Genomic DNA, 144179 nt, shown 5'->3' with positions numbered 1-144179 from the left:
CAACGCTTAAGGTTTAAGGTATTGTAGTTCACAAAGATTTAAGTCTCATGTTGTTAGTGTAACTGTTCAAGATAATATATTTCTCATGATTTACAAATGCTTGCATTGAAGCAATCATGAGTAGAAGCAAAACTCTGGATCAAGTGTAATTAGTACTCTTTATGATCTAAAAGTGTGCGACTAGAATCTGAAGATATAACTTATGAATGTTTCACAGGTGGGAAAGGGCATGTGTGAAAATAAGAATAGAGAACCTTGTAACTGGCTTGTAAAAGCTAATCCTGTTTTCCTTTGCATGCATGGGTCAAAATGTAATATAATTGTGTATTTTGACAGATTTAATTGAAACAGTTACTCATGTGCGCCAAGCATAGATTTATAAAACCGATTACTCAGGCAAGGCAAGTGCAAGAGTTAATTATTAATATTAGATGAAAATGTATGAAAAGGAGCTAGGTGGTGTGCTATTCCGAAATAGCTGTGTTATAATGAGGAGCTAAGGAGCTAGAAGGAATAGCATCTCACCACGGACTAGCTAAATTCATAATAGGTTGCAGAACGAAGGAAGTTAGGATCTCCCTAGCAAAATATGGAACTAAAGGGCATTGAGCTTCTCTTGGTCTTAAAACAATAGCTAGAACACCTTCCGCAAGCTGCTGAATTACCTATATTTAACAAGGATCATATGTCACCCAAAATAAAGACTAAAATGGTTGTGTGAAAATGTTATCTGAAGCAGAACACTTCTACACCTTGTACTCACACTCGGGAGATATCAAAGCAGGATGGAGCTCCTTAGAGGCCAGGAGATGGTGCTTCAACCTCTCATCCCGCTCTTCAGAAGACAGTGTTCCCATGACATCCTTGCCAATCGCAGACTGAATTCTTCTGAAAAGATCTAGGTGATCTCCTATCAGTTCCACTGCATCCCTAAATAGGAGGAAGAAAAAGCTTTAACTAATCATCCCATCAACTATTTTACACTTGTATTACTTAGACATAGAAAAATACTACCTTGTCAAGAGGTTGATAAGATTCACTTCTTTGATTCTTCCAGACACTTCCCCGAGGACATCCATGATTATATCATGTATAAGCTCTAGTCCTTCTTTGTCAGATGTAATTTCTGAATACCACAAATCTATGACAAAATCCTTTAAAATTTTGTTGACAAATTCTTCTAAAGCTGCTTCTACAACAGGGGAATCTATTTTCCTCTTCCATTTTTGTGGGTTGGGCCAGTTGAGACGAGAATCATTCACTGAGAGCTGCTTTTTCTCTAAGTAGGACAAATAAGTTGTTTGGTTAATATTTCTATCCTTCCACTTGAATTCCACCTCCTTAAACAACATTCGTAGTCCAGAAACAAAAAGAATGGCTATGGGAACATTCATTAGCATTGATTTACTAGTATCTGCAGTAACATACATAAACAGAGTAACGATCAGCTTTATAGTAAATGACAATAGAACAACATATATATATATATATATATAATTTTAAATATGATGATTATTGGCTCATTATCATCATGGCCATAGTTACACTTAACCAAAATAAACATATGAAATGAAAATCATGCTGGTTCTGATTAAACTTCTGACTTAAGTAACATAAACAAGCAGGGAAGAGACGTTAACTAAAATGTTTAACTTCAAGCTACAAAATTAAAGTTTTCAAATTCCTCCAAATCTACCACACTTCAAAGCATCTTGTCCATTCAGAACAACTGGAAACGAGATTAACCCCAAGTGAAAAAAAAAAAAGGATACTGCGATTAAACCCTAGGATAAACCAATACACGAAATGCAAAACGGACGAAATGAACATTTCCCAGGTTACGTTGAAATCAAACGCTACATCCCCATTCCAGCGAAACACTAGTGCTTCTAAACTATCTTATTGCTCAATAAAACGGTAATGCATGCGCAACGCAGAAAACAAAATGAAAAACCGCAGCGTTGAGAAGATATCTCATCTGAATATAATAACAATAATAAAAATAATGATAATCGATAATAATCGAAACAAGTAAACAAAACGTAGGTAAAGAGCTTACGTGCAAAGAAATACGACACTCCAAATATACACAAAATCCACAATAGCGTCCGAGTCTTAGCTTCCTCGATAAGATCTCGGAACTCATCCATTACCTTCATCTTTAATGAAAACAAACTTCTCCTCCGCCCAAGTGAAACCTGAACTCGTGCAGAATTACAACGTGCGGATGTATAATTCGACTGCCTTAACCAGTTGGTTCCTGCAACCAAAAGGATCAAGGCGAAAGTTGAACGAAATCCGCACACTAGCTCCTCTCATATCCGATCCGAAGTACGAACCAGAACATCTTTTCCGATTGAAGTTGTGCGCTGAATTCTGATCGTCCCGTTGCCGAACTTTTCTGCTATTTCCTCTCTTCGTTCATCTCATTCCGTCTTTCTTACTAAAAATAACTGAACTCATTTTGGAAAAGAAAGAGGGAAACGACGGTTGTTATTATAAGATTTCATATTTGTCAGCATGAATCGACATTCTGCACCTTTACTTTATATTTATATATATACTAGAACACGCTCTTGCGCGGTATACCGCGCGACTATTCTATAATGTAATGTAGTGAAATATTATTTATTTGAAATATAAACTGTAAAACAAAAATACAATCGAATTATTTGCGCTCAGGTCGGTTGGTCAGGTCGGTTGGTCCTCGGTCGGTTGGTCTGGTCGGTTGGTCAGGTGGGTTGGTTAGCTGTCGGATAGGCAGGTCAAAAGGTCCTCGGTCGGTTGGTCTGGTCGGTTGGTTAGCGGTGGGATAAACAGGTCGGAAGGTCCTCGGTCGGTTGGTCTGGTCGGATGGTTAGCGGTCGAACAGATAGGTCTGATGGTCAGCAGGTCGGACAGACAGGTCTGATGGTCTGCGGTCGGATAGGCAAGTCAGCTGGTCCGCAGGCGGATAGATTGAGATAAGAAGGGTGACCCTGCATCTCTTTATGAGTTTTGAAATGTCAAAAATAGCAAGGATATTTCAACTTTGATAATTGTTACGCACAAATAATAATAATAAGGATAGCAGGATCTTAAAGGAAGTTAGATACAAAGTCGGGTGGAAATGGAGAAAAATTTACGCTCAGGTCTGTTGGTCGGATGGTCAGATGGGTTGGTTAGCGGTCGGATAGGCAGGTCGGAAGGTCCTCGGTCGGTTGGTCTGGTCGGTTGGTTAGCGGTGGGATAGGCAGGTCGGAAGGTCCTCGGTCGGATTGTCAGCGGTCGGACGGACAGGTCTGATGATCTGCGGTCGGATAAAGTAGGTCGGCTGGTCTGCGGTCGGATAAAGTAGGTCGGCTAGTCTGCGGTCGGATAGGCAAGTCAGCTGGTCCGCAAACGGATAGATTGAGATAAGAAGGGTGACCCTGCATCTCTTTATGAGTTTTGAAATGTCAAAAATAGCAACGATATTTTAACTCTGATAATTGTTACGCACAAAAAATAATAATAATAATAAAAATAAGGATAGCAGGATCTTAAAGGAAGTTAGACATGAAGTCGGGTGAAAAAGGAGAAAAATTTGTGCTTAAGTCGGTTGGTCAGGTGGGTTGGTCGAATGGTCAGGTGGGTTGGTTAGCGGTCGGATAGGCAGGTCGGAAGGTCCTCGGTCGGATGATCAGGTCGGTTGGTTAGCGGTGGAATAGGCAGGTCGGAAGGTCCTTGGTCGGTTGGTCCTCGGTCGGATGGTTAGCGGTCGGACAGACAGGTCTCATGGTCTGCGGTCGGATAAAGTAGGTCGGCTGGTCTGCGATCGGATAGGCAAGTCAGCTGGTCCGCAGGCGGATAGACTGAGATAAGAAGGGTGACCCTGCATCTCTTTATGAGTTTTGAAATGTCAAAAATAGCAAGGATATTTCAACTTTGATAATTGTTACGCACAAAAAATAATAATAATAAAAATAAAAATAAGGATAGCGGGATCTTAAAGGAAGTTAGACACGAAGTCGGGTGGAAAAGGAGAAAAATTTGCGCTCAGGTCGGAAGGTCCTCGGTCGGATGATCAGGTCGGTTGGTTAGCGGTCGGATAGGCAGGTCGGAAGGTCCTCGGTCAGTTGGTACGGTCGGCTGGTCCTCGGTAGGATGGTTAGCGGTCGGACAGATAGGTCTGATGGTGGTCTGCAGTCGGATAGGCAAGTCAGCTAGTCCGCAGACGGGTAGACTGAGATAAGAAGGGTGACCATGCATCTCTTTATGAGTTTTGAAATGTCAAAAATAGCAATGATATTTCAACTTTGATAATTGTTACGCACAAATAATAATAATAAAAAAAAATAAGGATAGCAGGATCTTAAAGGAAGTTAGACACGAAGTCGGGTGGAAAATGAGAAAAATTTGCGCTCAGGTCGGTTGGTCGGATGGTCAGGTAGGTTGGTTAGCGGTCGTATAGGCAGGTTGGAAGGTCCTCGGTCGGTTGGTCTGGTCGGTTGGTCCTCGGTCGGATGATCAGGTCGGTTGGTTAGCGGTCGGATAGGCAAGTCGGAAGGTCCTCGGTCGGTTGATCTGGTCGGTTGGTCCTCGGTCGGATCGTTAGCGTTCGGACAGACAGGTCTGATGGTCAGATGGTCAGAAGGTCGGACAGACATTTCTGATGGTCTGCGGTCGGATAAAGTAGGTCGGCTGGTCTGCGGTCGCATAGGCAAGTCAGCTGGTCCGCAGGCGGATAGACAGGTCACTTGGTGGGTGCGGCCAAGGAGTATTTTGGTCTACCGATTGGTCTCTGGATTGGTTGGGTGGGCTATTTGAGTTCTGGAACTGGTGGAGGCGTTTGGCGAGGCGGTTGATGTAATCGACCAGACGACGTTCCAAAACGTTTCGTCTTGGGCGGTTGACGGCGGTTGCTGACGACGGTTCCAAAACGTATTTTCAAGCCAGTACAAAGGTAGGTTAAGGGCTAAATTGTCATTTTTAAAATGAGGGGCAAGATAGACTTTTCAAGTGGCAGATCCGTACAAACTCGTATTTATAAGATATAATATATATATTTATTGAAAGGGAAAAGATTCGTCTCAATATAATCAAAATTTATTAATTTTGATCTAAATATAGAAAATTCATCAATTTTAGTTTTAATATAAACAATTTCAATCAATTTTGGTCTAATTATAAAGAATTTCAATCAATTTTGGTGAATCCTTAAAAAACTAACGAAAATTGCTGATGTGACAGTTGATCTGAAAAGTAAACAGCCATGTACAATTATACACGGTTATGTACAATTATACACGGCCATGTTGTTATATGGTCATGTATATTTAGTGTATAATTATATATGGCAATGTTGTTACATGACTGTGTACAATTATATACGGTCGTGTTGTTACATGACCATGTATACTTCAGTGTATAATTATGCATGACTATGTTGTTATACGGTCATGTATCATTCTACGCGACCGTGTACCTTTCTGTTTCTGTCTAAAATTTTATATTTTTGTTATATTTTTTATATTTATTTTTTTGAATTTAGAATAGTTGATATAATTAAAATGGAAAAAAAAAATCAATAATAACCATAATATAATTAAAACATATCAATTTTAGTTCAAATATAAATATTTATCGAGTATATTCTTTTTTAAGATTTTGTCTAAAATTCTACTATTTACCAAAAAAATTCTCTTACAAACATTGAATTAGTGTACTGAGATAATAAATTAATTTTTAATACGTACTATAATATAAAAAATTAAAAAATAATTGTGTAACTGGACGTTTGTGAGAGAAATTTTTTTTATTAATAACAGAATTTTAGACAAAACTTTTCAAGAATATATCTTATAAACTTTTATATTTGAATTAAAATTGATAAATTTTAATTATATTATGATTACTATTGATTTTGTCCATTTTAACTATATCAACTATTTTAAATTCAAAATAATATTTTTTAAAAATATATATATAATAAAAATAATAAACTTTTAGACTAAAACAGAAATGTACATGGCCGTGTATAATTGTACATAGCCGTGTAGCAACATGGCCATGTATAATTATACACTGAAATATACATAGCCATGTAACAACGTGTTTAATTGTACAAGGTCGTGTACTTTCCAGATCAACTGCCACGTCACCTCAGTTATGTTCACGGCATCAATTTCCGTTAGTTTTTTAACGGTGGGACCAAAATTGATTGAAATTGTTAAATTGTGACTAAAATTGATGAGTTTTTTATATTGAGACCAAAATTGATTTTTTTTCATATTTATTGAAAAGAAACTTTAATCTGTGGATTAGTAATAAATAATAAAATATGGATAGAATTAAAGTTTATGCTTACTTTTAATTTTATAAATTATTTGATTTTAAAATTTTTAGTTATATTTTTAAAAGATTTATCGTTTTTATACTAATATATTTTATTTGATTATTTTATAAATAAAACACATAAAATAATAATTATAAAAAGAATACGAAGATCACAAGAAGAATATCGAAAAACGTCTTCATTAACTGTCTGATCAAAGATAAATTTTCAGAGATAGTTCATAACTCGTTGTATTTTTAATACAGTAGTGAGATTTGCGATCATATGTTTGTAGTTCAACTATAGTTTTATAAAACATGATATATTTCTTTGGTTCGTTTTCTTTATCTTAATTTTTGTTAAATTTTTTAATTTTATTGGTTGATATAGTGGTGAATATGACGTATTTACATCCATTATAGAAGAACTCTTATATACAATTTGATTATAGTAGATTTTATTTTTTAATATCATATTTTTTTATATTTTATTTGCAAATATAAATTGTTATCCTTCTTTATGTCCAGGATTGTGTTTTTTTATTTTTATATATAGTAAATCCTAACAATAAAAAATTTGGCAAAACTGTTTACATCCCCCGTGGTTTGGAAACTTAGCGTCATTTCCCATGTACTTTAAAAATTGCGTAGTTCTCTCCTGTGTTTTCAGAAACGTTGCGCGTAACCCTCCAAACGTTAAAAGATAACGGAGGTTGGTATGCACGCACGGATTAAGCGAGTATTATTAGAATTGCTTCTCTTAAAGTACCCAAACTACCTAATTTACCCTTATGACTCTTATTAAGTTGTTACATTCCCTCTCCACCGATCTCCCACCAACAAAGCAAACCCAGGTCCGAATCTCTTCCTCGACGTCGCTTATCCATGGATTTCAAATTTTCAGGTACGGGTTTCTATTGAAAACTTGATGTTTTTGGGGATCACCATCGAACATGAATAAAAAGCATAACAAATGTACAAGTTGAACATGAATAAAAAGCATAACAAATGTACAAGTTGAAGGTAATGGATGAGTTGCGAGATCTTATCGAGGAAGCCCTAACCCATGAAAAAGAAAACCAAAAAAATCGAGATAGAAGATAACCCAAAAAACAGTGACTTACAAGTATTTGAACTCGTCGATAACCTTTGTCGCCGAAGAAGAAGGAATGGCAGACGGTGGCCGGATGCCGGTTGCCCTGCCTGAAATCGAGACCACACGCTAGAAGAGAATGCCGCCGCGGATTGGTGGTCGAACCTGGAGTTTTCTTTCTCGTAAATGGAGGAACGACGATTTGGGGGTGATGGTGGGGGAGAAATGTCGGTGGGGAGGGGTAGGAGAGAAGTGAGAGAGAATGGTTAGATGAATTATTTAAATGAAGGGTAAAACGATCCATTACATATAAAATTTAACACCGTGAGGTCAAATTGATCAATGGGGAGAATATGCAACGGTTCTGAAAACACAAGGGAGAACTGCATAGTTTTTAAAGTACAGAAGGGAATGGTGCCGAGTTTCCAAATCACGGGAGATATAGGCAGTTTTGCCAAAAAAAATCTTGATTAATTTTTAAAATTTCAAAATTGATTATGCATAAATTAACTATCGTATTATATTGATTATATTATTTTTATTGTTATCTATTCCTTTTAGTTTCTATTAATCAATTTTAATATTCATATTGTGATGTAAAAAAAAATTAAAAAAAAAAGTGAAAAAAAAAGCAAAGAAAGAACAATGTATGTATCTTTAATTATTTATTGTATTTTTTTACTAATTATTTTATAATTTTATTGTATATGCGATTTTTATAATTGATTTGGTTTTTAATATATAATATTTTAATAGATCTTTCAATTTTATAGATTATGTTTAAATATTGAGTTTTTATTTGAAAGAATATTGAAAAAATCGATACAGATAATTATGATAAGTTTTAACATATAAAAAAATTTATTTTTATTGTAGTAATTACATTTTTATTGTATATATATATATGTATTTTTAATTATCTATTCGTTATTCTTATTTTTTATAAATTAATTTATTATTATTATTTTGTATGTTATTTTTAAAATTGATTTGATTCAAGTAATATATATATATATATATAAAACTATAAATATTATTTATTAAAAATATTAAATTAGAATATAATTTACCCACAATTGGGGTTAAATCCCTATGTCTATTTATCAATTGGGATTTAGTCCCCATTGATAAAAATTTTGTCTGCACTTCCCATTTTCATTCTTGTTTCTTCTTCCTCCCATTTCTTCGATTCTTCTTTCACTCCTCCAGTTAGTTTTTTTTTTTTTCGCGCCGAAAAATTCTTCCTTATCCGTTGAATCCTCTCCCATCAGATTGGAATCAACCTCCCCTTTGGTCGCCTAGTTTCTAGCCGTGTGAAAAATTCTTTCCCCTTCTCCCCATAGTCAGTTTGTTGTTCTTTCTTCCATATTCCAATTGGTTTGCTATCCCTCCTCCCTCTGTCCACCCGGTTCGACGTCGTCTGAGGTTGCGCGCTTTGGTAGGAGAAGTTTCTTGGACCCTTGTTCGAGGTCGCGCTTTGGTGGGAGAATTTTTTAGGACCATCGTCCGAGGTCGCACACTTCAGTAACATTTTGATTAGTAAGAAAATTGTTATTTTATGGTTTTGGGGAAAGTGTTGATGCTTGTTGAACTAGTAGAAATTTATACATGAAGTATAAGTTTTGTGAAGCGGGTAATTTCTTGGTGATTTTGATAATAAATTTCGTTGGTAGCTGGTATTTCTGTAGCTATTTTGTGAAATAGGTTGTAAATGTTATATTTGGGAATTGGGTAATTTATTGGCATTTGAGGATCAATACATTACTAGAATTCTAGGTTAACATATGATTTTAGTGTCTTTTGTGTATGATTGTTGAATCGCCTATACGACCTAATATAGTTAATACATTTGTTGGATTTTTAGGTTCCGATGGATATGGAGCAAAGTAGTTTGAAATCATTAATTATTTGTTCGTACGAAGATGAGCATCATATAATTGGTTTAGAATAGGGCACCATGCTGGAGGATCTTTACCGAAATCTATCGAAAAGATGGAATAAAGTGAGTATTGAGGCGGTAAAACTCCAATATATTGCACCTATTCAGAAAAGCTACATGACGTTATTGTGTGACGATGATGTCGCCAATATGTGGAGAATGCATATCTTGTTAAATGTAATGTTTGTGGATATGATTGCACGGTATAGGAGCGAGCACCAGAGCGTGCCTCCCCGAAGCACGGTTGGACGCAAGTACGTTACTCATCTTTTATAATTAAGTAGTCTTTGTTCATCTTTAATCGATTTTGTTGTAGAATGCAATCACAACTATGCTTTACGAAAAAATACAGCTTGTAAGAACTTATGTATTCATGTTCAACACATCTAAAAACATGTTGTTTATATACAAACTTTTAGTTGGTATGATTCATATATCATTGAATTTCGATATGTAAGATTGGTAAGAAGTTACCTACCTTTTGCTTATCAGTTACATTAGTAATAATTCTTTCATGATATTGGCATACAACTATACCTTGATATTTTGTTGCGATGTTGTCTGTAGGTAGTAAGATTCGCCTCTACGATTTTGTATTAGCGAGGTACAGAACAAACCACTGAAGAGATGTAAAGATGTGTAGTGGGGATGTAACATCTTGAAGGTATTTAAAGATGTTCACTCATTTACACGCCACTGTCAGTATCCTCTAGCAATCTGGTTTAGCTAGGTGTACTATGGTCGATGCGTTGAAATTTCGTAGCCCGTGGCATTTACTGCATCATGTAGCTTGTTGCGGTGAATAGATGCAATTGTTCTTTTAAGTACCCTGGATGGCATCATAGGTAACCGTGTACATATTCGGTTGAGTAAGATGGTGTTGTCGTCAAAAAATCGCCACCGACGGCTTAATCGGAAAAGCCTGTCGGAATTGATTTGTTCGAAGGGTTCCCCGGCCTCCTCAAGAAAGGATCCGGGCTATCTCACGATATCCGAGTAATTAACAAAAAAAAGAAGGTAAATTGAACAAGAACGAAGCTGAAAATTAAATTGAAATTAATCGAAGAAAGCTGTAAAAATTTTGAAAAAATACTACGGAAATTAAATTGCAAAGAAAATAATTAATGTTGAAGAGGATGATCTTCTTTTCACGGCGTCTTCTTTCCCTTTTATTCTCTAAACCTTGTTCGGATAAGGTTTACTCCCTTATTTTTCTCCAACCTCCCCCGAATTCTTCTCACTTTCAAATTATGTTTTATCCGTCTCTTCTTTGACCAAGTATCTCACTGATTTGGGCCTTCTTGTGGGCCGTGTTTCTCCCTGGGTCGGGCTCCCAATATGGATTGGGCCTTATGGTTGAGTTTTGGAGTGTGCAAATGCCCCCCACAAAACTATCTGGGTAAAAAATCAATTTGGTCTCCAGATAGTTTTGTAACCTTATGAATCTTGGTCCGCGCTTGTTGTCCCATCTTCTTGGCATTGTCTTCCAGCCCCTGTCTGATAATTGAAATCAATGCCTTATTCTTCGCTTCAGCCTGTCCGTTAGCTTGAGGGTAGTAGGGGGAAGAATGGAGCAATTGAATTACATATTGAGCCACAAACGCCTTGACCTTCGTCCCCATGAATGTTGTACCCTGATCGGTAGTAATAGTCTTGGGGATGCCGAATCCATGGATGATATTCGCCTTGATGAAGCGTATAATGTGGCTCTGCTGCACCTTGACGAGTGGTATGGCCTCCGCCCATTTCGTGAAGTAGTCGGTGGCCACGAGAATAAAAAAATGCCCTTTAGAAGACGAAGGATGTATCTTTCCAATCACGTCTATTGCCCAACCCAGGAAGGGCCAAGGCTTAACGATCGAATGGAGTTCCTCTACGGGGATTTGTCGGAGCGGTCCATGGCGTTGACAGGCCGGACATCCACGTGCATAATCGATGCAATCCTGCGATATTCGCGGCCAAAAATAGCCATAGCGAAGTATCGTCCATTTCATCGTAGCTCTATGTGCTCCTCCGATGCCTTCGTGGACTTCTGCCATGGCCTTCCGTGCTTCTTCGTGCCCTAGGCAGCGCGCCAACGTCCCGTCCGACCTTCGTCGATATAGTTCTCCATCGATTTGAGTGTATTTCATGAGTTGATACCGCTCAGCCTTTGTTGTGGCTTTCCTGGGGTCAGCTAGCCCTTCAAGCAAGGGGGTTCGCAATTCCACACTTGGCCTATCGACCTGTGAGCATTCGCCTTCCCGACGTATGTGTCTCCTTCTGAAACCGGACACCCACTACGCCAAGTCGTTCGCTTTAGCATTTTCACCTCGAGGTATATCTTCTAAACCTACGTCTGTAAGTTGCTATAGAAGACTATGGACTTCGCGAAGAAAGATCTGAAGCTGCGGATCTTTACACTTGAATTCTTTAAGGGCCTGTCGGACAACTAATTGAGAATCCCCGCGGATGACTACCTTCCTGACTTTTCGGCCACGAGGAAGCGTAAAGCCAACAATAAAGCTTCATATTCAGCCTGGTTATTGGTAACGCCTTGCGGGAGTTGGTGCGCAAAATGCCACACCTCTCATTCTGGGTTATGGATTATCACGCCTGCTCCGGCTGCCCCCATGGTACTAAAACCGTCGAAAGCTACCGTCCAGGGTTCCATCCCTACATAATCTATTGTTGTGGCCTGAACCATCCCTGGATGTTCGGCTAAAAAGTCGGCAATGGCCTGTCCTTTGACGGCCTTGAGGGGCTGATATGTTAACGAGAATGATGTTAATTATAGTGCCCATTTAACCAAACGGCCTTGAAGGACTGGCCTTCGTTATCATCCTGCGCTAGAAGACAACATATCGTATCGCTGTTGCGGCTATATACAGCTTTAGTCCTTTTCCACGGATCGGCGGCATCAACACCGGCGGAGATGTTAACGCCAGCTTGATTTGGTTCAGGGCCTGCTACTGGGCATCTCCCCATTCGAATGCGTCTTTCCTCCCTCGCAATAATGTAGAAAAAGCTTTCATCCTGCCAGCGGCGTTGGCGATGAATCTCCTCAAGAAATTGATTTTTCCCATCAGGCTTTGTAATTTCTTAATATTGCGAGGAGGCCCGAGGTCTTGGACATCCTTAGCCTTGTTTTTATCAATCTCGATACCCCTTTGATGCACCAAGAAACCCAAGAAATTTCCTGCTTGCACTCCGAAGGCGCATTTGGCCGGGTTCATCTTTAAGTCATGCTGCCTCATTCGCATGAAGGCTCTGCGAAGATCCAATAGATGATCGGCGAATACTTGGGACTTCACGACTACATCATCTATATACACCTCCATGCTAGTGCCAATCAGATCGTGAAAAATCGTTCATCACCCTTTGGTAGGTAGCTCCGGCGTTCTTTAGACCAAAAGGCATGACTATCCATTCAAAGATTCCGATTTCTCCAAGGCAACGGAAGGCCGTTTTATGAGTGTCTTCCTCGGCCAAGTATATTTGATTGTATCCCGAGTATCCATCCATGAATGATAAGATTCCATATCCCGCCGTAGAATCTACGAGCATATCGGCGATCGGCATCACATACTCGTCTTTTGGAGTTGCTAGGTTGAGGTTCCGGAAATCAATGCAAATGCGGATCTTCCCATTTTTCTTCGGCACGGGCACGATATTGGAGATCCATTCTGGGTACCTGCATGTTCGAATGAAATTAGCCTTGAGGAGTTTTTTGACCTCCTCTTTTACCTTCGGCAATAGTCCTGGGTTGAAACGCCTAGGGGCCTGCTTATGGGGGCGGCATGAATTCTTGATGGGTAATCGGTGTTCTACCAGCCTTCTCGACAACCCTGGCATCTCATGGTAATCCCCATGCGAAACAGTCTCTGAATTCACGGATTAAAGCGACCAGTTTCTTTTTTGCGCTGCCGTCTAGTAAGGTGCTAATCCTCGTCATCCGTGGCGCTGCATCACTTCCTAGATTAACCTCTTCCAGAGGATCTTGAGCTTCGAAAGAAGGGGTAGCCCTCTGGATCGGCGGCTGAACGTTTTCTTTGTTTTGATCGTACGCAGACGGTTCGGGAACCGCTCCTGCCTACTTATCAAGCAATCGGGCGGCCAGATCACTTCCTTGTATAAATGGAAAACCTGATCTGCCTGCCCTTGCCTCCCACTCTCGTATAATTAGGTCGTCAGACATGACGACTGCCTGTGTCGTCAGGCCGTTCGTCGGCCTCTATTGTGACTTCGAACCCTTTTATAATTAGATTACACTCCTTCCATCTTTCTGCGTCCTCCAGCATCATAGAAAGTGGGTAAACTTCCGGAGAATAATACACGGCTTCAGCTGAATGTACCTCCATAGGAGGATCGGTTTCGGCTTCCACAGTTTCAACGTGATTCCCATTCCAGAACATGACTTTCTGGTGGAGAGTAGACGGAACACATTGGGTGGTACGAATCCAGTCCCTCCCAAGAATAGCTGAGTAGGTTGGCCTCCCCTCGACGACAAAGAAGGCCATTTGATCCGTTTTGGTCCCAACCGTCACCTTCGCTACTAAAACGCCTGTAGCTGTATGTGCATTACCAGTGAAGTCGGTTGTCCGCAATGATGTCGGAACTAGATCGTTTCGATTTTTTCCTATCTTTCTCAAAGTGGGCAGGGTCATGATATTGACCGACGCCCCTCCATCAATCAGGACCTTGCTGATTGTTTTTCCGGCGAGGTAAACAGTAAGGAACAATGGTTTGAGGTGCCGTGTATCTTTGTCAGACAATTTTTGGAACACCACCGGGTCTGGAAATTTTTCTAGCGTGTTTTGCTCTTGTTCTGCCCAGTACAACGAACCAACTTCTTCCAGCAAGACATCTCCCTTGAGGAAATCAGGCTGGTACAAAGGTGCTTCAAATTCCTGAGGTAACACGCCCACGATCCCAATCTTCAGGTCGGTTTTATGCTGTTCCAGATCTTCGTTGTCAGTGATAAGGTCTGTAACCATTTCTGCAGCCTCGTCGCATATGAGGGCGTCAATCTTAGGTTCGTCTTCAGGGATTGGATTTTCTCCGATCGTCACCGTAAAGCTGGTCTCTTGGGGAAATTCGACCCTTGAGAAGACTCTTTTTGGCCTCCATTCTTTCTGGGTCTGAATGTGATGGCGCAAGTCTCGACGATCCGAATCTGTTCTTTCCGTACTCCTCCCTCTAGATTGGTCAGTATCTCTTGCACGAAGAGCTCTTTGTTGCCTTCCAGCCTGCTGTTCAAGACGAGCGGCTAAACGTTGTCGTTGGGCCCTCCGTTTTTGAGTTCTGGTGGGGAGTTGGTTTGATCGATTCTTCTGATTTCGTGCCCAACTTCCGTCGTCCGGAGCCTTCCCAGGCTGTCGAGTTTGGTGGGGTGTGATTACCACTTGATCTACAGACGTGACTCGCCAAACTTCCCCTCCTTTTTCAAAACTTACTTCAGCGACCGTATTTGTTGGGGAAAGTCTATCCCACACTGAATTCCTTCTCGGAGGTTTGATTGCCCTTCCGAGTATCTCGAATACTGGTTTTTTATGGCCTGTTCCCCTGCTGCCTGCTATAAACTCTGATCTGGCCTTTTTGAACCTAGCAGGACGCATTCTGACGACATTTATCGGCGCAGAAAACGACTTTGTGTCTATTCTCATGTCAGGTTTCTCGGCCAGCTTGAGGCGGCCCTCTTTGATTGCTTTCTGAACCTCGTTTTGGAAAGCGATACAGTTACCAATTTGATGACCATACATTCCGTGCCACTTGCAAAATGATTTTCCATTCAGTTCTTCTTCGAACGGCATCTTGTGACCTTCTTTAAGGCGGAGCTGGTTATCTTTCAGCAAGTAATCAAAAATCTGCTCCGTCTTCGCGATGTCGAACGAGTAAGATACTTTCAAATTCACCTCATTCCGTCGAGGCGGCTTAAGAGCCGGGCATGTATATGCCTTCCCTTACAAAATTTCAGCCAAGAAGGTCTCATCTTGCTCCTCGTCAACCTCGGCAACCCCTTCTTGGGCAAACACGCAATGATTACCACTCCAAAACTTCTGATTTCGGGCCATTTGAGCTTCTTTGAAGGCTGCTCGGCCTTCGCAGCTTTGGACATCGGCTGCCGAAAGTCATGACATTCCTGAAGAGCCAGGCTGTCATGCAGCTGGTGCTTCATGTTACTTATTACCACATTCACCCTCTGGTCCTCTGGTACACGAACTTGGCGTTTAGTTTCTGCGCTCCTTAATTTTTCCAAGAACTGCTCGATCGAATCCTTGCTTTTCCGATCGTCATATATCCTATGAATCGCATTTTCGATTACCTGTAGATTTATGATAGGATGTGGCAGTGGCACCATCTCTGCCTGCCCCCCAGGCTGTTCGGAAGCTGCCTGAATGGATGGCGGATTGCGTAACGCCGGCTGTGGGAAGGCTTGTTGAGTAGGTCCCCGTTGTGAGAAACGAGCTCGAGGGCCTTCCGTAGGTTCTCTAAAGATTGGAACCTGTTGCAATGGTGTATTTTCAGGGGCTGGTTGGGCAGAATATTCGTAGGTTTGTTCCAGCCCGGAACCAACAGCAAATCGACCTTCCCCAGCAGCTCCCTGCCCCCCAGTGTATTGGGATGGTGTTAGGACTGATCCTCCTGGTTCCGAAGTCATTCCAGAAGGCTTTGGGACCAAGGAAAGTGCTGGTATCGCTGTCGGCCTTGCCCCCCATGCATTGGAAGTCTCTTGTCCGGCCATTGGGTTTTTTCGAAGGCCTGGAGTGGTGACTAGGGTGCTGAAAGTATTTCCAGAAATTAGCGGATTATTTTGCTTATATGGTACTGATGGGACTGACCCGAATGTCGTCCCAAATCCGTCGGTTGAAGGCGGCCCAAAAGAAGCCTGCCCGGCCAACGTTCGAGATTCTCCGACCTTCTGGATGGTGATCGGAGGTCCTCCAGATCCGATATCCCTACCGAACAGAGTAATATGGTCATACTTAAGTGCCTGGGATTTCGGATCTGCTGCAAAGCTGGTTGTAAGGCCCGCGGGAGGCCAAATCTCTGGCTCGCTGGAATCGACCTTCCGGACCTTACTTTTTCGAGTTTCTTCCTCCAAAAGCAGCGCAGACTCGTTCCAAATTGTAAATGATTTTGTTGTCTATAGAAGTACTTTCATCTGCATTTTTTATAGTAAAATATTAAGATGTGAGGCGGGCGGTGCTCATTCTTTTTTTTTCATATACCATAGGCGATTGTTTTCTTGTCGGGTGATTTTTTAAGCAATAAGGTGTTGGACAATGTTTTTGTCATGGTGTTGGTTATAGATGTATCTATTTAGTCGATTAGTAAAAATTTTGTTTGTTCTTTATATTAGTTACGAGTGTCTCCCATTGTTGTTGGTGTGCATTGATTGTTAATTTATATGTCTCAAATAGAAAATTACTTGTCTTTGTAGTTATGCCATAAACTTGTATTTGTTTAAAAACTATGGTAGTCTGAAACGACGTTATAGTCATTGATGATTTTTTCAAACTGTATACTTTATTTTTTTTGTCAACATTTTGTTTAAAACCATAAACTATCGGGTTCAAATATTTTTATTAGTATATTTTGATGACTTGAAGTCATTGTGTGACTATGCTTGGGAGACTACACGTCATCGGTACCTACTGAAATTTATGCGGGACTTCAAATCTAGGAAGACTTACTTGATTGGATGCACCATGGGTTTGTTAGTATGCATTTAATTTATGTATTTAGGTGAGAAAAATTGAGATAGTCTATGCTTATTGAAAACATTGGTTTTCTTCATTGTATCCCTGGATTAACGAGCATACTCCGGCGCTCGACAAAGCAAGAAGACTACCTACAGTGTCCCGTTGCTTCAGATGGCTTCGTAGTAGGCTTGTATACATATACGCTGAGAGCTATGCTTTAGAAGATATGAACTGTTACCCACTAGGCGGCTGGATAGCCGAATTCGATGATGTCAAGGCTCATAAGGAAAAAATTGCTGCAAGAAATTTTAGCAGGGCACCTCAAAGGGTCTTTCTAATTCAATTTTAATGATTGGGGTGTAATTTCTTACAATTGGATTGATGAATAACTAAGATTTGTAGCCAAATAGAGGTACTTATTTGTTTATTTTATATTTTGACGTAGAATTTGCTGATCACCGACTATTAGAAACTAACATATGATATTTTAAGAGGTTCTCTATATATGATTTCATTCTGGTCATGTATATGTTTGTATACATGATAGGTTGACAATATTTCATGATTGAGTGTCAAAAAGCCCTAGGCCGAGACGACATACTCCTAATGATAATATTTATACTTCTATTTTACTAATTTATATACCTTTGTATGTAATTTAGACACTCATGTCACGTGCACAGATGTACTAGAAGAGAACAAGTACCCATGGAAGTAAATTATATACTTTGGTTGAAAATATTCTATAATTCGGTATTGAAAAACCCCTAGGCCGAGACCACATACCCCAAATGATGATATTTGTACTTTTATTTCACTAATTTATATATCTCTGAACTAATTGAATCAATTCGTATAAGGAATATGATATCTAAGTAACTTTAAACGTAATCGACGTATATAGAGAAGATGTGTACTCACTAAATTATTCTGAAAGCACCAGTGGATCGGTAACATGTACGCATAATTGACTAATATGTTCCCTACTGTGTGGGAAAGTTCAATATGTCTCACGACTAATACTTGTTATCCCTTCTACCCCCATTTACTATTGTTGGATATTACATCTCACTTTCAGAAATTTTTGGACAAACAGTCACAACACATAGAACATGTTAGGTCATCAGTTATGCACTGACTTTAATATTTCTTTTTACTTTTGGTCACCTCAATATATGTTATTTTATATCTATCGTAATTGAAATTCTCATTCACCTTGAATGTGTTAATAGGTTCTTTCATATGTCATATCGGGAGTATCCCCTGTTGCACACTCGATGTATAAAAAATGGGTATAATGTTATCAACTCGTAGTTGTTTGATCTAGCATTGACAAATTTTGCTCATATTACTTGAATACCCGTGTTCACATTAATAATACTTGCACACAATTATAAATACTTTCATACACAAAAATGCACCTTCTTACTCGGATGTATACACCTGATATTAATCAATATAATCCTTGATGTCACAGTATACTCGTATTTTCATTGCAGCAACTCCTTCAACAATATTAAATACCTCCACAAATAAATTCAATATATATTAATATAATTTCAGATAAATGATAGAGGTATACTATGGTCATGTTATACCGTAACGAGTACTTTTAGGGGACATAAATGACCTAAAGTATTACGTAAAATTTACCAAGCAAATTCTCGTGTAATATATTGTCGTTGTTAATAACTATTACTCCTGTTCATATTTAATATAATTACAATAACATGTAACGTACTTTCGTTATGAATTCATGTACCATTGTTTTCTACTTTGGAAGAATTATTTTGGACTAATATGTACCCCGGAAAAATAGATGTGTACGTCAAGTAATATGCGGGGGAATATCATCGAATTTTCAAATCATTCAATAGTGGTCTGATACATAAATTACGTTCAATGTACAATCTTTCATAAGCAAAAGAAAATTCCAGCCATAAGAAATACGCAAGAAATACCTACGATAAAATTTCCTTGCAATATCTTCGGTTGTGTCATGACGACCAAAACGATCACATTTTTTAGTCTGTTTCACCTGTTGTGATTCAAATCGCATTTTTCTTTGGCCGGCCTGGTTGGAAAAATGATATATGAGAATTATCGTTGTCTGCAGGTTGTGATTCAAATCGAAGGTTGTTACGCCTGTTCAATGTACATCATATGTTGTCAGATAGAATCAAGCATCCCAACAAAATGTAATGACCTTGTTGAGCGCACCCCCTTATTCAAGACTCAGCTATATTATTATCTATTATCCTCCAACGAGTCTCTTAGAGTAGATAATTTGTCCGACACTAACGCTGTAATTATGCAATGAAGTTTCGGGCAAGTGACATGGACTCCACAACATACGTTATATGCTGCTCAAAATCCTTCTATAGAGGGGCATAACCGGCTTTGCTGAAAATAGACGTCCATTTTTTGTTATGCATAGGATATCTCTGCATTACCTATATAAAATGTAATTACCTTGTTGTATATATCATAATAAATAAAAATATATTTTGTATATAACTAAGTGAGAAAGTTGCCAATTAGGTGTCGGAGACAATATGCGTGGTGGGCTCCGAAAAATACGGTATGAACGAACTTTAGAAGTTCTGAGTATCTATCTAAAAAAATATGTATTCTTACAATTATCGACCATCAATGTGAATAACAAACCTTAACCTTTAGCAAAATTATTTCTAATTTTTATCATTTTCGGCAGAAACCTCTGCATAGCTACAAAATATTAACATTATCTAATACAAGCACATAAAATAAACACCAAGGTTCATAATGAGTAATTGTAGTATATACCAACAAAACCAAGGTATTTTTAAACAAATGCATCATACGATATCAAAAAACATAGGTATAAAATTAATAAATATAGGTATATTACACTGTAAAAATGTATCTGTGAAAATACTCATGCATACTAGTAGGAAATCGCAACAACTCCCACAAAGATTTTTTCCAATACATACCCCTTTAACGAAAGGTCATACACAATTAGAAACTACCGAAATTATAATTGCAAACATGACAGCAATCATTTAAGCAATAGTGAAATACTTACCGAAATTGATCATGAATCCTAACAGCACTATCGTAATCAACCAATAAAATCATTACACCAAAAAACATCGCAAGCTGAGGAAGTGAATATCCACCTTATCCGTTCACCCTTGCGCGAAATAAACCTAAAATTAGGAATTTGGATTCGGAATCAATCACAGATTCACCATCGATCGTAGACTCCTCCCCGCGAATGAAACCGAACGATGTAGACAATCTTTTTCCTTCGCGCGAATGAAACCAAAGGTTGGTATCACTACTAGTATATTTTGATTAACTTACTAAACCTAAAATATTAATATCACTACTAATATAAAAATAATAAAATGATATAATAATATATTTTGATTAACTTACTAAACTACATTTCCTCAAATATGGTATCACTAATCAAATACACAATTGTTATAGTAATATTTATCTTTCTAATATACTTTCTTACCATTCAATTTAATGTCTTCTTCCCCAATCCGGGTATGGTCCTGAATACAATATTCAAGATCATCCTGAAAAAATGTCACCCGTCCGATCATAATCTTAATCAACGGATAAGATTACAGTTAGGGGTAAATATGTAATTTGATTTTAATAATTAATAAGTCAATGTTTTGTTTTAGCATAAATTAAGGAAATATAAATACAAATAGATGTAGGTCGTATTCATAATTTTAGTCGGTTCACATAAAAAAAAGAAGATAACTACATCTTCTTTCACCGACATCCATCCAAGAAAATAAATTGTGAAGAAGTCGGAGCGTAGAACAAGATGAAGCAAAATGATATGCATTTCGGTTCATTCCGGTGCGTTGTGGACGAAGATAACGTTTTAGAAATTACAGAATGGGGTAATTTTTTTTATCGATCGCAAAAGTAACGTATTGACGAATTTTTATTACATAATATATTTATCTTCTAAACATCATATTCTAAATATATATACATCATAGACGTATTAGTCAATCAACGTATCAATAGTTGCACACAAGAATTATTTAATCAATGGCTGAAACAATAGAAGACTTGCAGGCTCCCATTGGTTCAATTAGATACATTAAATTTATCCTACTTGTCGAATCCAACGTTTGTGTGAATGATATGTAGTCTGAAATTAAAAAGAAATGTTTACATTATTTTCTTGAGACGATTTTAAATTTTATTATATTTTTATAGAATTTATGTAAGCACTCACTTAAAAATTTTAATTTTCTAATATAATTTAATTGATTGCTCTATTAAATTATATTTGAAACCAATAAGATAAAGATCATACTTTATCCACATTTTAAAGTGTTAAATTAAAATAATTTGCCATTAAATTTAAGATTTTCCTTCTACAAGTATGAAGAGTTGAAACCATCTTCAAATTAAATCATATCTATTATTTTTTTCATTATTTAAATGCCTAAAAAACATATACTCCAATCATATACTATGTAAAAAAAGGAAAAGCAAGTAATTTAGTTACTCAATATTCGCGCAGAAGTGACATCATAATACTAAATTTCGTAAACAATATTACATTAAAATAAACAACATATTTTGTAATAATATATATCATTTGACTCTTAAGGTGACAACTATTAGACAAATGTATCTTTTTTCAAGCTCCAATGATGCGTACAAGCATATTATAGATATGCGCATAGACAAAAATTCTTCGTGCAAAAACAAATGCAAAAAGGCAAAAAGTGATAATAAAATATACAATACATTCATTATTGCCGCAATAAAAAAAAGGGTGCAAAAATAATAGTAAAGTTTACCCCAATAATAAACGAACATGTTCAGATAATGTTGCCACTTAGTTATATATATAAATATCATGGTGAAAAATATATATAACATAATCCATCATTTAAACCTGACTAATACATCATAATTATGCACTATATAAATCATAAAATGAAATATATCATAACTATACGTGCAACATCCATATATGCAACATTTATATCTGATGTATATATCATATTTATAAACATAATGGTGAAAAATATATCTAATATAGTTCATCATTTAAATCTGATCAATATATCATAACTATACAATATGTAATTCATAAATATGAACTATAATATGAAATAAAAGTGTGCACAATAAGGTTTAGTATCATCAGTCTATCATGAGTTAAACAACATATATGTCATGAATATACATCATACGTGTTCAGAGGCCAACAAAAATATTTTTAGGAATAAATGTGTTGATATTTTTTTTCTAAAGAGGCTAATCAAGAATGCACATATACGCATGATCACCGTAAAAACATTACGCACTATTAAAAACACAACCACCAATTATGTCCGCTTGGCTGAAAAAGCTTCTCGTTGTTGAAATCTGCTATCTTTCTTGGCACATATGTTACTTGAATGTACTTCGTTATCTTCGTTTTGGGTTTAATAGAAGCCTCGGAATCTCGCTTAGTTGAACATGTCATTGGAAGATTCATCAAATGTGAACTTCTAAATAGAAGAGGAATTGTGCATCGTTTCGGACTTCCGTCAAGTGCGGATGTGCAGATAAAGAAGGAATTGATGGCGGCGACGGGTATGGCTGGAGAGGTCAGCGGTGGCAGCGGGCATGGCTGAAGAGGTTAACGGCGGTGGTGGTTGACTGTGTTATAGACAGAGATAGCACGACGGGAGAGAGGGTATCTGCATGGTAAATTTAGGGCTTGTAAATAAGATGGGGCGGGAAGGATTAAAGGGTATGCCGTTTGGAACACAATTTCGAATAGACCGTTCAAAAGACGAATTTTAGCAACAACTCCAAAATAATTAAGATAAAAATTCTAGTTTCTTTTCTAAGATGGACACGCACAAAGACATCAATAGATTGACCGGTAACGTGCGAAATTTAAAAGGACAACATCAATGGATCGATAACTCCAGATTGTTGCCTTGGTTTAGGATCTCCATCCTTTCATTAAATTATATATAAATCGCACTAGCTAATGAAAACCCTAACCCTAGTCAGCTTAACAACGAATCTACTGCATTGCCATCTCCACACCCACAAATTACCCTAGCAGGGGCAGCAGAGAAGAGAAAACAAAACCAGAAAAAAAAAAAAAAAAAATTAATTAAGATATATATATAATAGAGTGTGTGTGATTACAATTACAATTACAATTACAAATCAATTAATTAATAAATCTGAAAATGAAAATGAAGCAGCAGCAAGTGATGATAAAAAGGGGTGTGATCTCATTAATTATATAATTGTCATGGAAGAAGCCCTAAGTAAGGAACAGAAGCAAGAGTACGAGCAGGAGTAGTAGCAGTAGCAGCAGCAGTAGCAGTAGCCTCGCAAATAACGCAGCGCAGCAGCTGAATGAACCCAAGCACCAAATCGATAACTAGCTGCAACATTTCTATGCACATAGACATACCCACACCTTCCACCACCCTTCTCTTCAATCTTCTTCTATCGATCTATACATATATAACTAATAATGATAATGCCATGTATCTTCTTCTTCGCTCAGAGTCGGATATAATTAGTATATATGTCTGTGTGTATACAAGTACAAGCAGATCAATTGATCTTTACAATAGGAATAGGTTGCTGGATGGATGGATGGATGGCTTTCCACTTGTTATCTTGTTGATTTTAATTGATACTCGCTGCTGTATTTATTTATTATGTTTATTTGGCCCTTGGAATGGAATGGTGGCTTCATCATATTTGGCCTTTGGAAACCCCCAAAGGTTGCTTTAATTTGCTTGCAAACCAATTAATTAATTAATTAATTATTTATCTTTACGACTTTGGAATCTGCAATTGCTACTCGAAAGTGCGAAATAGGTAAACTTCCGATCGAACGTAATATCCTGCAAACTAAGTCCGACAGGAAGGAACGAAACTATAGGTTTGGAGGTCAATTGACCCAGCCTAATTTTTTATAATTTTTTATATATTTATATACAATTTATCCTCTTCAAATTATTTGTTATTATTTTTTATTTAAATTTATTAGTTAAATATTAAATAAATTATAATATTTTACCTTCAAAATTTAGACTTTAGTTTCGATATGCGAACAGACAAGTGACATTAGACGAACTATGTATATTATCTTCAAATCAATTAATTATTCATTTAATGTTCCATGCAATGCATCCGTCTCTTAGTTATTTAATTAATTTATTTATTTTAGATATTGCGGCACAAGTGGAAGCGATGAAGAGGATAGGGACGGACGGACGGACGTTGCCAACATGATCCCATTCGCCTTATCCATCAATATCCAACGGTCACGATTCAATCCTCTCTGGGTCCATCCATGTCTATTCCGCATCCCTTTTGCAAACAGTGTGCAAAATGCCTAAATCGTTTTATTATTATTATTATTATACATACAAACATATCTATTTTAAAATATATTATTTATTATTTACTAAATATATAATAATTATTTTATATGAACATTAACGTATAGAAAAAAAATAGGGTAAATTATAAATTTAATAAAATTCTACGAAATATTTTATATTTTATTTATTGTGTGAAATTCACTTGTTTTATATTAAAATTTGCAGAAAATACCTTATTCCTCTAAAAATAATACTATTTGATTGTAAATATGGATATAAATTATGCAAGTTTTATATAAATAAAAGAGTAAAAAAAAATCTTGAATAATATTTTTTGAATAAAATCAATAAATAAATAATTTATCAGTTATTCATTATTTTAATTTTTTTGTAAAAATTACATAAAAATTTATCTAAAAAATAATAAAATAAGTGATTAATAAATTATTTATTTACTTATTTGATTCAAAACAGACTATTTACTATATTTATCTATTTTATAGGTATAAAAGTTACTTAATTATATTCGTTTTTATATCAAAATATTACTTTTGGACGTAAAAGATATTTTGTCCAAATTTTAATATAACACAAGAGAATTATATGCAATAAAATAAAATAAAAAATATTTTATGTATTTTTATTAAAATACATTATGTTATATAGTTTACCAAAAAAAAAAATTAATACTAAAAAAATGCACCTCTGAGTATAAAATTAAAATATTAAAGTAAATAAACCCTTTGAGTATTGCGGTTTAATTACATTTTTTTTGTTTTTTTTTATACGAAATCTTTTTTTTTTTTTTTTTTTTTTTTTTTAAATATGGTGTTTTGATAAAAAAAAAAAAAAAGAAAGCATTTTATGCATTTTTGTTGTTTTTTTATCTTCTTGTTCTCCTCTTTCTCGGTCTCCGGCGGCGGTAATGACGGAAGCAGCATGTTGCGGACAAGATTTTTTTTTGAATATATATATATTTTTTTTAAAAAGTTAATAATTCCTTCGAAGATTTTGATACAATAATCAAAATTAATTTTTTTTAAAAAAAATAATATTTGTTTCGAAAATTCCGAAACAATTATCAAAATTAATTTTATTTTTAAAAATTAATATTTGTTTCGAAAATTTCGAGACAGTTTCCGAAGTTATTTAAAATGGCTTCGGAATTTTCGAAACTACAAAAATGGCAATGAGTTTTAATCTTCGGGTATGATTCCGAGGCAAAATCCGAAGCTTAAATTAATTTGCATCGGAACCTTTTTAAATTCCGAAGCAATTTTTCCGAGAGTTTTCACTTATATTCTGGCAGTGGCAGTGAGACTACGTAGTAGAAGAATTGAGGGATAAAACATAAAAACCCTTCAATAAATTTGATTTTTTATTTGATAATGTGATTTTTAAAAAAAATAAAAAAAATATTCCCACCGTCCCACATACCGTATCTGCTATACGGTATTTTAAGAGGAGTATAATTAGTAGATAATTAAAAATATATTAGTAAAAATAATTATCCTATAATATAAATAATAGAAAAATTGGTTTGATTGTTTGAAATCATAACCAAACTCCAAACACACTGAAACTTTTATAGTTGTTAATATCTCGTAATGACTAGCAATTTTATGGTCAATTTATATGTATGTTTAATGTTTTTTAGGTAAAAAATAATTATGCTTATGTTTTTTTTAAAAAAATATTGAGTATAAATGTTTTTAATAATATAAACATTAAAATAAAAAAATTAATAAACTCCTTTATTCGTTTATTATTATTATTATTATTATTAGAATAGATGAGATGAGATGGAATAATTTAATATTTTATGATTGTTTTAGATAAACTTATGGTCACATCAAAATTGCTTTAGTTAATAGTAGTAGTAGTATTATATTTTAAAAAGTAATAATATAGTAATGAGCGGTAGGTGGAAAGAAATATATTTTATGGACGTGTAAGTGACGCAGCGATAATAATAATTGAGGGTGTACAGGGATTTTAGAAAATTTTTAGTCCTGTTCCAAACGAATTTACTTATTTAAGGTTTTATCTATTATATTTTATGTGTTTATATTTAATGATTTTTTTTTATATATAATTTATGTAAAAATTAAAATATTTTAATATTGATATTTAATTATTTTTATCATAATAAAAGAAAATATTTTTGATTGAACAAATAAAAATAATAAAAAGAAAAAAAAAATCAGTAGAACAAAAGAGTATTATTTCTTAATTTTTTTTTTTAAAAAACACATTAGGTTAAAAATTTATTTCTTTATATAGTTCATATAATTATTCTAATTTAAAATTTTATCATTAAAAATAGAATTTGCAATTAAAACCTTCAATTGTCTCGTAAGGGATAACGTGGTGGTGTGGGGATAGACTTGTGACCGTGAGGTCATGGGTTTAAATCTGATGCTTTCAAGTCTTGTCTATCACACATGGTTCGCTTAGTTTAACTTACCTTGTCGGACCTCTACTATGCTACAACATTATTTAAAAATTGTACAAAAGAGTTTTTTTTTTTTTTTTTTTGTTGAAATAACAAAAGTAATCTAATGCATGAATTATCTACAAGAGTGAGGAACACTTACACTCTAATTTCATTTATTAACAGCACAACGGTGTACACAGACAGCGAGATAAGAACAGTAAGTTCTCGCTACAGTCGCAGAGGACCAGATCAACACATAATTAACACAGAAAGCAGTTGTGTTCTCACAGGAACACACAAAATAGTTCATAGCTAATTACAAACCAACAGATAATCAAAGAATGTAAAACAATACAACCATATTTAAGCCGAATCAACCACAGAAAGTCACCAAATCAACCTTGTAACCTGCGGAAGGAAGAGAAGTGAAAGAACTAACACAAGAACAAATGTAATCGAGAAATTAGCAACAAATGAGGTGAAGGAAAATCGATACAGAGATCGATTAGTGAGTGAACGACGGCGGAGGCGTAGTGAAACGATTCAAGTAATCGCGTGCAAAGATCGTGCACAAGTGAGAGAAGTGTATGGAGTAGAAATGAAGTATGAAGGATGTTAGTGATTTGTACTTTGTGTGTAATGTAAGTGTATGAAGGATGGTGGAGATGGAGATGAAGTGCACCAGTGAGATCATGTGTGAGTAGAGAGATAAAGTGGAGAGGGTGGAGTGAGCAAGGATGGAGACGATGGTTTGTGTGATCCCCAATTAGAGTTTTGTCTATATATATATAGTATATAATGGGCTCAACCCAATACTAGGCCAAAATCCAAAGGCCCATAAAGGTGATCCATCATATTTTTTAACATCCCCTCACGTGAAGGGCCGTCCTTAGCAACCTGAAACAAATCGAGAATATGGTTAAGTTTGCACATATGAATAATAGATTTGCTTCCCAAGATTTTGGTTAGAATATCAGCACGTTGATATTCTGAAGAGATGAACTTAGTAGACAATACCCTTTTTACAATAAAATCCCTAACTAAATGACAATCAACCTCAATATGTTTTGTGCGTTCTGTATTATCACAAAATAGGTCAGCAGGTGATTCACGAGAAATACGTAAATCCTTTAAAATACCGATGATCCAAACTAGCTCAGCGCATGTAGTTGTCATTGCGCGATATTCGGCTTCAGCAAAAGACCGACTCACTGTGGATTGCTTTTTACTCTTCTAAGACTCCAGGGAATCCCCAAGAAATACACAATAACATGTCACAGACCTTCTTGAAATAGGGCAAGATGCCAATCAGAATCACAGAACACAGATATATGCATTTTTTGATTTCTTGAAAACAATAGTCCTTGACTAGGGGACCCCTTTAAGTATTTTAAGACTTTAAAAGCAGCAGCAAGATGAGACTGTTTGGGTTTATGCATGAACTGACTTAGCACTTGAATAGAAATGCTATGTCAGGACGTGTCATAGTGAGATATATCAACTTTCCCACAAGTTGCTGATATACAACAGGGTCCGACATAAGTGAGACATTTTCTGTCACAGCATTATCTAGTTTCAGATTTTATTCCATTGGAACAAAGGATGTTTTGCAGCCAAGAACTCCATACTCTTTGAAAAAACACAAGACCTTTATTGCACTTAATTGCCTCTATTCCTAGGAAGTATTGGACAATTCCAAGATCTTTAATCTTGAATTTGTCATGTAAGAACTATTTAAAGCAAGGAATAGCATTTACATCATCGCTAATAATTAGAATGTCATCAACATAAACTAAGGCAATAGTGATTAAACCATTAACAGTCATCACAAAAAGAGAGTAATCATGAAGAAATTGAGTAAACCCAAACTCTATCATAGCTGTCTTTAGCTTTTCATTCCATTGCCGAGGAGCTTGGTTTAAACCATAAAGGGACTTCTTTAAGAGGCAAACTTTGTTCTTAAAGAGGTCTAGATACCCTCTGGTGGTATCATGTAGATTGTCTCATTAAGATCTCCATGCAGAAAAGCATTGTTAACATCTAATTGAAAGATTTTCCATCCTCGACTGAGGACTATAGACACAACACAGCGGACAGTAACTATTTTAACAACTGGCGAAAAAGTTTTATGAAAATCAAGCCCCTCTATTTGACTGTATCCCTTAGCAACAAGGCGAGCTTTATATCGCTCAACACTCTCATCTGAGTTGTATTTTATTTTAAACACCCACTTACAGCCAACAGGCTATCTATTACTTGGTAAATCTGAAAGAACCCAAGTATTATTTTCAAGAAGAGCTTGCATTTCAAGATCCATGGCTTTCTTCCATTTTGGATCTTGTAATGCTTCATTAACAGAGTGTGGCTCAACAACCTTATCAAGATTGGCAAGAAAACACGAGACAGTATGAGATATTTCCATTGGTGTTTGACAGACACTGCCTATTGGATATTTTACACTCGCATGTCCAAGAGACACTTCATAGTCTTTCAAATATGCTGGAAGTTTAGATACTCTATTAGACTTACGCCTGCCTTCTATTGCCTCGGAAAAGGGAATCATTGTATCTGATATGTGAATATTCTCACCAGAAACATCTGCGTTGCTGTCGAAAGTTGCAGACTGTTGTGAATCCAAGTAACAATCTTGGACATCAACTACAGGTGCCATTAAGGGACTGCCATCACAGCTTTGAAAGATATCATCATAGGCACTAGCAGGAGGTGTTGAATTGTTCTTTTGAAACTGCAAAGGTGAGACTGGAGAGGTATCCTTAAAGGGAATAATGGACTCATGAAATTTAACATCACAAGATACAAAAACTGTGTTGGATTCAAGATCCAACACGTTGTATCCTTTCCTATTTTCAGCATACCCAACAAAGCAGCACCTGGTGGCACGAGTCTAAAACTTATAAGTTGGATTTACTATTGTGGCATAGCACAGACACCCAAACACTTTTACAATAGACAAGTTGGGCTCACACTGATGAATCAGTTCAAAAGGTGTTTTACCTCCTAAGAGATGAGTGGGAGTTCTATTCATTAGATGAACAACAGTGAGGATGGCATCTTCCCACATAAAAAGAGGACAACTACAATAGAGCATGAGAGCACGAGCAACATTAAGGATGTGGCGGTGTTTTCTCTCAACAATTCCATTTTGTTGAGGAGTATACATACATGACTTCTGGTGAATAATTCACAATGAAGAGAATAGAGAAGACAAAGAATTGATTGCTTAAGAATTAAATTCCATTATCAGACCAAAAACATTTAATTGTTCTCCCGAATTGATTTTTATGAGAGAGACAAACTATGTCACGCAGCTACTAACATCAGATTTAGGAGCCTACAAGTATACCCAAACAGCACGAGAGAAGTCATCTACAAGTGTTAGGAAATATTTGAACCCTCCTCTAGATTCAACTCAATAAGGGCCTAACACATTTCCATGTACAAGGTCAAAGATAGAGTTGGACTTATGTTCGCTAAGAGGAAAATGTGTTCTAGTTTGCTTGGCTAAGTGAAAAATATCACATATTACATATTTTTTGCAAGAAAAACAAAGGTTAGACTCAAGAAGACTTAAACTAGCATCCGATGGATGTCCTAAGCGAAGATGCCAGAGTTCATACTGATCTAGAGAAGCGACATTACAAGACTTATAGGGAGATGAAACTTCTACAGGTAGTTTGTAGAGACCATTACTGAGTTTGGCAAAAGTCATAACAGAACCATCAATTGTACTGTAAACAATACATCCATTCTTAAAAAATGACACATAGAGAGTCCCTAAGGAAACAAGCTTTGCAACTGACAGCAGATTCAGAATAGACTCAGGGACAACTAGGACATTTTCAAGAAGGATATTATGCCTAAAACGGAATTTTCCACTCTCAATTACTTTGACAGTTTTACCCATAAGCAAAGTAATTTGTAGTGGGCCATTAGAAAAACCTTTTACATCAAAAAGAACATTTCTATCAGCTACCATATGGTCAGTGGCCCCTGAATCTAGAATCCATTCACAACAAATAGTGGAATTACAAGAAAAAGGTTGAAGACATACCGGCCATGTTGAGTTGTGACCTCTCTTCACCTTTTTTTTTTTTTTTTTCATGCAGCAACCTGATCAATTGATCACAAATATCTGGAATTAGTGAGATTGTAGTTGAATCACATTCATTTGTAACATTCAAATGTTGAGCACACAAAGTGTTTGCAGTGTTAGCCACATGTTTGTTTTGTTTAAACATTTGTTTCTTATCAGGATATCCAATTAATTGATAGCACCTTTCCACTAAATGACCTATTCTACCACAATGAGAATACTTCAGATTTGGATTTTTTGCATTTGATCTTATTGTCTTCTTGGCAACAAAGGCACCAATATGCTTAGGAGTTTCTATGATTCCACATATTTTCTTATGTGACTCTTCTTGTGAAACAAGATTAAAAGCCTCAGCAACAGAGGGAGCAAGATCCATAGAAAGAATTGTGCTTCTAACTACACTGTATCTATCATTTAAACCCATTAAAAACTGCACAAGTTGTTGAGTATGTTCATATTTATCTAAAGAAGATTTGGCAGTGCAAATGCACATGTCTACAACTTTAACAGATGCTACATGATCCCACAGAACTCTCAAGTTTGAGTAATAGGTGTTTACAATATCATTTCCTTGAGTACAGTTATTTAATTCTTTCAACAGAGCATATACATTGGCTGCATTGTTCTTTCCATATGTTTTCTTAATTTCAGTCCACATATTAGAGGCTTTAGTGCGAAAGACAAGAATCCTATAAATGGATTTATCTACAGAGTTTAAAATCCAGGACATGATCATAGCATTACACATGCTCTATTTTTTAAACAAGTCAGTATCAGTAGGCATAGGCACATCTCCTTCAACAAAGTCAAGTTTATTTTTTCCTAATAAGGCTATAGTCATCGCTCTATCTCATATTATATAGTTCTCACATCCAGTAAGAACGCAGGAGACCAAAGAAGTGTTAGATGAATCTGAAGCATGAAGATTACAAAGGATCGAAGTAACTTGAACTCACTAGGAAGGGATTATTAGACAAACCTGAATTCTGAGTAGTGCTTTCACCCATAATGAAATGACATAAAATGAACTAAGATATACCTGTCACAGTGGTCAGCTACAGGATCTCTTATAGAGACCGGCCAGTTACTTGTAAGTCAGGTGTCAATAAAGCAATTTAAACAGAGAAAAGAAGTTCACAGAGGCTTCAGAGATCACAACAAAAGCGTTGAGACAAAGAGACAATATCTAAAATAAAAAATAAAAAAGATAAGCTATTAGATAGCTCTGATACCATGTTCAGATAACAAAAGTAATCTAATGCATGAATTATCAGCAAGAGTGAGGAACACCTACACTCTAATCTCATTTATTAACAGCACAACGGTGTACACAGACAACGAGATAAGAACGGTAAGTTCTCGCTATGGTCGCAGAGAACCAGATCAACAGATCAACACATGAATCAACACAGAAAACAGTTGTGTTCTCACAGGAACACACAAAATAGTTCACAGCTAATCACAAACCAACAGATAATCAAAGAATGTAAAACAATACAACCAGATTTAAGCCGATCCAGAGAAAATCATCACTTTAGCTACTTTCCAAAAGTCTGGTACACCGAACCTTAGATTCAACCACAGAAAGTCACCAAATCAACCTTGTAACCTGCGGAAGGAAGAGAAGTGAAAGAACTAACACAAGAACAAATGTAAACGAGAAATTAGCAACAAATGAGGTGAAGGAAAATCGATACAGAGATCGATTAGTGAGCGAACAACGGCGGAGGCGTAGTGAAGCGATTCAAGTAATCGCTTGCAAAGATCGTGCAGAGGTGAGAGAAGTGTATGGAGTAGAAGTGAAGTATGGAGGATGTTAGTGATTTGTACTTTGTGTGTAATGTAAGTGTATGGAGGATGGTGGAGATGGAGATGAAGTGCACCAGTGAGATCGTGTATGAGTAGAGAGATAAAGTAGAGAGGGTGGAGTGAGCAAGGATGGAGACGATGGTTTGTGTGATCCCTAATTAGGGTTTTGTCTATATATATATATATATGTGTATATTTATATATTATATAATGAGCTCAGCCCAATACTAGGCCAAAATCCAAAGGCCCATAAAGGTGATCCATTATATTTTTTAATATTTTTTGAAAAAAAATTGATAATGATATATTTTGATGAATTTTTATTCCAAATTAATTTAAAAATAAATAATTTTAGTATAAATATAAATATATTTTTATTGGGAAAAAAAATTTACTTCTTTCAGTTTATAACAATAGCAGACGTATTTGATTAGTAACACCTTATTTAAAGAGATATAGTTTAATATGTGAATAATAATAAACTATAATATCATTTATTTTTTATATTGATGGTGTTTTATTGTATGTTTCAATAAAAACTATATATATTCCGATAAAAAAATAAAATAAAAACTATATATATCATTAAAAAAAATTGAGAATATATATCTAAGTATTTGAAATATCATATGTCAATAAAATATACTTCTTCCGTCCACATAGAAAGTAAACATTTATTTTGACAGGGTGTTTAAGAAATAATAGTATTTTAATTATAATGGATAGTTAAAATAGTGTAATGACATTTTTGTCTTTGCTTTTTGGTGTAAAAGTAACTATGTGATGTAAAGTAAATGTATTTATGGAAAAAAGTGAGGTATTTAATGAAATGTCTACTTTATAATTGAACGTCCCAAAATAGAAATATGTATACTTTTTAGCTGGACGGAGAGAATATCAAATATATATATTATTTTGTAAAGAATAAAATTTTATATAATACAATTAAATAAAAAATATTTCTATATATCTACAATTAATATAAACTAATTTTAAAAAATAAAATTTTTTAAATGTAAATAAAAATATTTATTTATTAAAGAGAGATAAATAAATAACGAGTTTTGAGTGGATCCTACATATAAATATTAAAAATTTAATTAAATTGATTTGTATTTATTAAATATATTTAAAATTGATAAATTTATTAAAAATAAATATGTATCAACTATTATAAGACGAAAAGAGTAATAAAATGCGGTATGATATTTTGAGAAACTCTAGTAAGTTTATTATTATTATTATTATTATTAATGATGACCTTGTGCATGGATGATTGGATACACTAGAAAATGCTTTTTAATATCTATATATATATATATATTGGCTAGATTATCGTGCCGATGTTTCAAGAATCAACATAATGTTGATTAAATCAATACCGTTGAATCTTCTTATTTTAATTTACAATGATTAATAATAAATAAAATAATTTTATTTTTATTTAATTTTATTATATACTTTGAGTGGGATAATTAATTTTATATTTGTAAAAAGAATGAATAGTAGCGCCATAGCACATAAACTGCTACAAAAAAAAAGCACATTTCAGTCTATAAACAAAATACTTTAGTATTTTTTATTACTATGTTCGATACTTTCGTTATTTAATAATAATGTTCTTATCTACTGTATTATTCTTTTTACAATCAACCAAAAGAATTAATTAGATTGGACAATGAGATACATCTTGCCCAGTAGCCTGAAGAGGCCTTTTTTTAGTAAGCATTGCATTCCCTCGTATCACCGTTCTCTATTAATTGATTCTATTAATATATAAATTTGTATGTGTTTGTATTTGTATTTATGTTTAAATTGAGATGAAAGAGACATAAATATATATATATATATATATATGCAGATAATTTGATGGATGAGACGGATATGTGTATAAATAGCAGATAAGTATTGAAAAATGAAAAATTCAGTACAATAAAAGAATTCCCAGAAAGATATGAAAATCACTATATTTATATCATAAAAAACATCATATTAATTATACAATAATACTATAATAATATTTAAATAATATAAAAATTACTTCATAAGAATACAATAATGATTTCAAAAGAGCATATTAATAATTCTGAAAAAGAACAACAATAAAAAAATAATAAAATAAAATTCTCTTTGTTTCTAAAGTAGTAGTTAGTAGAGCAATAATAATTATACTTATGGATTTATAGTAGTTAGTAGTTAGTCTTTGTTTCAAATAAAAACGCCTAGTATTTCTTGTCAAGTAAAACCACTTTTCGTATATATGGATTGTGTTATTCATACATCGAAAATCCAATTCTTGTTGGATAGGGTCGTAAACTAGACTGTTCAATGCAAACTCGAGCCTTAATAGCTTGTTCGGGGTAGTAAGATCTGACTTTAAGGCACTAGTATGGGTTCTGAGCAACCCCTTCAAGATCCATCCCCCGACGGTGGATTTTGACCAATTAATGGAAGTTGCTAATCGACGTATTGTACCTCTTATATTTAGGGCTACAGCTTGGATATGTTCCATGTTCGGAACAACCTGTTTTTTAAGCTTTCTTTTAAAGTCCGTTGGTATAATTACAATTGTTTTCCCTTGTTCTTGCTACATTTTAGCTTCTTTTCAAATTCTTGTTACAGTAAATCTAGATACAGAAAATAAATTGGCAGCTTCTTTCATTTTACCGTGTATTGGCTTTTATTTTTGCAATTCTGTAATAGGAATTGCACTAATGCATTTCTCTGCACTGTTTTTAACATTGTAATTGTCATTTTCAATTCAGAAATCAGAAGAATGCTCGATTTGGAATAAGGTGCTACAAAAAAATCGACCATGAGCTATTTAATTTGACTACTTTAATTTTAATGTATAAAATGAAAAAAAAAAAAAAAAAGAAGAGGTGTAGAAAATACCTAATCGCCTTTTATGGGTCAAATTTTTTACATATGTTTGTAATGTGGATGAAATGAAGATGAATTGGATGTGGGGACGTTTTATGTTATTGTAGTATGGGAAAGCAATTCTTGGGTTTTGGTGGAAATTTCTTGGGTTGCCTCCCGGTATTTTAATTTTCAAAATGTCCATGACAGGAGGCACAGTAAATATATAGTTGTATTTATATAGATAAATTTATTTTTGTATTATTACATTCTTTTTCATCTAAAATAATTTTATTTTTATATTCATCTACAATAAAAATAAATTAATTAATTAAAAGTTCACATAATTATATATATATATAAATATAAAGTGAACTTTATTGTATCACATCACTTAAATAAACAAATAAATATATATTACATTTCTCTATCCTATCATATAATCTCATTTCTAAATTATTTTAAAAATTATCTTACTTAATATTACTCACCTAAATTCTCGTGTCAAAGTCATATGTAGCACGATATTTAGGACGGAAGAAGTACATAATTATATTACTATTATAATAAATAATACAAAAATTAAAATTATTATTATTATTTGCAGGGGTAAATTTCCTAGAAACATGATAATATTTTTCACAAAAGCACAATAGTAAATTATAAAAGAGCCATGCTATTAGTTTTGAAAACACAAAAATAATTTCAAAAAAACACAAAAAGAACACTGTTGGATTAAAAAATTTAGAGAGCACAGAGAGACACTACTTTTGTTCACATCTATTAATCGAAAGCATTTATTCTATTAACAGAAAACACTGTTTTTATTAATAGATAACATTGGTTCTGTTTATAAAAAACACTCTATTAATCAAAAGCACTAGCTCTATTGACAGAAATTTTTATTATTTTTATTTTATTCACTTACTTTACCTATATAATTATTTAATTTATTAATTAATTAATTTTCTACCTAAATTAGTTTTGCTTATGTGGTCTATCTGATCTGAGTTGATCGAGCTACGTTGATAGATATGAGAAAATTAAATAAAAATTATTTATTTATCCTTCAATTTAATATTAACTTTTAAATTAAATGGTTAGTCCTTTTCATCAATTGAGAATCTTATCAGCTTTCGACTGCAAAAAATAAATTTCAAATTGCGAGCGTGAAGCCTCTTGGATCGAAAATCTTATCACAAATTCTTCTTTCTATCTATCGTCCTCCCCTCTCCCCTCCCACGCCTATCTCCTCTACCAAGCAATGCTACACCCCAATTTCAGTCAAAAACGCCATCTCCGGAGATTTGACATCGTTGATTCTACAATGTCGCTGATTCGTGGACAGGTGAGTGCTATTTCTCATGAAATGTCTTTCGAATGCATTCGATTACGGGTAAAGAGTTTGAAGAATGTATACAACCTATTGATGTATATATATGCATAATCGATGCAAGGATATGTTTTTAACTGCAATCGATTACGGGTCGTCTTTCAAATGTAATTGGTTCTGGCCTGGGTGTCTTTCAACTGCAATGGATTAATGGGTATTTTTCCTACCGCTGTTGTTAAGGAGCACTCGAATTGGTCGAAGCATATTCATGCTCCATGTTATATGTTTTCTTTTTGCATATTCTAAGGAATAGGGTGATATTTATCTCAATTGCTGCATCTGCTTCTATGGTGTTCTTTCCCTGCTTTGTGTTTTTTATGCTATCGCAATGGACGAAACAATGAAAATCTGTTTGCTATGTCCACATTGATTACATTTTTTTTTTCATTACATATCGGTGAAATTGCTCATAACTTCTACGTGGTTTCGATATTCAGCTTAAAATCTCTTTATACTTTACAAATTGCATGACAACCCCTTATACTTTAAATGACGCTGCATGAAATCCCACAATCATGAAACTTTTCTTGTGCGATGAGAAGATAATTTGCCTGGGTTTTATTCATTTTTTTTTTTTTAAAGTATAAGGGACGCAATGCAATTTTTTAAAGTAAAATGATGATTTACGCTGAGTTTCGAAATCACAGAAGGTTTCATGCAATATTTTTTAAAGTATAAGGGAGCGTCATATAATTTTTAAAGTAAATGGGAGGTTTACGCTGAGTTTCGAAGCCACAAGGAAGTTATGGACAATTTTGCCTTATATATTTTGTGAAAATTTATTCAAACAATTCCTATTTGTCATGGATTTTTTGTATTCCTCAACAAATATTTTTGTAGTGAATTTGCTTGCTTTTGCACTTTCAGGCCATAGGTGCGGTAAGCACCGGTGTTCGGAGGCCGTAGGATGGGAACCTTATTGGGTACAATATAGATCGTGAGGCATGTATAACAGCTAGTAAGGATGCATATTAGAGGCACAATCAATTACTGAGCTTCATAGATAAACAAAAATCACTGATTATTCAATTCCAGAAATAGTCTCTTCTTCTTTCATTGGTGTATAAGATGTGTGTTACCATTGACATTCGAAGCCATCCCTTGTGTTGTGGCTAATTAGTACAGTGTGTCCTAAATGGACAAAAATCAATTTTTTTTTTTTTTTTTTTATTATGACGTGGAAACCTGCAGCCGCTACTCGAAAGTGCACATTAGGTAAATTCCCTGCCGAACCTAATATCCTACAAACTAGGCCCGACAGGTAAGTCACATTAGGCGAACCATGTGTGGCAGGTGACCTGAGGGGTCGGGAGTCACGGTCACAAGTCCAACCCCACACCGCCGGGCCATTCCTTATGGGACTTTATCTAGGAATTATTCAATCTCCTCTTCAATCTCCCTAGCATCACCAGTATCCATCCGATAAGGTTGCTCCTCACCTCTACTTGTTTATTTTTTTATTTGAATCTAGTTGAAGGAACTTACACAATTTGTTTGGATAAACAATGCTTACTTGACTGGATTTGATAGAGATCTAGGATATCACTGATTTTTATTTGTCTTGCTTATGATTGATTTTGTATGTAATTAATTACAAGCTCTTTCGTTGAAATGAAAATACACTTCGTTTAAAGGATTTACCCAAAATCCTATTATTCATCCAATTTTTTTACCCTAAAAATATTAAATCAAACACTCATTTTTCATTTATTAAATTATACTAAAAATTAATTTTACATTCAGAATATCAAATCAACACCTATTTATATTATATCATACAACTATTACAATTCAAAATTTTTACTATTCAAATCTCAACTCAAAATCCAATCTCCCAAACAACCACACCCTAAGTAGTTTTAGCAGTAATTCTTCCTTCCATAATTGGTGTTTACTTTCTCAATTAGTTTGTTGTGGTTGTGGTAACTGGTGAGGAATTGATTTTTTTTGGTTAGAATTTTTTAGATATACTGAAAAAATAGGTTTCAGATAAAAAAAAAATTATTTTTTTATGCTGTGGAATTATTTTCAATCAATATATTTCGATTATTTTCAAGCAAAATTATTCTATAGAGAGAGAAATTTGATTAAGAAACAGGTTGCAAATGAAAGCTTATTTTATTTATCCATTTGTTGCAATGACAAATTATTAAAAATAAATTAAAAAAAAAGGAAAATAAGTTTACCTTTTTAAGCCATTGTGTGTGAATTTGAGGTTGGAAAGCTTTCATTTATATTTTTGTTTGACACATCATCAATAGAGGCAATGTTTTTTTTACGCACAAGCATTGCAGAAGCATTGTGTGGGCTCTTAGAGGCCGATGCATGTTGATTGCTCCAATCAACACTAGTAATAAAAATAAATATATTATATATAGTATAACATATTAATAACATGTACAACTTATCTTTTATTATCTAATTCAATGTATTATTTTTTATTTTTTATATTATATTTAAAAATATCTTCTTCTTTTTTATCGGAAATATCATGGATTTTATATATAAATAAATAAAATAATAATAGTTAAATACATATACAGCAGGCAAACCCGAAAAATAATCAACTCAAGGGGAACCATCAACAGTAGTCTGTCAGCTGCTAATTCAAAAATGTTCGACTAATCAAAACTAAATAATATAAAATTCTGCACACAGGCAGGGGCCATCACCAAAGGGCCAATCCCTACAAACAAAACTCCGTAAAGCTGGAGCTGTCGAGCAGCCACAGCAGCCTCTTCACCTTGGGATCAAAAGAGCCAAAACTTGTACATTAAGTAAAGAGCATGTTTCATCTACTGTTTGGTTTTAAAGAGTATAAGATGCGATATGACCATAATTTAATTTTATCTATAGAGATCCGGGGATCCAACGAGAAATTTTTAAGAGCCCCTTTGTTACGGGCAATCCAAATGTAGTATACTATTTATGCAAAGCCGAGACGGTGAAGAAATCTGAGAGAGGGATCCTGAGAGGTGTTGGAGCTGATCCAACTCGCAGCTGACTCAAGGCAGCACATGGTGTTTGGCGCCTGCATCCACGAACAAATTGCAGCCCAGATTTGCAACGAGAATGGGCATGCAAAGAAGAGGTGTTGGATGCTTTCCGATTGAGTTTTGCAGAGGACACAGGTGCGATCAATATCCAGAAACTCAAGTATGTCCTTTGTCTTAAGTTTACCCGAAGCCGCCAGCCACAGAATGAAAGAGTGTTTCGGGAGGATTGGGTAGTCCCATACGGGGTTAAAAAATTGCCAGTTGTTGTTCCGATCTCTAAGATAATCGTAGACAGCTGAGACATCAGAAATATCACGACCAAAACATCTGTACAACACTGCTCGAGTTTGCTCCAGATTACTGACAGCTGAAATCACTTTGTCTCTGATCCGCAGAATAGATTTTAAGAAATATGAGTGATGGTTTGATGCTTCTAGCGTCCAGATGTCTCGGCTCCGGAGGTAGCGGTTGTGCATCCATTTAATCCAAAGAGATTCCTTGTCCGAGTATAGTGACCAGAGATATTTAGCCAAGAGGGCAGAGTTCCAAATTTCCAGCGAGCGCAAGCCCAAACAGCCCTCCTTTTTCGGCGAGCAGATCTTCGACCATGCAATCGGGGCTGATTTATTTTGCCACAAGAAGGATCTGCATATCTTTGTGATATGTTGCAGCACTGTCGGAGGCATAGGAAATATTGAAAGCCAGAAGCAGCACATGCCTTTAATTACTGTTCGAATTAGCTCAAGTCTACCAGCGTAGGACAGGTGACTTCCACTCCACCTGCGTATGTGATCAGAAATTGAAGCGATTAATCCATTGAAAACTTCCACTCTAAGCTTCCCATGGCAAACTTGAACTCCCAGATATTTGAAAAGGATCGAGCCTTGGCTAAAACCAGTGAGGGTGATAAGATCCTCCGTATTCTCATTTGTGGCCCATGCTACCAAGATATTGGATTTTGTGGGATTAATCGTCAACCCTGAGACATTACAAAAATTCTCAAGGCAGTCCAGAAGTATACTAACCGAGTGCGAGTCTCCCCGGGAAAAGAGAATGACGTCATAGGCAAACGCAAGGTGAGTGATCTTGAGTTGTGAGCAGCCAGGATGGAAGTTCATCTCCCTTTCCTCACTTTGTCAACGTAAAAGACGGGAGGAGTATTGCACACATAAGATGAAAAGGTATGGGGAGAGAGGGTCTCCTTGGCGCAACCCTTTCCTTCCTTTAAACAACCCGTAGTAATTCCCATTAATTGACAATGAAAAGGAGACCGAGCTCATGCATTCCATAATTAGGTGAACAAAATGCATTGGGAAGTTCAGCCTGAGCAGTATTGATTCCAAGAAATCCCACGAGACCGAATCAAAAGCCTTTCGGAGGTCCAATTTAATCATACAGCTGGGCGAAACCCTTTTTCTCGAATAATTTCTTAGGAGTTCCTGAAGGAGCAGAACATTCTCCATTAAATTCCTGCCCTGAACAAAAGCGCCTTGGGAATTATCGATAATATGTGACAGTCCCTGCTTTAGACGATTGGCCAGCAGCTTAGAAATGATCTTATAGATGATGCGACAGCAAGCGATCGGCCATAAATCACCCACCCGAGAGGATGAGGCCGATTTTGGAATTAGCACAAGATTAGTATGGTTGACTTGCTTGAGAAGCTTACCATGAGTAAAGAAATCCTTAATTGCTTTAGACACATCAGGTCCGACAATGTACCATGCAGCCACAAAGAAACCAGCTGAAAATCCATTGCTTCCCGGAGATTTGTCGACATTCATCGATTTGAGGACTTCAAGAATTTCCATGTCCGAGACAGGCAGCATGAGATCACCATGAATAGAATCTGGAATGAGAGGGCCAGAGTCGATAACCTCCTGCTCAATATCAGCGACTTCTATAGGCGAACCCAGCAGATTGAACATAGAAGCTCGATAGTTCTCTAACCACTTCAGAAATAGATGAGGTAACTGAACCATCTTCCCTGGTAATCAAAGCAATGAAATTTCTTCTTAGCAACCCTTTTAATCCAAGAGTGGAAAGTCTTAGAGCATTTGTCATTTTCCACCAGATACTTTCAATTTATTTTTTGCTGGACGAAGGTTATCGCAGCCTTTTGAAGTCTGGCAGCATCCTCACGGAGCTGGGCAATATCATTGGCAGCAGCTGAGTTCGGATTGGCATCCAAGGTCTGCTGAGCATATTTCAAGTTAATAAGAACTGTCCTGCTTCTCTCTAAAATGTGGGAAAAGTGATTCTTGTTAAGGTCAATTAGGTGTTTCTTGAGACCTTTCAGCTTAGTAACGAGGCAGAATTGAGCAGTTCCTCTAATATGCAAAATCCATGTTGAAGAGATCGTGTCATAAACGATGAGTGCTCAATCCACATGTTGAAAAACCGAAAAGGCGAGCCCTTCCTTGCAACCAAGTCAAAAATAGACACAACCGCCGGCGAATGATCTGAGAAACCCACCAGGAGGAACGAGGCATGACTGGAGAAATTATCCACAAGCCATGAGTGGTTAACCATGACTCGATCCAGCTTTGCCCAGTGCCGATGGTTCGTCCAAGTATACTTACAGCCAGAGAACGGGAGATCCGAGAGTCCCAGGGATGTAACGCAGTGTAATAGGTCTTGATAATGATAAGGCCTAACAGCATTCCCATTATGGCGATCCGAAGGACTAAGAACTGAGTTAAAATCTCCGAGCAACATCCATGGGAGGGACTGATTTAAGCCAAGCTCCATGAGGCTGTTCCATAACGATCGGCGTTTGACAAGAGAGTTAAACACATAGACGAAGGTAATCACAACAGTCCTTCCATTAATTCTGCTAAAAACCTGCAGGGATATGGACTGATCCTCAACCGCAAGAGGTAAAATATCAACAAACAGGGGGTTCCAGACGATGCCAATCCTCCCACCTTTGATGGTACAAAAATTGTCTATTGTTCTCCAACCAGTAAGCCTCTTACACGTGAAATCCGAGATAAATTCAGATGAGCATTTAGTCTCAAGAATACCAAGCAGATGAAGGCCTGGTTCCTTAATTAATTTAACCACTTTCAATTGTTTAAGGGGGTGGTTAAGTCCCCTTACATTCCAAGCTCCGACTTTCATATGCGACCGGAGGCCTGATCCCTCATTCTTCTACGAGTGAATGGCCCGTTGGGATCCACAAGGTTAGTCACAGGAGCTTGAGAGCTCAAGTAGGGCCTCTTATCAACATGCTGTTGGTTATCAAGCTGCTGGTGTTTATCTGAGACTTCTGCATGGGGCAGCTGCCTCTGGCTGTTCGAAGGATCCGCTGTGTCACCTCCCTCTCGAGTATTATTGCTGACCGAGTTCTTCTCAGTTATCAAATTAGTATCTGGGGGTGCCTTAGCAGATTTAGATGCCTCAGAAGAGCATCCAGACTTGCTGTTAGCTGTTGGAGAATGACAGAGGGACCCTGCAGGTCCTGTCTCTGGAGATAAATCCCTGCATTTCGACTTGTGCTCGTCCTCTGGGGCCAAATTGCTGGCGTCCCAGCCCTGGTCAGCTGCCTCAGTGTCAACAGTAGTGGCAGCAGTGGTCTCAGTGTCAACAACAATGGCAGCAGTGGTCTCGGCCACAGGGTTTGGAAGGTCCTCCACTGTGTTTTGATCGAAAGCCTCAAAGCGATTCGATAGGGGTACTGGTTGATCATTCTGGACTGGAGCAGACCTGTCTGGTCCAGCAGGGGGAGGCACTTTCCTCACCTGAGTCTTGACTGTTCTAGGGGGAGGTCGTCGAAACTCTGCTTGTCTTTGAATTCGGGCTCGTCGCTGGTCCTCTGTATCGCATTTATGCCCAAGCATAGAGCAGAACGAACAGAATGCAGGTAAGCTTTCATATTCAACCTTAACTTTAAAACACCTGTTTCCAGGTGCCCAGACCTCAACAAACTCTGGAAGGGAGGAGGTAACATCAACCTCGACAAGAACACGAGTATATACAAGGTAGTCCCTATTCTTTGTGATTTTATCGGTCGCAATTGGAGTTCCAATCCATGAGGTGATGATACTTAAAGCAGTCGGATTCCAACACTCCAGGGGCACACCTTTCAGCCTTACCTCATTATTCGCAAGAAAAAAATACGATGGCAACAGTTTTAACTTAAGAGAGCAACCATACTTGACATATGGGCATCCCCGCAGGATTTGGTCTCGTTCCTCCTTAGAGTGAAATTTGAAAATTGTCCAGCCTTTAGTTGCCGGAACGATGTCTACCCGAACTGGCCATGCTTTAACGATTTCCTCCACCGCTTTCAAACCAGGGCTGCGGGGAAAGAAATAGCCGAGAAGACTGTATCCCCATTCTTATTCCACAGCTGTAATAGCCTCATCCGGAATAGAACATACTTCCCCTCTGGGGAACTTTTTGAGGCCTGCCCTCGATGCCAAGAAATCCCGATTTCCCGCTACCTTCTCAGCCCATGTTTGAACCTGAGGGACACTCACAGGGCCTGTAACTTCAGGATTTTTATCTTCAGGATTTTTATCTTTCACTATCACCATTTCTGTTGCATCATTTGAAGATTCTGGTTCCGAGTTGTCCGAGTCCAGAGATTCTGAGGCTTGTGATTCAGATGGGTAATTCAGATTGTAAACTAGTCACATGCTTGATTCCAAGGATAGATAGAGGGTTGTAAGTAGTTCGTTTCTTCTTCCTACCCATGGGATGAATTATGAAAAACCAGAACCCAGAGTACAAGCAGCAAACACCAAGAGTTCCTGACCACCGGAGAAGAAAAACCGATGCCTCACTGGAACTGGATACCAGCGAGCACCAGGAAAGCCCCAAGGAGCCCAGAACCGTGCCGAAGCTGCCCAGAACCGGCCAGAAGTCGGAGCTTCGAGGAAGGCAGAACGACGAAGGAACTTCCTACATGAGCGTCTTCGACCAGAGGAGAGGTGGGAGACTTCAGGAAGATGAAATTGGAAGTGTGAGAAGCCCAGAATTGCCGCCAATCAGATACACCAGCCAGAGCCAAGACTCAGGGAGATAAGGACGATCGACTTATAAGGGCCCACCACCAGACTAAAGTTAGGCAGCAGCCACCTTGCCGGAGACGAAAGAGCTCAGGCCGATTCCGGCCCAAGCGGGCTAGAGAAGGTGAACACCATAATCGCCCAAACTTCAAACAAACTTCGAACTTGATGTTTTGTAGTTGAGATTGAAAATCTCTAAGTATAGGAATTAATTACATTAAAAAGTAAATGAAAACATACGGTAAAAATGATGATCCTCAACGAAGCTTTATGGATTCTTATCGATTGAAAATTCTTCATTCCTTCCCGTTGGGGCCCTTTTATAAAAACAATCAAACCTTCTTTAACCATTCATCAGTCAGTTACCACTCCTAATAACGTAGTATAGACAGTTACCACCGATCACGTGTCTTTCGGTCCCTTTAGCAGTTTTTAACAAATCACATTTCCTTTTCCTCGAAGTCCCTTGGTCCCGACCAATAGACTCTTTAGTCAGACAACAATCTAAAAGAATCAATACGTTAGCCCGTTGAAAGGCCATTCGATTGGTCTTCTGAATGACTAAATCTTTTCCAGACTCTTGGGCCCACCACCAGTCCACCTTGATTCCAACACTTGGGCTAGAATCCTAGACTTAAATCAGTGCTCAACAATTTGTCTCCGCCGTTTGATTTTAAACACTCATGCCTTGATTGTTGTGAGATATGACTGTTGAAAATCTATCATTTCGTCACTCGGAACTATAGAGTAATCATTATATTGTTTCGCGTCATATCAAGGGTTTATAAAAGACTCTTTCACGGAGGCTTAAACATTTTTCTTATTTTCTCATTTCAAACTTACAACTTCCTTTGTACAACAGTGATTTTCATCATCTTCGCTTTTCTCCATCTTCCCTCAAATTCCAAAAAATCAACATTCCTTATAATGGCATGCCACGTTCCTACCCTTCCTTTTGACGGCTTCAGTCCGAACGATTATCTTGTTTCGTCGAGGGTACTAACTCCAACCCTTCGCCCTTGTTGTACGACCTCAAAAGATACAGCGCGGGTGCAGGAGATATTGGGGCACGATGATCGATTAACCATTAAGAGTTTTTTCTTCCAAGCCACATGCATCAATGATGGAATCAAAACCCGCCTTATGAATCCAAAAAATGCCTGTCGGTAGGGGTGGGCACGGTTCGGTTATTTGAAAATTTGCAGGTATTTGATAACCGAACCGAACCGAACAAATACCCGAAACCGCGAACCGTATTCGAACCGAAAATTTCGATTAACCGAATTTTCGGTTAACCAAAAATATTTGTAGTATTTGCAAATAACTCGAACCAAACCAAAATTAAGAAAAATATATAAAAAAAATTAAAATTCTAATTAAATAAAAAATATTTGCAAATATTTCAAATATCCGAACCGAAACCGAACCGAAACTGAACCGTATATATTTATTAATATAACTTTTAAAATATAATATTATAAATACATAAATATATTCGGTTCGGTTAACCAAACCGAAAAAATATGAAAAACCGAAACTGAACTGAACCGAACAAATATCAAATATGCAGTATTTGTATTCGAACCGAATTTGCTCGGTTAACCGAAAATTCGGTTCGATTCAGTTCGGTTCAACGGTTCGACGATTCGGTTCAGTTTTTTTGCCCACCCCTACCTGTCGGACTTGGCGCGCAAGATTGGCCCCATGATTTCAAGATCAATGACAAGGATTTGATAAGGCTATCTTCCTCTCCACTTACGTTTTCCACCTTCACGAGAAGGTTTTGCTAGCTATGGTAGCATTTTGGGATCGCGAAGTTAGCGCCTTTTACTGCCTGTAGGTCCCATCGGCTCAACCTTAATAGATATAACCATGATTGCCCACCTTCCAATTATGGATGAGGAGCCGATGGTCGGTAGCCTCGACGATCATGAGCCCCCTTCCGACTATGCGGGCTGGGCTTTGACCGACACACACGTTAAAGGGTGGACTAACTTCGTCGCCATATACAGAGATCTTCCTAGCACCCTTGTGACCGACAAGGAACACACCATTTTCATTCTCTTCTAGCTCTGTCGGTACGTCTGTGATACCCCTCGGAGTTGGGCAATTGCTTGGTCAACTCTTGTTGCTTGGATGGGCCGTTGCTCTGTCGAAAACTATACTGAAAGAACTTTAGAGTTAAGTGTGCTTGCCCTAGAGTAATTTGAGGATGGGTGATCCCCTGGAATACTCGTTGGGTGCGTGTGAATGAGGACAAAAGCGAGCTAGAAGGACTAGTATTGACCTGTGGGGCCAGTTTGCAATCCCAATATGCTCGACTTTGCGTGGCTTGCGGGCAGAGGTGTCACGGTTGGTATCAGAGACCTGAGGCAGTCCGCAGTTGTTGACTAGATTGTTGACGAGCCTAGCGGTTGAGGGATCCTTGGGGTGCAATGTGGATATTACATTCTAAAGTGGGGGAGGATGTGATAACCCCCAAAGTTGGGATGTTGCTTGGTCAACTCCCGTGTGTGGATGAGCCTGTATTAGACCATCTGAAGTTTATTAGAAGATAAATGAATTGAATAGACTACTTATGTCAATAATGTGCAAATTTTTTTTCGGAAACTCTACTGAAAGAACTTTAAAGTTAAACGCGCTTGCAATAGAGTAATTTGATAATTGGTGACCCCTTGGAAGGTCTCCTAGGGTGCATGTGAGTGAGGATAGAAGATAGAAGCGCGCTGAAAGGACTTATATTTATCTGTGGGGCTAGTCTACAATCCCGACACACCCGTCTTTGTGTGGCTTGCGGGCCGGGGTGTCACAGGTGGCGCACCAGAATCGCTATAAGGATCACGTCCATCCAAGCGGGTGTTGATCCTCTGATATCTAGAAATTGCATGCGTTAAATGTTCATATTATATGTGATATTTGATTGACTTTGATTAGATTCTACCTAATTTATATGTGTAAAGTTTATTTGCTGTATGCACAGAGCAAAAATCAAATTTTGCGTAATTGGCAGAAAAAGTAAAGAAAAATTCAGATTTTCACCATAATGCCATGAGAATTTAATTAAAGGCCCAAAAGCCCAGCTACAAAATAATTATGGCAAAAATTAAATAAAATGAGAGGATCACACGTAGAAAAAACAAAGAGGGGAAAGAACGGCCATAGCAGATACACACAAGAGCATGAGACTGACAGAATCATAGATCGTGCAGGAGCAAATCGACAGAGAAGATTTTCCCTCCCACTATGACTTTATATTTCTCTATTTTTCTTTGTTATTTGATTATGGAGTAGATACTTTTTTGGTTTGAGGGATGATAATGTTTTGGTTCTTGTATTTTGGATATTCTTAATTTTCCTTATAAAAATTCTTTTTGATTATCAATATTTGTTTAATTCTGAGAATAACGTTTGTGATTGTTAGATTGATTGAATATTTTAGTACCGATATTTGAATTAGTCTAATAATCTAAAGTCAATTCAGGTTGGATATCCGTAATTGTATTCGCACTTGAATAGGTGAAAATCGGGTTGAATAGTTCCTTTCCGGGGGTTAGACAATCAAACCTAATTGCTCTTCTTAGGTAGTAATTGTTTTGAATTGGATTTTTCTAAATTAGAATGCGATTAGACAATAATTCCTATGGGCGTACCTAGGTTCTTTTAGCTTAATTAGAGGTAGTTAACGGTCGTACCTTAATTACCTACACTGTCAGGAAAAATTGGTTGTCAGAGCTTGTTGATAACTATAACCAATTTATTAATACTTTAATAAAAACTAACTTTATTGAATCAATGATAAAAACACAAGTGTCATAATTGCATCATCCCTTGAGCCAAACATCCCTTAATAGCTAGTTCTCCCTTAATTTAATTTCTTTCTTGTTTTATTTTCATTAGATAATAAAAGAAAATTCCTCCCAATTATTTACTGCATTAGAATACGAAAGAGTGAATCACACAATCCCTGTGGAGACGATCCGTTCCCCTATATTACATCAAATTGCAATAATGGAATAGGTAAAATATTAGATTGACCCCGTGACAGGTCAATTTGTGGCGCCGTTGCTGGGGATTGGCGCTTTGTTTTACTCTTTTGTGTTATTTTCATTTATCCTCCTGTTTATGCTCCATTCTTCTCGTACAGGTGAACTGATATTTAATCTTGAGATCGAGAAGGTTGAGCTAAAGCTGCGAAAGGAAGCCAAACAACGAAAAACTACTCAAGTTGTAAAGCTGGCATAATCTTTAAACCACCTCAAAATCTCTAGCTCTAGCGACTTTGAAAGTGATCAAGAGACTATCACGGCTGAGGATACCCGCACTCTAAAGGAGTTGGCTTCTCCCAACTTGGCGCAACAGCCCTTATGCATTAACTTTCCAACTCTAAATAACACTATCTTCTTTTGAACTGAAATCTGGCTTAATTCATGTATTGTCTTCTTTTCATGGACTTGCAGGTGAAGAACCTCACAAACACTTGCAAGAGTTCGACGTGGTGTGCTCCAGCACGAAACAATCAGGTGCTACTATCGAACAGATCAAACTCAGAGCCTTCCCATTCTCGCTCAAAGATGCTGCCAATGATTGGCTCTACTATCTCCCACCTAGAAGCATCGACACGTGGAATGACATGAAGAAGAAATATTTGGAGAAGTACTTTCCAGTTTCCAGAGCTGCGATTCTGAGGAAGGAAATATGTGGTATCAAACAACAATCAGGTAAAACGCTCCACGAATATTGGAAGTGATTTAATAAGCTTATTATTAAATGTCCACAACATCAAATTCCCCATCAATTGTTGATTCAATATTTTTATGATGGTTTTCCATTGATGGACAGGAACATCATCGATGTTGCAAGTGGTGGAGCTCTAGTAAATAAGACGCCAGCACAAGCTTGGGATCTTATTGCGAGGATGGCTGAAAACACGCAACAGTTTGGCTCAAAGGATGTTGGACAGACGAGCGGAAACAACAACGACCATGCCATCCAATCGATGCAACAACAACTTTCTGGGTTGACGAGCTTTGTTCTCAAGATGGTCGTGGAAAAGTCCAACTCGAGTGTCCAAGTCAAGGCATGTGGAATATGCACAAGTGCAAGCCACCCTACGGATGCATGCCCGACCCTCCAAGAAGGTTATGTAGTGGATGTAAATGCTGCAAACTATGGTGTTAATGGACCTTCAATGGACAACCCGTACTCCAACACCTACAATCCAAATTAGAGAGATCATCTGAACCTGCGTTATGGAAATGCAAAGCAGAGTAATGCTCCTCACCCATTCGGAGCTACGCAGCAGATACAATAACTTCGTTTCTATGAGAAACAACCGCCCAAGCACCTACAAGCAAGTCCAGTCCGTCTTTGGAAGACTTGGTGAAGTCTATGGCTACCACTACCCTGTAGTTTCAACAAGAGACGAAAAAGTTCCAATAAGAGATGAGATTGACTGTTGACAAATTATAAGGTCAGATCAATCAAATGTCAAAAGAGGTAAGACAACTACGCGAAAGAGGAAAGTGGCCCGCTCAGCCTGAGCCAAATCCAGCAAATGTCAGCGCCATCACTATCTGCAGTGATACGATGATTGAATGTTCTTCCCGGCCTAATCCAAATAATACGAGTGATATAACCCTTCGTAGTAGAAAGGAATTGGAAGATCCACTTCATATCTCAAATGAACAGAATGAGGATCAGATTAAGATGGAGATTGAAAAAGAAGCTGAACTTCACGAAAAGGTACCTCTTAACTCTGTTCCTCTTATTCAAGTTACATCAACTCATTTTCCTGACAGGTTGAAGAAACCACAAAAGGCAAATAAGCGAAAAGAAATGAGGGAGATATTCAAGAAGGTGGAACTTAGTATCCCGCTCCTAGAAGCTATCAACCAAATCCCCAAGTATGCAAAATTTTTGAAAGAACTGTGCACCAACAAGAGAAAATTGCGAGAGGATGAGTACATTATAGCGGGTGAGAATGTTTCTGCTGTTCTCAAAAGAGAGGTACCACCTAAAATAGGTGATCCAGGTATGTTTTCTATCCCTTGTAAGATTGGAAAAACTGAGATAAATAAGGCTATGCTAGATCTATGAGCTGTTATTAATGTCATGCCACGATCAATATACGACTCTTTAAATCTAGGGCCTCTAAAAAAACAGGAATTATTATTCAACTTGCTGATCAAACCAATGCTTATCCCGATGGTATGATAGAAGATGTATTAGTTCAAGTGAATGATTTAATATTTCCTGTTGATTTCTATATTTTGGATATGCATGATGCACACTGTTTTAATCCACCGCCTCTTTTGTTAGGAAGACCTTTTATGTGCACTGCAGGAACAAAGATAGATATTAAAAAGGGCACACTCAGCTTGGAGTTTGATGGAGAAGAATTTCATTTCAATATTTTTAATCCCATCAAATGTCCTGTTGAATTTGAATCGTTATATGCAATTAATTTTATTAATTTTGTGGTGCAGGAAACTCATGAAGTTGGTAATGAGAATAAACGAAGAACTGTGTTGACAAAACAGTTAAAGAAAAGACCAACTCGAGAGAGTAAGAGAAGAAAAAAGATTGTCGAAAAGTTAAGATGGATTCCCAAGGGATCACTGTTGCTGCCAGCGAAAAAGTGTCACAAAGAGAATCAAAATTTTAAGCCCAAGAAAAAGTGTGTGGCCAATAGACATCGCTTTAAATTAAACCACGAGGGACCCTCACTTGATCCTATAAAGTTGGCACCCATTGCCGATTTTAATATTCATAATTGATGCGAGACGAAGTCTAGCTCAAAGACTATAAAGAAAAGTGTTTTTTTGGAGACAAACCAAATAATCTAATTGCTTTCTTTAATTTTATTTTATTGTTTAATTGCTAATAATACTTTTGATGGTTTTGCTTAGTTTGGTGTAGGTTTTTTGAAAAATAATTGCTAGTTTTTTGCGAAGGCGCAAATCGACTTTTTCCAAAAAAAAAATTCAAATCAAGATGTGACTTTTAGTCATGGTCATGACTAATTGGCACTTCGCATGCTATTTTTTTTTTTCACCCAACCTTTCTTACCCAACCAATTTCCCGAATAAGAGAGATAGTATTTGGTCATGAACATGACTAAACACTACCTATCACACTGCCTCTTCTCTCCCTCTCCCCAATTTTAACTCTAAATCTTCAAAATAAAATAAATAAATAAATTTCTAAATTCTAATCTCTCTCCCTTTCCCTCTCTCTTTCTCTCTCTCTTCTCTCCCGATCGCCCTCCCCTTCTTCCCCCCTCCGCCGTGATCCTACCTCCCCTCGCTAGAACGCCCTCCGGCGCGACTCCGCCACGATTCCATCCGCCCTCCTCCTCTTCCTTTCTTCTTTCTTCCTATTCTTCCTCTCTTCTTCTTCTTCCTTCTTCCCCTCCCTCGCCAGATCCTCTTCTGCCCAGACGACGATCTCTGCCTCGATGCTCCTCTGCTCAGAAACGCCCGCGCCAGGTCGTCGCCTCCTCCGGCCAGCCGACGACAGCCACCGAACCAGAACGCCCTCCGGCGCGACTCCGCTGCGATTCCGCCATCTGGTCCGTCATGCCCTGCGCACAGCCACCCCAGCAGTTCGATGTCGTCCCTGCTGCACAATTGCTCTTCTATCCGCCGGTATCGTTTCGGTAGTATCTCTCGATCCCTCTACTTTTGCTACTTTCACTTTTCAATTTTTGGGATAATATGTTGAGATTAAGCGATTTATGTTCTGAATTTTCCAATTGAGAACTCCTGTGACAAGTACCTAGGAATTTGGTGTGAGCTTTGAATTCGATTTATATTAGCAGTGATAGCGTTGTGGCATGTTAGTCCCAATTGATAATCTTAATTTCGCATTGAACTCGCTTGGTTGACTCAAAGGTTGTATCTGTCCCTGTGATCCTTGGAGTTCTATGTTCTGATGTTGGACGGTTAGATATTGCATTGACACGATTATAACTATAGTGTGGTTGAAATTTGGGCTCCCTATTTGTTAAATCTTGTTTTGGTTTGTTAGGACTGCGCATTCTTTGCTATGATCTTTTATTATTAAGTAGTCTTTTCGGATACTTTGTTGCGCTTGGCTACTTTATTTTTGTAAAGAACTTATGAGACACTTCAAGCCTTCCTAAAAATGGTGTATGCGCAACTCTGAAGGCATTGGCAAGCAAAGCAACAGTTCGCAATTACAACCCCCTACGCGGACTCTAGGGAAGTCCCTCTCTCATTCTATTGATTTCTTTACATTTAGGACAATGTATGCTTTAGGTGTAGAAAGAGAAGTTATGCAATTTTTTGGGTAAAATTTTCATTTTTTTGCTACATTTTATGCCTTATTTGTTGTCTTTTCACTTGTTTTTGAGATTTGTCTGAAGTGAGTCAAAGGTGATTTGTGTGATAGGTTAGTTTGACATGACTAATGATATTTGACTGGTGATATGTTGAGTCAAGTCAACGTTTGAACCATGTGAGAATTTGAGTCTATGTTCCAAAAGTTATATAAGAAAACAAATTGCATATATTCAAGCTTTTTGAAATTTCTTTCATATGTGATTTGTAGTGCTCAATTAGATGACCTAGAACTTGAGTGATTATGCATGTTGAACTTGCAACTATCGAGTCTTGCGTTTTGAAAATGATAAGGGCATTAGGTAACCCCATTAAGCCTTTCTTTATTATCAGCACAATATATTCCCATATTTAGCCCATTTGAGCCTTTTTAGCCTATTTTTTCTTTTATAATAACCCGTCTTTTAGCCTCATACCCTTCTTTTGATTAAGCCTTCTCCGATTTGAACCCTATGTTAGAAAGAATTACTTTTAAGTCCATGTTGTGATGTACTTTATTTATTCGGAACTAGTTATAAATGAAATTTGGGTACGAATAAATCATAGTATGAAGGAATAATTATGGGTAGTGAAAGTATACGTGTATATATATATAAAGACAAGCAAAAAAAAAAATTAAAAAAGAAAAGAAAAGAAAAAGAAACAAAAAAAAATAATAAATAAGTAATAAAATAATCATCTTGATGAAGTATTTTCATTTAATTTCATTATTAAAGTTTGGGTAGTGAATAGAGTAAGAATTTCATTGTTTATGCCGATTTGTTCTTCATGTGCTAGCATTGTGTTCTTATTGTATTCTTTTCTGACATTCTTAGTCGTTGTTTATCCTTGTTTTTCTACCCCTGACCATAAGCCCTGCTACAACCCTTATTGAAAGTCCTTTTAATTCTTTATGTTAGATTCGAATACTTTAAGCAAGGGAGATTTGATTTTTACTCAAGCCTATAGGATAATCTTTTGTTGCACTACCTGAGTTTTGAGCCAATTATACACTTCATTCCTCCAGAGAGCATGTGAGAATACACTTTATCTTGTGAGGTTGACTTGGTTTGATGTGTTGGATTTCGGATTGAACTGGTTGTGTTGGATTCTCTTGTCATATTGAGTCGTCTGCAATTTCTTTGGCTTATTTCGAATCTATACTTGAGGGCAAGCATGATCTAGGTGCGGGAGAATTGATATCTAGAAATTGCATGCGTTAAATGTTCATTGATTGATTTTGATTGGATTCTACCTAATTTATATGTGTATTGTTTATTTGTATTATGCACAGGGCAAATATCAAATTTGGCGTAATTGACAGAAAAAGTAAAGAAAAATTCAAATTTGCATCACCTAGTTAGTCATGACCATGACTAACTATACTCTAATGGCATGAGAATTTAATTAAAAGCCCAAAAGCCCAACTACAAAATAATTATGGCAAAAATTAAATAAAAGGAAAGGATCACACGCAGAAAAAAATGAGGGGAGAGAACGACCAGATACACACAAGAGCAGGAGACTGATAGAATCATAGATCGTGCAGAAGCAAATCAAATCCCTCCCACTATGACTTTATCTTTCTCTATTGTTCTTTGTTATTGGATTATGGAGTAGATACTTTTTTGGTTTGAGGGATGATAATGTTTTGGTTCTTATTTTTTTGAGATTCTTAATTTTCTTTATAAAGTTATTTTTTTATTATCAATATTTGTCTAATTCCGAGAATAACGTTTGTTATTGTTAGATTGATTGAATATTTTGGTATCGACATTTGAATTGGTCTGATAATCTAAAGTCAATTTAGGTAGGATATTCATAATTGTATTCGCACTTGAATAGGTGACAACCGGGTTGAATAATTCTTTCCCAGGGGTTAGACAATCAAACTTAATTGCTCCTCTTAGGTAGTAATTGTTTTGAATTGAGTTTTTCTAGATTAGAATGCGATTAGATAATATCACTTTAATAGCATCATCATTTGAGCCAGATATCACTTTAATAGCTAGTTCTCCCTTAATTTAATTGCTTTCTTGTTTTATTTTCATTAGATAATAAAAGAAAATTTCCCCCCAATTATTTACTGCATTAGAACACGAAAGAGTGAATCACACAATCCCTATGGAGACTATCTCTTTCCCTATATTACATCCAATTGTGATCACGGAATATGTGAAATATTAGATTGACTGCGCGACAGGTCATCCTCTCCAAATGCTCTTTATGGTCATGGATTAGACCTTAATACGTTGCGTTCGTGCCTCCATCTTTGCCAAACATTGGTCATAATTCGGACTAGCCGACATATGCCCGTCATTAAAAGAAAAGTCAGCTCCAGTGGCACTGTCGATGTGAGTAACCCAAACTTGAAAATTCTCTTCTTCTTTGTATCCCGGTGAACCAAGGAAAGAAATGTCTCATCGCGGCTATATTTCATATTTTCGAGCTAAGACATCCCTTCATTGATCCCTATCATACCTTGCTAAATTTGATAAATTTTATAAACATTATGTATACTGTTGATATTAAAATAAAACTCTAATACAATAAAAATTTCTTGTCATGCATTCACACGGTTCGCCATCGTGTTGCAATAATCATGGCCATCGTGGTACATTGTACGCGCCGTCCCATATGTCCCTCATTTCTCGAGACCTTATAGTCATAATTTGTACAAGTGTTTCACTATAAGTTCATAGAGCTAAGTACCTCATAATTTCATCCAATAACATTGCCAAAAAAAATTTTATGTCATGTTACAACCTCAATTCAATGTCATGCGTATATAAACAATAACACTTTATTATCCAACAGTTCAGCCCATACAAAAAAAAAATATATCGCCACAAATAAAACTCTATGTAATCTAAATTGCCTTTATTCAACCCAATCACATAAATAATGAATTAAATTCAGGATAAGATTTATATCAAAATAAATCAAAAGTTTTTTCTTCCTTCAAAACACTATAGGTCACTATAAAAATTCCTGAAAACTTATTAACTATAATTAAAATAATATTAAAAAAAAGAAATTAAGGAAATTATTTTATATTTATATTTTCCCAAAGAAAAATAAAAAAAATAAAAATAATAGATAGGGAAGACGGCCCGTCGCTGCCCAACCCCAAAACAACCACTGACATGTGACGACAGATCCCGAATGATAGCTATGACACCGCCAGCTGTTGTCACCAGCCGTCTCGCAGTAAATAATTTAAAATATAAAATTAAAATCTACATACCATTTGTCTCTTAAAACCGCCGTCGCCCACCAAGAAGCCACCACCATCGCCCGTAGCACCTCCGCTTGTTGCTACCGTTGTATTCTTGATTTCGGGTGTATTCCCGAAATGACGAGAAACGAATTGGGGTTACATTTTATTTTAGAATTCACGACAAAAATTTATTTGTCTAGAATTCCATCGCTAATTTCATGAGTACTAAGTGATAGTATAAAATTCCGTCACTAAATCCATCACCAATTGCAACGGATTAATCCCTTTCATAAATTTGTCGCTAATACACTCATCATGACCTATCTTTTCATTCCATCCTAAAATTTGTTTTGAATAGCTACGAATTTTAGTTCTGTTGCAAAAACTCGATTAAAAATTGCATTTTTTTTTTCCCGTAGTGTATGAAGAAGATTTAGAATTCACCACATTAAAACACCTTGATAAATATATATATATATATATATATGTGAAAAAAAAAATACACTTATCTACTATTTATCAATTTTATTTTTTTTTCAAATTGACACAAAAAAAGAATTTTTTACTTTAACAAAAGTATAAAAATCATTGCACGGTTATAGTTATAATTATATTATATATTTATTTATATAAAATTCTAAAAGTAATATTATAAATACATTTAATCTGATTTATTTATTTTGAAAAATATATTTAAATGTATACTATATTGTGTATATATATATATATATTCGATTTCGAAATATTGAATCGAATATAAAATTTCATATTTATATTTGATTCATATTCGAATCGTATATTTTTATTCGAATTGGAATCCTAAAATTTCAAATACGAATATATAATATTTTAATCAAATACCGAATTGAACAAAATTATTGGATTTATTTACAACCTTTCTTCCTCCTCGGGCCAAAGAAAGTTTACTCAAGTGGTTTATGATTCAAAATTATTGAAGAAGGATAAAATTGCAAAAGAAAATTAATCAATTCATCTTGTTGGATAAGAAAATGAATCAGAATATCACCAAATTTCTTAAAAAAGCCAGTCTCGCCAAGGTTTTTAATATTTATGCGTTTTTCAAAAAGGCTTAGACAAGTCAAGGTGTTTCAGCAGAGCTTCCAGTTTATCTTCTGGTTCGATTAATCCTCAGGCTAATTTCTGTCCTAGTTCAGCTGTCATACCTCTTATCCAAGAACCTCCTTTCTCTAAGGCCAACTTTCATCTTGTCTTTTGGCCTCACATCCACAATGTGTCTAAACAAAACGTATCAGACCTGATGGAGAGTCAGTTTGTGGTATGCATGTGTTGATCGAGGTATCGGAAGGTTTTGTTATGTTTGATCGTTGGTGTTTTATGTTCTCCTACTGGACTGTTGTAGTTAATTGGAATTTATTGATGGTTGCTCGATTTGGAGACTAAAGTTCGATATATTAGGCTATTTGGAATATGGGGCAGCTTGGTCGTGGAGTCGAGGGTGGCCTCCTTGGTTCTATGTTCTTGCATCGATAATCTTCCTCACCTGTTTGTATACTGAGTGTGGGTGGTGTTGTTTTACATTCATTTGTGGCCTATGTTCAAGTTTGATTCTGATGTTTCTTACTGGTTTTGTTCGATATCAATATTGGAGGTGATGAAATCAAGAAGAAGATGATTAAAGAAAATAACAAAGCTGGAGAATCACTTTCTTTGAAGATAAGGAATTTTTTGTTTCTTGATTTACATAATGAACTCCTATAAGATCTAATACTCTCTCTGTCCATTTCTATTGTCCTAAAATATATTTGCACGGTTTTTTAGGTGATTGTCTTTTGTTATGAATTGACAAATTTGCCCATAATTGTATGGTAGAGATTAAAAGTAATAAATGAATGAAGGGTAAAAATGTAAAATTTGTATTTAAAAAAAAAAGGAAATAAGACAATAGTTATTGAACATCCCAAATAGAAAAGTAGGACAGTAGTTTGTGGATGGAGGGAGTATAACAGACATTTAAAGAAATGGTCCTGTGAGAATGATGTACTACTATTGTTGCATGGATGAAATCTAATAGAATAAATTATAGAACATCCTATTGTGTTTTAATAGAAATGCACAAAACACTCTAAATTTTATTAATAAAATAAAATAACATAATACAAAATATAAGATGTTTTGTGCATTTTTACTAAAACAAAATGAGATGTCATCTAATTTATCGAATCTAATAACGGATTCTATTAATTTGAAATGATAAGAATTACGAGGGATTGGGCTCCTCTATAGGAGAACTGACTTCTCTGTATAGGAGGGTGCTAGATTTTTCAATACTGATCGGTACTCCTATGCATTACTTGACATGGTGAGTGCTTGGTGAATGATTTTGTTTGAGAGTTTGGACGATTTTGTTTGAGAGTTTGAATTTTGAGTTGAGATTTAAATAGTAAAAATTTTGAATTGAAGTAGTTGTATGATAGAATATAAATAGGTGTTTGATGTGATATTTTGAATGTAAAATTGATTTTTAGTATGATATAAAAAATAAAAAATAGGGATTTTATTTATTATTTAAAAAAAAATTGAATGAACAATGAAAATCCTACCAAATCTCCCAAACAAACACACCCTTACTTTGTTGCTATTTGACTTATGATCCGATCCAACTTTGGTTGAGGATTGTGACATTGGTTGGTGAAGTAGTACTATGGGCCTATCTTTTGGAATGATACTTTGAGTCTGTATGTTCGGAACTTGTCTTTTATTTTATATTATGTCTTGTAATATATATATATAGGTGTGTATCTCTCTTTTTATGTTATAAAACTAATTTTAGTAAAAAAAAAAAAAATCATAATAATGAATAGCATATTTTATATACTAATATATTTTTTTTTCCTTGTTTGACTAACTTTTTATATGCAAATATTTGTTATATAAATGATAATATATAATAATGGTAAATGTGTGTGAGTGTGTACGGGCGTGTGTATATATGTATACAAATATATATATATATGTGTTATTATATTATATTGTATATATTATATAATGAATGGAGAGGGAGAAAGGGGAAGGATTTGTAAATTAATTGATAGATTTCCTTAACTCGTACATGTATTTATAGGCAAAAGAAGGGAATGAATGTGTGGTTAGTAATCATGCCAACAAGGCATCCACACTACTACTACATATACTTTACGTAGTAAGATTGTAATAGTTACTTGTATAATACTCTCCCTTGGATGTCTTTATACAGAGAATGTGCCTCGTTAAAACTTTACTATGAAAAAACCCTGTGGGAAAAAATCATAGTAGAGGAAAAAGAGTACACAATTCTTGTATTAATGCTCTCCCCCTGTTTTGGACTTTATTTGATGTCTTTCATCCGACGCATTCCAATTCCTTGCACCAGTTTGTTGAATGTTGTAGTCGGTAGCGCCTTCGTAAATAAATCTGCAAAATTTTCAGATGATTGAATTTGTTGCACATTAATTTCACCACTTTACTGAAGATCATAAGTGAAGAAGAATTACGAAGATATGTGCTTTGTCCGATCGCCTTTAATATATCCTCCCTTTAATTGAGCTATACAAGCTGCATTATCTTCATATAATATTGTAGGAGGTAATTTATCATCGGTAATCAAACCACAATTTTCTGAATATGGTGAGTCATGGACCTCAACTAAACAAATTCACGATTGGCTTCATGAATTGTTAAAACCTCAGCATGGTTTAAAGAAGTAGCTGTTATTGTCTGTTTAGCAGATCTCCAATAGATTGCGGTTCCACCACAAGTAAATAAATAGCCAGTTTGAGATTTTGCTTTGTATGGATCAGACAAATAACTAGCATCAGCATAACCAATTAATTCATTTCGAGATTCACTTGAATAAAATAAACCGAGGTCATGAGTCCCTTGAAGATAACGAAAAATGTATTTGATACCATTCTAATGGTGTTTTGTTGGGGATGCGTTAAACCTGGCCAGTAGATTTACTGAAAAAGATATATCTGGCCTAGTACAATTTTCGAGGTACTTTAATGCGCCAATAGCGCTGATATATGGTACCTCGGGGCCAAGTATTTCTTCATTCTCTTCTCTTGACCTAAATGGATTTTTGCTGGGATCAAGGGATTTGACCACCATTGGTGTACTCAGAGAGTGAGATTTATCCATGTAAAATTGTTTTAATACCTTTTGTGTATATGTGGATTGATGGATAAATATTTCATTGTTCACATGGTCCACTTGTAATCCCAGACAATATTTTGTCTTTCCAAAATCTTTGATCTCAAATTCTTTCTTTAGATATTCAACTGCAATTTGGATCTCTTCAGGAGTTCCAATTAAATTGAGATCATCAACATATATAGCAATAATGACAAAATTTGATCCATTTTTCTTTATAAAGACGCATGGGCATATTGGATCATTAGTATAACATTCTTTTATTAAAGAGTCACTGAGACGGTTATACCACATTCGCCCTAATTGTTTAAGTCCATACGATGACTTTTTCAATTTGATGGAATATGATTCTTTTGGGTTTAATTTGTATGCTTCAGGCATATTGAATCTTTCAGGAACTTTCATATAAATATCAGTATCCAATGAGCCATAAAAATATGCAGTAACTACGTCTAAAAGAAGCATATCGAGCTTTTCTTGCACTGCTAGATTCATAAGGTATCTAAATGTTATTTCATCAACAACTGGAGAGTATGTTTCATCAAAATCTACTCCAGGTCTTTGTGAGAATCCCTGAGCTACAAGACGGGTTTTATATTTCATAATTTCATTATGTTCATTTCTTTTTTCGTACAAACACCCATTTGTATCCAATTGGTTTTATACCATCTGGTGTTTGAACAATTGGTCCGAAGACCTCTCATTTGTTTAATGAGTCAAGCTTTGATTGAATCGCATGTTCCCATTTTGGCTAGTCATTTCTTTGCCGAAATTCATGAACCGATTTTGGCTCTGGATCTTCATTTTCTTCCAATATATCAAGTGCTAAACTGTATGCGAAGGCATTATCAATAATTGCCTCTTTACGGTTCCAACATTTTCTTGAAGTAACATAATTAATTGAGTTTTCAATAATCTCATCATGTTCTTCAAGATCGTGCTCTTCTGGAGCAATTATTTCAGGGTTGACTTCCTCGTTAGATTGACGTTTATCAATGTCATTCCTGATATTTTCATGATTATCATCATTAATTCCTCTTTTCTTTCAAGGATGTTTATCTTTGGAACCGAGTGGTCTACCACGCTTTAAGTGTGTCGCTGATTCATTAGCACTTGTAATTTGTCCATCAGGGACAATTATTTTAGCCGGAGCATTAGCATCTTGGATATATGATCGAGTGACTTTGCTCGAGTCATTGAATTCATCCAATAACTGATTTGCAATATTTTGCAAATGTATAATGCGTTGAACTTCTAGTTCACACTGTTTTGTACGAGGATTACAAAAATTCAATGGGATTTTCCAATTAATATCCCTTTTCGGTTCATTTCTGTCTCCCCCTAATGTCGGAAATATGATTCGTCAAAATGACAATATGCAAATCTTGCAGTGAATAAATCACCCGTCAGGCTCAAGATATTTTATAATTGACGGAGATTCATATCCGACATAAATACCCAATTTACATTGATGACACATTTTTGTACGTTTGGGGGGTGGAATAGGAACATAAACAGCACACCAAAAAATACGTAGATGAGATATATTTGGTTCGTGACCAAATACTAACTGCATTGGGGAATAGCTATGATACCTTGTCGGCCTCATTCTTATAAGTGTTCTTGCATGTAAGATTGCATGCCCCCAAGCTGAAATGGACAACATAGACCTCGTCAGTAATGGTTTAGAAATCAATTACAATCTTTTAATAAGTGATTCTGCCAGGCCATTTTGTGTATGAACATGAGCAACTGGGCGCTCTACATTAATTCCAATCGACATGCAATAATCATCAAATGCATTCGATGTATATTCACCAGCATTATCCAGACATATAGTCTTAATTGGATTATCGGGGAATTGTGCCCGTAATTTAATAATTTGGGCAAGCAATCTTGCAAATGCCATATTGCGCGTAGATAATAAACAGACATGTGACCATCTGGTAGATGCATCAATAAGCACCATAAAATATTTAAATGGCCCACACGGTGGGTGTCCACATATATCCCCGTGTATTCCTTCCAAAAATGTAGGTGATTTAATACATACTTTAGCTGGCGATAGCCTGGTTATCAATTTTCTCTGAGTGCAGGCAATACAGGTTAACTCATTTGAGTTGAACACTTTTTGACCTTTTAATGAATGGTCATGCGAATTCTCAATTATTCGCCTCATCATTATACTGCCAGAATGCCCAAGGCGATCATGCCATATTTGAAAATCGGTAGTCTTTTGATCTACCGTGAGTTGTGTTTCAACAACACCTAATATAGCATAATATAAGCCAGTAGAGAGTGAGGGTAGTCTCTCAATGATGCATTTTTTTTTATCAATGACATTGGTGATCAATAAAAATTCACCATCGGTATCACTCATAGTTTCGCTGTGATAACCATTTTTCCGAATGTCATAAAAGCTCAGTAAATTTCTTCGAGCTTTAGTGGCTAACAGTGCATACTGTATCACAATTTTTGTCCCCGCGGGGAGAAATATAATGGCTTCTCCAAACCTTCAATTAATTTCACACTGCCACTTATTGTATTGACATTCATTCTTTCCCTTTTCAAATGGGAGAAATATTTTTCGTGTTTCAATATAGTATGTGTTGTTGCACTATCAATAAAATACATATTTGCATCATTTTGTTTAGCATCCATTTAACCTTCAAATATAAATAAACACAGTATTAATAAAGGCAAATATAAATATTACAAAATGTATTACGAAAAGGTAATATGCGTTAATTTAAATATTACATAATGTAAAATGACATAATATGTCTGTCACTGGGGGTTTGCTAGATCTACGACAAAATCCGCTATATCAAGATGCGTTGTGTCGTAATCCAGAAGGTCATCATCGGGGTCGTCATCGTTATCAACGTGATTAGTCTCAACCTCCTTCCCCTTTTTCTGCAGTGAGGCTTGATAAAGATTAGCGAGGTGTTTGGCTGTTCTACAGGTATTGGCCCAATAGTCTTCAATGCCACACCGATTACAAATGTCGATTTGCCTCTTTCCCTGTTTAGCCTTTTTGGCTATATCCCCATGTTGGGGTTTACTCTACATCCTGTTAATGTCAAAACTGCAGCGATTGTAAGGGGTATATCGACCGCGTTGACTCACACGACCGCGACCACGTCCACGGCCTCTACCATGTCCTCGGCCTCGTTCAAAAAATGTCACGTTTGCTTCAGGGAACGGACTGGAACTAGTGGGCCGGGACTGATGATTTTTCATCAATAACTCATTATTTTGCTCAGCTAATAAAAGACATGCAATGAGCTGTGAGTACTTTTGAAAATTTTTCTCACGATACTGCTGTTGCAGCACAACATTAGAAGCATGAAAGGTAGAGAAAGTCTTCTCCAATTTATCATTCTCAGTAAAAATTTCTCCGCAGAGTTTCAATTGAGATGTAATCTGATGGATAGCAGAGTTGTACTCTGTAACAGTTTTAAAATCCTGCAACCGCAGGTTAAGCCAATCATGTCGGGCTTTCGGGAGAGTGATATATTTCAAGTGTCTAAATCTCTCCCTCAATTCATTCCACAAATCTAGTGCATTTTTCACCGTCAAATATTCAGACTGTAAAGGAATGTCTAAATGATGACAGATTAAAATAATAGTCTTAGCCCGATCTTGCCTTGTAGCCGTATTTTCACTGGCAATTATATAAACAAGGCCCATAGAAATCAAATGCATTTCTACATCCAGGGACCAAGTCAGAAAATTATTGCCGGTGAGAGACAGAGGTTTAAAAGAAAATTTTGCAAGGTTTTCCATAGTTTAGAAAATAAATAATATAGATAGTATAAAAATAAAACTTACCAAAAATAAAATAGGCAAGAGCCTTCATGCTGATAACGTATTATATAAATGATAATATATAATAATGGTAAGTGTGTGTGAGTGTGTACGGGCGCGTGTGTGTATATATGTATACAAATATATATATATGTATGTGTGTTATTATATTATATTGTATATATTATATAATGAATGGAGAGAGAAAAAGGGAAAGAATTTGTAAATTGATTGATGCATTTCCTTAACTCGTACATGTATTTATAGGCAAAAGAAGGAAATGAATGTGTGGTTAGTAATCCTGCCAACAAGGCATCCACGCTACTACTACATATACATTGCATAGTAAGATTATAATAGCTATGTGTATAACAATATTGCATATATATATATATATTCTCATCAACAATTTATAAAAATTAATATAAAAATTATATTTCACAATTCTATCAAAATTTATAAAAATCCACCTAAATAAGAAAATAATCAAAAAAAAACTCAGTAGTATTCAAATTGTATATACCTTAGGGTCTATTTTTTTAACTAAATATTGGCAAATTTTATTATTGAACTCTGCGTTTCCCAAAAAAATATTCTCTCCGTTCCATATTTATATATTCATTTGTTTTTTGCACGGAGTTTTAGAAATATTAGTATTATATTAGGATAAAGTAGAAATAAAGGTTAAGAAATAAATTAACTCTATTAGTGTTGTATGATATAAATGTAATGACATCTGTGTAATATATTGTAAATTGGAAGGATATTTGTAATGTTAGGTAGATAGTATAATTATAAAAAAAATAAATAAATATTTTATTATGAGACGGACAAAAAAAAATTAATACCAAATTCAAACCAATTTTTTTCAAACTCAATAAAAAAAAAAAAACACACCTTTAAATTTTTTACCATTCATCTGTATACATTTTAAAATAAAAATATATATATTTTTAAATAATATAAAAATATTATTGTAATCAAAATTAAACTTTAAAGAAAAACAAACAAACAAACTCAAAACGGACACAAAACAAACCCATGTTTGTTTCTTTACGTCAATTTTCCTAAATTTTACTATTTGAAGTTTTGTGTTTTCCAAAAAAATATTTTTTTCTCACAAAATATTTCATTAAATATTATTTTAATACAAAATATAAACCAATTTTTTCAAACTCAACCAAAAAAATTTTGAATTTTTTTCTTGGGTTCGATATAAAATATTGTGAGAGAAATTCAAAAAACACATAGGGTGTATTCTTTTAATAAAAAAAAAATATTTTTTTCAAAAAATATTAATATATCACATATATTTATTAATTTATATTACTTACATAAATTTTCATATTTCATATACAAAATATTAATTTAAATTATCTTACAAAAGAAACACACCTATAGAATTTAAAAGATTTAAATAATTTTATATTACCTACATAATTTCTAATACCTCTTATAAAAAATATTTATTTAAATTAACTTACAAAACAAATACACAATTCCGAAGATTTTGGGTAAAAAATTAAAAAAAAATTAAATTAAAATGAAATTCCAAATGGCGGGTCTTCCAAGAAAAGGCGATGGCGACTCGCCACGTCATCTCGAGCCCTAAATTTTGTCCCTATAAATATCATCACACTTATCCGTAGAGCCCCTTCTCTAATCACATTATTTTACACCAAAACAAAAACCAATTGCATTCCCAAATCCCTAGAAATTTCTCCCCAAACTAAACTAAACTAAGCAGCAGCTCAGGTCGTTCAAGTGAAGAAGGCTATGGCGACGACGTCACCAGAGTGGAAGCTATCGTGGAGTAGATCCTCATCGTCTTTCATAAAAAAATCTACCCACGGCAAGTGTTCCTTCTCCAGGAAATGCTCTGCTCTCGTCAAAGAACAGCGCGCGAGATTCTACATCGTTCGTAGATGCGTGACCATGCTTATTTGCTGGAGAGATTACAGCGATTCCTGACTGAGGCGTTCGCGGGGGTAAAATCGGAAATTCTTCGAGAAAAAGCGCCTTTCGATCTGGTCCTCGTCCTCGTCCTCTTCCTTTCTGAGAGACGGTTAGTTGTGAAGATTTTACAGCGTCCGAGGAGGAAGAGCGGAAATCAAAACTGTTTTCCGTTTTCTTTTGCTTTCTTCAATTGTGAATTTTGTTTCGTGTGTGTACAGAAAAGAATGAATTTCCCTTCCCTGTTCAAGCTGATTACTGCTTTCTTTTAAATGCTCCTTTTCCGCTGCCCTAGTAGAAGCTGGTGCTGGAAAATCACATGCATTCGTTACTTACTTCATTTTAATTTTATTTTTCGAAAATTTAATTTATATTTTTATATTTTATTTTAATTTATAATCTTTCATTAAAATATGGATTAATTATTTTATTAATATATTTTTAATTATTTATTAGTTAGTATATTTGTTGATGAATAGTATTTTGGTTTGCCGAATGATTAGTTTGACTTGGGTTGGAGTTTCGTTTCGTAGGAGGTCACAGGATCTCAACGCCAGATGGATTGGCACTATTCACGATGCGCTATATATGCTGATCCATCTTGTCGTGTCTTTTTGAATTTTGTTTGCACAATGATATTAAAATTTTTAATACTCCTTACATCCAATTGCAAATGATGCTTTTGATTACCGATACGGTTTTTTTAGGAGATATATTTAATTAATTAAAAATAATATGTTATGATATTATTTCTTTTAAAAAATATTATTAGTAATTTTAAAATATGAATAATATATATATATCATGAAAGTAAATTTAAAATATGTATTTAAATATTTAAAAATTATATTTTAATAAAATATATATAATATAAATATGATTTTATTGAGAATAAAATTTTATATAATACGAATAAATAAAAAATATTTATTATTTATTTATAATTAACATAAATTAATTTTATAAAAAAGAAGAAATTTTAATTATAGATAAAAATATTTATTTATTTATTAAAGAGATATAGAAATAAAAGAATTTTAAGTGGTACATGATGTACGATGTTATATATTTAATAAAAATTAATATAAATATAAAATGTTATGGAACAGACTAAAATAGAAATGATATTATTAATTAGGAAAAAAAAAAGTATTATTTATTTTCACGGTCCCACCTATGATTGATTTAGTGTATATATAAAAATTATGTAAAATATATTAATAAATAATTTAAATGATATATTAGTTTAAATAATTATTACTCGGTTCCGCCAAATTTATTCTCACTTTTTTTTTTGTCCGGCCGTTAAATTTATCTCGTTACTATATTTGGAAAAGTAAAAAAGTCACTATTTAATTATTACACTTCATTCTTATTTACAATAAATATCACTAATTTTATTACATTCTCTCTTAATTCTTTTTAATTACTAACTAAATTTTCAAAAATACCCCAATTACCTTTTTACTTTTTCGATAAAATATTTTTTTTAATCTGCATGCCGAGCCAAAATGGACAAATTTTACCTAACGGAGAGAGTATATAACATAAATAATTATAAATTAATATTAAATTTATTAACTAATTTAATGAAAATTAAAAAAAAAAAATATATCTTATAAAATTCTAATATTATTAAAATGTATAATATTTTTTATAGAAAACAAAAAGATAAATAAAATAGAACGGTTCAAAATAAAAATAGTATATAAATAAAGTGATGTAATAACTAACTTTTAAAAAGATACCTAAACCCATACACATACTATCTTTATGTGTAGAAAAGTTAACTATGTATGAAGTAGCACAATTTGTATCTCCTATATATATATATATATATAGAGGAGGGATGTGACCACGTGGGTTTATTGTTTAATTTAATATTCATATATTCCCGCCTAACTGCTATCAGTTATCTAAAAAATATATGATTCCAAGGCAAATTTAATAAACTGTGGTAGAAATATTGTAGAATTAATTTCGCGCTAGACTCTCAACAATTTGTTGCAACATTTTCCGTGAAAATATTGAAGAGCATTAATGATATTTTGTTGCAGAAAACTGTAACAAATTGTTACAACTTTCTGGGGCAAAACATCAAACCAAATTATCAAAATTGTCGATAAAATATTAAACCATAATTTTTATTTAATTTTTTATTTAGTTTAAATTTTCTATAATAAAATAAAATATTCGTATAAATATTTTTTAAATAGTAAAATAAAAAATATTTATTCAAATTAATTTTAATGTCAAAGTAAATACATTACAAAGAAAAAAATATTACACAGAAATTTTAATAATACTGAGTAGGTGGAATGGTTTCATCATCATCATCGCCGTATGCATGACACCCCTTATATTTTTAAAAATATTACATGAAATTTCTCGTCATGCAAAACATATATATATATATATTAAATCATCTTCTCATCACATAAGGGAGTACCATGCAATTTTTAAAGTATCACTACCACAAAAATGCTAAATAATCTCGGAAAATTGTCTCGGAAAAAACCTCCGAGACAATATTGTGTCACAAAATCTTTCTTCGAGACAAATTAATGTCTCAACTATGGTTTGAGACATCACCGCGACACTTTGTCTCCACCATGGTCTCGAAGACTATTTCATAACAATGCATTGCCACATATTTCTCTCGAAACGCCACTGAGAGTAACTATTATCTTGAAATAAGACACGAATAATACCCCCGAGATTTTGAATTGTCTCAAATACGTCGAGAAAAAATATTTCGAGAGTATGCATTGTCTCAATACAATTAACGGAAATACTCTGTGAATATATGTTGTCATGAAATTCAACAAGAAAAAAATTTTTGGAGCATGTTTTGTGTCGAAATAAGTTACAAAAGTACTCCGAGAGTTTGAATTGTTTTCAAACAAGTTGCAGAAAACATTCTGAGGGTTTAATTGTCTCCTAATAAGTCGCCAAAAATATTATGAGATTATGAATTATCTCGAAATAAGTAACGAGAATAACTCCGAGAGTTTGAATGATTTGGAGATAAATCCCAAAAAATAATTTGAGACTTTTAATTATTTTGAATTAAGTTGCGAAAATATTTTGAGAGTATGCATGTCTCAAAACGAATCACGAAGAAATTTTTTGAATATATGATGTCTTGACATTCATCATGAAAAAGCTTCGAGAGCATAAATTGTGTCGAATTAAGTCACAAAAAATATTTCGATATTTTGAATTGTCTCGAAAAAAAATAGCAAAAATTATTATAAAAATAGCAGAAATCACAACCTAAGTTAAAAATAAATAATTAAAAAATTATTAATATATTATATAATTATATAATTAAAATTAAAATACGTACTATTACAAAATAAAAAATATATTTTATATAATTTAAAAAGTTAAAAATAGAAAAAGAATGTGATATTATTATATTCCACTTATATCATTATAATAACTACTTATTTTATTATTATATATTAATATTTCTGTTGCAAACAATAATAATAAATAAATAAACAAATATAGGTTTATCAAGGCAGGACACGAGGCTTTCTTCAAAGGGAGGGAAGGGCCATTTTGACGGGAGCCATGGACCCAAAGTGAGTCTTTTTGCTCTTTCTTCAAGGTATGATGCTACGTCGGAATCTTTCACTGCAGCACCTATGCTATAAACCGGCGACGATCTCGACCTCGGTCGAATGGTTTTCACTTTGTTTGGCTACGTCAGAGAGAAGAGGTCCTTACCTCATTCCTAGCATGCTTCACAATGTAATTGATATTTGATATAATCCACAACCGGTTTCTTCCATTGGTTTTTTTTCTTGTCTATATTTTTCCTCTTTCTTCTTATCTATTCTTTGCTTCTCGTATCTTTCTCACGTAATTTTTTCTTTTACCGCTTCTAAGTTCAAAAAATATTGTTTGATTGCAATTTCGGTCGAAATCGAATCCATGATTGTTTGGTGATAGATTTGTCTAAATGATTTGAACTACGATTATGATTTGAAACAGTCAATTTTGGTTTATCAAAAGGTCAAATCGAAATCGACTCATATCCGATTTGACGGTTTTGAAATCAACGACTTCGGTTTAAACATTGCCGGTTAAGTTTGAACAGTAAAATTTTATTTATTTATTTTTAATAAATATCTTTTTATATTTTTATATTTTTTTCCTATTAAAAACAGTTATTTTTAATTGTAACTAGATATATATATTTTATTTATTATGTTAAAATTATATAAATAATAATAATTAATTAAATAATATTAATATAATTTAGATGAAATATAATTATATAATAAAAATTTATAAAATTCTAAATTTTAATTATTAATAAATTATGGTTTTTATTAATATCATTTTATTTTTTATAAAATTAATTATACGTAATATTATGTGTTTTTTGCTCTAATGCAATTACATCAACAGCCGCTGCCGTCCGCACCGACCACCGGATCTTCCTTGGTCTCCTCCTTCTCCAAATCTCTACTTTCTTCATTTTCTTTCTTCATTTTCACTCACCCTTTCTTCTTCTTCTTCTTCATTGCTTCTTCCTGCACCGTCCCCATTCCCACCCATCCTGCTGCTCCATCGCCGTCTCCACTCCTCTTCAGGTTAGTATAAATATTTTTTTTTTCAAAAAAATAAAAAACACAAAACAGCCGGTTTGAATTTTCCGGTTGAAAAAAGAGAAACTGAAAACGAACCATGGTAAAACCAGTTTCGATTTCGGTTCGATGATGGTTTGGTTTGACCCCGATCTGCAGGCTTGAAAAATTGCAATAGAATTATTGTAATATTTGTCTAGAAATTTATTTGGAATCATATAAATTTGTTGCTTATTTTTTATATGTTGAGTTACTTTTTAATAAAAAATTTTTGTATTAGTATCAGTTAATCATTACGATTATTCAAAATTATCTGGTATTTAGTTAATTTCAAGATTATTAGTTAGTTCAATTGAAAATGAGTCACATTTATTTATTTTAATTACTTTATTTTGTTATTTCATATTCAAGGAATTCTTTGATTTGTCTTCGACCGGCTTTAAAAGATTATGTATGCAAGAAGGAAAAGATCATGGATGTATCAAAGGGTATTGCCAGGGGGTGAATCGATTAGAGAAGCTTTTGAGGATGGCATGCACAAAATTGTTGAATGGGCATCTCTACAAATACAATTCATGAATCAAGGTCAAATATTATGTCTATGCTTAAAATGCAATAATAAACAAAATAAAAATCTAAATGAGGTTATCGTGCATCTATTAAGGAAGGGATTTGTGCAGGATTACCAAACTTGGGTGTTCCATGGAAAGCTACTTGATCCCTCAATCAACATTGGTACACCAAATCAGGTGCATGCAGCTGGGGGATTGGATAGTACTCTGCCGATGTATTCAAATGAAGAAGAGATAAATAATGCTATAGATGATGGATTGCTCACAACCAAAAGATTGTACGCAGCAGACCCTATCAATGAAGAAGAAATGGCAAGTAGATCTAGTGATGCAATGCGCTTGGTAGATCAACCCCTTTATGATGGTTCTAATGAAGAAACACAACTATCTGTGGTGACCGAGCTTATTCGTATAAAATCCAAAAATAATATGTCTAAGGCGGCATTTGATGATACGTGTAGTCTGATGAGGCGTGCCTTGCCAGAAGGCAACCAAGTGCCATCTGGTTTTTATGCTTAAAAAAAATTGCTATCTAATATGAGAATGCCATCTCAAAAAATAGATTGTTGTCCAGCAGGATGTATGCTATATTGGAAGTCAGATGAGGCGACCCAAATATGCAAGTTTTGCGGATTGTCGAGATGGAAAGAAGGTAGTTGGTATAGCAAGGTTGCATCAGCTCAAATGGTGTACCTTCCATTGAAAGATAGATTGAAAAATTTGTTTGAGTTCAAACATACTGCTCAAGCAATGATATGACATGCTACGCATCACATTGAGGATGGAAGGATGAGCCACCCATCAGATTCAGCTGCCTGGAAACATTTCAACACATGTCACCGAAACTTTGCGCAAGATCCACACAATGTGAGGCTTGGTCTATGCACCGATGGATTTGCCCCATTTGGAACATATGGTCGTAATTACTCATCCTGGCCAATAATTTTGACACCCTACAATCTCCCTCCAGGAATGTGTATGCAGAAGCAGTATATGTTTTTGACAATTGTAATCTCTGGTCCAAATAATTCAAAAAGAAAGTTAGATGTGTACTTGCAACCTTTGGTAGACGAATTATTAGATCTGTGGCACAATGGATATGTGATATATGATGCACATACAAGTCATCAATTTCATATGCATGCGGCTTTAATATGGACCATAGGAGATCTTCCATCATATGTGATGGTATCGGGATGGAGTACTGCAGGCATCCTAGGATGCCCAATTTGTATGGATGATAATCCGGTGTTTAGACTACAATATGGGAAAAAAGTGGGCTACTTGGGCTGTCATCGACAATTTTTACCACGATGTCATGCCTTTCGTCGAGATGTTTGGAGTTTTATTAAGGGAAAAGTCGAGAAGGGTACTGCACGGGGGCGTTTAAGTGGGGATTTGATATTGCAATGGGTTTCAAGGATACCAAAGGTAATTGATAACCCATTATCAAATTCACATAATGGGTACGGAGAATCACATAAATGGACGAAAAAGAGTATACTTTGGGATCTATCTTATTGGAAAGATTTGTTGTTGCAGCACAATCTTGACTTTCCGGGACAAGCAGGTGGACGTGAAGCGACACGGTATTTATCGGATTCAGAATATCGATCTACTTCCTTATATATCTTGACCAAAACTCCAGAGGCAGAGCCTTATTTTCGGTAATTAATATAATATTTCCTTTTTGGATTATATGATAAGTTTTTATAATAATGAATGTATCTTTAATTTATCTAAGGGGATGAATGATTAGTTTAAAACATGAATAAACTAACAGGTTCTATTGTGATTGGGCTAAGGAGCACATAGGGACATCATCTACTTCTATTGATCATATTATTTTCGAAGGTTATGTGGATTGGTTTCGAGACTCAACAATGAATATGAACTTAGATGGTGTGCTTCCACTCTTGCGTGCTATAGCATCAGGCATGAGTTACAAAGTGAGAACATTTAAAGAATATGTGATCAATGGATGGAAATTTAGTACCTTTGATCGAAGTGATGGGCGGGCGAGTCAGAGATATGGAGTTGCAGTGCAATCTAATAGCAATTATGGTACTTCAATAGAATACTTTGGAGTAATTGAAGAGATTTTGCAAGTTTCGTATGATCTACATTATCACATGAAGGTGGTTTTGTTCCGCTGTCGATAGGCTGACCCTAACTGAGGCATGTGACGCCATCATACATATAATTTGGTCGATGTGAACTTTCGATATCTTCTTAGGACAAAAGAGCCCTACATATTGGCACAACAAGCAAAACAAGTTTTTTATGTTGAGTATGCTAAAAAAACTAGATCCAACTCCAGATGGATAACTGTTATGAAAACCAGACCACGTAATGTGGTAGAGGTGACATGGGATGATTTGACGCATCAGTCTGATCGAGTGCAAAGATCCACGGCATGGATAGACTCTAATGCATCTCACAATTTATCTGATAGTGTTCAATCTAATGTAAATGTAGATTTACATGCAAGTCAATTGGAATCTTTTGAAGGTGAAACTAATGACCGTCATATTCTTGACTGGGAGGAGGTTGATGTACATGAACAAGATAGTGATTGATTTCCTGATTTTTTTTTTAAATAAGTAAGTTCTCTTGATTTGTGAATTTTCATATATGCTGCTGGAATCATTTATTTTCATCTCTGCAAATCAGATGCAATAGATACGTCTCTACTTGTTTTTTGCTGATTTTTCTATAACATATAAGGTGAAAGCTTGGCTTAGGGTGATGTTTGGCTTTACCAGCTCATTACTCATCGGATTACTTTTATGCTTCAAATGTAGTTTCATTGTCGTAACTGTTTGTGCATTCTTCTCAATTATGATTTTATGTTTTGTCCTGTCTGTACCTTGTCGTGCATTCAATATAAATTTCACGTATGTTAATAATCAAGATTGTATATGGTGTTGTGATGTTGACTCTGCTGAGGCTATTGAATTTAGACAATGGTTCTGTTGGTATCTTGGTGTTTGATCGTTAATTTATTTGAAGCTGATATGTTTCTCCTTAATCGTTGATGTTAAATGTTATTCATGTGTAAAGATTGTTATAAGTTCTGTATCTAGTATGAAGGTGTATTACTTTGTAGTTGTTTTGTTTTTTTGTTTATATTTTTCAAATTGAAGAGTTGTTGGATGTAATATTCTCTGTTTTGCATGTAACAGTTTATTCTTGTGGAGGTTTCTGTTTGTTACAAATGTTCTGTTGTAGATACTTTCACTTATTATTCATGCTTGTTGTCACCCAATGTGTGTAAAATCACTCTCCGAGTATGCTTTTTGCTGAACGTCATGCACTGTTTCTTGCATTAGTCGAAGTTGCTGTTTTATAATGTTATTTGTTCAATTATCTTCAGGTCCATTAAGATGAATTAGGTTCCTTGGTTGAGATTTTAAAAAATGGGATGGTTACAACTGCTTTGGGATCTCAATATACTCTTCAATATGATGCAAAATGTGATGCTTTTGGAGCCCTATGGAGGATATTAGGAGTTAATGGCTCAGCACAGAGGGGTTATGGCTAAGTGAGTGTTTTTTCTATTTTATTAACTACCCTTCGTTCTTTTCAAATTGATAAAGAATAGAAAAAATAGCTGACAAATTCTGTTGGAATTAAAATCTTTACATATATCATGCGCGTAATGACAGTTGCAGTTTCTGCTAATGCTGTCAATAGGACAATGCTACCTGGTTAATTTGCGTTGAAAGTGAATGCCTAATTATACAGTTGTTTCTGGAACTTTCACTTGAGTTGGTTCCTCCGCCATCTCTAATGCTGGAATCTATGATGGTATCTCATAATACTGGAAATGAATCAACCTATTTTGTTTTGACAACACAATCAGGCTCTTTTGCTCCTGAGAAAGCACGGGTGTTCAATGTTGCTGCTGTCAGGGTGCTCATACGTGCTTTGCTGCTATTCACTCCAAAGGTTCAGCTAAAATGGTGTACCTTATTGAAAAGCTTGCTTATTCCAATTGCTTCAATCAGGAAAATCTAACATCAATAGGTTCGAATTTGCTAATTCAAGTTACTAATTATTTTTCGATTATGTGATGCTTTTATTAAAGTTTTGTTCCAATGCTGTTAGGTTGTGTACAAATTCATTTGGAGATTGTATAGCCCATGCTGTCAAGTTTTTCTCCTTTGGTTTCTCATGCTTTGAAGGTTGTAGAAGTTCTTGGTGCCTACAGGTAATGTTGTTAATAATGTGGAAATATATTGCCTGCCAAGATGAATTTTGGCTGCACAAAAATTGTATTAATATGGACAATTCACTTATTGATTGACAGGTTATCAGTATCATAGCTTAGAATTCTTGTTCGATACATATTCCAAATGAGGCATTTTAGTTCTGGTCGGTACCTTATCCAGATGATTGAAAGATTGATTCTTTCAGAGGATATGGGATCCGAAGATGTATCTCTTGCCCCATTTTTGGAGTTGGACATGAGCAGGATATGCCTTGCTTGCATTCAAGTGCCACTAGGGGAATGATCTTGGCCCCCTGCTGCTGGTTATTCTTTTGTATGTTGGTTTCAGTTAAAAAACTCAAAATCTTCATCAAGGGAGAGCGAAGCTCCTAAAGCTACTCTTAGAAGACAAAGTGTCAAAAATGGACAACAATTTGGAGGCCAGGTTTTACGGATATTCTCTGTTGGGGTAATGGATAATGGAAGCTCGTTTTATGCAGAGCTTCGACCAGATGATTATGGGCTTTTAACTCTTGCAACAAGCTTTTCAATATTTTTGCACAAATATAATTTAATTGGCTACAAATTTTAAATTTTTTTATAGATATATTATTCATTCGGCGCCAATATGTAAATTATTTATTTTTTAATTTATTTAGAGCGCCGAATTCGGCGCCAATTATTTTTTGTTTTATTGTGTGGTGCGACTATCGGCACCAAATTAAAAATATAATTTATTTATTATTGGCGCCACTTTCAAAGTCTTTCATTTATTTTTTAAAAAAAATTAATTAAGATTGGCGCTACTTTGGGCCGCCTTTCATTTATTTTTTTAGAAAATTAATTACGATTGGCGCCACTTTCGGCGTCTATCATTTATTTTTATTTTTTTTAAAAAAATTAATTATGATTGACGCCACTTTCGGCGCCTATAGTGTTATTTATGGTGGCACCGACTTGCCACAGTTTTCTCCGCACCAAATGGTTTTTTTGGGTAGCGGAATGAAATTAGAAAGATTAACATCTATAATTTAAATTTCAGATAAAGTCAAATATAATTGATAGAATTTGAATATATAATTTAAATTTCAGATAAAGTCAAATAAAAATATATTTATTTTGAATAGCATCATTTTAGGAACAATAAATATTGTGTATAACATTTAAATTATATTTATTCATAAGTAAAGTAAAAATTCAAATATAATTAAAGTGCACAGGAAAACCTTAATAAAAAATATAGTGGGATTTTTCCCACACATTTATTTATACTTTCACTCCACTCTCCCATCTACTTTTATCCACAATCACATTACACCATCACTGATTAAACAGTCGTTGTGCTTCTGCAAATTACTTCCATTGTCAAACAACCCTGCTCCGCCGGAGAAACTTCCTACCACCACTACAAAAAAAAATAATATATTTGTAACGGAATTCCGTCCCTAAAGTTCACGTGGCTAACGTAATTCCGTTCCTAATTCCGTCTCTAATGTCATTAGTAACGGAAAAAATAGATTTAGAGACAAAAAAGTTTTGTTACAAAAATAATTTTTTCTTGTAGTGCACAGTCAGATCCACCGTTGACACCGCTGGAACGACCACCGCTGCAATCGTAATATCAGATATTAAAAATAACTTTTTTTTATTATTATTTAATCCAATTTCATAAAATGGCAGAAATTATTTACTCGGCCTTAGCCGTGCTTTATATCCCTAATTTGGTCAATTTTCTCTTGCGAAATTGATTAGAGACAAATGATATCCTTTTTATTTGCTTCACAGGTAATCACACTAAACTTTATAGACGATTTTTCTGCACTGATTATGCCATATTTTTTACTGCACGATGACGACGGTTTACCCTACATGTTTTCAATTTTATTTTATTTTAGTTTTTAATATGCATTTTTTTTGTTGTATTATTATGATGTTGTGATATGTTGGAATACGAAACGGATTTTATCACAGTGATATATTGAAATAGGCAACGAATGTGGATTCGGGGGATAGAGATTGATGACTATATAATTTAATAACAAATGTTGCAGGATTTTTTATTTCTTATTTTTTACTCTTTTTTTATTTTTTTATTTTTTTTTATTTTTTATGCAGCATTATGCATATGTCCTACAGAATTTTAGTAATTAGTTAAATTAATATAATACACATAACCTATAATAATTAGTTAAATTTTTGCTAACAAATTGGATAATTCATCAATGAAAATTTATTCAAAAACTTAAATTCATTAAAAAACTTACTTCAAGAAGACGGACTTCTGCTCCGGTGGCAATCTTTTCCAGTAAAAATATTTTTCTTTCACAAAAAAAAAAAAAGGGCTCGAAAACTTTCGGTTGCTTCTTTCATAAAAAAAAAAAAAAAGAAAGAAAACTGCGTAACAAAAACTATACAAAAATTGAAAAAAACTTTGTTCAAAAACTTACTCGAAGAAATCTTCTTCTTCCGGTGGCAATCTTCTCTAATAGAAAGATTTGCTTCTATCATAGAGTTTCATATCGTGCTTCTCCATAAAAACTACTCCGTAAAAAATTATATCTCCACTATTATATAAAATAAATTGTATCTTCACTGTTATATAAAAAACTGTAAAAAAAGAAAAATAAATAAAAAAAAAAATCTCAAAATTTGAAATTGCATGATTGCAAAATTTTAAAGAAAAGTGGAGTCCACATTGAGCTCTTTTATAGTTAATACATATACTTTTTATTATGTAAAATTTTTCATAAGAATATTTAAAATTTATATAATATTTGTACTTAAATAATATCTTTGTTGTGATGTGTTAAAAAAAAATGAATCAAAAGCCTTCTTATAAGCATGCTCATGAGGGGTTTATCAATCTCATCCAAAACGGATAATTTAATATGACAATTACATTTCTTAAAACCGAATGTAATCGGCCATATCATCAAAATCCATGTTTGAATTTCAAATGAACTTAAATGGCATGTAATGAATTTGCACGATATGCACATTAAGTGCATTCACTCTATATTTGTAAATGTATGCATGCACTCAAATATGCATTTCATGCATTTATTGTAATACATGCTATCATGTATACAATATAATCAATCATGCATACGTGCATGTTAATGCATATATTCATAATGCATTTCAAATTTATTTTCCAAATATTTCCCGCGTTCATATGCCTAAATCACATTATTGACAACCATCATATAACTCACATGCATTTCAACTCATCGAATAATAAATTTCAAAATTTAATAAATTTAATTTATAAATTAAATTCCATAGATTAAAAAATAAACGATTATCCAACAAATTTTATGTCAAATTGTCCGAAAACCACCTTTGAATCTCCTGAACAAAATTTCCAAATTCAAAAGTGATTTCTTGACAAAAAGAAAAAAAAAAAAAAAAAAAAAAACGAAACAATGTGGCGGCAACATCTACATGGAGAGCAAGGAAGAGAAAGGATGACCGGAAAGACAAGATGGGTGACAACTGATTATGGCATTGCATTATGAAAGGTTGAACTCTAATGCCATGTTCGACACCAAATGTTTGCTACCCTTAAATTAGAGGAAGATTGTAATAGATAGAGGTGGGTGAAGGGGTGTCCAACCGTCTCAATTATTCAATTTTGTAGTCGTTGAGGATACAAAGAGAAAAATAAGATAAGGCTTGTTTTCACCATGCATTGGCAACGGGATGAGATCTCATGCATCAACATTCACTCTGCCTTCCCTACATCATCACTGGCATCACACGTGTGTATAGATACATATAGTCTTTGTAGATACACACATGTATCTATATATAGGCCCATCAGCTGGTCGGATCCGGTCCGACCTCCCGTTACAGTTTTCGAATCCGGAATCAGATCTGTCAGAACAAAAAAAATGTTGACCGAATCTAGTCCCGTCAGATCCGACAGGGTCTAATATTCAAAACATTATGTTTGAATATTGGTTCGGATCAATGCACAAAATTTATCGATATTTGTAGAAATTCAACAATTAAATTTAAATAACATATTTTTAAATTTAAATATAAAAAAATATGTAATTAACAATAACGCCCTAATGCCAAAAAGAATTTAAATTATCTAACATTATATACAGTTATATAAATGTATCAATAAATAATAGAATATATATAGACATTCGGATCTGGATGGATTCCGGATCGCAACTAAAAATATCATATTTGAAACCATATAAAATGAATCCGGGTCCGATTCCGGACACGGTATTCATATGAGGTTCCAAATCCAAAAAAAATATACCGGATCCGGATCAAATCCGGTCTGATTCGGATCCAATTGACAATCCTATCTATACATAGTGTGTGATGTTGTAGGGAAAGCAGGGTGAAAAAAAAGACAAGAAATCCCATGCCATGAGCAACATGGGCGGTGGTTGGCTACACTTGTGTGTTTGTTTCGAGATTTAGATTTTAAGTTGAGATTTGAATGGTAAAAATTTTGAATTAAAATAGTTGTATGATTTAATATAAATAAATGTTGATATAAATGGTTGGGTACATTGTTATGTGTTTTAAATGTAAAATTGATTTTTATAATAATATAGAAAATAAAAAATAGGTGTCTGATTTGATGTTTTGGTGGAAATTTTTTTTGAACGAATAATGAATTTTTTGAACAAACACACTATAATCCCAAACCATAAACTAACACCCCCGTAATGTTCATGGAACTCAAATCCAACCAAGTATATATGCACGTTCCTTGGTTAATCTGGATCCAACCAGGTATAAACTAAAAATCAATTTTACATTCAAAACATCACTTCAACACCTATTTATATCACATCATACAATTATTCAAATTCAAAATTTTTAGTATTCAAATCATAACTCAAAATCCAAACCCCCAAACAAACACACCCTAAAAGGAAGCAAAGTATTAAAAGAGTATGACCACTAACAAGTTCAGCCAGGCTGAATAAGATTAGAACTTGTTAAATATCTATATCAATACATTATATATTTGATTTGAGCTCGGTGGATCCTATGTGATCAATTTTTTTTAATAAAAATAATTATATTAATTAATATAGTTAATATGTTACTATCAATATTATAAAGTTATTATTAATATAATTAATAAATTATAACTATTAAATATATTTATGAAAATTTAAAATTTATTATTATTATCTATATTCTATATATATAATATTTAAGCTCATTGAACCTATTTTTTTAGAGAAATTTTCTCAAACTTATCATTTTTAAGTAAATGTATTACTTCATTTGTTATAGTTATAAGTTTAAGTGTATATATATATATATTTAAATCTATCTATATGTATAAAGTTGAAATTTATACCAATCTACTTTTTTCTATTTTTTATTTTTTAATAAGTTCAATTTATATTAAATATTCGTAATTAACATTACCATCGTAACATACTTAACAAAATTATAGAAAACACAATCAATAAATGTATAAATATATAAAATATGATAATATACTATAATGTATAAATGTAGAGTACTATTTTGTTCATTTTAAATTAAAATAATTAATTTTAATTTATAGTTATAATTTTTAAGTATATTTTTATAATTAATTTTTAAGTATATATATATATCAATTTAGGGTACTTATATCGGTTGGATTATTAAGTTGGATGTTGGGTTGGAATTAAGTGATTTATTTAATTAATATTTTATTTATGATGTAATATATACTTCTGTTATCCCGGATGAATGTTCTCTTTGAGATTTTGTAGTAAATTAAGAAATAATAGTATTTTATTGATTAGTGCATAATAGGTTTTTTTTGACAATCTTGTCTTTTAATTTTATATATAAAATAATTGTATATTGATGCGAGCGCAACCGAAGGATTCGGAAACTCGCAAACCACAGGAAATAAAGAAATAGAAAGATGCGGAATTTGGTGGAAGAAAGAGAGATGAAGAGGATATAGATAGAAGGATACTTTGGTTTCTTGATTCACAAGATTGATCGGATAGGCACCACGTGAGAACTAAGCAACACGCAACACAAAATCTCTAAACCAACAAGGAATAAAGAAGGATAATCTGGATTCTCGATCCACATGGTTGGTCGGATTAGCACCACGTGAGAACTAGGCAGCACGCAACACAAGATCTCTAAACCAATCAAGGAATGGAGTTGACGCAACAAGCGGTCCAGCACCGATTGAGAGGCGACGAACTATCTCGAATCACTCGAAAACAACCCGATTTTGAAAGATTACCGAGGATTGCATCGCACAATCTCGAATAATCAAGCTAGCAAGAATCACTCTTGAAAGCAAAGAAATTTTATAAGAAATATCATGGTTTAGTGTATTGTCCTTACAATGATGATTATGGGACCTTTTATAGAGGAACCATGTAAAATTAAAACAGGAAAGTACACTCTTAAAGGAAATAAAATCATATATAGGATATTTATTATAATCAACCTTATTTAGTATTATTGACCCATAATTCATGGGAATCTCATGATTATTAGTAATCCCTTGATCTGTGGAATTCATTTATTTAGGGGATATTGATTCATGGAATCCCTTCAATTAGGCATAGCAATTTAGGGGATGTCCAATGCCTTGTAAAATGCTCCTGGCCTTATGGTCCTTGGGACTTGTGGTGCAATTCCGTCATGATGGTCACATCATCTCCTCCATCTTCAAAAGGTTGTTCCATCAACCGTCCATTTCAAAATATTCTCATGCCAATTTTTTTTTTTGTAACTTTTTTTTTTCTTCTCTGTTTTTTTTTTCTTTCGGATTTTTTTTTCTTTTTTTTTTCGGGATTTTTTTTTTTTGCCCTTTTTTGACTTTTTTTTTTTTTTTTTTTGTTTTCAAATATGAACCGTGATATCAATCAAGAGATTGTATCAACTAGCTCTGATACCAGATGATGCGAGCGCAACCGAAGGATTCGAAAACTCGCAAACCACAAGAAATAAAGAAATAGAAAGATGCGGAATTTGGTGGAAGAAAGAGAGATGAAGAGGAGATAGATAGAAGGATACTTTGGTTTCTTGATTCACAAGATTGATCGGATAGGCACCACGTGAGAACTAAGCAACACGCAACACAAAATCTCTAAACCAACAAGGAATAAAGAAGGATAATCTGGATTCTCGATCCACGTGGTTGGTCGGATTAGCACCACGTGAGAACTAGGCAGCACGCAACACAAGATCTCTAAACCAATCAAGGAATGGAGTTGACGCAACAAGCGGTCCAGCACCGATTGAGAGGCGACGAACTGTCTCGAATCACTCGAAAACAACCCGATTTTGAAAGATTACCGAGGATTGCATCGCGCAATCTCGAATAATCAAGCAAACAAGAATCACTCTTGGAAGCAAAGAAATTTTATAAAAAATATCATGGTTGAGTGTATTGTTCTTACAATGATGATTATGGGACCTTTTATAGAGGAACCATGTAAAATTAAAACAGGAAAGTACACTCTTAAAGGAAATAAAATCATATATAGGATATTTATTATAATCAACCTTATTTAGTATTATTGACCCATAATTCATGGGAATCTCATGATTATTAGTAATCCCTTGATCTGTGGAATTCATTTATTTAGGGGATATTGATTCATGGAATCCTTTCAATTAGGCATAGCAATTTAGGGGAGGTCCAATGCCTTGTAAAATGCTCCTGGCCTTATGGTCCTTGGGACTTGTGGTGCAATTCCGTCATGATGGTCACATCATATATGTACCGGTATATTTGCAATTTAATTAAAATTTATTAATGTATGATTACTTTTACTAAAATTGAAAATATCTACTTTTGAGTGAGTCAGCAAAAATGATATAAAAAAAAAAGTATTTTGAGAGCGTATAAGATTAAAAAAAAACTGAAAATATGTATTTAATTATTTTAATAATTCTATTTTAATGAAATATATAAAATATGAATATTATTTTGTAGATAATAAAATTTTATATATAACAAATAAATAAAAAATAAAAATATTTAGTTATGATTAATTTAAATTAATTTACAAATAAGTAGAGAGTTTTGATTGGATATAAATATATTAATTTATTGAAAAGAAGAATAAAAATAAAAAATTTGAATGAATTTGAGACTCATATAATGTAATAGTATTTCTTTTAAAAAAAATATAAGTATAGTGCCACACAACCTTAATTCACACAAATGTATTTTTTTCTCATTTCTAATTTTTTAATAAAATAATTTTGTATTAGATATTCATAGTTAATATACCATAATAACATACTTAAGCAAAATTATAATTAACACGATCAATAAATGCTATATATGTAAAATACTTCTTTATTCATTTTAATTTACATTAAAAACATATACTTGTATCTTCTATCTATCTATCTATATATGTAAAGCTTTGGTATGTTCCTCACTCCAAAATATATATCTTTTTTTGGCATTTTATAATAATTTTAAAATTAATTTAGTATTTTTTAAAATTTTATATTGAAAATTTAATCCATAATTAATACTTCTTTCGTTCGAAAAATTTAGTCTATTTGGGTTCGACACGTGAACTAAAAAAGATATATTTTATTAAAAAAGTAAAAAAAATAGTTGGACGTACTTTTATAAATATAATTAGAAATCAAAGAGAACTGAGACAATATAATAAAATGAATGGTATTTATTGTAAAAAAGTGTTGAATGAAATAATTAAATATTGATTTTTTTACTTTTTCAAATATAATAATGAAATAAATTTTACAGACCTCGAAAAAAAAATGAGAATAAATTTAGTGAAAAGAGAAATGAGTAATTACAATACTAATATTTAAATTTATATTTAAATCCATTTTAAGAAAATATTGCTTATATCACGTAAGATGCACTCAAAATTTATTCAAAATTTTTCATTTATATATCACTCATCAATTAATAAATATTCAAAACTTCCTATTTATTGGAAATTTATTTATGTTAATCATAAATGTATATTTATATATTTTTTTAAAATTTTACTCTTGACAAAATAATATTCATATTATATATATTTTATTAAAATATATCACTCCTCAATTAATAAATATATTTATATTTATTCAAAACTTCCTATTTATTTAAAAATTAATTTATGTTAATCATAAATGTATATTTATATATTTATTTGTTTATGTAAACTTTTACTATTAACAAAATAATATTCATATTATATGTTTTTTATTAAATTATAATTATAAAATAATTAAACATATATTTTAAATTTTTTAATATTATATATATTACACCATTAATCAAATATTAATTAAATAAATCACTCTTAACCCAATTTTCAACTCAATAATCAACCGATAACCAAACACACCATAATATTTTCTAAATTTTTTGAAATTTTTTTAATAATTTAAACATTAATTTAATATTTTTTTAATTCTAATTTAAATTCATAATTATTAATTATATTTGTAATTAATGATATTAAAAATAATTCAATATATTTCCTATATTTTTTATCATTTTAGTAATTTAAAAAATAATTTAATATTTTATTAATTTTTATTTAAATCAGCAATAAATGATCATTATATACGTAATCAATTAAATTAAAAATAAATTATTACTTTTCCTAATTTATTTTTTTTAAAAATTTTTTTCAATAATTTTATAATATTTTAAATTTTCTTAATTAATTACATCATTTCTGCCCTAAATATAAGTAGAATCTCAAATTCAAAATATCCGCACACAAATCAAAATCGAATTGGAGAAGAAGACCGATTAAGATAACTACACTCGTGATTTTGCTATCCGTTCAATTCGCAACTACTTCGGGTGTGTTTGCTTGGGGGTTTGGATTTTGGATTGGGATTTGAATAGTAAAAATTTTGAATTTGAATAGTTGTATAATGTGATATAAATAGGGTTTGATGTGATGTTTTGAATGTAAAATTGATTTTTAGTATAATATAAAAAATGAAAAATAGGTGTTTGATGTGATATTTTTGGGGGGAAAAAATTGGATGAATAGTAGAAATCCTCCAAAATCCTTCAAACAAACACACCCGAAATTCTTTGGCCACTTTTTCCAAAAACTCACCAAACTTTTTATTGTTTGTTTCCCATTTTTCTCTAAATCCTAAACAATTGATACTTTAATTTAAGTGCAAGGTAAGTGAATTTAATTATCTTTATCGTACTTGTAAAGGAGGATGTTTCCCTAGATCGCTCAAATTATTTGTTGTATTTATTATATTTTCATACGAGTTCGAGATAAAAAAAATAAAATAAAATCTTATTTTTATATAACATTTTAAAAGAAATGAGTGTTGGATATATTTTATATATGATATTTTTGAAAAGATAAATGAAAAAAATGAAAGCAAAAATACAAATGAAAGTTCCTTAAATTTTATAGTTTTTTGTTGTTAGTTATTGACCATTGAAAATATTATTAAAATATTTATTTAGTTATTTTTTAAGATATATTATATTTTTATTGACATGTGTTGTCGTAAAAAAATCGCCATTTACGGCTTAATCAGAAAAGCATGTCGGAATTGATTTAATCGTAGAGTTCCCCGGCCTCCTTAAGAAATGATCCGACCTATCTTGCGATAACCGAAAAAATTGACGAAGAAAAAAGAAGGTAAGATAGGAATTAACGCTGAAAATTAAATTGGAATTAATTGAAGAAAACTGTAAAAATCTGGAAAAGTTACAAGAATGAAAAAATTGCAGAGAAAATAACGAAGAAGGAGATCACATGGTGAATGACGTCTCTTTTCCGTTCTAAAAAGGTCTGTTTATTTGTTTATTTTGAATCATGTTTGGATAAAATATTATCCCTAATTATTCTCAATAACTCCAACCACCTTCACTTCCACCTTCTTTCATCCGTTGACTGCTTCAAATGCACCAGGCCGGCTGGGTCCTTGGGCTAGTCAGGTCCGTAGGTCCACTCGCTGATCTGGACCTTCTGTTGGGTTGCGAACTTCGAGGATTTGGGCTGCACTTGTGTTGGGCCGGTCCAATTAATTTTGAGTGTGTACAAATGCCCCCACAAAATCATCTGGACAAGAATCAACTCGTTGTCCTAATGATTTTGTTGAATATCTTAATGTTTCCATGCTTCCTTGGCCTATTCGACCATTTTTTTTTTTTTTTGCTTCTGGAAGGTTATAGTTAACTATAGCTCGATCATATCTTCCTGCCAGCTCCCAAAGGGAATGATAGACCATTTTGAGATGTCTTCTATTGATAAACGTCTTCAACTCTTCTTCATCGGGCTCCATCAACCGATATGCGCCACTAGATGACTTAGCTGATATGATAAATGGTCCTTTCTATGTAAGGGATTTTTTCCAGAACTTTGCATCTTTGGGACCTTCCGGGAAGACGGCCTTCCACATCCTGTCACATTCCTGGAAGGTCTAAGGCCGTACCTACTTCCGAAAGGTTGATTTGGTCTTCCTCTTTTGATATCAAATGAATTCGAGGGCTTGCAACCTGTCTTCGGGCAGGGCATCAAGCTCTTGGGGCAAGGCCTGCTTCTTTTCCTCAACATCCAACGGGGCGCTGATCCGAGTCATCCGAGGGGCTATTTCGTCCCCTAAGTTGACCTCCTCAAATGGATCTTGCATTTTGAAAGATGGAGCAGCTCATCGGATCGAATAGTAAATTTTACCATCGCCTTGATCCAAAAGAGACGGCTAGGAAGGAGCCCTGCCTGCCTTCCAGGAAGGTAAGCGACATGATTTCCAGCATGTAAGAATGGCAATCCGGATCTGCCTGCTCTTGCTTTCAGATCATGCAAGATCAGGTCATCATTCATGACGAAAGCATGAGTTTATGGGCCGTACGTCGGCCTCGGTTTTGAGACAAAATCTAATCACCTTGACCTTGAAGTCGCCTTCGAAATGTAAAGCTCGTTCCAGGTCTTGGTCGGTGGAAATTACGTCTAAAGTGGCTTCCGATAGCTCATCGCAATCGAGTGCTCCGATCATCGGCTCATCCCCTGGGTTCTCGGTCGTTCCATGTACTGTGTGACCCTAAAAATTAACAATACAATCATTGTTAGTTAAAACACACTTTGGCCTCCACTCTTTCCGGGCCCAAAGCTGGTGGCGCAAGTCCATCCTTTTTAACTTCGACATTATAGCGGCAACTCTTTCCTGAGTCTCGACATCTTGCCCCCAGTCTGACCCTGCGAATTAATAAGACAATAATCGTTAATTAAAACAGGCTTCAGCCTCCACTCTTTCCGGACCCGAAGTTGATGACGAAGGTCCTTCTGACAAAGCTTCGGCCTTCCAGCAACAGCTCCTTCTGAGCCCTGGGCTTGACCTTTGTGGTCATCAGCCTGCTGCCCCCCAGCCTAGTTTTCTTGGGAAAGGCGAGCAGCCAAGTGTTGTCGTTGCATCCTCCTTTTTTGAGTCATAGTAGGAGGTCGCATCACCTACTCATTCCGGTTTCTTGTCCAGCTCCCGTCGTCTGGAGCTTTCCAAGGATGGCGGGTCTGATGGGATGTGATTACCACCTGATCTACGGAGGTTACTCGCCAAACCTCGCCGCACTTTTCAAAGCTTACTTCCGCGATCGTATTCGTGGGGGAAAGTCTGTCCCACACCGAACTTCTTCTCGGAGGTTTGATCGACCTTTCAAGCCTTTCAAACACTGGTTTTTTAGGTTCCGTCTTTATATTATTTTTTCCAGATCCTGATGCCGACCTTCCAGGCCCTATTGAACATATTCCGATGATGTTTATTGTTGCGGGAAATAGTTCAGTATCAATCTTCATTTTAGCCTTCTCAGCCAGCCGGTGGCGGCCTTCCTTGATGATTTCCCTATGGGATTCAGCCAGAAAAGTCTCATTCGGTTCATCATCGGCTTCGGAAGCTTCTTCTTGGGAATGAGCAGGGTGGTGCTCGCTCTGCAAATTATGATTCCGGGCTGCTTGTGCCTCTTTTATGAGTTGTTCAGCCTTCACAGCTTTGGACGTTAGCTTCCGAAAGTGATGGTACTCTTGGAGGGTCAATTTTTTACGCAGCTGATGCGTCATGTTGTCAATTGGTATGTTCACCACCTGGTTATCTGGTATGTGAACTTCACACCTACTTTCCGACCTCCTAAAGCGTTTCAAGAACTGATCCACAAATTCGTCACTGTGTTGACGTAAATTTGTCAAATTTGAGACGGTCACCTCTGGTAGAGGGCTGTAAAGCGCTCGTGGAAGGCCCTCTCCATGTCTGCCCACGTGTGGATGGAATTTGGAGGTAGTGAAGTGTACTACGAAAAAGCTAAACCTGCCAAAGATAATGAAAAAAGTTGCAGTTTATACCATTTTTTGTTCCCGTACTCTCCCCCGTATTGAGCCGTAAATCGCCTGACATGCTTGACGGATGAGCGAGAATCTTCCCCTGAAAATAGCGTGAATTCGGGCATCCTAGCGTTATGGGGCAGCGGGTGATCCAAGGGAATATACTCCGGAAAAGGCCTTTGGTAGTGTGGCTTTACTTGTAAGCGGATGAGATCACCAAAAATTTTCCGAATTGCCTCATCGATCGCTTGAGGATTTATAATTGGAGGCGGTGGTCGCAGCGCTTCTGCCTGCCCCCCAGGCTGTTCGGGAGTTGCCTGAACGGGCGACAGATTGCACGCTGCAGGCTACGAGAAGGCCTGATGAATAGGTCCCCGTTGTGGTAAACAAACTCGGGAGCCTTCCGCAGCCTCTCTGAAGACTGAAACCTGCTAGAATAGTGGATTTGTGGGGTCTGTTTGGGTAGAAAATTTGTAATGTTGTTGTATCCCGTAACCAGCAACAAATCAACCTTCCCTTGCAGCTCCCTGCCCCTAGTGTATCGGGATGGTGTTGGGATTGGACCCCATGGTTCCCAAGTCATTCAAGAAGGCTTTGGGACGAAGGAAGGTGCTGGAATCGCTGTCCGCCCTGCCCCCCATGCATTGGAAGTCTCTTGTCTGGCCATTGGGTTTCTTCGAAGGCTTGGAGTGGGGACTAGGGTGCTGAAAGTAGTTCCGAAAAATAGAGAATTATTTTGCCTATGTGGTGTTGATGGGACTAACCTGAAGGTCATCCCAAATCCGTTGGTTGGAGGCGGCCCAAAGAAGGCCTACCCTGCCGACGCTTGAGATTCTCCGACCTTCTGGATGGTGATCGGAGGTCCTTCAGATCCGGAACCCCTATCTAACAGAGTAACATGTCCATACTTAAATTTCTGGGAGGTCGGATCTGCTGTGAAGCTGGTGTTAAGGCCTGCAGGAGGCCAAATCTCTGGCTGGCTGCAACGACTTTCTGGGCCTTGTTTTTTCGAGTTTCTTTCTCCAGAAGCATTGCAAACTCGTTCTGAATTACGGGTTTCAGAACGTCGGTAATGTACCGAGATAGTTCCAGGGTGGATCCGTGAAGGTATGATCGAATTTCCTCACGAATCTGCTCCTGAAGGACGCTGGCTGGAAGATTAATTATCTGGTCCGGTCTTCCTACCAGCCACGAAAGTCTCGTCGCATGGGGCAGCTTGCTGTGCAGGGCGCGATGACAAATCACCGACGATTTCTTTGTTTTTAAACATCTCTGCAATCTTCGGCGGCATCAACTATGCATGCAAAAGTCGCGAGACGTTGGTGTCCCATTGGGCGTGCCAATCTGTTGTCGTAAAAAAATCGCCACCAACGGCTTAATCGGAAAAGCCTGTCGGAATTCGTTTAATCGTAGGGTTCTCCGACCTCCTCAATAAAGGATCCGAGCTATCTCGCGATAACCGAAAAAATTGGCGAAGAAAGAAGAAGGTAAGATAGAAATTAACGCTGAAAATTAAATTGAAATTAATTGAAGAAAATTGTAAAAATTTGAAAAAAGTTACAAGAATGGAAAAATTGCAGAGAAAATAATGAAGAAGGAGATCACATGGTGAATGACGTCCATTTTATGTTATGATATGCTCTATTTATTTGTTTATTATGAATCATGTTTGAATAAGATATTATCCCTAATTATTCTCAACAACCCCAACCACCTTCACTTCCACCTGCTTTCATCCGTTGACTTCTTCAAATGCATCAGGCCGGCTGGGTCCTTGGACTAGTCAGATTCATAGGCCCACTCGCTGATATGGACCTTCTGTTGAGCTGCAAACCTCCAGGATTTAGGCTGCACTTGTGTTCGACCGGTCCAATTAATTTTGCGTGCGTACAAGATGATATGCGACCAGGTGTCATAATGTGATTTTGTATAGATGATTATTGATGAATATTAAAAGAATAAAATTATAACAATATTATTAATATTATATTTGTTCACGATCACTCCATATATATATATATATGTAATTTTTGTTTGCATATTTTATTTTTCTATTTTGATCAATAATATTATTTTATATTTTCATATATATATATATATGTTTATATCTAATCTAATATTCATTATATACTTGGATGAATATGACCAAAAACTGATCATATAGTAAAATAATTATATTAATTGTTATAGTTAAAGATTATTGTTACCATTATATAATTATAATTGATATAATTAATAAAAATATTTATTAAAATTTACAAATATTTATGAATATCATAAATTTCTCATTTTTTTTTTATTTTTTTAATAAAATAAATTTGTAATGGTTTTAATATTTGGAATATAAATTTAGCAAAATAATTCTTTTTTTTTTTTACACAAACAGTTTTTATTTTTGAAGACCATTTTTTTTATTTTCAAAAATTTATAAGATCATTTATGTTTTACATGTATATATATAGATTATTTCAGTGTTAATTACTTTAATATACTAATATATTTTTGTTACTCTTACATATTTTGGGCTTTGGGCTTCCGAAGGTGATTCACGGTCATTAGCCAGCTCAAACAACTCCAATTCAACCCCAATTTATGTACGGATAATGACAGATTTTTAATATGGATGAGGGAGATATGGGGGAGTGATCAAAGAATTTTCCTAAACAAAAAATAGGAAATTGGAGAAAATGACAGAACCCCTATTTTTAGGGGAGCCAAGATATGAGAAAGGGAGATCAATCCAAAAAAATAATACACATGATTCAGCTTTTATCTATTTTTCTTTCTTGTTTGCTTTTGTTATTTTTGTTCCTAAATTCATATTATTTTTCCAGTTATCCATTTCATAATCCGATTCCTTTTTGTTTCTACTGCTTTATTTCGATTATTTCAATCTAGTAGTTTAATTTTACCGTGCAATTACAATCGTTAACTTTCGTTGTGAGACCAAGCCCGGTTACTTTCTTGAGTAGGCCGGGGAACCTAAGTTCTTGTCGATTTCAACAGACCTTAATTCATTGGGCTGTCATCTATGAATTTCAGTGACAACAGATTGACACTCCCAGTGGGACTCTAACGAGTCTCGCATTTCGTGCAATTAAGGAATTGCAAACTACCATCTCCGGACAGCACTACCATGTCGAAAGAAAAATGAGTGGCCGGCAAAAATTTAGCGCCATTATTTTCTGAAAAGATCACACATGATAAGTACTCTACGGCTCCGAAAGGTGTGGAAAGAATGGTGACGATTCCGGCCAGCATTTTACATGATCAGATCCAAAAGGAGATCCAAGCGGCACTCCACAGGTTGGCGCTGGAACGTTCTCGGTACATTATGGATGTCTTAAAGCCCATCATCTGTGATGAATTCTCACGGATGAGGGACGAGGAAACGCGCAAGGGCAAGACACTGATGGACAACCCCGAAATTGCTAGAAATAATCCTCCGGCAAGCGCAATGCATGGGGGCACGGCTAGATCACTTCCGGTGTCACTCCAGTATGGCGACGTGACCATACTAGCGAAAGAAAATTGAGGCAGGGGCCTCCCGAATGAGAAAGTTGCCGAAGGACCTTGGCAGTCCTCAGGGCGGGCCACCGTAAGGCCGCCGCCACAACATGGACATCCATAAAGCAACGGATGTGCACAACCCACATCCCAATGGTGTACCAACCCTCTAATTTGGTGAAATTGGCGCCCCTAGATCAGCCACGGATGTAAACGTTCCAGGAAACTTCTTGGCCGAAGGAGAAGCAGCCGACCCTTGGGGGGCATGGCCGACAACGGCCTCAATACCTCTGTTCGCCCTATCAGCCCCTGAAGTTGCTTGGGCGGCACCGCTCTACCTTCGAACACATCCTGGGAGGCAGCCCCACCACTTCCGGGCTCATGGGGGCAGCTCCGTCATCGGTAGCGGTTGCGTGGGGTCCTAATCTACTAGCTCCGGCCTTGCCGCCTCCAAGGGGAGGGGAGGGCAGCATACCAGGAAGTCCTCCCTGCTGGACCAGCCACACAGCAGGGGTACGAACCTCCACAACAGGGCCCTCCAATTTAGTTCGGTAATTTTGTTCCGGCACCAGAAGCACCTCCGAGGTGCCGGTCGATGGGAACCGGATTCTTCCACCCCCGGCGCACCCTTCACAAGGGTATCAACAACCCTTCCACCGTGTTCAGCGAGGCCTGGGACAGGCCGGAGGACATGCCGAGATTGCTCCTCCGCCGTGATTGATTATTAATCCGAAAATCATCGAGAAAACAATTCGGAGGTTGTATAGCGATCCTATTTGGCTACCCGCTAGGCCCTATTATCAACGGCCATTTTCAGATCAAGTTTCCATCAACCATCTGCTACCCCGGAATACATGGGTTCTAAACTTCACGTTGTTTTCAAAAGAAGATTCATGGTCTACTATCGACCATATCGGTTGGTTCACAGCACATAGGGAGGAGAGTTCGGGAAAAATGAATGATTTAAACTCCAATTATTTTCGTTCTCTCATAGGGCTGGCATTTACGTGGTACGTGTCTTTGCCGCAAAACTCGTGCAACACTTGGGAGGATCTCGAAAGGATATTCCATGAGCTCTTTTATGATCCGCTGCCGGCGGTGACACTGTCGGATCTAACCAACCTACGATAAAAGCATGATGAACCGATGAAGCAGTTTTTGGAAAGCTTTCGCAAGGCAGATGTGCGGTGTCAAGGTCGGATACCTGAAAATCAACTGGTCAAATATGACCATTGATATTATGACACATCAGCTCCGAGAGAAGCTGGCCCTCAAGGAGTATAACGACATCAGATAGCTCACTGAGAAAGTAGTGAAGGCGGAACAGCTCCTCCGGGATGCCCATGCTGCCGGACATCACAAATTTGAAAACGGAGCACACATGGTCCAGGTTCAAGAGAATAATCTGGACTGCCCGGACAAGTCAGAGATGAAAATCGAAATGGAGCCATTCTTGGCTCCGATCAGTGCTATTGGTGTCCGACCGGCTCGGGGTAAACAGTGAGCCTCGGGTGTTAGGCATAGTCCTAGACGACCCGCCCTGAAGAGGAATGTGATCGAGCGGCTTGGAAGATCCATCAAACCTCCACGAAGAAACGTGGCATAGGATCGCCTTTCGCCCAATAACACCGTCGTCGAAGTTAGTTTAAAAAAAAACGGCGAGATTTGGTGAGTAACTTCAGTTGACCAGATGGTGATAACTCCTCACCTCATGCAACGACCTGAACAAGCCCCAAAGGACGGGATTTGGTCCAAAAACCGAAAAGTGAAGAATCAACCCCTTACTAGGACTCAACGGAGAAGGCAGCAGGGGTAGCTCCGAGCAGCCCGCCTTATCTCGGAGGAACAAAAGCAGCAACGCGGACAACCTCAAAAAGATCGTGTGCAGATTGTTGCTAATGAAGATGTGCCAAAAGCGGAAGAATTACTCCCTCGGAGGAGAAGACGATGGGAATAGAGGCCGAAATAGGCTGTCCCGGAGAACAAAAATGATTTGGAACACCAGGCTCCCTCGAAGGTACCAGTAGCACCTATTTTAGAGAACGAGCCGGTCATTGAAGCATTGGAAGACGATAAGACATTACTTGCAAGTCTGGAGATCATCGCGAATGATTGGGACTTGAAACAGACGTTAAATTACGAAAAGGATTTTCATGTAAATACTATCGGCTTTTTGCCCAAAGAGTTTGTAGAGACTTGGGCGGAATGCAATGAAAGGATTCGAAATCCTTACGGAGGCTGATGCACAGACTTCTTGCCAATTTATTCGCAATGAATAAGGATCGAAAAGTGATATGGGACCTTGAGGGACGGATTTACGAGACATACGGTGCCACCGGAGGACCCGAATATGTCCCGGTGCGTACTCTTAAGAGGCAGACACATTTCTCATGTCTGCCGCCTTCTCCGGAGGATCAGAATAAAAAGCACTTTCCTCTCCCATCCAGAGGGCTAACCATCGTTTGGGGCTCAGAATCCTGTCGAAGAAATCAAATCTTGGTGACGATTCAACCCCCCGGATGACGCAGATCAGTTTGTTGCTACTCCCGAATGATGCAAATCAGCTCATTGTGACCTCCAAAACAAAAACAATGATTGATGGCTTTGATCTGGGAATATTAGGGCTGCTTTGCATGGGATCACCATGAAGTGTCGGGCTTATCTAGGAGTTTGGTGGAATATCGACTACTAATCTCAAACAAAAATATTGGACTTCAAAGTTTGACAAACTTTTTGCCCAAATATTTTTGTGGGCGGCATTTGTTACTCCCACATATTTTGGGCCTCCGGAGGTGATTGACAGCCTAGCCCGAAGGAGTATATGAGCTGGCCCAAACAACCCCAATCTATGTACGGATACAGACAAGTTTTTAATATGGATGAGGGAGATAACGAGGGAGTGATCAAAGAACTTTTCTAAACAAAAAATAGAAAATCGGAGAAAATGATGGAACAAAAATGGGAAAAGTGATGATATTACAGATAAGGCTCATCAAATGCTACTTAAAGGGGAGCCAATATATGAGAAAGAGAGATCGATCCAAAAAAATAATACACATGATCCAACTTTTATCTATTTTTCTTTCTTCTTTACTTTTGTTATTTTTGTTCTTAAATTCATGTTATTTTTCCAATTATCCATTTCATAATCCGATTCATTTTTGTTTCTATTGCTTTCTTCCGATTCTTTCAATCTAGAAGTTTAATTTTCTTGTGCAATTACAATCGTTAACTTTTGTTGCGAGACGAAACCCGGATACTTTTTTGAGTAGGCCGAAAAACCTAAGTTCTTGTCGATTTTAACTGGCCTTAATTCATTGGGTCATCATTGACGAATTTCAGCGGTAACAATTTTTAAAAAAATATATGACAAAATAGTACGTCATTACTACTATAGTTTATTGACACTTTTATATATTTAAGTAGAAAACTTCCGTATAGTAAATTTTGTACAACTTCCGTTCATATCTGAGAGTCTCGATTAATTTTGCGTATTGATCTTTAAATATTAATTATTATATCAAAACGTAGTACAAATTAAAAAAAAAAAAATTACAAAAATACTTGAATTAGTACTTTATAATACTAATATAAGAATATTTATGCAAAAAATTATACAAATATAATAATATTTTACAATTGGTGTAAAAAGTAAATGTGACCCTTATAAACATTATATTTTTCTACAAGATATTTTCTAAATAATAAATTATTTATATAACATTATTTCAAAAAAATATAATAAATTATTTAAAAAACATTATTTCAAACACAATTATAAACCGGCTACACTAGTAATAATAAATTGAACTCAAATTTTGGAACGGAGAAAATAGTATCTTTAAATGACTTTGTAAATAGATATCTTATATATTACTCTCTCCCAGATAAGATAGGCGCATTACTGTAAATACGAGAATTTACCGCATTCCTGTAGATACAAGAATTTAAGTAAAGTATAATTAGTAAATAATTAAGAAGTATATTAATAAAAATAATTATTATTTACTAAAAATAATTATAGATTAAAATTAAAATTAGTTTAATTAAGATTTAAAAAATTTTAAATTTTAAATTTTAAAATATAATTAAAATGTATAATCAATTTTCCAAAAAAAAAAAGGACAAATTATGTGAGACAGACGAAAATAAAGATAAATTATGTGAGTATTACAATTTTTTGAACTAGTGTTTTATAACATTCAAGCTCAAATTAGAATTATACCTTCTAGTGAATCAAGCTTGTTCCTTTTTTTTTTGATCGGATCAAGCTTGTTCCTTTTAATCAGGCATGCTAAAGACTAAGCAATTTTATTTTACTAATTTATAATTTCTCCTTTTCTCTTATAAGCATTTTAATTAAAAATATTCCCCAGTTGTGTGCAAGTGTTTATGACACAAACACGTCAAGAGCTAAAATTGCCACATCAAATACATTTTCACTCATTTGACATTATTTATTTTTTTAAAAAAAAGTCACATCAAATACATTTTTTCTCTTGCAAAACATTAAATCAAATACTAACTTTTTATTTTTTTTTCCAAACTTTCAAAATTCCAAAAACCTCTGTCTAAACAAAGCATCGGTATCTCAACTCAGGTTCTTTCTACAGATTCCAAACGTGATGTAGGCACTACCTTAAACCTGCAAAATAAGACAACTGAAAGGAAAATGTCATTGGACCATCAACAGTATCGAATATAAGAACTCGAAAATAATGAACTTATTGAGATTAATGCATGTGTCAACAGTGGTAAGGTATGATCCATATAGTCAATTTTCTGCACGGCGAAGCAAATGAACTAGTTAGTTGATTTATGCATCTGTGAACGTGTGATCTATGTAGTTTCTTTTCATTTCTTCTACGTTGTGAAACAAAGGGTCGGTGATTATCATGATCCTTGATTGTTCTATTGGTTCACAACAAACAAGAACTGCCCCTTAAACAATTATTTCGATAACAAATGATGGAGTGTAGCAAAGAAGAAAAGTTTCAATTGTCTCGTACCTATGCAAGGATATCATCAATTTATTGGGCATCATCCGCTTTGGGATTGGAAAGCGTAGAATCAGGCTGATTAAATTCTGATTTCCTTTGGGGTGACCGGTACCATTGAAACATGAACCACAGTGTCCTCCACAATGCTCCATTTGCAAAATGTGGAATGAAAATCCGTCCCCAATACGGGTAGTAAGGACCAGGAATCTTAAGCAATGCAAAAACTAATGCAATAGCAATGAGATGCCAGGGAACTTCAGCATACTGCAATTCATTAAAGAATATAAATCATCAAGCAAAGATGAACAATTCATATACATACATATATATATATATATATATATAATTCCTCAAATGTGTGAAACGCATGGAGAGCAATAATGAACAATAAAGGCACAATAATTTAACTATTAACCCAACTGTCATAAGACATAAATCATCTACATCCAACACAATTTAGTATATGCAACATCTAATATTCCAAGGGCAAAGATGCATTATGTAAATTTATTACATCAAAGCAGAATGTAAACCTAAAAACTAGATCAATATATATAATTTAACTGGAATTTTGAAAACAAGATAATAAGGCAGAAAGCAGAAAGCAGCAAACTTCCAAATTTCTGTAGGAACAGAATGCAGAAAGCAGCCAACTTCCAAATTCCTTATACAGTATTCCATTTGAAAGCAGAAACAGAATGGCATCTTCTATGACACATTTCTGTCGAAACTTGGATTCGCTGCAGGAATTTATTACCCTTTTTCATTCCAGGGATGATGCTAACAGTCTTTTCATTCATCTTAGCAGTGTTCACTTCAATGAATGGAGCAAATATCTTATATGATCGTTTTAATGGATTGTTCTGTCCTAGATTTAATAATATTCTGTGAGTTAAGTTAGCAACGGTTTTATCCTATGAAGAAAACATATGATTAAGTTGCATGTAATAACTTATATAACCTACCTGAAAGTAAATGTGAGTTTTGCATTGTTCACAATTATCTCACCATTACCAAACATGCGAAATTTTGTTGTGCAATGCAGATAATTCACAGGCAGTTAATATATCCATTCCGTCTAAACCATGTAATTCAAAGAAGTCGTTGTGCTTCTGTTCACATGAATTCCAACGTAAGGACAAAATATTTAAAATAAAACCACCTTTAGATATGGAGACGATTCGAAAGCAGCATTTCTCAGTACCCCAGCAACACCAACTCCAGCCAGAAATGGTAATGGTACCAGATACAGCTTCCTCTCATGTGCACAATAAGACATCTCACTGATCGATGTAATGGCGAATAGAGGTACAGATAAGTATTTGATAACTGCCAGGAGAAGGTCGAGAATGAGTTGCACGAAATTTTCCAATGCTTTATTCCAAGGAAAATCCTTCACCGGCTGAGGAGCTTTATCCCAAATTTGTTTTGCCTTGTCCGCGATATTAGTGATTATGAGTTTTCTAGAACCATCTGAATGGCCAGCAGCCATACCTCTGCTGCAGAATACTTTCATGGTATTTCTACATAATTGATTTGGTCTAAAACTCAATGTACAGCACTGAGTCCCATGAGATAATGGAAAGCTCTGCAAAAGAATTCAAGCATTGTCACAGGAACCAATAACGATACAAATTACAAATATCAAAGGCAGAGCAACATACGAAAATTTATCCGCTTTGAAGGTTTAATTCCAAACTAGGACTTGTGAATTACAACGAAAACATCTATGGCAATATCAGCAACTAAATATATAACAAGAATCCATATCCTCCGATATCTCTACTACTATTAGCCCTAAATTCATCCCTAATAAAAGAATCAGTTGCCAGATTTCACCGCTAAATTCATATTAGCTTCAAAATGAGTTAAAGCAAACAGACGGAACTACGATTGCTCATTGCCCCCGTGAATGAAAACAATTTTCGACAAATTCCTGACTCTCGTGAGAACTATCAAATTTATCTCGACAGGTACCGTCTTAGAATAACGATATTACTGTAAATAACTTGTGTTTCCACACAGAACTGAATACCGAAAATAAACGCCCACACAAACAAGTGAAGATACGGAGGAGGATTAACCTGTGGGGAGTGAGTGGCAGACGCATTGACCTTCAAAGCCATTGTTTAGTGCGGTGAAACAGCAAAATCAAGTGAAGGCGACCAACTGGAACGATTGAAACCAGTACTATTGAAGAAATTCAGCACTTATTCGAGAATTCCCAGAAACCCTTGCTTATGACAAGCCGAAAAACCCCACAGCATGTTGATACAATTTCAATCCCCAGCCAACTAAAATTACTTTAGGGTTTTTTTTTTTTTTTTTCATTATTTTATTATTTTTATTTTTTATTTTAAAAAATTTTTATTTATTTGGAATTTAATTTTAATTTAATTAAAAACAAAATGACTCAATATATTCTTATTCAAATGATAAATATTTATAAAAAGAAATAACACATATTAATATAAAATATATAATAAATATTTTAATAACAAAATTATATAATTATATATAACAAAATATAATTTCACTTCAATATAATATATTCTAATCCAATTATTAAATATTTATAAAAACAGTAACACATATTTTAATATAATATATACAAATATTTTAATAAAAAATTATATAATTACATACAATAAATATAATTTTGACTTCAACATGGTACGTTATAATTTTAAAATAAAATTGCTAGTAACTTTGTTTTGTAGATTCAATTTAAAATCTTCATATACTAATGATATTTTTTTATATTTTTAAAATTAGAGTAAATTGATTTTTAGTCTCGTAATTGTACCAATTTATCAATTTTGTCATGTAACGGAAAGTTATCTTAAAATAATTTTGTAAGTGAAAATTTTTTGCAATTTAGTCCTCAATATCTATGTGACACCTGCATGACATGCTGACAGATACGTGTTGGCCAAATTAGCGCCATGTGGTTGATAGGTGTTCGCCACGTGGATTATTTTTATTTTTTTAAATATAAAAAATTACAAATAAGTTTGTCATATCAGCACCACGTGACATTTAATAATGTATATATTATTATATTTTTTTAAGGGAAAAAAATTAATTTTGGTCCCAATATAACCAAAATTTATCAATTTTGGTCATAATATAAAAAACTCATCATTTTTAGTCCCATCGTTAAAAAATTAACAAAAATTGTTGACATGGAAATAATGGAGGTGATGTGGCAGTTGACTTGGAAAGTACTCGGCCATTTGTTACATGACCATGTATAATTCAGTGTATAATTATACATGGCCATGTTGTTACACGGTCATATACAATTATACACGGTTATATACATTTCTATTTTAGTTTAAAATTTTATCTTTTTGTTATATTTTTTTTAAAAAAAAAATTATTTTGAATTTAAAATAGTTGATATAGTTAAAATGGACAAAATCAATAGTAATTATAATATATCAAATATAAAAATTTATAAGATATATTCTTTTGAAACGTTTTGTCTAAAATTCTATTATTAAAAAAAAATTCCTCTTACAAACATTCAATTATGCAACTATTTTTTAATTTTATATATTATAGTAGTATTAAAAATTAATTTATTATTTCAATACATTAATTGGATGTTTGTAAGAGAAATTTTTTTGCTAAATAGTAGAATTTTAGATAAAATATTCCAAAAGAACATACTCGATAAATATTTATATTTGAACTAAAATTGATATATTTTAATTATATTATGATTATTATTGATTTTTTTTTTTCATTTTTAACTATATCAACTATTAAATTCAAAAAAAAAATTAAAAAATATAACAAAAAAATAAAATTTTAGACCGAAAAAGAAAGGTACACGAGCGTGTAGAATTATACATGACCGTGTAATAACATAGTCATGTATAATTATACACTGAAATATACATGGTCATGTAAAAATATGGCTGTGTATAATTGTACATGGTCGTGTAACAACATAACCATGTATAATTATACACTGAAATATACGTGACCATGTAACAACATGGTCGTGTATAATTGTACATGGTCATATACTTTCCGGGTCAACTGCCACGTCACCTCCGTTATGTCCACGTTAGCAATTTCCGTTAGTTTTCAACAGTGGGACCAAAATTGATTGAAATTGTTTATAATAGGACCAAAATTGATTGAAATTGTTTATATTGGAACTAAAATTGATGAGTTTTTTTTATATTGGGACCAAAATTGATAAATTTTGATTATATTGAGACAAAAATTGATTTTTTTCTCTTTTTTTAATTATATTTTTATATATTATTTCTTATTTTTTATATTTTATTTTTAATATAAAAAATATAAATTATCCACGTAGTGGCCACGTGGCGCAGACATGACATGTGGATAACTTTTATTTTTTTTGTTTTAATTTTAATTTTTATATATTTTATATTTTTAGCTTTATTATTATTATTTTATTTAAAAAATAAAATTAAAAAATAGAAATTATCCACGTGGCGGACACGTGTCTGCCAGCATGCCACACAAATGTCACATATGCATTGAGGACTAAATGGAGAAAAATATTTACTTACGAGACTTTTTTTAAGACAACATCCAGTTACAAGATTAAAATGATAAAGAGGTCCAGTTACGGGACTAAAAAACAGTTTACCCTTAAAAATATTACATAAAATCCCACCGCCCTCTCTTGTGTGGTGAGAAGATGATTTTCTATCTATACTTTTTGCATTGTCGAGGGTTTCATACAATATTTTTTTAAAGTATAAGAGTTCGTCATGCAATTTTTAAAGTAAAGTGGGATTTAAACTGAGTTTTGAAACTATAGAGGGATTTCATGCAATATTTTTTAAAGTATAAAGAGACGCTACATCAATTTTATAGTAAATGCGATATTTACGCTGATTTCAGCATGAAAAATAATACAGTATATAATATAACATATTATATGCTGGTATGTAACACAATATATGCTAACTTCTTATTTGACTAAATCAAAACTCTAACCGTCGTCAAACAAAATATTAACATTTGATCGGAGTTTATTTACAGACGAAATATAAATATAAATAGTAGATAAAATGTTAAATAAAATCAACTAGATATGCTTTCAAAGCATAATAAATTATGTTGGTTTTATGACTTATATGTTAATATAATATAAATACATCATAAAATTAACAAAACATCATATCATATACTCATATGCAATGCATAATATGAGGACTGACATCCCATAATATATGTGTTGACAAAGACAAACAATATATAATATAAATACGAATAACAAATTAAGTATTAAACAAAAGCACTTTGTTGGATTAGACATAAATACATTTCATGTACCAAAATCAATTATAAATTGCGTTGCCTTCAACTGTAATATATGTTGTTCATCCAATGTTAACATAATGCAACGGACAACAAATGTTATAGTCAAAAGATAATAAGATTTACAGTTGATTTCAGCATATAAAGTGCATCTATACAGTTTATATGTTTCATAATTGTTAGATGAAAAATTATTGTAGTTTTCATTTGCCTTATTCATTATTGTAACCAGTCTGTAAATAAAAGGATATGACACTAATGGCAATAAAATTGGCAATAAAATTAGCTTTGATCATCCCACTATTATGATATATTTATATAAATATTGTTGTTATTTTTAAAGTTATGTGTTAAATAAACATTTGTGTTGTTTTTATATTTTATACATGCTGAATGAGAATAAAGTGGCGGATTCGGTTTGAGATAAATATTATATGATCCAAATGCAAGAGAAAGGTAGCTCAAAAATATCGAAGCCCAAGGGGGATGGACCCCGACCCTACAGAAAAAATAGTGCGCCATGTATTGGGCCATAAACAAAATTAGATAAAAAAAAAAAAAAAACCCTAAAATGATCAAGTTTTGGGCTTATCCTAATTAATACAAATAGCTTAGGGTTTAGGGTTTTTTGGAGTGCTTATAAATAGATAGTTGTGGTTCCTAGTCGTATGACATGATTGTAACTCTCTGAATCAGCATAATAAAATTTCTCCGGTTCCTGCATGTGGACGTAGGTTGACACACTGTCATCAAACCACGTAAAACATCTGTGTTCTTTAATTGTTTTCTTATTCGTTTTCTCATAACATAAACAATAAAAAATTTTAGATAACAATCAACCACTTTAATAAATTTAAGAATTTCAATCAATGTGATACCCCAGTGTTGGGTCGGTGCTAGGGCAACTTTTGTGGATGAGCCGGTGCCGGCCATCCGAGGTTGAATATAGATTAAATGGATTGAATAGACTACTCATGTCAACAATGTGCACATTCATTTTCGAGAGCGCTACTGAAAGAATTGTAGAATTAAGTGTGCCTTCTGGGAAGCCTCTCAGGGGCGCGTGAATGAGGACATATGCGCGCTGGAAGAACTCGTGTTGAACTGTAGGACAGCCTATAATCCTGACACGTTTGGCATTAGGTGGCTAGCGGGTCTGGTATCACAGTCAATGACATTAATTTTTACAGTAGAATTATTGGTAAAACTTTTAATTCGGTTATCATTTAGAATTAATCAGAAAAGTAATTAATTTTTTTTTTTCTTCTTATGATTGTACTTCTTTATTTTAATAATTATCATTAAAATTTCTTTTTTTTTTAAAAAAAAAAATGCAACATTTAGTTAAAAATAAGTATTCAATCTTCATATTAAAAGTAATTTGTTTTGCAACATATACATACTATTACAAACTCATTCATTTTTATACAACCCACAACTAAAACCGTGTGTTCTAGATAACTAATATCCAAGTTACTATCAATAATTATTGATAAATGTTTTGATTCTTTGAGAAATTTTATAATTGAACTTCTACACTATGCATGAGCGAATAAAAAAATTAATTTATTTTGAAATTTTTGACCATAATGATAATAAATTCATTATTTTGAATATGCCTAATATGATCTTGTATAACTATATCAAATTCTTCCGTTATTTCAGTTATTCAGTAATTGTTACTGTTTTGATAAAGTTTTTTGTTCCATTATCAAAAAGCTAAATTATATTTAGAAATACATTAAAACTTGTCTACAACAGTTTTTTCTTTTTTCCTTTTTATTTTTTTGAATATCTTTATAAATTGTTTGATTTTAATTTATTTAATCAATCGTATTTTTAATTCATTCCAAGTATTCATCTATATTATATATTTAATACTCTCTCCGTCCCAAATATGGTGCAACATTTGTTTTGGGAACGAGAATTTAGGTGGGTAGTATTAAATATGATAATTTGGGAATTAAATGATATGATGGGAGACAAAAATGTATATTTATTTGAGTGATGTGATTGAATAAAGTGTGAGATATGGATTAAATATATTTAATTATTTTATATTTTATAAATATTGCGGAATGTTTGAAACAAACAAAAAAAAAATGTTAAAAGATACATATTTTGGGACGGAGGGAGTACTATTTTCATGTTGTTTAAATCTTTTAGCTAGATTTCAATCTATAAACTCATCATTTGCGAACAAATATTTATAGTTATTTTTTTTAAACATCTTACAACAAAAGATAATATACTTTATGGACATGTATAGAATAAACTAGTAATCTTTTATCACTAAATTCTAATTATTTAATTGTATAGAATAACAAACGTATGAAAAATGTTTAAAAGTCTTGGCTAATAAAAATGTACGACACAATTTTCAACTAGGTCCATCTTCAATTGTCTTCTTTTTTTTTATTTTTTATTTTTTATTTTTTATATATCACCAAAATTATCTCAATTTCTAAGATCATAAGTACGTAGGTGCGAATTAACACTATCATAATCTCTAATCTTATTTCATTTTGACCAACTATTATTTTTATATAAATAAATAGTATTACTATCGACAATATTATTTCTATTCAAATTAAAGTTGAATAGATTTATAATATTTAATACAATTATCATTTAATTTGTTAAAACTCATACAAGGTCATTTTTGTGATTTTATCCATTGTTCTTTTTATTTTTAGTTTTTATTTTCTGGTAAATATTTTTTAATATTGGTTTATGGAAGTTAAAAAAATAGATAAAAAAAAAAAATAATAAAAGAACAACACTTGAAAAAAATTGAATTTTTCTCCTTCTTGCTTTACTGTCAAAGGTTTTTTTATTAAATCGGTGGATATGCACTGAAAAATAACAAATACCCCCTCCGTCCAAAAACAATAGTAGCATTTTGTCACTTTCGTTCGTCACAAAATAATAGTTTCATTTTCATTTTTGGGGAACTAAGTTTTCCACATTTTTACAAATTTAATCATATTTTTTCACAATAGGAGTGTTTTGGTCTTTTAAACATATTTTTACACTAGCTTGTAATAGTATTATTCCTTAATTCCAATGTGAATCTCAAATGTCCATATTCTTTGGAACGGAAGGAGTATGTTTTATCAATAAACAGATCAGACATTTTCGAAATTTAAATTATAAATATACTGTTCTAAAATTAGGCAAGTAAACTAAAGAAAATAAAAAAATATAACAATACAAATTAAAAACAAAATAAAATAATAATAATAAAAGATTTAATCCCTACAAGTAAAACATAAAAGAAAGAAAGAAATTCATCCTTGATTCTAAAGAACAAAAACATGAGAAAAATTCAGATTTGAATTTTATTTCTTCTTTTTTATTTTTTTATTTCTGTGTACCTGCAATAAAAAAAAAATAACAAATAATAAATAATAAAAAATAAAAAAATAAATAATAACAAAAATATACACAATTAATAAAAAAGATAAAAAAAAATAATAATAAAGATTTAAATTAGTAATATACAGGTTGTAAAAATTAGGGAAGTAAATAAAACAATAAAAATATAAAAAAAATTATAAAATACAAAATAAAAACACAATTTTTTTTTTTAAAAAAAGAAAAAGTTCTATCCCAAAATATAAAGCATATAAAAAAATAATAAAAAATCTAACTTTGATTCTATAGAACAAAAACTGAAGAAAGCAATCACTTAAAAAGTATTAATTTGTACTGTATGTAGTATGCTGTTATGAAATATGAAATTTTAATTTTAATTTTGATATAAAAAACAAGAAAAAAGCGAAGGAAATTAGAAAAATTAGAGATCAATAAAATAAAATAAAATAAAATAAAAGTAAAAAATGAAAGTACAAATTTATGAAAAATAGAAATAAAAATCTAAAAATAAAAATCTTCAATGCAACAACAGTACTCTGCAACTTTCTCTGCAGACTTTCTGTGAGGTCATAGAAACTATATGCTATCTTTATTTAAGATAAAAAGAAAAAGGTTTTTCTATTGAATTGAAGTGGTGCGTGCATCCTTTAATTTGTCCAAAATGTTACACCATCACCATCCATCCATATATATATATATATATATATATCTATATGCTGCTTTGTCAGCAACCACATTGCTGCAACTACTTAATAATTTCTTCACTATTGGGCTTATAATATTGAGTCAGAATGGCTTTCTGACACATATATTTCCACCTGTTGAGGAAAACAAAAAGTTCAAGCCATTCCCACTCCACTTGAGCTATGTTGACTTGCATATATATATATATATATCCATGATAAGTTGCCTTCTTTTAGTCAATTTTTTTAAAATTTTACTAGTTGGACTCGACATTTTCAAAAAAAATATATATTTTTTTTTTCATAAAATATCACATCAAATATTATTTTTATACCAAATTTAAATTATTTTTTTTCCAAACTCATCAAAAGAAACACAGCCGATCAAAATGTCCTTTTCTTGCACATGCTTAAACTCGTTGCTTAGATGGCTGTAAGTGAGCTAGTGAATATTTTGAGTTTAAAATGCAATAGTAAAATTTTAAATTTAGCTAGTGAATATTTTGAGTTTCAAATGCAATAGTAAAATTTTAAATTTAAATAATTATTTGATGTTATATAAATAAAAAATAATATGATAATTTTAAATATAAAATTAATTTATATTGATATATAATAAATAAATAAATATTTTGATTTGATATTTTCTTTTTAAAAAAAAAACTTCATGAATAATAGAAATAAAACAAAATAATTGTTGAATATTGTCCCACATTGAAGGGTATATCTCGGGCATGTTGCGCACAGGGGACGGTGGTCTGGGCCTCAGCGCGGGCATGGCCTAGGCGCCAGGCGTGTCAACTTCCGGACACGTTACATATGGTATCAGAGCGGACCTTGACGCTGGTGGCGAACGAAGCGACAAAGTGGGCATGTCTCGAGTCAAGGAGCATGTATGTGGGCACGTCAAGGATGATCAGGATGATCATGTCCTAAGGTAACTGGATAGTCCGACGTTGCCGAGCACGTCAAGGAAGAGCATTTCCTAAGGTAACTGGACATCCCAAGGAATGAGAGTATGCTCGACGTTGCTGAAGGGCCAAGCTTTGTTTGTGAGGGAAAAACCACATTAAGGACGATCATCGGGCGAAAATCGCACAAGCCGCAACAACGGATGTCCCGGATGGTGTGTGGAGATGCGTAGCGGAATTTGGGTCGCATGTGGATTATGGAAAAAGACCTCGCTGGCTGTTGGTGAGCACCAAAAGAATGGTATGCAGGAAAAGGTTCGGTGGAGGCATACTGATGGTGCAAGAAACAACGTCAGTGCACTCAAGTAGCGTCGCACGAGTAGCGTCAGATGACTCCCCTTGCATTTGAAATGTCTTTTCTTCACTCTTTTCCAAATTCCGATTAATCCTCACCTCATGGGCCTGCAATGAACCCATCAGTTCATCAAGTAAGAAATTTGTCAAGTCCTTAGACTCCTCAATCACAGTCACAACATGATCAAACTTTTGAGGTAAACTTCGAGTAATTTCTCAATGACAGTTTGATCCTTTATATCTTCTCCATATAGTCTCATTTGATTAACAATTGTCACAACCCTTGCCAAAAAATTTTGCACAGATTCATTTCCTTTCATGTGCAGCGTTTCAAACTCATGCCGAAGAGTTTGAAGTTTCATGACCTTCACTTTTGACGATCTCAGTTTCTAAAATCTTCCATACCTTTTTGGAAGTATCCGTTGCTGTGATTCTTGAGAAAATTTTCTCATGTACAGCTTGTTGAATGAAAAAGAATGGCTTCGAATCTTTTTTCTGATTTTCCTTCAATCTGGCCGCTTCGTCTGAATTGATATATCCATTCTCTACTATATCCCATAGATCTTGAGATTTAAATAAAGTCTTCATTTTTATGCTCCAATACTCAAAATTATCTCCACAGAAAATAGAAATTGCAGGTTGGCTTACACTTAAAGAATTCCCATTTGAAGCATCGTGAATTCTCTTAACTTGGCTCTGGTACCAAATATGTTGGGAATTAGAGTAATCTGGATAAAGAGAGAATATAAAGTAATGCGATTGAATGATATATTTACATGACATTGATATTTGAGATATATAGGCATACAACTTCTACTAGCCTATCCAAACGTTGTGTATGAAATAACTACACACAGCTTACATATTCAAATAAATAAACTGCATAATTAATAATTTAATCCTAAAAAATTAAATCACTTTTCAACGTCTTCAACTGTAAATAGATAAAATTTTATTGGATCTCATGAAGTGGGATCTTCTCCTCGCCCTGCCACAGGGCTTTGGGAGCTAGTCTAGATTGTGTTTTTTGAGCCGGAGTTGCATCACAGTACATTCTTGGGCTTTGTTATCCAGGCTAGACTTATATTATATTTTTTCTCGGGACACAAATTCTCCCAAAAAATATTTGTGCATAATTTGTCTTGCTGGACAAATATTTTTATTTTAAAATTATATTGTCTGTTTAGCACATGTTTCCATCGACTCAAAATTGATCATGAAGCTGCCAAGACCAGCCAACACAACCGGGTTGTCATTGAATCCTTGCACCGCTCTTTGATTTGGTTTTTTCCCAGTCTATACTGATTTTTATCAGGGCTCCTAACTGACTTCTAGACAATGATAAACCGTGTTGAGAGAACGTATTCCAACTCTGCTTCCTCTTGCCGTTACCCTGAGATGTCCCTTAGCTCCCACGATGATAGGTAGAATATCTCTTTATATATTTTTCATTGATATATGTCTTAGGCTCCTCACTTTCAAGTTTCATTAATGTAGCCCTTCCCAATTGGGGGACTAATTTCCAAGCCTTAGTCCTTTGGGTCCTTTCGGGAACACCGCTTTCCAGACTATATCGCCTTCCTGAAATACTTGTGGCCACACACGTCAGTGAAATATCATTACCAAAAAATTGAGATTTTGTAGCGGACTAATGTTCCGTAACAAGAATTGTGTCACAGAAAATGATTTTTGTTACGAGTTATGTCGAGACGAAAAATAATTTGGATGGTCAACCTTTTTTTTCTTTTGTTCTGATAATTTATCCGTAACAAATACAATTTTGACGAAAAATCATCCTATATATATTTGTTATGCAAAACATACAGTAGCAAAAAAAAAAAAGAAAGTCAATTTTATAATTATAAAAACAATTACCAAAAATTCAATATAAAATTATTTTAAAGAATAAAAGAAAAAAAAAAGTGTGAACACGCTTTCCACGAGTCATATAACAACATATATACAATCAAAACACTTAAAGAAAAATTCTATTGTTTCTCTGCATCCTCAAAATTGTAGAACAGACTCCGATCCGACCGTTGTTGCCTCCACCTATTCTCCACCATCGCCTCCACCCTTGCTCTGCAGTCGCTGGGAAAGTAGCCCAGAAACCACCGTAAGTTGACAACCTTCACCGCCTAGGTTCAAAGGCCCTCATTCGCGCTACGTATTAGAGCACTAAATCTATGGGTAAGTTAAAATAATTGGTTGACCTAACGTGTTTGTGTGTTTGAGATTTTTTTATAGTATAATGCTCATTTAGTTGATATTTATTTGTTCAATTAATTTTTTGCAAGATACACTACTACTACAAAAAAAAATCATTTTTGTAACAAAACTTTTTTGTCTTTAAATCTATTTTTTCCGTTACTAATAACATTAGAGACGGAATTAGTAATGAAATTACGTTAGCTAGGTGAACTTTAGAGACGGAATTCTGTTACAAATATATTATTTTTTTGTAGTGTACAAGAAAAAATTATTTTTATAACAATTTTTTTTTTTTTTTTTGTCTCTAAATCTACTTTTTCCGTTACTAATGACATTAGAGACGGAATTAGGAATTGAATTACGTTAGCTATGTGAACTTTAGGGACGGAATTCTGTTACAAATATATTATTTTTTTGTAGTGATAGGTCTTCGGATTTAAAACCTAGGTTTCCCCATCGACTGCTTGAAATTCGATTTGGTGATTTTTGGATAACATTATAATTTAAATTATTTTGTTGGTAATTACATAAATATAATGGGTATAATAGAAGTGGTATGAGGTCTTCCTTGAGTTTTTTTAAGGGATTAGTAGCATTTGTAAAGTTTGAGTTTTTGAAGAGAATTAGCGGCATTTGTATAAGAAAGATTGTATTAGCTTGTTCATAGTGTAAATCTTATTTATATATGTTTAAGGAGAGGTAGTTTTTTGTCTCCATCTACTCCTAACACCACCCGAAGGAATAAGGTATGCCTCTATGAGTGTGTATTTCTCCAAATGTGTCGTTACAGCAGCAACGACAACTCTGTTTCAGCAGAATAAGGAATAAGGTATGCCCTTTGAAGACCTAATTTGCTTGGGCAGAAGTTTTAGTAGCAGCGGTAACTCTATTTTTATTATTGCTACATTTTATTTTGGATTTGGTTAATCTACTACGGAACTTTATAAGACTCCTATAATTTAGAAGGAGGGAAAGAATATATTTTAATTTAATTGAGCCTATTTTTTATTTTTACTCAGACCCCAAAATAGCACGAGACGGTTCTGAAATTTATATTTTTTAGTGGGAGAAAATAATGCATTTACTTGTGAAGAAGTGTGCCGTGATACTCTTGTGCTCCTGCAAGGCGAATCTTGGGTCGATATTCTTTTGACTAACATCGTCCATGGTTCTTCCACAACAACCATTTCCACTGTAATGATATCAATTGTCAAAATGCTACTACTTGCAATATAATTGGCTTTAATTATGTTTCTCTTTTTGGGTCTTACTCTTAACACCTTATATTAGAGTTTGAAAATTGTCTGAAGACGACTCACGTGCATCAATTTATAACATACAAAAACTTGTTTATATTATCCATATAATGTATGGATGTGGTGGTTTGCTTCATAGACAGCCATTAGTCCAAAGTGAATGTATTAGTAGTGGGAAAATATATAAAATGTATAATGCCACTCTTCGACTCCACCATTGTCATCATTGTCTGCAAACTGAATTGAATAACCCTTCATCTCTAATTGCTATCTATATATATATTGTGTTGTGGACTTTAGAGTGAGTAATTTACAGATTTACAAACATGGGTCTGATTACGTTGATCCCTTTGGTTTTCCTTTGGTCAGTGACGTGGACGATCAATTCTTACCCGGATGCTTCTTACTATGGAAAATCAGATTCAGATGGAAAACTTAGCTACAGTTTCTATGACAAATCTTGTCCTAACTTGAGGATGATAGTCCGTTGGGGCGTTTGGGCAGCGCTGAAAAATGACACCAGAATTGCGGCTTCTCTCCTCCGCCTTCACTTCCATGACTGCTTCGTCGATGTAATTAATTCATTAATGCTTCTTCTACTTTGATACCTCACCTCTCTAATTGCATCTATAATTAACGTATTCTTTGCTTTCATATTGCACATTTTTTAGATACTTTATACTTTTTGATAAGACATATTCTTCCATGGAGTAAAAAATAGCTCTTTTGGGTCAGACTAGGAAAAAAAAAAAAAAATTATTAAAAGCGTTAAAAAAAAATGTAAAAAGATGGTTGGGAATATTTTTACAAATTTAGTTAGTCATTAAAAGGAATAAAAAAATAATATAATAAAATTAGTAGAATTTGTTATAAATACATGTTGAATGAAAAATAATAGTTAAATATTAATTTTTTTTTTTACTTTACCAAATATGTAATACTTTCCCCGTCCACTTGATAAGTTTATATTTACATTTTTCGTTATTTTAATTAATATTAAAAATATTCATGTATTTGTATAATTTTTTGTATAAGGTCATTCTAGTAGTATTATAAGACAAAGTATTTTTTTTTATTTGTACAATGTTTTGATATAATAATTAATATTCATATATTAACACACAAAAAACAAAGATCAACTTTAGAAGTGGACGGAGGGTGTACTTAGGTAGACAAACAATGCCCTTAATTTAATTACTTTAATTTGCTGTTGTGTATTCAAAATTAGTTCAATTGTAAGATCGATGCTATATTATATATTTATGATATATATATATAGGGATGTGAAGGTTCTATCCTTCTTGATGACACAAGAACCATGAAAGGAGAAAAGAATGCCCTCCCAAATCGCAACTCGGTGCGAGGATTCGAAGTCATCGACACTATTAAGGCAGATTTAGAAAAATACTGCCCCCTTACGGTATCATGTGTCGACGTGTTGGCTCTTGCAGCAAGAGAAGCTGTTGCATTGGTAATTAATAGTATTCAGCAACACATACATACATAAAGATTTCTTAATTATACAATGAACTCAATAAACATGCATGTAATCGACCGATGTCCTGTCTATATATATATATATATTATAGTTGGGTGGTCCGTTTTGGCCGGTCCCTTTAGGGCGGCTTGATGGTTTAAGTGCAAGTGAGAAATCAGCAAACGAGCAATTGCCTTCACCGTTCGAGCCTCTTTCAAACATTACGGCCAAATTTTTGGCCAAAGGTCTTGATTTGAAGGACGTCGTGGTTCTCTCCGGTATGTCCATCACTTTGGGTCGAGTATACTCTTATTATTTGCACCTTTGTCTATCACGTGAATATATATATAGAGTGTGTTTACTTAGTGTTTTTATCTCTACGGATTTTTCAGAAAATCAAAATATAACATATATACATGTAACAATAAACAAAAATAGTAATAATAGATTTAATAAACATCATTCTCTATAATACAATATGAATTTTCATACTTCACAACAAGAACAACAAATATTATAAATGGCTAAATAAACATTTTAGGTGTATGTATATTTTATGTTAGGTATGCAGAATTGTATTGATAATATAAAAAATATTATCTTCGTTGTATGGTAAGTTTCTCATTTGACTTTTGCACGCGGAGTAAAATAAATTAATATTTTACAGATACGCAATGTAATAAAATAGTGTAATGTGTATTTTGTCTTTTATATTAAAGTAAAAATAATGTGAAAAATAAAAAGCAGAGGTATTTTTATATTTAGTTGATAGTTACTATTTCTAAAAAAAAATAAGAAGTTTTGAGACTAAAATAGAAAAATATGAAGTTTATTCTTGGATGGAATGAGTAATATTTTCTGTTAAATTGTTAATTTTTTGCGAGTGGTTAAAATATATATTATATATATTGTGTTAATATAAGTATATAATATTTGTTAATAATATTTATAAAAAATCGTTCCACCTAAAATTACTATGTGAACAAAGTGAACAAACATCGCCTCCATTGTTATATCTTTGAAAGCTCAATTAAAAGTATCTTACATTTGCATAATTCTAGTAAATATTACTTTGGTATTTTCCATGTATAAATTAAGTATATTCAACAATAAATTTTCAAACACATATAGAACTTAAAAGATTTTATGCATTGGTGTGGTTGTAAATTTTATTTACTTGTTTATTTATTTTCTGTTACTTTTAAATATAAGACGCTTTTTATTTATAATCATCTCTAACTATTGCTGTGATTTGAAATTGATTTGAAATAGAAAATTAATTTAAATTTTTATGTAAATAGTATTTTGATATAATATTTTATTAAATGAACAGTATATTTTTATTGGAGACCGCGTATATAAAATAGTACTGATTTTTATTTGAAATACTAAAATAACTCTTTATTTTTGCATTTATGACATTTTTCTCCTTTACCAAAATATCACATACTCCATATTTAAAAAATTAGATAAATATTTTACAATATGTTTAAAACATAATATTTAATATTTATTTACATAGGTGCGATACAAACTCTATAAACTCAAATTCTACAAATGTAACACTTACTATTTCTAAATTATTAAAAAAGAAAAAAAAAATGAAAATGATTCCAAAACATATGTAAATAATAGAAATTTAGACTTTGGGGTAAAGAAATACATTTTGATTTGAAAATTTTTTTTATGTGACATACGAGGAATATTAATTAATTGTGTTGGTAATATAGAAAGTAATATTTTTACGTTCAATATTAACTTTTGTACGAGGATAATATATATATATATATATTGAAAATCGTGTAAAAAGTTGTCATTTAAAATTTATTTGAAATAGAGTATGAACTTATAGTTTTATTTAAATAGTATTTTGATGTAATGTTTTCTAAAGAAAAATAATGTATTTTTTTATTAAAAATTGTGTAAGATGAATGAATATATATTGATTTCAACTTGAAATAAAAAAAGAACAAATTAAAAAATTTCTATTGAATTATTGTTTCAAAACTTCACCCCAATGCCTTTGGGCCACTTTTTTTGCTTTTTGTTTTTTTTTTTTTTTTTTTCATTGTGAAACTGTTGTTATGCCATATGAAATAACAAAATAGAAGGCACATAAATATATTGGATGGATCTTGATGATAATCTTGTACTTTGTATGTGTTTGTTTGAAGGATTTTGCCAAAAATTTACTATTCATCCAAAAATTTTCTCCCAAAAATATCATATCAAATACCTATTTTTTATTTTATATATTATTCTAAAAAATCAATTTTTACATTCAAAACATCTCATCATACAATACAGCTATTCCAATTCAAAATTTTTATTATTCAAATCCCAACTCTGAAATCTTTTCACGATTACAGGGGGTCACACCATAGGTTTTGCTCAATGCTTCACGTTCAAGAACAGGCTCTTTAACTTCCGAGGGTCGGGCAAGCCGGACCCTTCCCTCGACTCATCCACATTATCGAGCTTGCAGAGGTCATGCCCGAATGTGGATAAATCGAACAATCAGCTGGCCCCTCTTGATAACCAAAGCACCAACAAATTCGACAACTCGTATTACAAGAACCTGGTGAGCAACATGGGAGTGCTAGAATCCGACCAGGCTCTGGCTCTCCACCCGGACACTGCAGCATTGGTTAAAGCCTACAGCGGAGATGCGCTTCTGTTTACCAATGATTTTGCATCGTCCATGCTCAAGCTTGGGAAGGTTGGTGTCATTACTGAAAACACAAGTGGACAGGTCAGGAAGAGATGTGGGTCACTCAATTATTAATTAGTTTCTGCAGCCTCTTCTCAGCTCCTTCTAATTTCTAGCCCTTATATATATATATATATATATATATATATGTAATAATGGTCTTGTTATTGTAATATATGGTTATTAAGAAATGATCACTTGGAGTAAACAAGGCCTAGCTACGAACTTCAATGGACTTCCACCCTATGTAATTAAACTAAAAAATATAAAAGCAGATTGACAAAAACTTTAAGGACCTGACAGTAAGTACTTATTGGCAAAATTAGATGCCATGAATGATAGATAGATATATCCATATTATTCACTACATACTCACTACTCAGTATGCCTTTGTTTGTTCATACTTTCAGTTCCCAGTCTATATATCTAGTCACTTATATATATATATATATATATGTTGGGATGTGAAGCGTGATTATATCATAAAATTTAGGGATATGATTTAGATATGATTTAGATATTAAATCATAAATTTTTAGAGATATGATTTGGATGTTAATTGCATAGGCTTAGCTTATAAATATCCATGTATTCTCACTTTAACATGTGTCTGCGTACTTTATAGTAAAATTCCTGGCTTGGCAGCGCCCCCATACGTAGATCATTCGGATCGAACTGGGTTGTCAAATTCTTGTATTCTTGTTTACCTCTTCTTGATTTCCTGAAAATTTTTGTAACAAGTGGTATCAGAGTCTGGTTCGTTGGTAGGGTGGACTGGGAGGCATCGAATATTGATTGTAGCTGTAGGAATCCCTCGTGACCTGTGGAGGTGCCTTGTGTCGAAAGTCTCCTGGCGGGGTTGGGTTGGTCCCGACAGTTGTGGTAGCTTAGGCAACGAGTCCCTTTGTGATAGGCGTTGCAAGGTGGGCAAGGAAGAATAAGGGTTTCGGCAAATGCAGCGGATGAGATATCCAATGTGCTCTCATATCAAGTGAGCCTTGGGTTTGTTTGTGGAAGTCAAGATGGGTGATCGTCATGCTATCAAGGTATTCGATGGTATAAACTTCAGTTTCTGAAATATGCATATAGAAGCTTACATGTATGGTAAAGATATAGAGGCGGCATTGAAGGAGAAACCCGAAGACATGGATGAAGCTTAATACAAGAAGATCGATAGGAAGACGATGAGTGCGGTTCGACTAACCCTTTGGGAGAATGTCTCGACTGAATTTAGATTTGAGGCAAAAGGAAAGGGTGAAGATCAAGAATGGTCAAAGTTGAAGCCGAAGAACAAGGACAAGGAAGATGCAAGTCAAATGGGATGTTGGACTGTAAGGGGCACTTGAAACGACAGTGCAGGGCGCTGGAAAAGGATCAGGGTCGGCAAACGCAATGGAGGAGATATCCGGTGCATTGATTTTGAGCGTCAGCAGTCCAATTGAGTCATGGATTTTGGTCTCAGGAGTGTCATTCCACTCATGCAGTGATTCGGGAATCATGGAATCCTATACCGCAGGTAATTTTGGTGTTGTTTATCTTGCAGATGATGAGACACTGAAAATTGCAGGTAAATGAATGATTCGAATCAAAACACCGAATGGTGGGAAGTAGAGACTGAATGACGTGAGCCATGTCCTGGGTCTGAAACGGAATTTGATTTTTGTTGAACAATTGGATGAGGCAGGTTACTCGACAGTTTTTAAACTAAGTCGTGGAAGGTAACCTACGATCCATTGTGGTGGCCCAAGGGAGAAGATATGGAACTCTCTGCATGACGAAAATCATGCAAGACGGAATTAGTTCCGTGGCCATAAATAATGACACAAATTTATGGCATTCTTGTCTCGTACACATGAGCGAGAAGGGGATAAGGGAACTCATTTCAAATGGAAGATTGTCAGGTCTCAAGTCCGTCGATATTGAAGTATGCGAGGACTGTATCTTTGGGAAGCAGCGAAATGTGGCGTTCTCAAAGAGTGGGAGAGACTTGGAAAAGGAAAAATTGGAGTTGGTTCATACGGACCTGCGGGGACCAGCTTTTGTATTGACCCTTGGAGGCTTACAGTACTACACCGCGGTCATTGACGATGTTACAAAGGATGTATGGGTATATTTCCTTAAGTGTAAATATGATGCTTTTGATACCTTTAGGAGGTGGAAAGCACGTGCAATGGGAATAGTAAGCCGATTTATTAGCAATCCTGCAAGACAGTATAAGGTGGTGACCTTAGATGAATTGAGGTTGTGTTCAACCTCAAGTGACCTCGACGAGTGAAGAAGAAGGCTTGGCGTTGTTGTTACCGATGAAGTAAAATGTTGAAGTGAAAGATGAAATTAATCTTCAAGTGGGAGACTGTTGGGATATGAAGTCTGATTATATCCTAAAATCTAGAGATATGATTTAGATAAAATTTAGATATTATATTCTAGATTTTAGAGATATGATTTGGATGTTAATTGCATAGGTTTAGCCTATAAATATCCATGTATTCTCACTTTAACATGTGTCTGCGTACTTTATAGTAAAATTTCTGGTTTGGCAGCGCCCCAGACGTAAATCATTCTGATCAAACTGGGTTACCAAATTCTTGTATTCTTATATCCTTATTTACCTCTTTTTGATTTCCTGGAATTTTTGTAACAATATATATATATTTTCTTTTATACGAATGACTACCTGATAAGTCGATTATACCGTTGAATGTTTGTGCGTGTATATGGGTATGCCTTGTTGACCACCGTACAAAAATATTATTTTGTCCAAATATGTAATTTGCATTGTTTCTTGTACTTTTATTCAACTCAAGTTTTTGCTCGATTTAGGAATCTCTGCGCCCTTTTCCACATTTAGGAAAATTGACAATATATATATTTATGTTTTTTTGAATCCATATGATAGACTTTGGGTATGAAAACCCCAGAAAATATGAATGTATACATATCATTTTTGTCAAAAATAAAAATATTTATAATAAGAAAGTAATAACAAAATTCAGCTACAATCTCGAATTCCTCCGAGTGGTGATGTATATAGCATTAGATCCCCTTCAAATTTTTATCAACTATTCTTCAAAATTCCATCCGTTAGTATCTCATAAAAACTTCAAAACTTTCATTAATTGTCCAATTATATATCTTAATCCAAAATATATTTCATCAAATAATACAAGAATAACTTAATATTTACGATCAAATCATCATATTTAAAATTATTCAAATCTTCCATTTTATTGACTAATGAGTCGAATCGTATGATGATCTTTCGAATTAACTTTGTCCTTCAAACAGATAAATTGATCATCCGATGATCATGCAAATTACATCTAACCAAAACAAATGCATTACATTTTTGTTTTCTTGTAACCATTGAATGATAAATTGCTTCAGTACGTGGAGTCATGAATATGCTTGCCCCGGGACAAATGAAGTAGGGAGGGGGGCTAGGCGAGGCAGACGACTCCAGCCCCCAAAATAGAAGTATTTTTTTTATTATAAAAATAACAAAATTATGTATTTTGCATTTATTTTGTCTATATCTTTAATATTTTATTTTTTAGCCTAAAAGTAACTTTTTTTTTTTTGTAGCTTTATTGATTTGCACTTCTATTCTTTTATTTATTTATTTTTGTTTTAGTAAAACATACGCTACAAGAAAAAATCATTGTAACAAAATATTTTTGTCTCTAAATCTACTTTTTTCGTTACTAATGACATTAGAGACAGAATTAGGAATGGAATTACGTTAGCTACGTGAACTTTAGGGACGGAATTCCGTTACAAATATATTATTTTTTTGTAGTGATATATTGATTTTAAGTTGTTTTGTTGAATTTTTCTTTAAATATTTAATCTTTGTTTATTTTTTTCTTTTTTCTTTATTCGGTTGTATTGGGGAAAATAAAATATATATATAACATTGAATCCATAAAAATGAATTGATACTTTACCCTGGGAATTTTAAGGCGGATTATGTCATTAGACATACCTGGAGATATATATATATATATATATATAAAAGTGTAATATTTCTTTGTTACTGTGAACTCACTTAAATATTCTAACACCATAAAAGAACAAAAATTAAAAAAAAAAAAAAAAAAATTATATGCTTTCCGCCGACGTTGATTGATCCGAGAAGATAAACCAATGAACTTATAACTTGAAAGAAGATGAATAAAAATCATGTGCATTCCTGTGAACGCTGACACCCTGTGGTTGAAGATGAAACTCAAGAAAGTCTCAAACGCAATAATTTTTGTTTTTTTTGTCTCATATATCGCGAAAGTGACGTATGGCGGATTTATCTTACATCATATTTGTATTCATTCAACATCAATTATATGTATACATACATCATACTTTTATTAGTTATCTAGTACTGTTGTGGTCTTGTTAAGTGGTATTGAATTATAACCAAAATCTACAAAAACAAAAAATACAGATATTCAATAGTATGTTACGAAGCTTTAATTCTGCATTATTTGTCAAATTCAACAATTATGCGCATAGATGTGGGGAAAAAATGATCGAAATTAATTCTTGAATCGATTTTAGATTTAATTAAGTTTTTATAGGTAAAATATTACCTAAAAAGCTAACGATTAATGTGAATATTATTTTCTAAAAAAAAATCCATTAATTGAGGTTACTTTTGATTTATGTGTAGATTTTGAATTTTAGGAAATGGAGAAGTCAAACTTACTTATTATAATAATTATTTAACTATTTAAAAAATATGACATCATATTGAGAGTTTGTGAACATCAAAGATAATTTGTATTATGTTTACTTTGTCTTAATACATCATACTAGTGATAGTATGACAACATAGTTGAAAGGTTGAATTAATAGTTACGTACACAATGCTTAGCTGAATTAACATCATAATGTTATACTATATACACCAATTCATAAAACTATGTGCATCATAATTTACAAAGTTGAGTATCATTCACTTCTCCAGACGTCAATTACTGGGATAATGCATTATTTTCAAGTCCTGGTGATGCTTATACATCATATTGTAATTACGCATATAGACGGGGTTTTGCTATGCAAAAAAAGAAAGAAATGCAAAAAAATCAAAAATAGATCCTCAAAAATGCAAAAGCCAATCATTGTCGTATGTAGCATATACATCATTCAGTCCTTATAAGTACATATCAGTAATATAGCATACTTATTTATGATTGACATCATTCAGACTATACCCACACATCATATTAATGGATGAATAGATATCACGCAAGCATGTCAGTATAAAAAATCGTCACGATTTAAGATATTTTGCGGCATCATATTAATACTCCCTCCGTCCCATGTAATATGGGCACGTTACTATATATACGAGAATTTAGTTTAAGTGTAGTTAGTAAGTAATTAAGACGTGTATTAGTAAAACTAATTATTGTATAGTAAAAATAATTTTATATTAAGATTAAGATAACTAAATAAGTTTAATTAGGATTACAAAATTATAAAATTTAAAATTTAAAATGAGATTAAAATGTATAATTATATTTCAAAAAAATAAAAGAACAAATTATGTGGCAACGGACGAAAAAAAAAAATATAGACAAATTATATGGGACGGAGAGAGTATAAGACAAGAAAATCATCCAGTATATCACATTAAAACAAGTATTGAGTATGCGAACAGTATATCCACCATATAATTGTAATGCAGTCATCTTATCTATTTTATAAATTATGGACCCAGTAGTAATTTTCTCATCTAACATAGTAATAATATATTATTTAGCCCTAATATATAACAAGTATACATCGTCAAAAGGGAAAGCAAAAAAGTTTAATCGTAAACATACCATTCACATAGCATACATGTTTGCGATGGATATCATCTAGCCTAAATCTATACACCATATAAATGTAAGATAAAAATCAGATAAGGATATCGACATAAATCTAAGATATGCATAGAACTAGTACTTCCATCAACTAGAGAACTAACATGGACAATTTTTTTTCATCAAGCATTTAAACAAAAATACATATTTACGGCTGAGAACTGTGCAAAAAATACACAATCATAACAAAAAGGCAACCAAATATGTTCAACATTAACCAACCCCGCCCCTCCCTCTTCTCATACCACACGCGTCAGTACTTCTCGTTCCATGACGTGATGGATATTCTTTCCTCTGTTCTTCTTCTTCTGTAGTCTTCCTGAGTTTGGCCAACGCATGTTCCTTTGATGCATATGCTCTTCCTTTTTCCCGAACATACTGGTCAATTGTATTTTCTGGCTATAAAAGTATTATAGCACAAATTTGTTTCTTTTTGACACTAAGTTGAAAGAGCTTGGCGTTATTGAAATCGAAAATCTTCCTAGAAACACACGAAACTTGTATGAACTTAGTTCTCTTTGGCTTGGGCTTCAAGGAGGGCTTTAGGACTATTTTCTTTGTTTTTTCTATTGATGCGGCAGCAGTTCACTAGTCAACAGCGGAAATGGACTGAGTGTGACGGTGTTGCTCAAAATCGCGACGGATTGTACGGGTATGACTGAATTAAGGCTCGGGTTATTTTGGTGGAGGATGGGAGGTGAATAATTACGGTGATGTGTGGTTGGCGGCGGTAGTGTACGGTCGACACTGGGAGGGGGAGGCGGCGGCCTGGCTGGAGATTGGGGAGAAGATGAATTCATTTCGGGCGATAGGTTAGGGCAGGGTGAATAATTGAGGATTTGGGAAAAGTACTCATTTAAGGAATTTCTTAAAAAAAAATACATAAAAAAGTTACTATAATAATCTGAATATTTTTTTAAGAAAGTAACTCCACTAATTGAGGTTAATTTTGAGATACGTGTATATTTTGAATTTTTTTTTAAATGCAGAAGAAAAATTTACTCATTATAATTAATATTTACTATTTAAAAAATATGACATCATATTGCGAGTTTGTGAACATCAGTTTAAGATAATATGTATCGTGTTCACTTTACCTTAACACATCATATTAGGGACAGCATAGTTGGAAAATGTGTGCATCAATATGTTTATGAGTAATTTTTATTTGGAAAGAAGTTAATTTCATACGTTTGTAATTTATGTGGGTTAATGTTACCAAATTTAACGTATCTAGTTAACGAATTCAACTATTTTTACTTAATTAATATTTAATTACTTTTTTTCAAAATCTCTCAACTACCCTCGATGAATGTCAACCATTAGATTAGGATGATATGTGATCCAAGGGGCAAAATAGATTTAGGATGGTGATGAATATTACATAAGGTCATGATACCAGCAACCTTAATCTTGAATGCATGTTTCAAGCATTTTGTTTATGTATTTGTATTTTTAATGTTGACAACTTTCAGTGTTGTATGCAATTTTTGACATTTTTTTTTTCCATTTTAATGTTTTAAATATTTTGATATATCAATAATTTTAGTATTTTTCAATATATAAGCACTTTTAAAATATTAATCGATGTACGGATACATCGAAAATCAATCTACCGATTAATTTAATAGAATATTGATATAATATATTTCTATATTGCTCCTATGCAGAAAACTAAGGATGTGTTTCTTTGGGGTGGGTTTGGGAAGATTGGATTTGGTTTTAGTTTTGTGTTTTTGTTTGAAAATATTTTTTGATGTCATCTATAAGGAATTGTGTAGATAATGTAAAAATAATGAGTGTGTGTAGTATATTATTTTTTTTTAAAGAAATTGTGATATAGATATAGTTTATCCGAGTGTAGATATGCTTTGGCCTTTGTTAGACCCGGTCTCTTAGAATATCTATATATATAGGGGAGGACCTCTCGGTCGTACTCCACTTCAGTTTCTAGAGAGCTAATAAACACTCTACTTTGTCGGGTGCATTTTACACTGTTCTTACTTTCTAGCGTGCTTTGGAGTTACGAGCGAAGCTATACTAGCGAATTCTCGAGGGTGTCGAGGAATTGCTAGGCCTACGGAAAAGTGTTCAAGAAAGAACCATCCAATCCGTTACAAATGGTATGATAAATTTTTGTTGGAAGAACAAAGCCTTGGAAACCGCTTTTCTTTGGTGTAGTATATTTTGTTTGAATTTGGAGGATTTTGTTGGATAGTGATTTGATAGGTAATTTTTGGAATGCCGAAATTTTTTATTTTATTAACAATAATTTTTTATTAAATTAAACAAGTAATAAAATTGATCAAATCATTCTGATGTGTTTACTCGTGCGATTTGGATTTTGATTTTACTATTGCAATTTTTTTCCTCTCAAAATCGTCAAATCAGACACCTATTTTTTATTTATTATATTCATTAAAAATTAATTTTGCATTCAAAATATCATATCAATACATATTTATATCACATCAAATAATAATTTTAATTCAAAATTTGACTATTCTAAACCAAAAATCCATTAAAAAAAAAACACCCATTTGTGATTGTTGGTTTATTAATTTTTCAATTTTTCTTACAAAATAGTGTAAACTACAAAATTTATTTATGTGAATCTATAGCTCATGCGTGGAAAATGCATTTATAAAATTGTGTTCCAATAAAATCATGTAAGTAATGCATTAAACACACAACAATTTGAAATAGTAGGCCGAATGTAAAAGAAAGCATGCATACATATACATTAATCAAGCATACAAGTTGTCAAAGCATGCATACATATACATTAATCAAGCATACAAGTTGTCAAAGCATGCATACATATACATTAATCAAGCATACAAGTTGTCAAAGCATGCATACATATACATTAATCAAGCATACAAGTTGTCAAAGCATGCATACATATACATTAATCAAGCATACAAGTTGTCGTTCGCCAGTCGTTCCACATAATATTGTCCGAGAATTACCTAAAACACACAAACATGGTCATCAAAATACTTAATTTTGTCCAAGGATTACCTAAGATAGACTCGTTCCAAGAGTAAACAAGAATACAAGCATATGGGAATTTCACAAACTTAACACAACGACGAGGGTCCTCGATCCGACACTCCAAAATTAACACACAACACATTAAATTGGCGCTGAATCTCTAGGAACCGACCCTCAATACGTAACTCCATCTCGTCAATGTGCGACACCATATCTCCACGTTGTTGCCTCTAAATTATGCCAATTTGAATGAGAATGTTAACACCACTTAGCTTCATCGTTGATGCGGCGCTCTCACCAAAAGGCGACGTCACTTATAAATCATACGCGAGCCGGGCCACGTATGGACCAATACATATGACCGTTAAATGCCCATCGGATGCCTACTTCACAAAAAAATATGCAAGGCAATACCCGACATGGATAGGAACCCCAAGCTCCATGCTCCATAGGTACTTCAATTCACCCTGTTGAAAACACTAGTACTCGAATTGCGGTATTTTAATGTATGTGAAAGTATGTAATATAAACTGTTAAGGCGGGCAATCTCCTGCGCCTCTTGCATTTCTCCTCTCAATGCTTTGTACTCAAACAATCTTCATGAAATTTGCGTCGTATAGACCAATTGCGACAGATAATTCAGTCACCAAAGTTGGAAAGTTTTATTACCCGGGTATAAAGTAAGTATGGTGGGATAGTCGAACTCGTGCAGGCACTTCTTGTCAAAGGCGAAGGGTACTCAGGAATTCCAATGTCAACGTACGTTGCTTGTCGTCCTTTATGTCGAAGAATCATCTCCATGCGCCGACGCTGAGGTACCCCTCGCACCCACTTACCACATTGAGTGCTTGAACTACCTCTTCGGTGATGTAATATCTGGTAAGGAATGTTACTTTCTTCAATCACTCAAACTTCTATACGTGGATTGGGTTTCTAAAAGGCCTCAAGCAATCGTCAGTGGGGGGAACAAGCATGGATGAGGAAGGCGTCGTGATTTTTTTACTAGGTTTGACTCTCTTCTTCATTGGTTCCATTGAATGCATGTGTAGAGACAATAACCTATAAAACATACCCCACAAACAATACATCTACAAATTTTGGGAAATACAACGTACATCTACAAATTTTGTCTAGCTATGGCATATGTGTCATTCGTGATTAAAATATATGTGGCTATATAATGGTAGGAAAATAGTAGTTAGTTATGGAATGGACGCATGCATTTGTACGGTGCATACGCGCCCAAAAGCAAAAAATAACATAAATTTAATATTGAAATGGAGTGTTGATGTCTAACAAACATATGTTACATCGATCCACTTGATTACAAAAATCTTGCATAAACTACGGCACCACCATAGGGATCTTCAAACTTACGCTAATAGACCAACTTGAAAGGCAACATTCATGGTTAGACGATTAGCCACACAAAGACAACGATCACTGCAATATACAAAATGGCTATCCACTTTCATAGGTTTGACATTTACGTCATCGATTCTTTGTGTTATGTTCGATGAGGTACAAAAACTCTCAGTCTCTTGTATGTATTCCTTTATTTTCCATGGCCCGCATAGGCATTCTAGTATAGGCCCCCTCCCCGCCCCCTCTCCCCGCGGATGGTTGTTGTGGAACAACATCGGCTACCATGGTGCCCTCTCACTCTGAAGATCACCAAAATAATCCTTGTCCTCGAGAGAAGTACGGGCATAAAACATAAGGACAGCTAGGTTTCTTAGTGGTATGGCTAATGTTCCGAGGCATCAGAGTTCCATGTACATCACAATGTTGGTGTATATTTGTGATCAACATCCTCATTCTACTGCAATATGAAGAGTAGAAAATATGTCCAATAGAACTGTCGAACAAACAAAGAAGTGCATATGTCCATCTTAAGCAGCTATATGAAAATATATGAAGGCAATTACACACATTCATACTATGGCAGATAAAATTTGTCGGTAAAATTTGTAATTCAACATCGGACGCCTTAAGATTATGAACCTTCGGTTAAGAACTCCTAATGCTCGTTGCACCACATTTCAAAGTTGAGAGTGTCGATAGTTACATAATTCTTTAGGACCATGCGGGCCTCCAGGCGTGTTGCAAAATGTCCGAAAGTGGTATCAGTGGGACTAGAAAAAAATGAGCATCAAGACGGAATAGTTATACACCGAGTCCACTAGATAATACTTTTATATTTAAACCCCTACGTGTTACCGCTATATCTATGGGCCCGTTTGTGTAAGAGGACATGGTGTAGAAATAGAAATAGATGGATCTTTTAAGGGCAAAGAAAAATCTTGTGAAACGGCTATTGCGTGATTTAACTCATGGGAGTCATGCGCACTCCCCTCAGAACCCGCATAGATGTATACGAAGTGTATCTCATGGTCTACAACTTTCACGATAGATTGTTTTGTATTCTATTTCCGACTATGAAAATACGGGGCATCAACAGCAGGGGCGCACATATGTATCAGTGTACCATCGAGGGCCCCAACACAATCATGTAGAGGAATTTGTAGGGCAGTATAGGAGAGTTTGTTCCATTGATCAAGTAACATACAAAAAAAATGAAAAGAGTCATTTTATACCTTAGAATAAAGCATGAAGTGTCAATTTGAAGCTATGCGAGAATGCATGACGGATTGATCTCTAAGACAAACAACCTCCGATCTAAACAATATCTCACATACTCGTTTAACATAGACCATATCATGTGTGTTGAGTGTTGGAACTGCTCTGCACTGCTAAGATGCCTGTTGGAATGGGCAACCGTATAAAGGAAAATAGAGAAGGCCTCATGGACCCTAACATGCATCTGTAGATGGGGCATAATTAATCCTCGGGTAGTCAACATATCACAAATCCGTAGAGAAATCTACTTTGTCACCCGTAATATGTTTATAAGCTCTTGTGTAAATGTTGAACCACTCAATACGGAGTCGTAGTAACGCGTTGAGCATAACCCTTGTACAAATACAGTGGCGGAAATGCAAGACATGTTGTGCAATGCCTCCATATATGCTTTCTCCATTGTTCCTCCTCCGAGTCATCGCGCCTGATAGCCTTCTCATCATCCTCCCAATGAAACTCATCATCATTATAGGTTCAATACCCCTCGTTAGGAATGTTGTTATTGTCGGGGTTCATCCCAGAAGTATTTACCATTGTGACATTGAATAAAGAGGAATTCATTCATAATACAGATATTGAAAGCAACAATAATTGCATTTAGTTCTTCCACTGGTTGGCACAGAACGGTTACACACATTCACGCCAACGTCACATACACTCGAATGACAATAAAAAATACAAAGGGACAATAGTTGCATAATTGGAACTAATTAAAGGCTTAGCTAACTAACATTGTGTGAAATAAAAAGCCCACATCTTCTGGCATGCGAGAGGCCACGAGAGGAATAGCACTCGACAGTCGAGAAAAGATATCTTGCATGATGCCTGCACTATCACCACATCGGAGATATATGTAAACGAGTCAAGAATAGTCTGCGCTCGGAGGAGAGTGTTGTGGCGTTTAGTGTCCCTTGTAAGTAAGTTATGTTGAATCATCTCATAACTCTTTTGAAATTGTCTTTCAATACATTGTGTGAACTTCTCATTTGTTGAGACTCCACTACGACAACGAGTGGCTTTCTCTTCGCGGTGTGCATTGGCGGGCTACTGGTAAAGCCATCGTTCATTATTGACGACATTCGTGGACCATCAAACTCATTAAGCAGATCATCCATTAGAACGTTAGATGTGCCAAAAGCCATTGGCTCTGTTATTTAGGTCAAATCCATGCTGCGGGGAGTGACATAGTTTGATTGCCCGGCGTCCCCATTCACACAATGGCTATTGAACATTTTGTGACAGTAATCGAAGTGAGCAAATGGCCACGTCAGTAACACAGCATCCCCGGGGTGCGCATGCGAGTTCACAGTGGATATCATTCACACATTGCGTTAATCCCCCACTCAAATTATATTATGGGATTACGAGTGTTACTGATAAGTACGCCTATTTCGGGGTCAATGGGTAGTACTTCTATTTCGGAGTCAATGGGTAGTACTTCTATTTCGGAGTCCCAGATAAGTCTTGTTTGATATACAATAAGGTCACATTATAGGCCATACTTAGTTTTCATTTGTTTGAGGTGGCCGCTGCACTGCTCCCGCAATACCCCGCCCATGCGGCATCTACGATGGTGGAACTATGACACCCTGACCCCCAAGCAATGCAAAGCCAAGCATGTCGGGATTGTAGATTCGCCCCACGGGTCAATACGAGTCCTTCCAGCACATTTTGTCCTAACTCATGTGCACCCTGGGAGGCTTCCCAGGGGATCACCCATCCTCAAATTATTTTTAGGCAATCACGCATAACTCTAAAGTTTTTTCAGTAACGTTCCTGAAAAAAAATGTGCATATTATTGACATGAGTAGTCTATTCTACCCACTCAATCTCTATTCACTCTTGGATGGTCTGTTACCAGCTCATCCATGGAAGTTGGCCTAGAACCGGCCCAACTCCGAGGGTATTACAGAAACACAAAAATATCAAAAGGTTGTAAAAAGAAGTTACGATGAATAATAGATGGAATGAGGAGATGGTGTGAGCCTCAAGGGTATGTTGTAAACTGGCTATCTTCCATTTTCATTGCGTTCGGAAATGGATACAGACGTCCCAATGAAGCTTTGGGCATATGGGATACCCTGTTGGTTGTTGGTCAATCTTTGCATTCATTTAAGGGACATGTACAGTATTAATGTCATAAATATTAGAAATACTTTAATATAGTTAAAATTGAAGTACAACTATCACAAATACAATTATAGGTCGTGCATGTAGCTCAAACATTTATTCCCCTAGCACAAAAGTTACCACCTAAACTAGAGGTCATGGAAGAAGGTGTACCTTGATGACATCATTATAGAGCACCCACCCCACATAATGGGAAAACAAAGTCCATGATGAGTGCTATAAATAGGTTCTCCGATGTGGTTCTACGAAGGGAACCCCCTATCGTGCACCACTGAAAATCAACAAAGGCATGTTCAAATGGAGCGCTCACATAATTACATTTCATCAAATGGAAATGCACAACATGACTTGGGTAGGGGGCTGTGCAATTTCTGTAGCTGTGATTGTACACACATTCCTTACAGGCTTTATTCAAATGGACAGTTACAACCTGAGCGCTTGAAACTACATCGTCGGCTACTAAGGAAACCTCTACTTTTAAGCTACTCTAGAGGATACAACCGGAATCATTTACCAATTACTATGATTAGCCGCAGCTATCACCCTAATCGAAGTGACGGATTCCGCGCGTGCATATGGAATAGAGTATCGAACGAGGTTCATATTCCAGTAAGCCAATTTGAATGTTAAATGAGATCGAGGTTAGAGTTTATAAACGTTGGAATGGTCAATCAAAGTTATGGATCGAACCAACTAGGTAGCCGAGCTATTTTCGGATAAAGTTACTGATTGGATTTTGTTCACTAACCGGAACAACTATAAATTTCTTAATCCGAACGAATGCTTGAAAACACACACCGCGTATTAAAGTTATCTTCATTAACCGCCTAACAGACACATCTAAGTCAACACGAATTATCTAATATTAAATCAAATTGGTACGTTAGGAAAGCAGATAATCTACCGACGTAAGAGATTACTGCCCTTACAACTATTTAACTAGGTGACTTTGGAAATAGATTTTAATACAAAAATCAAGAAATTACTTCACCGAAAATCGGTTGCGGGGCGGCGCATCGTCTCTAACCACACTCCCTCTCAACGGAATCAATGGCTGAAAATGTCGATCGGTAGAAGAAGATGCCCAAAATCTACCGTACTCGAAAGCGCAAACAAACAAATAAATCTCAATTTAGCTAATAGATCTACCGATATTGGCAAGTAAATCGAATTCTAACAACCGATTAAATTTGTGGAAGCTCCTTTAAAACCCAAATGCAAAAGAGAATCGAGATTTTACCGGCTTGAGCTCTTCCGCTATAAAATCGGAAGAACTGGTCCTCCGCCCGTACACCACGCCCTTCCAGCCACGTCGCCGGTATCGTCGCCTGCTGCCACTCACCTTTGCGTCTGTTGATGAGCAAAATACCCAACATCAGCTATCGGTGCCTTTTGGAAAGAGGAGGAGGTTGTGTTAAGTTGAAGGTGTAGTGGTAAAATATTAAATCGGTGTGAGAGAAAAAGAAAATAGGGCGAGAAAAAAAAAATAATAAAATAAAATAAAATAAAATAAATCAAAACTTATAAAGAATAGCCTTGCAGTGAATGTCTCGAAGTCTCGCGCCAAAACATCGGTCCACTATAGATGTACAGTGGTTTTGGGAAACCTATCCCAAAGAACTCAGAGCCATTTTTGTTTGGGCAAAAATATTTTAAAAAAAATAATAGCCCCTCCGCTACATATGAATTTTTTTCTTTTTTTTTTTTTTTTCTATAAAAGATAATTATTTTTTATTTTTAGTAAATTATTAATTTTAAGTATATTTAAAAAATATAAATCAATATAATTAAATTTCTAAAAATAGGACCTATTCAAAATCATTTTGTTTCTATCTTTCTCTTCAAAAAATAAATACTTTTGTCTATTTAAAACTCCTCAATTTTTATAAAATTAATTTTAAGTTAAATATAAAAAAAAAAATATATTTTTTTTTATTTATGTTATATAAAATTTTATTATCTACAAAAATGAGATCTATATTGTATATATTTTATTGGGATATAATATTAGAAATATTTCAACTACCAACGATACTACTCATATAAAAATAATAGCATAATATATTATTAATAACTTACTAATTCTAACTAAAAACGTTCATCATATGCGGGATGTGGGGAGCAATATTTTAATGTAAAAAGTAAAATGAGAGTATTATAAAAAAAAATTATAAAAATATAATGAGATAAATAAAAAAAAGTGATAATATATTGATTATTATTTATTAAAATATGAATAATAAAATTATTGATAAATAAATTTGTTTATTATAAATAAATTATTTATAAATTTAAAATAGAGCAAAAAAATGTAATTTCATGAATAGAGAAAATAATTTTTTAATAATGTTAGAATTTATATCTTCTTAGTTTAATTACAAATTTCATTGGAACCTAATACCCTGCAAATCAATCATAATGTCACAATTTTTTTTCACACTATCAGACCATCTCTTACGCAAACTACTATTTCTATTATTAATACGTTCGTGTAGTACATCATGAACTCCCTCGTACATACTATAGTGTATTTTTTATTTATATTTATTTTAATTTTGTATAATTTTAGAAAATATATTTTTTCCATCCACTCTCATAAATGTTATCTAAATAATATTATAAATCAAATTTTTAAATCAAAGCATATCATATGAAAATATCGTTTTATCTATTTTATTTGTGCACACATGCTTTAATAAGGGACAAGAATCTCTCTGCCTCCCCATACAAACAAACCGACACCCTGTCCGTCCATAGTCGTGCTCGTCACGGCACAATACACGAAACACATACATTATTATATTTATCCAGATTCTAGGGGTATAAAAATAAATAAATAAAATTAAGAGAACATATGGCTCTGTTTGTTTGGCATATCAAATCCTCTATTTTCATTTTTCTTTATTCTCCCTATTTCAATTAATAAAATGTTGTCACTTGATGAGAGAGAATAATTAATACCATTTATGTATTTTTTAATTTCTTCATAATTCTATTATTTATTGATTTACTTTTTTTTTTCAAAAAAATATTTTAAATTAAGTTTTATTCAGTAATTTAGCTATCCTAATTTGTATTATATTATACTTTCTCCATCCCACATGTTGTGTCCATATTGTCGTTTCTATCCGTCCTACATACCATGTTATTTTCATTTTTTGGAAAATAATTACACATTTTAATCTTATTTTAAAACATTTTAATTTTTTTTTTTAAATTTTAATTAAACTAATTAGTTATCTTAATTTTAATTTATAATTATTTATATTATAAGATAATTATTTTCACTAATACATTCTTAATTATCTATTAATTATACCCCTCCTAAAATACCATGTCTACAGTGTAGCAGACACTGTATGTGGGACGGAGATAGTATTATTTTAAAAAATATATTAATACTATTTTTCATAAGATATATTGTTCAAATATTGTTTAAACAATTTTATGATGAAATATTATACAAAGAATTTAAATTTAATTTTTTATATAACATATAAATTCAAATTTTATAATACATTAAAATAATATAATATTGTATGAAAAAATAATCAAATATTATGATTTCTATATTTCTATTTTATTATATTTTTATTATCTATTTATTTTTTTCTTCTAAAATATATATGAAAGTTATATTAAAATTTAATTTAATTTATATTATTTTTTAATTTTATTATTTTATAAATTTTGTAAAATTATTATTTGAATATAAAATATTATACTCAAAATAAAATAAATATTAAATTCAAATAAATACTTCAAATATTACGTACAAATTGAGTCTAAATATACAATTTTTCAAATGTAATACTTTGAAAAAAAATAACAATAAAATAATTTAATAAAATTGAGATAGAAAAATAATAAATAAAATTAAGTTAAAATATTTATTTTATTTTATTTTAAAAAAAACTAGCAATAAAATAAAATAATAATAAGAAAATACATAAATGATATTAACATTCTCTCTCGTTCATTACGTGGCAATATTTTATTAGTTGAAATAGGAAGAATAGAAAAAAAAGATAGGAATAGAGAATTTGATGTCGTTTGTTGGCATCTCAACTCGAGTCGGTCTTGTGCTTCCAACCAGTGGCGGCACGACGAATCTACAAGGGGCTAGGGGGCACCCACCACCACCCGCCCCTCCCCTCCAAAAAAAAAAAAACTTGTTTTGTTTTTTAGTATAAAAAATATAACTTTTATGTATTTTTCATAATTTGCTTCTCCAAATTTTATTTTTTTTGAGTAAAAATAATAAAATTTATGTAGATTTGCTATAATATCTAATTTTTTTTAGTAAAAAATAATAAAATTTACTACTTTCTCCGTCTTTCAAGAAGGTTGTCATTAACTTTTTACATGTTGATATTTAAATATTAATTATTATATCAATATGTAGTACAATTAACGAAAAAAAGACAAAAATATATTTATTAATCTCTTATAATACAAATACAATGACATTTGTAGAATAAATATTCAAATATAAGAATATTTTTAATGTAAAAAACGATAATGCAAAAACTAAATGACAACCTTGCACTGGGACAGAGAGAGTATATAGTTATGTTAAAAAAAAATTCTAACTACAAACACATTATTTTTGCTCAGCCTTTTTTTTCTTCTCCTTTACACGGCATCAAAGAGAAATAAAAATAACATCAAATTTATATAAATAAATTTATATGTTGTCCTCTGAAGTTTGGGAGCTAGTTCCGTCACTGAGTGCCGGAGCTAGAGTGATTGGCTTGAAGGGCAAAAGTAGAAAAATATATATATATGTTTGAACATATTTATTGAATTTTATTAAATTAATTATATATTTTAAATAGTACTCTTTTCGTTATGCTATAAATGATCTTATTTCTTTTTTTATTCGTTTCATATAAGATAATTTATTTTTATATTTAATAAATTTATTCATCTAAACATACTTAACAAATATAATTAATTTAATTAAATTTTTAACCTAAAATCCACTAAAAACTATTTATTATTATCTCTTTTCAATAAACAAATATTTTTATTTTTATTTAAAACTCCTATTTTTTTTTAATATTAGTTTTAAGTTAATTATAAATATATATATATTTTCTTTTTTATTTGTATTATATAAAATTTTATTATTTACAAAATGATATTTATATTTTATATATTTTATTAAGATATAGTGTTAAAAATATTTAAAATACGAACGACTAATATTATAACTTATTATTACAATATTTAAAATTATGATAAATTTGTTCTATTGTATTACAATATTTTCTGGAATTTTGAATGAATTAGTTAATTGAGCCGTGAGTTTTGAACATGGTCATATATGTATATTTATAGGAAATCAAGTTGTAGATCCCAAATTGCATTTATCACAATTATGTTTATAGTATTTTTACTTGTGAGTTTTCAGGTCGAAAACAAAGATTTTAAGTCTTGAAATTCAAATCAAGAAATTCTTACAAAATTACACAAGTAGGAAAACGAGAAAATAAAGTAATCCACTCGCAAGCGAGCCAAAAATCAACAAATACATAAGGGAAATTAAAGTAGCTAAGATGAGTGGAAAAGGAATGATAAGATGGAAATGGTGTGCGAGCGGTGAGTGCAGTGAGAGTGTTGATATGCGAAGGCGAGCGGATGAGTAGTGAGCCGATTATATATATATGAATGATGTTGAACAGTTGATGAGCGATGTTGCTAATGACAGGTGCATGATAATATGTGAGCGATATGGGGGATCAGATAAGGTTGTGTGATATGTGCATTCCTTAATGGGTAGGCTCTTATGGAGGAGATGAGCGAGTGATGTTAGTGAATAAGCGAAACATATATATAATATGCAATGACAGAAGTAATTAATGTAATCATGCTTGATTGTTTAACACAAAGTCTTAATTCATTGATACATGACCTTAAAAGATTTAAAACAATACTTCAATGGTACCCAGAATTAGAACATTATAACCAAAAAATGCTACTGTGACTAGACATTTCTATGACCTAATAGACAAGCGTCTATGCCCATTTAATTATCCTACATTCTGTCTCATTAGTGGCTTAACCCTTCAGTGACCTCTCTTTAATCAGAATCGAATTCGGAGCAGTAGTTAATGAGGTCAAAAAGGCTCATCATGTGTACTTAACTACATTGAACAACCTAAATTTTGTTAATGAATACAATACGAATTTAGGTTTAACTAGTCAATTTGTCTATGTTCTTCTGCAGCAAATCATAAATTTGAACTTTAACATTCAAAGACAGATATAAAAAGAGGATGAAGATAAATAGGAAGAAATCATGATATTTCATTTAACTACTGAAACCAATAAAGATCTACATTACGAAAGTTGTAACAAATCAATAAATCAAAGCAATAATCTACACTAGAAAGCCATAAAGTGAGCGACCAGAGGAGAAGGAAATCTCAACTCCCTTGGCCAATCATAAATAGAGAACTCCCTTACAGAGTCTCAAAAAACACTAAAAATCTGAAGAAAAGTATGAACACTTGAGTGTAGTGTAATTACAAATGAAATATGGCCCTATTGATAGATTTCAAGATCTGCAATTAGGCAGCTGTTGAGAAGCGATTTAAAACGTTTGGCAGTTAGGCGGTTGACAGCAGTTAATCTATTAGAGAAGTTGTACCGGCCATAATTCCTAGGATACTCTCTTCGCTTGCCTCAGTCTATATGGGCAAAGATCTTCCTCGCTTGTCTGGCATGGCTGAAGAGCATCAGCACAGCTTAAGTAGTGTTGTCATCGTTGGCTGACAATGGAATGGCATGACCATTTGGAGATGAACACTTAACAAATTTTAGGGTTGGTCCAGTCTCGCTTGCTCAGCGGTGGATGTCTGGTCACTGGCGCTGGCGCAATACCTTCCAGAAGCGGTAAGAGCGTCGCTTGCCTTTCCAGAAGTGTCTTCACTTACCTTCAATACTTAGTTTTTCTAGGCCAGAAACATCGTTTACAAAGGCTGAAAATGTTAATGATTTCGACAAACAGACTCTAGATCATGCCAATCAAAACAAGACAAAAAAGTATATCATAAATCTGATATTGTGATGGTTTTCACATAAAAATTCAAGTAATATACAGTTTTTTCAAGCGAAAAATATGTTGTTATTTGGAGTTATGAGCTCCCTAATCAAGACGAAAATTTTCTCCCTCTTTTCTGCTCTCAACAGGGTGTTGATCCGCGTCATCCAAGGGGTAGCCTTATCCCCAAATTGACCTCCTCTAACGGGTCTTGTGCCTCAAACAGTGGGGTAGCTTGTCGGACCATAGAGTAAATTTTGTCTTTGCCTTGATCCAAAAGAGGCAGCTGGGAAAAGGCCTCTGTCTGCCTGCTGGGAAGGTAAGCAACATGATTTATGGCTTGTAAGAATGGGAAGTTGGACCTGTCTGCTCCTGCCTCCAGATCTTGCAGGATCTGGTCGTCATTCATGACGAACGCATGAGTTGTTGGGCCGTGTGTTGGCCTCTGTTTTGAGGCAAAAATCCGATCTCCTTGACCTTGACATTGTCCTCGTAATGTCAGTCTCGTTCAAACTCCCGATCAATGAATATTAAATTCAAACTTGCTTCCGATAGCTCATTACATTCGAGTGCTCTAATCACCGGCTCATTCTATGGGATCTTGGTTGTTCCAAGTACTGCATGACCCTGAGAATTAACAAGAAAATCATTGTTAGTTAAAAAAATCTTCGGCCTCCACTATTTCCAGGCCCGAAGCCGGTGGCGCAAGTCATCCCTATTTAATTTTGACCTACCAATAGCAGCTCCTTCCTGATTCTTGGACTGTTGCCCCTAGCCTGACCTTCCTGGCCGTCGGTCAGCTGGCTCTACTGGTAAAGACAAGCGGCCAAGCGTTGTCGTTGTAGTCTCCTCTTTTGGGTCCTGATAGGAGATTGTGATCTTTGCTCCTTCTAATTCACAACCCAACTTTGTGATACCCCTAGAGTTGGGCCGTTGCTTGGCCAACTCCCGTATGTGGATGAGCTGGTATTATGCCATCTGAAGTTGATTAGTGGTTCAATGGATTGAATAGATTACTCATGTCAACAATATGCACATTCATTCTCGAGAATTTTATTGAAAGAATTTTAGAGTTAAGTGTGCTTGCCCAAGAGTAATTTGAGGATATGTGACCCTTGGGAAGTCTTCCAAGGTGCACGTGAGTGAGGATAGAAGCGCGCTGGAAGGACTCATTTTAACCTGTGGGGTACGTCTACGATCCCGACACGCCTAACTTTGCGTAGCTTGCAGGCTGGGGTGTCACAAGCTTCCATCATAGGGGCCATTTCGGGAAGACGTGTTTGATATGGTGTAATTACCACCTGATCCACCGAGGTCACTCGCCATACCTCTCCGCCCTTCTCGAAGCTCACTTTGGCGATCGTATTAGTGGGGGAAAGTCTATCCCACATCGAGCTCATTCCTAGAGGTTTAATCAACCTTTCAAGTTGTACGTATCTTGATGGCGTTTATCATGCAGAGAACGGTTCGGTATTAACTTTCATTTTAGGCTTCTCGGCTAGCCGTAGGCAGCCTTCCTTGATGGCTTTATCCTAGGACTCAGCCAAAAAATGTCTCATCTGGTTCATCCTCGGCTTTGGTAGCTTCTCGCTGGGCATGAGCAGGGTAGTTTCCGTTCTAAAAATTCTGATTTTGGGCTGTTTGAGCCTCTTTTACGAGCTGTTCGGCCTTCACAACTTTGGACGTCAGTTGTCGGAAGTCATGATACTCTTGGAGGGCCAATTTTCCACGCAGCTGGTGTCATGTTGTCAATTGCCATGTTCACCACTTGGTTCTCCGATATGCGAACTTGACATCTGTTTTTGGACCTCATAAATCGTTCCAAGAACTGCTCCACAGATTCTTCACCACACTAATGCAAAATTGTCTAGTCCGACACGGTCACTTCTGGAATGAGGTTGTAGAAGCATTCGTGGAAGGTATTTTCCAAGTCCGTCCAGGTATGGTCGGAGTTTAGAGGAAGAGAGGTGTACTAAGAGAAGGTTGGACCAGTCAGGGACAACGAAAATCACTGGAGTTTGTACCAGTTATTATTCCCGAACTCTCTTCTGCATTGAGCCATAATCGGCTAACATGTTCGATCGTAGAGCGGGAATCTTTCCCAGAAAATAGTAAAAAAATCGAGGATCCGAGCACTACGGGATAGTGGGTGATTCATGGCAATATAATCCGAAAAAAGACCTTTGATAGTGGGGTCTTACCGGTAGTCAGTTAAGATCGTCGAAAATTCTACAAATTGCATCTTCGATTGCCTGTGAACTTATGAGGGGATGTGGAAGTGGTGTTATCTCTGCCCGCCCCCAGGTTATTCGAAAGCTGACTGAACGGGCGGCGGATTGCGTAACGCCAGCTGCGGAAAGGCTTGATGAGCAAGCCCCCGAAACAAGAAGCAAGCTCGGACATCTTCTTGGCCTCTTTGAAGACCTGTACTTGCTGCGGTAGCATATTTCCGGGGATCGGCATTGGTGGATGAGTAGGCGGTCCATAGCTCTACTGTAATATCAAAATATTAAATATAATTTTAGACAATTAATTATTAGAAAATATTAATTTCTTATTGATTAATTTTAAATTTAATAAAAATATTTGATGTTGTTGTCGTCAAGAAATCACCACCAACGGTTTAATCGGAGAAACCTATTGAAATTGATTTGTTCGAAGGATCCCTTGGCCTCCTCAAGAAAAGATCCAGGGTATCTTTCAATTTTTAGATAAATAACGTAACAAGAAGGTCGAAATTAATAAATTGAAGATAAATAAAATGCTGAAAATCGAATAAATAAGGCTGGAATTTTATTAAAAATGCATAAAATTAAAAAAAAAAAAAAAAAGAAACTGTAGAAACAATATAATAATACTAAGAAAAATTGAAAGAAAAATTATTAATGCGTAGAAGGTGTATGGATTTCGTTCTCTTATTACTTTTTTAATATCATGTCCAAATACTATATAAATACAATTATACGACTGAAATATTGTATAGATTATAACTTAAATTTTTATGTAATATTTAAATCAGAATTTTATAATATACTAGTGTAATTGATGTTTTATGAAAAATTAATTAGATATGATTTAGGTATTTTTATTTTATCATATTTATTTTTTTTCCAAAAATAAATATTATATTAAAACTTAATTTTATTTTTTATATTACTTTATAAATTTTTTAAAATATTATTTAAACATAAAATATCATATTCAAAATAAAAGTAAATATTAAATTAAAATAAATCTTTTAAATATTATGTAAAAACTGAGTTTATAGAGTATTTTAATTATGATATCTAAAAATAATATATTTTTACTACAAAATTATAATGCTATAATAAAACATTGATATAGAAAAATAATTGAATAAAAATTAAATTAAAATATATATTTTATTTTATTTAAAAAAGTTATAAATAATAAAAATAATAGTTTCATTGACATTATGCATTTTTCACGTATTATTTTTTATAATGTTGAAATTTGCAATATTTACTAACAAATTTTTAATCGAATTTAATAGTCTGTAAAATAAATTATATGTAATAAACAATATTTAAATTTGAATTTATAATTTTATGATCACAAATTTATCTTCGCATCACCCATCTATCCCTTCGCATTTTATTTATTTATTTTTATAACATTCGAATCTACAGACTACCCAAAAATGTCCATCTACTTGATTCGCATGCATGTTATTTTATTAAATGGAACATGGAATAGAGACAATTTTTTACAGAAAGCATTTGATGCGTTCTTAGAATCCGTGACAAAGGTACATGGTCTCCCTATGTATCTCGTTATCCGGGCGCAAATGGATCTCTTCTTGCACTTTAACAACGCCATGTTTGGTTGCAAGTGCAACAATGTCTTCCTCCTCGTCTCAATCCTCCTCCTCCCCCAAACAACCCCCAGCCCTAACCCCACCATCCTCTACGACATCTACCCCTTCATCAGAGTCTACACCAACGGCACCATCCAGCGCTTCATCGGCCAGGATTTCTCCCCCCCAAACGACGACCCTCTCTCCGCCGTCCGATCCAAGGACATTCAGATCTCCCCAAACCCTAACCTCATCTCCGCCCGCCTCTACCTGCCCCGACCACCACACCCTTCCCACCGATTCCCCCTCCTCATCTACTTCCATGGCGGCGGTTTCTTCACCGAATCCGCCTTCTCCAACACCTACCACACCCACCTCACCTCCCTCGCTTCCAAATCCAAAGTCCTCGCCGTTTCCGTAAATTACCGACTGGCGCCGGAGCACCCCCTCCCCACCGCCTACCAAGACGCCTGGCGAGCCCTAAAATGGTCGCTCCGCCACGCCGCCGGCATTAATGGCACCGAGCCGTGGCTGACGCGCCACGCCGACTTCAATCGCGTCTACTTAGGCGGGGACAGCGTCGGCGCCAACATCGCCCACCGCATGTCACTCCTGATCGGAGAAGGATATTCCGGCGTCCGCGTCGCCGGCATGTTCCTGAACTGCCCGTACTTTCTGGGCAGCCGGGCGGTGGGGAACGAGTTGGCGAGCGAGTACTCGTACGTGGCGGAGCAGATGAAGAAGCTGTGGCGGTATGCCTACCCGAACAGCACGGGCGGGTTGGACGACCCGCTAGTGAATCCGGGTATGGATAGGGGGCTAAGGGGAGTGGGTTGCGGGAAGGTGCTGGTGTACGTGGCGGGGAATGATTGGTTGAAGTACAGAGGGTGGTATTACAAGGGGGCGTTGTCGAGGAGCGGGTGGGTCGGGGAGATTAAGGTGGTGGAGGTGGGAGGGGAGAGCCACGTCTTCAATTTGATCAACCCTCGCACCCCTAAGGCTCTCGCGATGCTTACGGCTTTGGCCAATTTTCTCAACGCTCGTTGGTGACCACATCCCAATTCCAATTTCTACCAGATCCATTCACATTAATGTTTCTCTATCCTTTGTCATCTTTCTTTCTCTTCTTCAATCAAGAATAAACTTGGGCTCTTTTTTCTTTTTCTTTTTTTTTATTTTGTTTAACTTTGATCAATGATGTTGTTTATTAATTGGGTCTGAACTGAAATTGCTGATAAATGACTTGACAGTAGCCTTGGTACAAAAATTGAGGTCAAATTGTTTTTTCCATTACAATTGGAAGACCTACATAATTGAATTAGATCGGTTTGTCTAGAGAAGGGGCTTTTGAAAATTTGAAAAAAAAAAAATAATAATAAATTAATATTTGATTTGATATTTTATAAGACAAAAAAATATATTTGATACAATATATTTTGAAAAATGAATAGTATCAAGAATTTATTGGGTAAACAGAATCACTTCTGGCTTTTCTTTGATACAAAGTTTGAGAAACATACTGTTCTACTATTGTTTAGTGTAAAATCAGTGTCAAATCGAAAAATATGAGACAATTTTATGCGTAAGTAGTAAAAAATTTAATTGTTTATAAAGAATAAAATTTTATATAATTTAAATAAATAAAATAGTATAAATATTTATTTATAATAAATATAAATTAATATTTAAATTATATCATTATTAATTTTATAAATTTAATTTAATTCATGTTTACATCATCACATCTATTAACTAGATCAATATACATTAAAATCCCTCAAATTCAAACCAAACATACTAATTCAAAGAACACGTCTTCTCATAACTATAAAAAAAATTCAAATTTGTTCAGTGAGGAATGATACGGTGGTGTAGGGGTTGGACGTAGGTACCTAGTGCGCACTTTCGGTAGTGACGGTTACGGATACCAACCGTCATTAAAATATATATATATATATATATATTCAAATTCATATGCCTTAAAGAAGAATTAATTGGAGATGATAGTTGGGGTGAGTTATCAGCATTGGTTGCTGATTGGTTCAAACCTAAAAAATCGGAAAAAAATTTCGTTCGGTATGCTTGGTTTGAACTGTTCGGTTAATTGGTTCAATTAGGTCCAAAAATGAATTTATAATTTCGGTTTCGATTCGGTTATTATTTTTTATTTTTTAATTTTGGTTAATCGAAAAAATCGAACTTTTAAAAATAATATATATATTATAATTTTGAGTATTTGTATTTAATTATATACGTAAAATATATAATAATAAATAAAAGTTCAGTTTCTTCGATTTTAAACCGAACCAAACTGAACTAGTTTGATTCAGTTTATTTGGTTTTGATAAACTTTGGTTCGATTTCGATTTCAATTTTTGTAAATCGAAAACCGATCGACCTAATGCACACCCCTGGAGTTATCTCTCTACTCAAATGGAATGGGTTTTGGTGTTTGGGCTAGGTTTCTCAATTGGGCCACAGCGTCTTGGTAGTGGTCGGGCTTTTGAAAATTGAGCACCTTGGAGAATTGCGTGTTGTTTGTAGAGTTGGCAATGGATTGATTCGTGTCGGGTTTGTGTCGGATTGAATATTTTAAACGGGTTAAATTACTCAATAATAACCTAACCCATTTATTATCGTGTCGGGTTCGTGTTAATCCGTTTATTATCGTGCCGGGTTCGGGTTGACTCGTGTTGACCCGTATCCATAATTAAGTCAAATTTTTGATTCAAATTAAATAATTTTTTGTTGTGTTGTCGTGTTAGGTTAGTTTTTATTGGTTTGAGCGTAAATTAGATTGAATTATTTAAAATTGAACTTAGTTTAAATTAATTTATGAGAAAATTAATAAATTATGAATACTTTACATATATAATAAATATATTAATCAATATTAATATATTATAATCGGGTTGTTGTGTCGGGTTCGAGTTGAGAGTCTCAACCCTAACCCAACCCGTTTATTATCCTGTTGGGTTCGTGTCAACCCGTATATACAATCGGGTTAAAATCTTTGACTCAAACCCAATTATTTTGTATCGGATCGTGTCGAATTGTCGTGTCGGGTTAATTTTTGTCGGGTCTAGTTGTTTGGATGTAGTTGGACTGTCTCGCTGATTTCGATCGCTGCTGCTTCTTTGTATCTTTAGTTATGGTTTTTGTTTTATTTGGATTATTCTTCTATTATGATATACTCATTTGTTCAACGCACCACGTAATATTTTCTATTTTAATCAGTTTACCTATCATGTAATATTTTAAAAATAAAAAATAATTAATCACTTAAATAAAAAAATAAATATATCTATATTTTGTTCTCTGATCACATCACCTAAATTTTATTTTATCCTACTCATCTAAATTCTGTGTCGAAATTCAAACATTGCTTCTTACATGAGATGAAGTGAGTAATAGTAACCATTTTTAAAGAAAAATAAAATGAAGATCCAGACTCAAAATTTTTTTGTCTCAGATGGATTAAGAATTCTAGTACTCCCTGGTCCCTGCTACGGTGTCCCTTTTATTGTAGACACAGAAATTTAAAAGTGGTATAATTAGTAAATAATTAATAATATATTAGTGAAAATAATGATTGTATAGTAAAATAATTTTTTTATTATGATTAAATAACTAATTAGTTTTATTAAAATTTAAAAAATTATAAATTAAAAAAATTAAAGCAAAATTAAAGTGT

At 34.2% G+C, this 144179-nt stretch overlaps 5 protein-coding genes and 2 long non-coding RNA genes across 10 annotated transcripts in view; 4 read left to right on the top strand and 3 right to left on the bottom strand.

Moving 5' to 3' along the window:
* LOC127252734 (uncharacterized) overlaps nucleotides 1-2497 on the bottom strand; it is an 8743-nt gene extending 6246 nt beyond the window's left edge. The window contains exons 1-4 of one of the 2 annotated variants that reach the window (XM_051277043.1): nucleotides 2060-2497; nucleotides 1015-1414; nucleotides 753-930; nucleotides 526-665 (exon numbers count right to left, since the gene is read on the bottom strand). In XM_051277043.1, the coding sequence (XP_051133000.1) occupies nucleotides 526-665; nucleotides 753-930; nucleotides 1015-1414; nucleotides 2060-2159 (818 nt within the window). In that variant the 5' untranslated portion in view covers nucleotides 2160-2497. The remainder of the gene's footprint in view (nucleotides 1-525; nucleotides 666-752; nucleotides 931-1014; nucleotides 1415-2059) is intronic. The other variant, XM_051277045.1, reaches the window with a different exon arrangement.
* A 68523-nt stretch (nucleotides 2498-71020) lies between these two features.
* Nucleotides 71021-74228, top strand: LOC127252632 (uncharacterized). Its single transcript, XM_051276896.1, has 4 exons — nucleotides 71021-71118; nucleotides 71524-71697; nucleotides 71793-73351; nucleotides 73468-74228. The coding sequence occupies exons 3-4, from the start codon at nucleotides 72474-72476 to the stop codon at nucleotides 73844-73846; spliced, it is 1257 nt and encodes a 418-aa protein (XP_051132853.1). The 5' UTR covers nucleotides 71021-71118; nucleotides 71524-71697; nucleotides 71793-72473; the 3' UTR covers nucleotides 73847-74228.
* Nucleotides 74229-75101: 873 nt separating this feature from the next.
* LOC127252668 (uncharacterized) lies at nucleotides 75102-76456 on the top strand. The gene is made up of 4 exons (XR_007839115.1): nucleotides 75102-75228; nucleotides 75550-75713; nucleotides 75795-75897; nucleotides 75997-76456. It is a non-coding gene; the product is annotated as an uncharacterized LOC127252668 (long non-coding RNA).
* Nucleotides 76457-97104: 20648 nt separating this feature from the next.
* Nucleotides 97105-99957, bottom strand: LOC127252558 (uncharacterized). 2 transcript variants are annotated; one of them, XM_051276781.1, is made up of 4 exons: nucleotides 99778-99957; nucleotides 98856-99281; nucleotides 97703-97957; nucleotides 97105-97354 (listed from the first exon to the last, which is right to left on the bottom strand). In XM_051276781.1, exons 1-3 carry the CDS (start codon nucleotides 99817-99819, stop codon nucleotides 97724-97726), a joined length of 702 nt encoding a protein of 233 aa, XP_051132738.1. In that variant the 5' UTR covers nucleotides 99820-99957; the 3' UTR covers nucleotides 97105-97354; nucleotides 97703-97723. The 2 variants fall into 2 exon arrangements, with proteins under 2 accessions (XP_051132738.1, XP_051132739.1); XM_051276782.1 differs by having other exon boundaries at nucleotides 97105-97338.
* A 10375-nt stretch (nucleotides 99958-110332) lies between these two features.
* On the top strand, nucleotides 110333-116284 carry LOC127252413 (peroxidase 10-like). Of its 2 annotated transcripts, XM_051276566.1 has the most exons (5): nucleotides 110333-110522; nucleotides 112169-112371; nucleotides 113079-113270; nucleotides 113389-113554; nucleotides 115646-116284. In XM_051276566.1, the coding sequence occupies exons 1-5, from the start codon at nucleotides 110519-110521 to the stop codon at nucleotides 116059-116061; spliced, it is 981 nt and encodes a 326-aa protein (XP_051132523.1). In that variant the 5' UTR covers nucleotides 110333-110518; the 3' UTR covers nucleotides 116062-116284. The 2 variants fall into 2 exon arrangements, with proteins under 2 accessions (XP_051132523.1, XP_051132522.1); XM_051276565.1 differs by lacking the exon at nucleotides 110333-110522 and having other exon boundaries at nucleotides 110865-112371; nucleotides 115646-116283.
* Nucleotides 116285-130422: 14138 nt separating this feature from the next.
* LOC127252637 (uncharacterized) lies at nucleotides 130423-131249 on the bottom strand. Its single transcript, XR_007839112.1, has 2 exons — nucleotides 130861-131249; nucleotides 130423-130711 (listed from the first exon to the last, which is right to left on the bottom strand). It is a non-coding gene; the product is annotated as an uncharacterized LOC127252637 (long non-coding RNA).
* Nucleotides 131250-140378: 9129 nt separating this feature from the next.
* On the top strand, nucleotides 140379-141638 carry LOC127252729 (2-hydroxyisoflavanone dehydratase-like). The gene has a single exon (XM_051277037.1). The coding sequence runs from the start codon at nucleotides 140453-140455 to the stop codon at nucleotides 141533-141535; it is 1083 nt and encodes a 360-aa protein (XP_051132994.1). The 5' UTR covers nucleotides 140379-140452; the 3' UTR covers nucleotides 141536-141638.
* Nucleotides 141639-144179: the final 2541 nt, after the last annotated feature.

This window comes from Andrographis paniculata, unplaced genomic scaffold (genome assembly GCF_009805555.1).
Source record: "Andrographis paniculata isolate CXL003 unplaced genomic scaffold, ASM980555v1 Contig46END, whole genome shotgun sequence".
Taxonomy (NCBI): domain Eukaryota; kingdom Viridiplantae; phylum Streptophyta; class Magnoliopsida; order Lamiales; family Acanthaceae; genus Andrographis; species Andrographis paniculata.
This window is presented reverse-complemented; position numbering and strand designations above follow the sequence as displayed.

What these genes read in the sequence shown, in the direction of transcription:
- LOC127252632 (XM_051276896.1), top strand. Translation starts at nt 72,474, where the DNA reads ATGAGCCACCCATCAGATTCAGCTGCCTGGAAACATTTCAACACATGT. An exon ending in GAGGCAGAGCCTTATTTTCG is followed by an intron (nt 73,352 to 73,467) that starts GTAATTAATATA and finishes ATAAACTAACAG; the next exon opens with GTTCTATTGTGATTGGGCTA.
- LOC127252558 (XM_051276781.1), bottom strand. Translation starts at nt 99,819, where the DNA reads ATGGCTTTGAAGGTCAATGCGTCTGCCACTCACTCCCCACAG. An exon ending in CTGCCACTCACTCCCCACAG is followed by an intron (nt 99,282 to 99,777) that starts GTTAATCCTCCT and finishes ATTCTTTTGCAG; the next exon opens with AGCTTTCCATTATCTCATGG. An exon ending in AATCGTCTCCATATCTAAAG is followed by an intron (nt 97,958 to 98,855) that starts GTGGTTTTATTT and finishes AATGAATTGCAG; the next exon opens with TATGCTGAAGTTCCCTGGCA.
- LOC127252413 (XM_051276565.1), top strand. Translation starts at nt 112,126, where the DNA reads ATGGGTCTGATTACGTTGATCCCTTTGGTTTTCCTTTGGTCAGTGACG. An exon ending in CAAGAGAAGCTGTTGCATTG is followed by an intron (nt 113,271 to 113,388) that starts GTAATTAATAGT and finishes TATATATTATAG; the next exon opens with TTGGGTGGTCCGTTTTGGCC. An exon ending in GGACGTCGTGGTTCTCTCCG is followed by an intron (nt 113,555 to 115,645) that starts GTATGTCCATCA and finishes TCACGATTACAG; the next exon opens with GGGGTCACACCATAGGTTTT.
- LOC127252729 (XM_051277037.1), top strand. Translation starts at nt 140,453, where the DNA reads ATGTATCTCGTTATCCGGGCGCAAATGGATCTCTTCTTGCACTTTAAC.